This window comes from Musca vetustissima, unplaced genomic scaffold (assembly GCF_032173495.1).
Source record: "Musca vetustissima isolate MV318-11 ecotype Yass unplaced genomic scaffold, APGP_CSIRO_Mvet_v1 utg579, whole genome shotgun sequence".
In the NCBI taxonomy this organism is placed as follows: Eukaryota; Metazoa; Arthropoda; class Insecta; order Diptera; family Muscidae; genus Musca; species Musca vetustissima.
In genome coordinates, this window is record NW_026876802.1 from 35,844 (window position 1) to 180,022 (window position 144,179).

A 144,179-nucleotide genomic window follows, 5' to 3' on the forward strand; every position below is an offset into this window, starting at 1 on the left:
ACAATTCAATTTACATCCTCATCGTAGTTTTATTAGTTTTTTAATGCTTCAGAAAATACTTTCGTTGAGGTGATGTGTGGGTCAAAATGTTTCTTATAGCCACCGACATTTTTAACATATATGTTACCTATAGGTACGGTTCATTAGTACTAACTATAGATCCTTTAATTCACGAAAATTCTATTTCACCGTTCAACTAACCTCGTACCTAACCTCGTACCCATCCTCGATCCAAAAAAAAATATTTCGTCATCTGACAGGTAATCAATGATATGTGTGTGTCGACCAGATTTTTACAAATGTGTACTATAGGGCTACTATTAATATGAGAGGAATTATTACCATTGGATGAGCGGATATACTTAGAAATCTGATATTGTGAATGATAGTCTCAGTATTCATCCAACATACAGTGTGTGTGTGTATATATTATACAGTTTTTGGGGATTTATAAAAATTTTACTAATACATACGAAATGTGGTACCGTTGTTATTGGATAAACGAGTGCCAGAATCGTAAATTTTGACATGGATACTGATCTTTAGTGTTAGGTTTCGGAAATTCGTACTAATGTAAACGAAATGTGTTAATTTCTAAAAAAATGTGGAATCCGACATTCTTAAATTTGGCATTGGTTACACCCTTGATTATATATAATTCAGTATGGGGAACTTTGATGTTTATAGTAGGAAAATTGTGTTTTTTACCTTCGTAATATACGCGTAGGTAAAATAATGTAATATATTGGCATTTCCATCTCTGCAGCAATATTGTGTACACGTGTATGATTTCCATACCATCCTAAAAGTATGCTTTAAACTTCATTAAAATGTCGTATTTAATATCGTAAGAACAATATTTAACAGCACGTTACGATTTTTGTTCATAGTACATTTTGAGACAGAGATGGAAAATCAATATAAAAACCAGTAAGGATACCCTTCACCACTTTGGCATATTCAACAGATGGAATCCTAACAGACGTCGAATTTTTGAAGGACCATTGACATGAAAATGCATCCATAAATGTCATTCTGCAACATATACAAAATTTTGGTCAGATATAGAGTTGCTTCTTACAATGGGACAAAATTATGTTAATGAAGTTAGAGCAAAATATCGAAATCTAAACCGATTTCATCGAAACTTGTCACATGTTAGGTTACACTTATTTCAGTATGTTTTGTACATGCGGCCACATTTTGAGTTCTTTATTTACTTATAAATCTTTCTAGGCTTAATTCAGTACGCTATGCCAAATTTCGTGCAAATCGAAGGATTTATAGGGTCTTTGGTGCACCATTTACATAAAATCGGACGAATATATATATATGGGAGCTATATCTAAATCTGAACCGATTTTCACGAAATTTAACACACATCTTTCTAGACTTAATTCAGTACGCTGTGCCAAATTTCGTGCAAATCGAAGGATATATAGGGACTTTGGTGCACTATTTACCTAAAATCGGACGAAAATATATATGGGAGCTATATCTAAATCTGAACCGATTTTCACGAACTTTAACACACATCGTCCTAGACTTAATTCAGTAAGCTGTGCCAAATTTCGTGCAAATCGAAGGATATATAGGGACTTTGTTGCACTGTTTACCTAAAATCGGACTAAAATATAATGGGAGCTATATCTAAATCTGAACCGATTTTCACGAAATTTAACACACATCGTTCTAGTCTTAAGTCAGTACGCTGTGCCAAATTTAGTGCAAATCGAAGGGTATATAGGGACTTTGGTGCACTATTTACCTAAAATCGGACGAAAATATATATGGGAGCTATATCTAAATCTGAACCGATTTTTTTTCAATTTCAATAGGGTTCGTCCTTGGGGCAAATAAATGAGCTGTTCTGAATTTCATCCAATTCGAATCAAAAATGCGACCTGTACTTTGTTTAAAATATAACATGAACAGACAGACGGACGAACTGACATGCATAAATCGATTTAAAAAGTGATTCTATGCATATTCCCAAATGAAACCATGTTTCTACCTCTTTTCCTTTTGCCTGTTACAAACATATGCACAAAGACATAATACCCTGTACCACAGTGTGGTGAAGGGTATAAATATTAGCTATCACGCAGTAAAACCTTGAACTGGTAACAAAACATCGCTGAAGATATATATTTGTGTGTTTGGAAAATATATGCTTTCTGATTTCTCCTCCTAGGCCCTCTTTTTAGTGTACGGAACAGTTGTGAACCAATAATCACAATATTTTGGGTGTAGGTTTTTATTCTGCTCAAAGTCACCAATAATGATCTGGATGTAGTTAGGCCCAAATGTTGCCCACATTTAAGCCCAAAATGTTGCCCACAATCAACGGAATTTTTTGGAGCTTTGGATTCTACTTATTGCCTTTGGGTTTTATCCCCTACACAACTATGTTGTCAGGGTATTATAGCTTTGTGCAGCCCTAGGAGTGTGTAAAATCGCGAAATATTGGTCCTTTAAGTATCTCGACTAACTGAATCGATTTAGATATGTGTGTCCGTCCGTTACAGTTATCGTCACGAAATTTTGAATATAGGTTCCGTACGAACAAAAGAATAGTAGTGGTAATAATCCGATAATATTTAGGGGATCAAATGGGCCAACAATTTTATATTTGTTTTTCTATACAGGCCACCCGATATTAAATTGGAAAATTGATTTGACCAATGAACAAACATCCGTAGAGTTTTATAGTTCAGTGGTAGTTGTGTAGGGTTTCAAATGGTCCACCACGTAATTAAAAGGATTTTTCGTCAGTTTTGCATTTACTTATCTTGTTATTACAGTTTCATTTTATAGAAAGATTGTCGAGACTAGAACGGGTAATATCAATAGGTCATGAACTTTGGTCAATATTCGGAAATTACAATTACAATTTTATATTTTTGGGAGATAATATCTGGAACCTGCCATAGACATACATTTATGCAGATATGTTTTCTCTGAATCAAATTAGAACATGATCTAACGACGTACCCATATTGGAGGTTATGTTTAAAAACTGGCTTGGCTATCTTTCAAAATACTAATAATATGGCGTGAAACAGATACTTTGGTAGAAAATATAACCCTTCAAAATACCGAAAATGAGGCGGCGCGTACCGTTATATGGGAGCCACGTGAAAACAAGGTCATATATTCAAATTGTTCAACATTTTTTTTTAGTCCAAGAACCCGTAATAACAAATTACTGACACTTCAGTGATATGGATGCTACCCTATTTTTGGTAGAAAAATTTGTTACTCTATGGAATCCAAATATACCAAATTACAGCCAAAAATACAAATCCAAATAGTCCTTGAAAAATTATTTTTTAAGAAACTCACGCCTAACGTCATGGACCTATATCGAAATTGTTATGTAAACATTGTTTTGCCCTCCAGAAACCCTAATGAGGCCTATACTGAAAAGTGGATTTTTGGTAGGAAGATTTGCAACTCGATGGTATAAAAATATAGAAAATGTAGTCATTTCGTTTGAAAGGCATTACCAAAGACCGAGTGTTGTGTGTGCCGTTATAGGGGGCTATACCAAAATGCGTACCGATAGCCCATTTACAATATCAAACATCCTAGGAGTAGTAGCAAGTGTGCAACCAATTACAAAACTCTGTCTTCAATATGTCGTGATTTTAACGATGACCAGACTGACGGTCACGGTTGAATTTTATTCTGATACAAAAAATACCGGGGTCTTTGGGGTATATTTTGATTTTTTAAAAATATTTTTTCAAGGACTATCAATAGACGTGATTTTTTTAAATACCATCCAAAAAGGCGTGGATGTTGTGAATGATATTTCATCCAAAAAATGCGTGAATTTTTTACAGAATTTTTGTTTGTTAAAAATACTGAAAAACGATCGCAAAGATGTTTCTTCTCCACAATACATTTACAAAATATGGCCAAGACCTCAAAAACTACTAACATTTGGGATAACATAATTCCGAAGAAATAATCACAACTAGGAATTGGTCCTATCTCATTAAGGTTATGTGTATTTGTTCTGCCCACAATCGTTTAAATTAAGAAGTATGCAAACAGAACGATAAACTTAATCCATAACATCGACGGAAATAATTTTGTGTTAAAACTTTGACTTTGTGCTTTAATCGGTAAATATACCCCTTGACAATTTTGTTCATTACATTCCAATATCGTTACAACTTACACGACTAATACAGCCACACTTGTTATGCTCCAGGAAAATTCTTCAAATTACAGGACAAACAAACTTACACACACATACATGGACACACACTCACCAATCATCGCAATGTTTATCCTTCATCTGTCCAACGATATGGAAATGTATTCGAATATTAATTTGCATATCGATTATATCGACAACAACAATAAGACCTACAACGACCTTTACAACATGGGAAACGTCAATGTGTTCTCGACAAGTTGCACTACTCTGGTGCCAATCCCCCAAAGGCTAAAATAAACTATTTTTGGGAAATCATGTCTGCCATAAGGTATGCTCAGAGCCTTAAATAACCAAAAATGGCCATGTGTTTGAAAAGCAAAAAAAAAAAAAAAAAATAGAAAGAAGTAACTGGAGGGGAGACAGCGGGGAGGCATCAAAATCAAATTTCATCGTTTCACATGAAAAGGTCAAATTCAGCGCTTATGGGAGATGTAATTTAAATATTTAGTAACACAACAACAACGCGCATTGTTGTTGTTGTTGCTGCAATGGTCAGTCACTTAGGAAATTTAATTCGATTGTGTAATTAAAACATAGAGCATTGTGCAGATTTAGCAGAAATGTTCTGAAATGTAATATCGCAGAAAATATTGACTTTTGATTTGTTCATGTCATAAAATAGAATTTCTTAAATGTTTTTATTGTTATCTTTGTTTGTCTTCAAAAAAATAGTTTAAACTGCAATTCAAAAAAATCAAAAAAAAAATATCTACATACAATATGACTACACATGAATGGATCTTCACAAAATTTTAGTTCGTGTTTCGTATTTTAATGATCAGCAGCATTTTGGTTTCTGGTACGCCCACACCATGGCTCATTGCCCGCACTCTGTGCGGTGTTAGAATTGTATTTAGTTATTAACCGATATGATTTATGACCATGAGAAACATTCATCCGCAGGTACACGACAAATGAACGACGGAGTCGATCTGAAATTACGCCGTGTGTTTACAGACACGATTTTAGACGCCACTAAGATCCTTGTGAGATCACATAAATAAATTTGAAACGAAAAACGAAAAAATATACGAAACAAAATAATAATAAAAATGCAATCGCATATATCACCACGTGCAATTGGATTTTTAGTTCTATTTCCAGATAAACAATTATAACGAGAACAAGAAAACAAATTACAACATTGTGTTTACATTGTTCGAATAATAAATTAAATGCAAATCATTAATCCAATTTGTATTTTTGTTGAATTGGAATTTTGAGAATCGATGTTAACCAAAATCGGCAGATCAGAATTTTTCTCACTGGAAGTCGTGGATTTTTTAAAGAATATTTTTTCAAGGGCTATCAACAGGCGTGGATATTTCAAATATGTTTTCAAGGACCATCGAACAAGGCGTGGACTTTTTTAAATATATTTTTTCATATTTTTTTTAAATATTTTTTCAAGGCTTTGTTTTTTTAATAATTCTTTCAATGCGTTTTTTGAAATAATTTTTTCAAAGTGTTTTTTTAAAGTATTTTTTTCAAGGCAGGGATTTTTTAAATTATTATTTCAAAAATCCTAATAAAAATTAAATAATTCAATTAAAAAAATCTTGTGAGAAAGACATATCCACAATTATTAAGACAAAACAAATTTATACATAACTACTTCGTTATTTAAACGTGTATTAACATATTATTTTATTTTCACAGAAAATGCTTATGTCAGAAAAACTACTGGATACATTAATATCGACCATAAATTGAGTACCATTTAGTACCAACTTTCATGATTCGAGCTCTACAGGTTCAGGAATTTCCAATATTTCCTACTTAACCCAAATCCACATTACCCCAGTTATCCTAAATCCAAGTTTCCGAATTCCAAATCTATCGTACACAGTAGTACGAATTTCCAAAACTTCTTATTTAACCCAAACTTACACCCACACAGTGGACTTAAATCCAAGTTTCACAATTACAATTCTATCGGTTCACCCACAATTCAAATTGTACCAAATTTAGTACACAGTAGTACGAATTTCCAGAACTTCCTGCTTAACCTACACCTCCACAGTGATCCTATATCCAAGTTCCAGGATTCCAATTCCATCGGTGTACCAACAATTGAAATTGTACTAAATTTGGTACTACTCAATTTCCAAAACTTCCTCCATTTGGGGTATGTAGTTATTTAAATCCAAGTTTCAGGATTACAATTCTATCGGTTCACCCACAATTCAAACTGTACCAAATTTAGTACATAGTAGTACCAATTTCCAATACTTCCTACATACCCCAATCCTACACCCCCAATCCTAATTCCAAGTTTCAGGATTCCAACTCTATCGGTCCACCCTCAATTTAAATTGTACCAAATTTAGTACAACTAGTAAAAATTTCCAAAACGTTCTACATACCCAATCCTACACCTGCAGAGTGATCCTAAATCCAATTTTCTGGATTCCAACTCTATCGATTCACCTACAATTCAAATTGTACCAAATTTAGTACACAATAGCACGAATTTCCAATACTTCCTACGTACCCCAATCCTACACACCCACAGCGATCATAAATCCAAGTTTCACGATTCCAACTCTATCGGTTCACCCACAATTCAAATTGTACCAAATTTAGTACACTAGTACCAATTTCCAAAATTTTCTACGTACACCAATCCTACACTCCCACAGTAATCTTAAATCCAAGTTTCACCCACAATTCAAATTGTAGGGGAGAGGGGGGCACCTTTGAACGTGGGGCACCTTTGAACAGCGCTCATAAAATCTTGGTTTAATAGTTTTCCGACCCGCAACCACATTTTTGTATATGGCAATCTTGTTCTCTATATGCGTAAACCACTATGGCTTGCCTTTTCAGTTGTCGAAAAATTGTGCATGGGTGACCATGTTTTCTCAGTGTCATTGTAAACTTTTATTCATTTGGTTGTAAGGGCGCAGGAAGAATTCTGTGATAGTTTTCTTTCGTCAAACAAATTTTTTGCATTCCAACAATCATTTCAAACATAACTAATGTAATTTCTTTCATATGTATTTATTACAAAAAAAGTTATTTTAAATTTCCGTAAAAAGCCATGGGTGGGGCACCTTTGAACATGCCCATTAAACTCGAGTAAAAAAATGAGTTTTTAACTTTTGGCTTCGATTTCTCAAAATTTCAAATGGGCTAATAAGATTACGAAATTAGCTGTATTTTTCAACATATTAATTTTTGTTTTTAAGTCATTTTATGTTTTAATAACTTTTGATCTACATTTTTTAAATTTTGAACATTTTTTATATATTTTTTAATGAATTAATGCACTTCTGATATGTATGAATAAAATACATACATATTTGAACATAAACACTGTAAAAAACCATGTCGTTCAAAAATGCCAACCCCTGTTCAAAGCTGCCCCCCTGGGGGGGCAGTTTTGAACACTTTGAGTTCGCCCATTAAAACAGTGATAAAATATATTTATCAAGCTTATAGTATGGAATATGTATATCCATTTTAAAGGTTACATATGTACCTATTAGTTAAAATTTATAAGAAACCAAAAATTATAAAATACAAAATTTTATAAGGCTTGAAAGCAAAAAGTGTTCAAAGGTGCCCCCCTCTCCCCTACCAAATTTAGTACCATTTAGTACCCATGAATATAATTTGCTTAAACTGAATCCTGACCTCAATCATACACCCCTACAATGATCCTGACTCCAAATTTCATTGTTCGCGCTCTATCGGTTCATCCAAATACAAATTGTACCAATTATAGTACGATTTAGTACTTTTCGAACACATGAGTAAACAATTTTCAAAACTACGTACATTAGCGCTATACGTTCACATGCTACGAAATTGTACCTAGTTTAGTACATTTTCGGATAGTTATAGTTCGAATTTCCAAAAACTCTTTGGTACATCTATCCTACACTCCATCAACGACCACCAATCCAAATTTCAGAGCTCTAGCTCTGCCGGTTCGCCAAATTCCAATGGTATCACATTTAGTACGTTCTAGTACGAATTTCCAAAACCCAGCCTTATCTGTCACACTTGGGCCAAGAGTGACCTGACCCTCACCCAAAATTTAATGATTCTAGCTTCAACCGTTTCGTCTGAGCGTTGATGAATTGTTAAGTCTGTCAGTCAATCACTTTACCCTTTTATTAGTATGTATAGATAAATAACTGTTGATTTAAAGGCCTTAATTTTATTAGGCGATTCTCCATTTTATTGCTTGTTAAAATGATTTTTATTTAATTTCCAATTGTCTTTCAACTCCCAATATACCACATATGGTAACCCTAAATATTCTTGTTGATGATTTTTTCAAGTGTCATCAACGGACAATGCTCATAAACTAGAATTACGATACAGAAAACATGCACAAACCAACAACAACAGAAAATAACTCTACACAACAACGATCATCATTACAGCACACATTCTCACACAAGTGAATGAGAACATGAGAAATTGCACAGCAAAACCACTCTCCCTTTCAGAGAAAACAAAAAAAACAACACCAAATGTGAGACTCTCACACTGTGAGAGCAAACCAACGTGTGAAGAGAACAAACAAAACATGAACAAGCAAACACACGAAAGAAACCTCAATGCGCTTGTTTCTCACTTGTTGGATATTCATAGTTGTTGTTGCTGTTTCTTCTTTTTTTCGGTGAGACTCTCTGGTTATTGTTTCATCGTTTGTTGTCGCTGCCTGTCGGCTCACTCTGGCTCTTTTTTTGTTTGTTATCCAATTTACAGTTTCGTTTTGATTCCACTGACAGTTTTTACACAGAAATCGTCGTGTGAACACTGCGTTTTTAAAAAAAGATTCTTAAATATATTTTTTAATTAATTAATTTGTTTAACTTTTGAAGAAAGAATAACCAAAACGTTTTGTTACTTTCAAATAAGAAAAAAAATAACAGATTTTAATTGAATTGTTTGTGTGTTGAGTGAAAGAAACAAAAAAAACAAAGAAGCAATTGAAAGATTAGAATTGGTTTTTATGAAGAGTTTTATTAATTGCTGGATTTTAAAGTGTTAATGTAATTGTTTAAATTATTTAAATAAAAAAGTAAAGAAGATTATTAATAAAGTAGAGTAATTCTAAGAAGAAGAAGAAGGTGAATAAAAAGTGAAGTATGTTCCATTCCCTTTGTCCATAGGATAAATAAAAAAGAACGCAACGAAATCTGGGATCATCTCATTGTGGTGCCCCGGCCATAGTAGTGTGTGTTTGTTTGTGTGTGCGCGATCTACACCCCTTATGTTTGCTTAACTGCTGGAAACACCAACCGACAACAACAACAATAACATACAAAGTCAGCAAAAAATGAAATAAAGCAATGCAAAAAATTAAAGAAGATGAAAGCGAAAAAAATTTTATAAAGAAATAAATTAAACAATTATTAAAAGTGACAACCACAACAAAAATGTCATTGAGTATTTTACAAAAAAAGCTGTGGAAATTGCCCGCAATTTTGCAATAAAGTGCCCTCATAAAATAAATCCTCGTTCTTGATTAAAAAAAACCGCGTGATTTATTATTTATTCTTAAAAAAATACCCTTCTAATTTTTCCAAAAAATAAAAATTTTTAATAAAAAAATCCAAATCAAGAAAGCCATGCCTTTTTGTATCCATGAAAAAAATTAATTTTTTGTGATTCCAAAAAATTTTCAGTGTCAATTTGTTGTGTGTTATTAACATTTTTTTCATTTCGTATTATTTGTTTAAATTGTCGTCTTCCTGTGTCGGAACAATAAATTTTTTGTGCGATTTTTTTGCCAATTTCATCGTTGTGTTTGTTTAATTTTTTGAACAACAAAACAAATTTCGCGTGTATTCCCTCCAAAGTTTGTCAAGAAAACAACAACTACAAGAACAAACAAGAATTTGCCCGAGTTTTGTGTATTTTGCTTGTATTCTCCTGCTCTCCTCTCAGCATTGCCCTCTCAATAGTGCGGCTCTCAACTTCAATCAACCAACAAGACGAATAAGGGAAGTCTTTTACGCCAATTTATTTTGTCCATGCCATGCAGTTTTTGTGTTCTTCTTTTCTGTGGTTTGTTTGAAATGTAAAAAAAGCCGGTATTGTTTTAATATTCTTTCATATTCTGTTTTGCTATTATTGTCGTTGTTGTTGTTTCAACATTAAGTGCAGCTTTTAGCAGTGATGTCAATTTGGCGGTTTTTCATAGTGGAGCATTTAATGGATTGAGCGACATTAATGACGAATTCACTTTGCATATCTGCGTTAGAAATTCTGTTGGTATTTGGGCCTACACCTATTAAAACGGAGATCTAATAGAACTAATTTTCAACACCTAATTTCAACGTGTTTAAGGTCACTAAAATGGATTTAAAACTAATTTAGCTTTTAAGTCTAGTTTAGGGCCCCTCGCGGATAGTTTAGAAATTTTTACCACATGTAGTTCTTGGGGTTCTGATTACAGCGGTATACTTTTTTTCTCGCGGAAATCGGTATTTCCGGAGATATGGGCCTCCAAAGTTCCGTTGGGACCCTTATACTTTCTCACGGTTATTAAAATCTACTGAGGCAATATGTGTATCAATTTAAAGCGTTTGAAGGCCTGATTACAAACACACTATTCAAATTAAAAGGAGATGCGATCGCGTAGCCCGGAGTCCCATATCTCCGGAAATACTGATTTCCGCAAAAAAGTATACCATTCTAATCAGGACCCCAAGGACTACATGTGGTAAACATTTCAAAACGATCCGCGAGGGGGCCCTAAACTAGACTTGTGCCGATTTTTTTTTTTACCTGAACCCTTGAGCAGAAACCCCGACGTCGGTAGATATGGACATCAGAAGGTCCAAAAACCCATGGCATGTTCCGTGTAAATAATTTAGAAATAATTTAGTAAAAACTGAAAATTTGTGCTTCCTTAAAAAATACCCAACACCAGTAAAGAAGTGTCAGTCGGTGTTGCTAAATATATACCCTCAGCCTATGGTTTGCGGTGGTCTAAGGAATGCAAGGTTTTAGGATTTAAGGATTAATGTAGGTTTGGAAACAAATTACGATTTGCAAAATTTGAATCAAGTCAGATATTCCATTGGATTAGGTGCCCGAAGGAGTAGATTAACGAATCGCGTCTTCAAGCTTTTTATATATGGTATATATTACCATGTGCAGAGGTAAGATGAAATTGGACATTCTGTTCGCTCCATTTGAAATTTACAAGTCTTCAAAATTTTGACCCTTTGTGGGTTAGGTACCGATAAGTACCATCTTCCCACATGTTTAAAATATTAAGTTGTACAGTAAAATCCCGATAATTCGTAACCCCGCTAATTCCTTAACCCCGTATATTCGTAAAAAAACCCTTTTTAATTCGTAAAAATCCCATATATTTCGGTCCCTTTGATAATTCGTATTTTTTTCTATAATTCGTAAACTCAGTGCTCTACAAGTCGCTTGACATCAATAATGCGTTGAACAATGGTGAAAGAAAGATTTGACGAATCGCTACCATATTTTTCTGGCTACCCTTATATATTTTCTTCAAAACAGCGAGGTCATCATGGGAATATCCAACAGCAGTACTGCAAAACGCAAAAAAACAGAAGAATTCGTGGAGCTTGAGCAATCACTTCTCGCTCAGTTTCGACAAAACCGTCAAACGTGAATAAAAACCTCAATCATTCGTATTTTTTCTACTTTCCGCTAATTCGAAAACCCTGCTAATTCGATTAAAATGGTCGGTGCCTTCACATTACGAACTATCGTAATTTTAATGTACAAAGATTAGTTCATATTGGATAATCCGTTCGCCTGATATTTTAAAATTAATATTGAGCAAAATTTTATCCATTTTGTGTGGGAGGTACTAGAAAGAGTGGACCGATGGGTCCCATTATCCAACTTAAATTATGTTTGAAACAAATATTACCATGTGCATATTTTGCATTAAATCGGACATTCTATACCCCATAGGATTAAAAAAAATCCAAAATGTTGACCCTTTGGTGGTAAATCTTAGAAGTAGTGGACCGATACGTTCCATATGCCAGCAATATGCAGACATGATATAAATATTAGGTTGTACAAAGTTTAGTTTCAATCGGATGCTCATTACACAGAATATTAGGTGGGTGCAAAATTTGGATCAAATCAATAACTGCCCTTCGTGAGTGAATATGAAGAAGTTGAAGTGAAGTTATATATAGTAGTAACCATTTGCGACTGTGCGGATGCAGATCAGTTAAATTCACGAAAGTGAATTGCCAGAAATTGATGTAATTTGACATTCTCGGTTTCTGGTAGTATTATTTGCAGTGTCTCATATATTTTGATTCGAATCGCATAGTCCTTTCGTTAATTGTTTGCAAAAGTTTAAATTTTTTTAGATGAGGTACCATTAGCCATAAGGCTGAGGGTATTAAATTTTTTTTTAATTCCAGAAACTTTTAAGCCGGAAATGTAAACGGACAACACAAAATAAGATCAATATTCCGTTGTGTATATTTTATTCTGGAGGGCACTCTCACATTTTTTAAGCAAAGAGGATATTACATTTTTTATTAATTTAGGCGATAATGCTGCCCAAGTAATTCGGCTTCAAAAAAATGTCTTTAATTTGACATGATCCCCAACAAGTTCTGGATTGCGCTAAGATCAGAGAATAGGGTAGGACAAGAGATAACTTCATTCGAATTGTTCAAGGAACCACTTTTGGAGTATATTTTAGGTCGCTATTTCGGTGAAATGTCCATTTAAGAGGTATCTCTTTTTTAGAATAATGCAGAATCAGTTCTTTTGAAATATCACGCTATATATGCCGTCCAAACACTTGTCCAGAGAAACAATCCCAGACCATTATGCTGCGTCCTCCATGTTTTGGCTTTTCAATTGTATTGTGTCATCTGAATCTTTTAAATTGGATTCGTCAGAAAACTCAGTCCAATTGAGGTAGACATTGGCGTTTTAAAATCAGACTTCTTTATTTTTTAATTAAAAGGTTTGCTAAACATCGACTGAATAACTCGCCCTTTACAATTTTTCTGCGAATTTCACTATTTAAGCAGGTTTGAATTTAAATAGGAGTTGCATTCTATTTGTCCATTATATTTTCTGAAATAAAAGAACGACGAATTTTACCCGACGTTCTATGTTAAAAAACCTCATATTAGGACATATGATACCCAAATTGTGTAAATTAACATCGGGTCCTTAATTTGCGTGCACCACCATCTTAAAAATATCCTTCTACATACCCACAAACAAATTAATCATTTACAGCCTGTTTTTGTAAAATTCTAAACGAACGAATTCGAGTGACTTACGACCAAACCTTTGTTTATGTAAACAAATATTTTTTGATTCAAAACAAAAATAAATGACATATTTTTCAAAACCAAGGAGTTTGGTCGTAAGTCACTCGAATTCGTTCGTTTAGAATTTTACAAAAACAGGCTGTTAAAGTCTAAAAGTTGCAAATCATTTTCTCTAAGCTATATTTATCATACGGAATTGTTTTAGCCATTAACGCGAAAAACGTAACAAGTTGCCATCACTTTTCATTGTTACCCCCATTTTTAGTGTCCTTATATTTTATAATTCGTTTGAAATGGCATCTCTTTGTTCTCCGCAAAACAATCAACGACAGTGAGAATAGCAAATACAAGAAAATACACAAAACTGAGCACCTTCGCTTATGAACGAACTGCCATCCAAATGACGTTTGTGTTAAGTGGTGTACATATCATTGAACAAATACGTCAATTTTCATCAAAAAGGCTTTGACGACAAATTTTCTAATTTTCAACAACAACAAAATTTTGTATATTGCATTAGCTTGAATTAATTATATGTTAATAATACATTACATGAAATATCCAAGGAGCTTTGTTTCATTTTGACTGATCTCGAATTATAAAAAGCAAATTGATCAGAACTGACCAGTTCGTTCGTTGTTGTGTATATCACTTTAGATCTTCTTTAAATATATCTTCTTTAACCCATTTCTATTCCTTTCAAATATAGGTGAAGTGTTTTGTATTAAATAAATCAGAATTTTCAAAATTCTCTAAAAAAAAACAAATATTAAAAAAATAAAACATCAAAAGAATTCCAAATTCTTTAAATGTGCCTTTAAAATTAATCTAAAGAGTGTAACTCCATAAATTTTAATTGGAAAACATTGAAAATATCCACAAACTACAAAATTGTGTTTGTTCCAAAGTAACAAACAAATCAAACAACAGACTTTCTTATTCTTATTGGATTTTCAATTTTGTTTCGTCCCCGTATCCCGAATGCAAACTGTAAGTAATTTATTATTTTTTATTCATTTAATTTTTATATTAATTTTACTATTTTTTTTCTCCAAATTTAAATTAATATAATTTATTTCTGTAGTTTTTTATGTTAATATTTCCATGCTTCATTATAATTTTACTTTTTATAATTTACTACATCTGAACCATCATATCCACCTCAGTTATAATATATTTTTATCCCGTAATTAATTGTCCTTTCGCTCACAATCTCACTCATAATTTCTCTCTCTCTCTCTTTGTGTAATCTCTGTTCCTCTTTTTCTCTCTCTTGTTTTAATGCTGTTTTTTGCTGTTGTGTCGATATTTTTTTGTTATCCTGAAACATGAATCTGTGAAAAGTGTTTTATTTTCTGTAATTAATATTCATTTGGATATTTATTTGTGAATATTAAGCAATCTGAAACATATTGACGAGATTTGTTTGTATTCCGCCACTACCACTTATTCCGTTTGCAACACCTTCTTCGTTGTTCCTCGGAGACCTCAAAAATATACCTCTGTGTACCTGCAGATCAGTTGATTTCACGATAGAGATTATTATTTGTCAAAGTTCCAACAGAAATTTATGTAATTTGGCATTCTGGATTCTTGATGGCATTCCATTGTAAAGAATTATCAATGTTCATACATATTAATGTGGGATTTATGCTTATCCGTTGGCTCAAATAATTAAAATACTGTTTATTTAGTCAAAAGTTTAAAAGAAAAGTTTATTGAATAATGTTTAGGGGTATTTGAATGAATGGAAAGTTTAATGAATTTAATAAAATGAATGGAGAGAATGAAGAGTTGTCTGAGCACGTCTGTTCTGTATCGCGTCGTCGTATGCACTGATCGTTGCTCATCGTTGCATTGATTGATGTGTGATGTTGGTGGTTGACTGATGTGTGTGTGTATGCGTAGTTCCTTTTTTCGTCCTACATTAATCATTTTCATGGTCCTAGTCACATTTTCTAATCGAAGTGGCACTAATTTGGAATTTTGAGATTTTTCAGAGTGTAGAAAATATCTTGTCAAATTGTTCATATTAAGTCCCGCTCCCATAATCTGTATTTCGGATTAAACCCAAGTATATGTAATTTGGTATTACAGTGTCCCAAAGTCAAAACAATACTTTGGCATAGTTGTCATATAAAGGTTGTGCCGATTTTATGTATTTTCTAGACCCACCTCATGTTGAAGGGCATAATAATTTAGACCAGCCGAACCTATTAAAAAAGTTAACCAGAGTTACATAATTTATAAGCAAAATGTGACATTGATAAAGGAAATTGATGAGGAACTGTCGTTTTTATTCACAATTGGATGAGTGTGTCTTAATTTGAATCGAGTTCATTTTCTTTTTTTGTTAGACGTGTTCCACCAGGACAACGCTAAGCCACACACATCTACAGTGACTCGCCAGAAACTTCGGAAGCTTGGTTGGGCAGTTTTAATGCATCCGCCATACAGACCGGACGCGGCACCAGGCAATTATCTTTTTCTTGCATTGCAAAATTTCTTTAACCTTTTGAGCCCCGAATATTTTCCGCAATCTTAGAACAAATTCACAGATTTAATGCAACTATCCTAATAATGCATAAAAATCATCATGTTATATAAAGTCCTATAGTTCAACCTAATATGTATGTAGAATTCCCTTTTGGGTTCTGTTATGGTAACTATCCCTTTCCAATGAAATTTAAATTTTTACTGTGTGTGTTTTTTTATGTTAGCTACGTGTTGGGTATGGTTTTTTATTAATTATGATTTGTTTTGAAAACTGTATAATAAATAAGTATATAGCTTTGGGTTCTGTTATGAAAAGAGTAGCTACTTTATCAGCACCGTGTGATCCAATCGACTCCATCACCAAATATGCAGGATTTAATGAACAGTCAATGATAACACAGTGCTGAGGGAAACAATCGGAACAGCTGGAGATATGGCATGAAGTTTCTCCTCTTACACCTCACTTGTGTCTTCCGCAACTTCACGGAGATTGACAACCCTCCGATCAAACTCATTGCGTGCGATTAAAGATGAGCCAAACTTATATAATTCCTACCGTAACAAGGACAATAATCCACTGAGATTATTTTCTTTAAGAACAGCGCGAATATTTAACTTCCTTGTGATGTTATATATATATATTTATATATATATTTGCTTAAAGTGACTCAAAAGATTTAAGATTTGTCTCAACTTATAAAAATATGGAACTGGGATTTGAGCTTATAAAAAATCGTAACCTTAATATATCATATATAGCTTAAATCCGCTAAATCTAATTGAACATTTTTTGCACACATAGTTTGTATTAATTTCACCTTCACTAAATGGTGCCTCAATCATTGCATATTGAAGATACCCCACAACAATAGCACATTCAAACCGGCTTATTATTCTTATTACATTGAAATCTTTCTTTTCATTGGAATAATCTGTCAGTCATTTAACAAAGAAAAATTCCCCCCAGACAATACGAAAATATGATTCATTATCCAAATAATGAAAATAAAATCACAATCTACCTTTTGTAATCATAAAAAACGGCTACCTGAATAAAATATAAACAAGTATACCAACATTATTCAATTAGTGCTTTAATTTATGATAGCACTAAACGAACGCATTTTTAATGATAAACATATTCAATTAGCCTTTTAAATTATTCTTTTTTCTTCAAATTCCTCTTAAACTTTCCTTACGAGTTATTAATGTTTAAAAATCTTGGTCTAAGATTTATCTATTTCAAATTTGTCAATGAACTTGAATTTCGTTTCAAATAATTTGTCTTTCCATCACTTTTATGCTAATAAAAACACGATTAGCAAACATCCAGACGCATGACAGATATTCAGCTATTTATACACATATAATAAAACAGCCCCCTTTTGAAGTGGTAGCATCCATCAGCTGTTTTGCATAAACAAGTTTTCATAGATCTCGTGCTGTTGATTTTTGTATGTATGTGTTAAACTTTTCTAAATGTTTGACTCTTCTGAGCCCGAACCGGTTGGTTATCACAATTTTTTACGCTTAGTTTTATCTATTGGAATTTATTTTACGGTATTTGCATTTACTATTTTTATTTTTATTCTATTTCAACATTGTTGCCAGAGCTTCCGAATAGATGCACTAACCTACCTATCTACCGCTACGGTACTACGTAATTCTATAATTTTTTATATAAAAGAATACCCCTATTGTGAAAACATGCTCACTCGCTACCTCGCGTAAATGTCGCAGATACTTAAAGAGATTTACTTTCTGTTTGATTGGATTCGACTAACTGATAAGATATGAGGAAGAATACATGGATATATACAAGTAATGGTAACAACAATATAAAATGTGATGGTAGACGACTAATGCACGAGTTCTATACTAAATGTTTGTGTTAACATGTGTCTAGGTTCACAAGTTTGTTGTTAAGTGATATGTATTTTAATTACAGTAGAACTTAGTCAGTGGGTAATAGAAAAAGTATAACGGTGCCAAGCGGTGTTGTCGATAGATATATACGCTCTGTCTATGACATGTATAAATTTATCCGGAATTGTAATAGTAGAATGCTTAGACCGATGGGTCCCATTTTCTGACTTGATCTAGTGTAACGTAACAAAAGTTACATACATACAACAACACCTACGATCGCTCCATCCACCATAGCAACGAATTCGCATGACATCCCCATGAGTATCAACATCGACTGCATTGACATTTAACAGCGTCGTCTACACTACCATATAATTCTCATTCACGTTTTTACACCACAAGCATAAGTATTTCAGTTTCATTCACTGAGGTGAGCTTGCCATTGCATGGCTACATAAATCAGTGTTCAACTAAATTGAGAGTAAGTGTGAGAGCTTACCTGAGATATTATCGTAAAAAAGAACGTCGAAAAGAGAATGCATAAATGACATAAATACATATATACAGTGGCTTTAGCTTACCGTTCCACACAGAGACTGCTGTTTACTGTTTCACACAATGGCTTCGGCTTACTGTTCCACCCAGAGATTTCTGTTAACTGTTCCACACAGAGGCTTCGGCTTACTGTTCGCAGTTATATATAGTATCGTAAAATATGAATGACGAAAAGAGAATGCATAGTTGAAATAATAACATATAAACAGAGTCTTCGCCTTACCGTTCCACACAGAGACTTCGGTTTACTGTTTCACACAATGGCTTCGGCTTACTGTTCCACCCTGAGATTTCTGTTAACTGTTCCACACAGAAGCTTCGGCTTACTGTTCGCAGTTATATATAGTAGTTTGTACGAGTCAATACGTACTACTAACCTATATAAAACCGCCGTGGCCCATTACCGATAACAAGCATTACCGTTCATCGTTAAACCGTCGTAGCCGATTACCGACTAAAGCCATTTCCATGTTACTCTACAAGGTTTTCTGGATTCTTATGGAGACCCTGGACACGACTGGGTTAATCTCAGCCGACAAGAAACCTCCGTTACATTAGGTTTTGTAAATAATAATACGAAGTACAACGCTCAAATTAAATAGAATACTCCATTCGGTTGGTTTAGGATTTGAAAATTTTCAAAATCGAATTGAAAATTTGCAATTCAAATATCAATCCCCCAAAAATTGGGGGAACTTCACATAATATTGAAACAAATACTACGATGTGACGGACGGAAATTTGTCAATCGACTTCAAATTGCCATGTGAATTTAATTTTTTTAAAAAAAGTTGGAACTGTTTCTGAGGATTGTAAGTGCCATATTGCAGACTTTTAGTTTAGAAAACTGGCCTAGGAACCTGCGAACACACATATTTATCTATATTGAAACATTTCTGGAATCAGGAATGCTAAACTACAGCCTCGCTGCTGAAAAAATACGACTAAATCCTTCAAAAAATCAAAAATAAACATAAAAGGGGCTATGTGCATTCTACATTTATGTCAAATTATAGCCACTTTGGTGAGGACATTCGGCAAAACGAAAAAAAATAGAATAAAATAGGACGGAGATCTTTATATGAGGGCTATGTTAAATAAAACACTTACATCGAAAAATTTCTGCAAAGACGATTTGCACCGTACAAGAACCGGTTTTCAAAATTGCAGCCTATTTTTTGGAAAATTCGGCGGAACCTTTTCGAATACCTTAAATGGGACATTTATATGAGGCTATGTCAAAACATGGACCATGATCGTTATAATTTTGCAAAAAAATCACAATCTCTCAGAACCCGGAATGTCATATCACCACCACTTTGGCGGCTAAATTACTGAGAGTAACAATTTACATGAATTCGGTTAGAAAATGCCAAATTACAGTCACTTCGGTGGGGAAAATAAAGATAAAGGTCGTGAACGTCGTTAAAAACAGCCGCTTTACCGCAAAACATTGATGGCGGGGTTAAACTGATAAAGCAAAAAAACGAAAAAACACCAATTAACAGTGCCGGTATTCGAAGAAGATACAAACCACTGAAAGTTTTTCGTAGACGATTCAATTCCTCAACTTAAAGTGAAGTCGAATTGAAGATCAAATCGAAAAACGAGCAGAGTCGATGAACCAACCGGCTAAAGAATGTAATGGATTAATTCGCCATACCGACTAGTCAATATCCCGAAAAGAATTAGTCTTAATTATTTATTTTATATAATGTAATGTATGAAGTAATGTGTAATGTAAGGTAATCTATATAAGGTATAAAACTTGCTAACTTGACTTTTTATACCATAAAAAATTGTTAAGGACTTTTGTCGACTATGGTCTTACCCTAACGTCTTTTGTAGAATATAACATTCGACAATTGTTTTCTCTCCGCTAAATATAAAGTAAGGACATCGGTAAGGTATAAAATGGTGGATACAAAATCTGTAACAAACGTAGGTAATAACTTCGGTAAGGTATTCTGTAAGATACAAGTCCTTCTACAACTAATAATAAACATGACCTTCAGCATATTTTTTTAGAATAGAATCTTCGATGAGGTATTTAATAGAGTATTTTAGGGAATATTATGAATCGGCTAAGATATTTTATTGCATGTAAGGTATCCAGTAAGGTTTTCTATACCTTTTAGGTTCACCAGTTTGAAAATTGTTATATAATGTTTTCAGTATGTAATTCTAAGTACAAATAAATGCATTTTTGAAAATCCTTCACTTAATGAAATTTCTGACTACCTATACCATATATAAAATTAGAATAGTAAGGACTACGGTAAGGTATTCCATAGATTATGAGAACTTCACTAGCTAATTGTATTCATCATTTGATAGAATATCACTTCCCCCGATATTGTACTATAAAAAGGGACTTGATACTTGAAATTTATTTTAATCAGTTCTGTCTTGCGGAAATATTTTTTTCGCACTGTACGCCTCACTGTTTATATTGTGTTCAGAACTATTTAATTTTCATCGCACGCAGAACACTTGTATGTTCTATACGAAAGTTTTAATATGTATAGAATACGAAAAATACATCTCCAGAATGTTCCGTACTGAATAAAATCCGTGTTAATATGTTACATAGAATATCAGTTATTGGGTAAAATAAGACATTTTAGAGCTGGTAAGGCATCAAGTAAGGTTTAAAATACATTTGATATATTATACACATAGTAATGACCCCAGTATGGTATTCAATTTACTTCAATATGCCATCCTATAACCTACGAACAATAAACTTCGCCTTCAGCATTTTTTTTTCTGAATCAGGCCTTATTTAAGAATTTTAATAAAATATTGGACCATCTGTATGGTATTTGAGGGGATAGAATGACTTTAGTAAGGCCTTTTGTTTTCTGTAAGGCATTAAGTAAGGTATTCTATGCGCTTTCGATCCACAAGTTCGAAAGCTGATATGTAATGTCTTCAATATGGAATTATACGGAGTATTTCGACAAATTCTTGGAGTTAAGAAAGTTCTTCACTTAATGCATTGTCTGACATATATTATGTGAACAGTAAGGCCTTATGTAAGGTATTCCAAATCCCACGAACTTCGCTTGGGACTTGCATCGAACATTTTCATGAATTATAAAAACATTGTTCTTCGATAAAATCGAAAAAAACATAAATTTCCCTGAAGAAGTGGCAAATCAAAATATTCCGCAAAATAGTAGAATAATTCTTTCCACCACTGTGAATATTTAGCTCGTTCTGTGGGGATATTTAGGCTAGGTTCGTCATTACATTAAAATTATATTTGCTTATCATTGACAATAATGGCTAACAATGCGGGAGATCTGCTAGTGTTGTCTGTCTGGTGTTGTACTTCTGTATATGGCGGAGGTATTTATATTGTGTTCGACACTATCATTAAATAAAAGTTTAACTTTGCTTATCACTGTCAATAAGGGCTAATAATGCGGAAGATGATATGGTTCCCCCTTTTTTGAAGTTTGCACTGACAATGTGGAAATTGTTTTACGGGAAAAAGACACAGGTTATTGTCGATCAGATATATAGATATGTCGAGCGTAAACACTTTATAGCTTGCACAGGTTTTTTTATTTGTTAAAAAAATTGTAAAATATATTATTCATACAATTTATTTCTAATAAAGTCATTGAACTAATTCAAGTTTTGCTTTCTGTGGTTCAGTATAATTTGACTGACTTTCAATTTTTGCTGTAATTGTGGAATGACGGACGCTTTTAACGCTTGTGTTCAGAACAATTTTGTATGAGTCGCTGTTTTTATTTTTTGTAATTTTTGTTGTTGTTTTTATTATTGCTGTCAGTTTGATTTTGGTTAGCCTTTTTTCCCCAACTGCTGTCCCACTGAATGCCATGGATTGGTTGGCTGAATTGTTTTTGTATTTCGTCGTTGTTGTGTTCTCTCTGACTTAATTTTGTAATTAATGTCTTGTGTTGAAGTGGCAAAAAACACCAAATCGAACAAAAAACCCCTAAATTGTGTATGAAATAAATTTTCAAGTAATGTCAGCATTTTTTGGCGATATGAACTCATTTTGAACGATCACACGGCTGATTTTTGTGATTTTTTTTGCGCGTTGAATTTTTTTGTTCTGTCTGTTTGTGTATTCTCTCCCATTTTAGGAAAATGCGTGTAAAGTGGTTTTTGTGTTTTAGATCATCAGAAACATCATTGCCCATAGATTTGTAAGGAAACCGGTTGTGTGAATGTCTAAATGCTAAGGTACCATTGACCATTTTACTTGTAAATCCGGTTTTGTAGCTTGACATGTGAAAAAGATAAAAATCGAACAACCAAAAAAATACTCAAACAATGTAAATAGAATTTTGAGACAAGATCAGTAATAATGAATTTATTTCGTTGTTGTTGTTTCTAAAACAACAACATTGTGGTTTCAAGTGGTGACTGCATTCATGAGAATGCCATTCACTCATCATCATTTTTTTTTTTTGGGGGTTTTGCCCAAAAAAGTAAAGATTTGTAGAACATCATGATTAAACAATCAAATTCTTGTGATCAGCCGGCAATATGAAATGGTCATAGAATTCTGAATGTAGACATCAGTCTGTGGGTATATTAAGAGAAAATAGATTATATGTGTATTGAGAAAAAATGCAAGAACATTGTGCAGCTATCTTAAAAAGTGCAGGTATCGTTAATAACTTGATTAGATGGAGATAAAGTCTCTAACGCAAAAGTGAGTGGAAGTTCTACTGAAATTTCATCTACAGGAAATCCGAACTATATTGACTTGTTTTGGTCTTCAGAGGGCCATGATAGCATTGTACCACCCTTTCATTCGACTGCAATTTCCAAGGTGTAGAAGGTTTTCTAGAGGAAATGAGGAAAATAATACCTTCTGCACAACATTTTTATAAATATAAACATTTCTGAACATATTACTCACAATGAGTCGTATATTTTGAAAGTGGTTTAAGTCCTTTTTTTCTTACATTTAGATTGATTCGTTTCAGAAATATTGTTAAATTGTATAAATTTTGTTTTTGGGCTTCTCTCCTTGAATATATAATATATAACTGAATATATTTTGTAAAGTTTTATAGAAAATCAAGAACCCAAAATGATCTTAGAACACTTTCAAAATATACTACTCATATAGTAATCACTTCTGGAAGGACGGACTTCCGATTTAATGAAGAATCTCAAATTGAGTTAATATAGTGGCTTTTGCACACTCATATTCTATAAAAATTCCGTATGGATGATTTTTTATCGAATAATCACTTCTTTTATTGCGGTAACCCCTTGGGGAAGTACTTCCGAGGAATTAAGTGTGCTTTTAAAAAATTTCGATACCATGTTGGGGCTTCCATATTTTCTACATTTATAACAATTTTTAAAAATTAGAAATAGGCGTTCTATAGATATTATGTTTTAAAAAAAAATCCACGTAAGGGAGATGTATTCGTCCAGTAAGCACTTCAGTAAGGTCTTTTGAGAGCCTAGATAGCTTCAAACCATATGGTTGATGAGTTTTTCAATATATAGAAGGCCTACTCGAAATTGTTCTAGAGGAGATCATAATCCTATAAACTACTCCAGCATACTTGTGTTGATAAATAAAGATTCCTGAAGCTATATTTTAGTATAGTAAGCACTTCTAGAAGGACTTCCGAAGAATGCAAGAATCTGAAATTGAGTTTTTAAAGCTTACATTAATTATGTATAAATATTGTGAACATTAACAACAGATAATCGAAATTAATTTTTCACTGGAAGTTAAATTACCGTACCGTACATCGAGGAAGCAATTTTTTAGTGTGCTATTCATATCGGTAATCACTTCCTATGTCTTTACTATGGTGTAGAATGGCTTCTATACGACCAACCTTTATAACAAAATTGAAAATCAGAAATATAAGTTTTAAAATTAGACGACAAATTTGGATAAATAGATCCTCCTAAAGGAGTTAGTTAGATAAGTACTTCTGTAAGGTCTTCTGAGAGCTGAGAAAACTTCGTACAATACGATCCTTGAATTTTCAATATCCTCCTAGACTCTACTCTAAATTTTCCTAGAAGATCATATTAAGTCCAGTAGAATTGTTTTGGGGTACAAACATTCCTGAACATATATTTTAGTATAGTAAGCACTTCTGGAATGACTTCCGAGGAATTACAGAATCTCAAGTTAAGTTTATAAAGCGTATAACGCATATTCATTTTGTATAAATATATCGCAAACAAATAATAGAAAGAAGTGTCCCATTGTAGGATAAATTTTTGTATGGACGTGTTTGTCAAGTAAGACATTATTTAAGTGTGATATCCATATCGGGAATCACTTCCGTGGAGTTAAGAAATCACATGAACGGTTCATATGGTGTAGAATGGCTTCTATTTGACTACACTTTATAATCATTTTGAGAATCCGAAATAAACAGCGTTTAGAGGATATACTTCTATTAAAATAAATACTCCTAAGTGTGCACTTCGGGGGACTGAGATAACCATGAACAGTCCGGACTGAGAGTTTTATATGCGTAAAAGGCCTACTCAAAATTCTTCTAATAGAGATTAGAAACATATAGTTACCAGAATTGTTGTGGGTTATAACATACACTGAAAAGTAATCTCTTCTAAAAGGACATCATGAATTTCAGGAAAGCGTTTTTTCCTAATACGAAACTTTTCTGTAGAACAGATGCTCTTTATGAAAATCCCCATTCTGGACCTTGATTGGATTTATCCTAGTCCATGTTGGAAACTATTGGAATTAAGAGTTGTAAATAGTATGTTTCGGGGAGCCACTAGACACTCTTGTACCACCTGACACTTTCAGTATCCACCGGCTATATTTTCTATAGTCTGAAATTTTAAAAGACCATTCTAGGTGTAAAAAAATGTATTGCAATGTAGAACGGCTGGACAGTCTTTGTAGCGAGAAAGACGATTTTTTATATGGAATTTTGTGTGAAATTAATCCGGAATGACTATACGAATTCTTCTGCCGAAAAAAAAAACTGCTGCCAAAAATTCAGATGTTAAGCAGTGGAAATGGCGTTATCAATGGAAACAAATTATTGCTTGAGGATAAAGGTACTGTTTCAGAAATCATAGTTATCAACTGAAAAAATATTGTTTGAGGATTAATGGCTGGAAAGAGGCAATCGAATATAATTCCTACTGGGTCATTGGAAAAGTAGACCTTACTCTAAATGTTGACGACGGAAATGTTCCAGAAATAATAGTTATCAACGGAAGAAAATTATTGTTTGGGGATAAAGGATTTCAAGGAGGTAATCGAATGTAATTCCTAATGGGTCATTCGAAATAGTGTCATTGGAAAAGAAGACCTTACTCTCAATGCTTAAGAAGGCAATGTTTCAGAAATCATAGTTGGCGAGGGTAATGTTTCAGAAATTATGGTTATCAACGGAAAAAATTATTGTTTGAGGATAAAGGATAAAGGATTGAGGATAAAGGAATGTAATTCCTAGTGGGTCATTCGAAATAGTGTCATTGGAAAAGAATACCTTATTATACTAAATGTTAAAAAGAGAGTTATATATTTTACAATTCAAATGTATAATGAGAATGTAATTTTATTCCTCATAATAATTTTTATAGAAGTTGAATTTCCGATATTATAGGAATACGTGAATAAACTAATTTGTGTCAATTCAAATTATGCCTCTCGTCCAACAACTTCCTGAACTCAAGAATGCTACTGATCGATTGTCCTTCACGGCAACTATTCTATACAAATGATCATCGAGTATTCGATAGCGACTCTGGGAGCTAGGAGAGACATTTACAGAATCATTCTTAGTTTCTAAAACAAAATATATTAATACTCTCCCGTTTGTGTTTCCATTTAAGGGTATACGATGTCTTTACGGAAAGTCTCTAAAGAGGTATTTTTCCATTCAATTAATAGTCGATTTCACCTGGATTTTTTCTTGTTTTTTTTTTTTTTTAATCCCCAAAAATGTTATTTTGGCAGCCGTAACTTTCAAATCTTTTGCGCATTTTGGTATCTGCAAAATATTTGACTCTTTTGTTTCTAAATTTGTAACATAACGAAACTCCTTTTATTGCCCCACTGTGCCATATTTGACAATTTCCATTTGTTTAGTTCTTTGTCTCATTTGTGTTCTGTTCTGTGTGGACATTTTGGTATAGCCTGTTGCTTTTTGTGTTTTGGCTGGATACATAGCGAATAAACCCGACATACATATATGGACACATACATAGTTATATATAGGGGTCTTCATTCATCCATATATCTTTTATTTGAAGTTTAAAGAACGGACATACTGGCACAAGCACACACACATACAAACACACCCTAAAACGTGGTTCAGTAATTCAGTGACTTGCCTGTCTGTATGTCAGTCAGACCTTTGGATGCATGGTTGGATGATTCGCTTGTCTGGTTGCCTGCCTGACTGCTTGGCTTTGGGATACCATTGACGCAGTTTGCGTTTCATTCAGGCTGTCATTCCCTCCATTTGCCTTTGACAAAATGAGAGGAAACAAAAGTGAAATAAAAGTTATCAAGTTGAACGGCCGGTTTCAAAATGTTAACATGTTTGACCTTGAATCTGAAAAATTCATACTCTCACACTCACAAAATTGCAAACATACGACATTTGGGGGACAGTTTTGCGGAATATATATTTCACTTGAATTTTGAAGAGTAGCATACGGGGTTCTCGTGTTTATTTTTTTTTTGTTCCTCGTTTGCCTTTGTTTATGCAGAAAAAAATGACAACAGCAACAAAAACTTTTGTCTCACAGCATTGTTGCAAATAAACGTTTCCGAAACTTTTAAGTAAAAAATATGTGTGTCTGATTCGACGGGGAGAAGAGTCCATCAACAGCCCTCAACCTCACTTTTTCAACAAGTCATGATCATGACTTTATCAATTGAAATAAAAAAACTGAAACAATATTTTGTTATGTAGATGGCTTCGGGTGGCAAAATATGAGGTTCAGGATTTTCGTTTATAGATAAATAAGAGGGCTCAAAGGGTCTTCTATAAACAGGTTACCTCAGAGCGTCTTCTGTAGGTGGGAGCCCTAAGGTCCTCTATTAATACGAGAACTCAGTCGGTATTTTATACGGCCTTCTATATATAGGAGACCCGCAGAGTTTTTTGTATAGATTGAATACTTCATTCTCTTGTTCTTTACGAAGAAACCACTGTATATCTGCCATAGAAAGATGACCTATGTCGCTCTCCTCCAGATAGGTAACCTCTGGCGGTCTTTTATAAATATGAGATCTCGAACGCCTTCCATGGAAAGTTTGCCTCTATGTGTTTTCTATAGATAGGAGACCTCAGGAGGGTCTTCTATAGATGAAAGGCCTCTGCGGGTCTTCTATATAAAATATACCTTTGTGTATCTTCTACAGAAAAATTACCTCTTAAGGTCTCCAATAGAAAGAATTTTTCTATCTAAAAAAAGCTGAAGAAATGTCTACCTATAAAGGTCCAGAAGTCTTCTGGCTATCGAATGTGAGTTCTATACGTACAATAGATCTTCTGTCTGTGGAAGGTATGCGTGTCCCACATTAGTCAGTCCTGGCCTTTAACATTTATTTTTTTTAATGCCTCGGTTTCCCCTTTTTCAAACCTTCCGATGACCTTTAATTTCACAAACAAATATCTTCCAAATTTATGCAATTCTTCTAAACCAAAACCCAAAAAATCTTCTCAAAATTATACAATTCGTTCTATGCTGTATGTTGCAAATTAATTCATCACCAAATCAAATTCTTCCGAAATCAATGAATTATGATTCATAAACAACAATTCATTGAACCATAAACGACAACAAAAAAGGTTAGCCAAAAGGCTTTCAACAGCTCTAAACCAAATCAAAAACCATAAACCGAAAATCATTTATATTCGGTAACCAAAAAGAGAAAATTAATGCAAAATTAAGTTCAAAGAAATCTATCAAAATCACAACCGAAGACAACAACACCAAAAACATCAAATGTGGCGGGTGGAGAATTCAACTTCCGTTGAGTTTTTTTCTTCATCAGACATTTATTGCAACATAGATTTCCCCCCGAAAAAAAAAACATATTCATTAGCTGTGAATGGGCGAAGAAGGGAAGGCGGGTAACTGAGTGAGTGCAGAAGGGCAGCAAATATTCATCCAACCGTCCAATATACACACACACACAGCACAAGCAACAAAAAATGTAAATGATCAAATCTGAAGGCAGAATATTAAGATAGGCGGGAGGAAGTAAAGGAATAAGAAATTCAAAAGTCAATGTTTGGGATTTTTGTGTGAAAATCACTTAAAGGGCACCAGAGATCTTCTATTCGAAAAAATCTACATAGTTTCAGCCTACAGAATATCTCTACCCATAGTTCTTATATCTCTAGAAGTCAGTCCCACAGGTAATTTTTCTATTGAAAATTCACAAGACTTGTATCTATATCAGTCTCAAATTTCTTTTATAAAAAATGTCCCCACAGTTTCGAACCACGGGTCTTTCATATATCGAAAAATTAACATCTAACTATAGAAGATTTACAGATCTTCTGTTTATAGCAGACCAATAGGCCTTCTATCTACAGAACACCGACATTTCCACCTCTATATCATGGACACATCTATAAGACAGGACGGATCGCCTACAGTAATATATCCTATTCATACAAATTTGGCATGATGAAATCACAAATTGGCTGCCCTCGATAGCCTCATGAATTATATATTTAGGGTCTTGAATAGACTGTTAGGATAGACCTAATCATTCACGTAACAAAATCTGGGTGGCCGTTTCTGATCTCCTCTTCGATGGATAGCACAGTTCCGAAACATATTCCTTAAATGAGTCATGGTTTCATCCAATTGTAAAGAACCAACTCGCAATGTGACTGCCACGCTCTCGACTGCCTCACGATTTTGTATATTTGAGGCCTTAAATCGACTCTGGGCAGCTAGTATAGATTTTATCTTTTATGTGACCCAAGAGTTAGAAATCGCAAGGTGTTAATTCGCAAGCTCCCGTGGTTTTGACCAATTGGTCAATATATTCCGATTTCGATTTCGAGCCTTACATGCGACAATTTTGCTTCTTGGCGTTGGCAAAAAGGTGAAAATTAGCTTCATAAGTTAAGAGGATTTTCCGATGGAATTCCGAATTCCAAAGGCCTTTTACAGCAAATACAGCTTTTGTGGTCTTAAGGCAGAAAATTTTAAGCAAAATATGTGCAATGTCCAGATGCACAGAACTAGTAGAAATCGACCAACACCTTGGTCCAACAGTTTGAATTTCGATTCACCATTATAATTTACAAATTTTTGTAGAGAAATTGAATAAATCATTACGGGTCAATACTGGGCTGTCGGTGGTCGTACGACCCATCAATTCAAAATTTTGACAAGTCAAAAAGGTGCTGGCGAAGTTTGAGATCTAGCATTGTCATGGTGTACAACGATTCGTCCTCTCTATTTCGTTTTTCGAATTTCAGAAGTGTCCTTTTACGTTGCTCTAGCCTCCGATCGTGTATAGAACTTGTATTCACAGCTCATCTATAGCCTCCAAATAAAGCTCCTTTATAGACTCCTTCTTCAGACTCCCAGTACAGATTGTTCTGTATACTCCCTCTTCAGGTCGTCTATAGACTCCCTACATAGGTCTCTAGAGGCTCCCAAACAGTTCGTCTATAGACTACCTATACAGATCGTCTATAGACTGACTCCCTATACAAATCGTCTATAGACTCCCTATACAGATCATCTATAGACTCCCTATACAGATCGTCTATAGACTCCCTATACAGATCGTCTATAGACTCCCTATACAGATCGTCTATAGACTCCTTCTTAAGCTCTTCTATAGAATATTTTCAGCTTGTCTATATAGACTCCCTGTACAGCTCGTCTATATAGATTCCCTATACAGCTCGTGTATAGAGGCTTCGTCTACAGTTTTAATCTTAAGCTCATTTATAGATTCCCTTTTCAAAGTTCGTCTATAGACTCCCTATTCAAAATTCGTCAATAAACTCCCTCGTCAGCTCGTCTTCTTTATTAGCAGACCAATATTTAAGTTTCCTCTCATAAATAACCATTAGGTCCATGGAAGACCAATAGGACCCCTTTCTATGTAGAAAGATAGAGAACACCAAAAGTTTTTTTCTCATGTTACCTATTTAGGCTGCATAGAATGAATTTTTATAATATGAAGACCCATTTCAAAAAAAAAAAAAAATCAACGAAAACGCCCCTTCCTGCCCCCACCATCTAGGTGTTCGTTCAACAATTATTAATGATTATATATTTCGTAATGTTAATTAAGCATTATAACCATATAACCATCGTCGCGATGTAATTAAGTTCATTTCAGGTAACGGGAAATAAATAAAACTTTTTTCTTTTTTCGTGTGTTGTTTTTGGTTGAAATGAAAGTGAAACACAGCAGAAATATAACCGACCGACCAATCGTAACCACAACCACACCAAACGAAATACAGCTGAGAATCGGGGAATACTGCTGCTGCTACTGATGATGATATCATTTGTCGATTATGAAATATTTGAACAAACGGGCCTATTTCTTTCACAGAGTATCGAGGAAGAAAGCTGGGAAAAAAGTGTAGTTATGTTTTGGGCGGAAGAAGAAGGGTGCCACAACCACAACAAACCAAACCAACTAATTTTCAGGTAAACACAAAAACACGTTAACAACCTGAATTGCTGTGAACTGAACTGAACGGAATTAAAAAAACAAAAATCGGTTAAATAGAAGCAGCCACCACAGTATGGGTAATAAAAAGGGAAATCGAAACAATGTGTAGAGCCCACACAACTACTACAACAACAGCAGCAGAAAAAGAGCAAAAACTTAATAGTTAGCTGCTTTGGATATGCCTATATAGCCCAACGAAAGTCGTACGAACGAAAAAATACCACTAGTCATAGGCAGACTCAAAGCTGGTGGAGCTCTGGTCCGCTTTGAGCTCACACTATAAACCGAGTTTCGTCCAAGTTTATGTTTCGTTTCGTTTCGTTTTTTTTGTTTTTACTGCTGTTCATTGTTTAGCTTTGCTTCTCAGCAAGCAAATCATCAATCACGCTTAACGTGAATCAAGGCAACAACAACACCAGGCAGACATTAAAAACTTCAACAACAACCAACAAATGAAATAATAATGAACGCGCAATTCAAGGTCTTATAAAAACAACACGAAATAACTGACGCACTGGATTTGTGCGTTAACCTATTAAACGCCAAATCATGTTTGTTGTTGGTTTTTTGGTTTCGATTTTGGTATAACCCTCAAAAAAATGATGTTAACATACACATTGTTGCAATTGTGCGTAAGTGTTGTTTTTTTACCTTTTGCATTGTAGGTTACGCATCATCTTTATTGCCGGGGGGCCAATGTAAGTCAGTTTTTTTCGATTTTGATGAAGATGATTATTACCACTGACTTTTTGACAAGAGATTTCATTGGAAATTCATAAAACATGATTGAAATTAATGGATTCCAATTTCCAAGGCGAAATTATGAGAGTTGTAAATTTGTGTTGTTCCATTATTTTTTTCGATGGCTTCAGGGAGAAAGGTGAAATGTTATACGCTATAGGCAATAAAGTAAAAGATTAATGTTGGACAAAAAATAGATCTACTTTCATTTACACTAGCCTCATTTACTTAACATAGTTCTCTATACACCCATATTTCCATTGCTTTTTGGTACTGAGGGGTCTATAGACTAGCTGAAAAGGGAGCCCATAGACGAGCTGGAAAGGGAGTCTCTATAGACAAGCTGAACAGGGAGTCTCTATAGACGAGCTGAACAGGAAGTTTCTATAGACGAGCTGAACAGGGAGTTTCTATAGACGAGCTAAAGTAAGAGTCTATAGACGAGCTGAAAAGGGAGTCTCTATAGACGAGCTGAAAAGGGAGTCTCAATAGACGAGCTGAAAAGGGAGTCTCAATAGACGAGCTGAAAAGGGAGTCTCTATAGACGAGCTGAAAACGGAGACAAGCTTTGAATAGAGAGTATATAGACAAGCTAATGATGAAGTCTATAGCTGCAAATTGCAAATATAGACAAACTGAAGAGGTAGTCTAGAGGTAGACGTTTTATATACGAAGTCTATAGATTAGCTTAGGAAAGGGAGACGCTATAGGCTATCTGTGAATAAATAATTCTCCGTAGACGACCTGGTGAGTAGGCAGTCCCTATAGTTGAGCTGTTTTTAGAATATCTATAAATTAAAAAAATATAGAGACAAATGCGAGTCGAACTGTCAATAGTAATCTCTGGATCTTCCATAGATCCACAGTCGGTATTCTGTAGATATAAATAACACAGGGAGTCTTCTAGGCCTCTTTGATATTTGACATGTGGGAAATACGACAAAATTCACGAAAAATACGGTGAACACGTTGCAGTCACAGTTCATCTAAATTAAAGCATTTTTGTGTATATTCGCAGTACGACTGCTATGACGATATTAGGGGAAATATTCAGTCACTCTGGTCATAGACGGCTCGAAGATAATAGGATTTTATGCTGTTCGGTTCGTTAGTATTCTGGTAATTGCAGTGGTTCGGATTTCGGTTGTTTAGGACTGGATAAATTAAACTGGCCGGTATGTATAATCTGGATATGAGCAGCGATTAGACTATGACGCTTAGAGTTCAAAATCCTAAATTATTTTTCGGCAATCATGTGATGACCTAATTCAATTTATGACAGACATTTTTTTTCTTTCTTAAAAATAAAACCACTTGTCTAGATTGATTTGTCATATAGACATTAGGGGTCATTATCTTCCTTTATGGACATTCACACTATTATTTAAAATTTACGACGGATATTTTTTTTTGGAATAATTGTTGTGGCTTGTGTTAAATTTTCCCATTATTTTAAAAGTCAATTTGTGGTTATGAAACAGGTTTTTTTATTATTTACAACGGCCTATTATTTTTTACGGTAATTGCTATTTCACGCAACTTAATTTACAATAAATTGCACCGATTTTTGGGACAAGGATGAATAAGTCAAAATCAAAACCTAAGGTTACGATTTTCAAGGTTTAACATATTTTGCATCCGAAAATATGAGATGTAGACAAGATTATTAAAAGGCTCTGAGGTTGAACTACTAAAGTCGGATTTGAGGTTGGAGGCTGTGGCACTATCAAGAGTCGGAAAGTAGATTTGATAGGATCCGTCTATTTTTAAAGTGTATTTCGGCAGGGCCGATTAAATGTGTGGATTTATTAAAGCATATTTTTTTAGGGTCCAATATAGGCGTGGATTTTTTAAGAATATTTTTTCAGGGTCCATTGTAGCCGTAGATTTTTGTATATATTTTCACAAGGACTACTGCAGGTGTAGATTTATAAAACATATTTTTTCAAGGCCTATTGCAGGCATAGATTTATTAAAAATTATTTTTTAATTTTTTTATTGGATTTTTAAGGCCTATTGTAGACGTAGATATTCTAAGGAATATTGTTCAATGCCTATTGAAGGCGTGTATTTTCTAAGAAATATTTTAGGGCATATTGTAGACGTGGATTTTCTAAGAGATACTTCTGGTATTCTACCCTTCTCATAATCAATTTTGTAATAAATTTTAACACTTCGTAACAAATCGTAATATTGCCCTGCCTCTTTATATTCATCAAATTTTATTTAACCCCTTTCAAAATTACAATCTCAAATTTATTCTCGACGTATGTCCGTGTGTGTTTGTTAATTTGTATGTATTCTTCACGATTTGTTTCTGCTGTGTGTGTTTATATTTCAATTAGCACCATATTTGTAATTTAATTTTTTAAGACAATGGAAATACACAGAAACTATAAAAAATAATAATATAGGTTCGTCCACAGTAAAATGGAGCTGTCTGTCTGGATGAATGTCTATACATATATGTGTAACTACATATGTATGTACATACAAACAATATAATATCATCCAGATTGCACTGGAAAAACTACGGGGCATATATGCATGTGTAATGACCAGACATCGTCCAAATGACGGCGATGAAACCAAATCCTCACAAAAACAAAAATAAAAATAAGCAATGTTTGCCGCAGATCACACACTCATACCTACGTATTCACACAAAATATCGTACATTCGGTAATACAGTAGAATAATGCCGAAACATTGACCACAACAATTTCAAAACGCGCGGTCACAAAAAAATCTTTAACTACTGTGAATAAAATCGCTGACTGGCTGCAATTTTGTTTTTTTATATATGTATCTTAGCGTTAATGTGGCTAATATTAGGGTGGGCTTCACAGAGGAATGGATTTTTTTAAGAATATTTTTTTAAGGCTCGACAGAGGCGTGGATTTTTTAAAGGTATTTTTTTAACGACTATCTGAGGCGTGGATTTTTAAGTATTTTTTCAACGACTATCTGAGGCGTGGATTTTTTAAAGAATTTTTTTCAACGACTATCTGAGGCGTGGATTTTTTAAAGAATATTTTTTTCAACGACTATCTGAGGCGTGGATTTTTTAAAGAATATTTTTTCAACGACTATCTGAGGCGTGGATTTTTTAAAGAATATTTTTTCAACGACTATCTGAGGCGTGGATTTTTTAAAGAATATTTTTTCAACGACTATCTGAGGCGTGGATTTTTTAAAGAATATTTTTTCAACGACTATCTGAGGCGTGGATTTTTTAAAGAATATTTTTTCAACGACTATCTGAGGCGTGGATTTTTTAAAGAATATTTTTTCAACGACTATCTGAGGCGTGGATTTTTTAAAGAATATTTTTTCAACGACTATCTGAGGCGTGGATTTTTTAAAGAATATTTTTTCAACGACTATCTGAGGCGTGGATTTTTTAAAGAATATTTTTTCAACGACTATCTGAGGCGTGGATTTTTTAAAGAATATTTTTTCAACGACTATCTGAGGCGTGGATTTTTTAAAGAATATTTTTTCAACGACTATCTGAGGCGTGGATTTTTTAAAGAATATTTTTTCAACGACTATCTGAGGCGTGGATTTTTTAAAGAATATTTTTTCAACGACTATCTGAGGCGTGGATTTTTTAAAGAATATTTTTTCAACGACTATCTGAGGCGTGGATTTTTTAAAGAATATTTTTTCAACGACTATCTGAGGCGTGGATTTTTTAAAGAATATTTTTTCAACGACTATCTGAGGCGTGGATTTTTTAAAGAATATTTTTTCAACGACTATCTGAGGCGTGGATTTTTTAAAGAATATTTTTTCAACGACTATCTGAGGCGTGGATTTTTTAAAGAATATTTTTTCAACGACTATCTGAGGCGTGGATTTTTTAAAGAATATTTTTTCAACGACTATCTGAGGCGTGGATTTTTTAAAGAATATTTTTTCAAACCAACGACTCTCTAGGGCGTGGATTTTTTAAAGAATATTTTTTCCACCAACGACTCTCTAGGGCGTGGATTTTTTAAAGAATATTTGTTCAACGTTTATTTATGTGTTTTCAAAACAAACTCCGTGTGGGTTTCTATGTAATTAGAAAATACTTAACGTCACTTTTTATGGAATCGAAAATATGTAACGAACTTGTTTTTATGTGGGGTACACACTTGAGAATTCTGTGAGAATTCAATATTTTTAAAAATATTTAGAAAATTTATGGTTAATTTTATTATTCCCCAAAGGGTTCAGAAAGTCAAGGCTAATGGACTGTGCGAGTGTGTGATGACTCTTTGGTTTATTAGTGTTCTTAGTGGAGGCTGGCTACTTGACTGACTGGCTGGCACTATGTCTGGTCGATGGCATATTATTTCAAGTGGTTGTTTTCACAGTGTGAGAAAATTGGGCACTAAACATTAATAGACAGACGTTGTTTTCTTTTATAAAATGTTAAAACAAAGAAGCCTTAGATGCCCAAGGGGTTTAATTTATTTTTATGTTTGTGTTTTTTCTTATAAAATCTATTTTGGTTTATTTTTTTATAGTGGGAACAAGTGTCGATAATATCAGATTTTGATTGTGTCTAGCATTATACTATATAGTAAGGAATTTGTGATTTTTTTGTTTGCAATGTTTGCGTCTCTTCCGATTTTTTTTAAATACTAAATAACACCCACATCGCTTAACTAAGGACAACAACAATATCTAAATGAAACTAATGGGAAAATTTCATTAATTTTTCCAACACCTCACAGCCACCCCCTCACTCTATGGCGTATCATTAGTTAGCAGGCAATATATCTTGTTTCGTTGTTGTTATTTTTCTTTCTATTTTTTTATTGGTTTAATCGTCGCGAGACACTTCTAATCCCCCCTTCGATAACAATTCTTTAATACCCCACCTATTTATTGTTGTTGTTCATACATTTTTCATTCGGTTGCGCATCATTGCCTTAATAGATTTCCTATCAAGATCAATTTTTTTACTGTAGCAGATCAGATCAAAACACTTTCGCATAATTTGTTGCTATTCTTTTTTTGGCTTCTTGTGGCACAGTGCCTCGCATCTATATCACATGCCATTTAAAATTAATTTGCATGCTGCGAATAGAAATATGAAATATGATGGCTCACATACGTACATATAATCCGCCACCTTATTTATTATTAAGAAGAATATTTGTATGTTCGTGTGATTTCTATGGTGTGTGTGAGGTGTGGCAGTTCGTTTTTAACACTTAGAGCGTCAGCTAATTATTTAATAGTCATTTAGATAAATTAGTGGTTGTGTTTGTGATTAACAAGAAAATTAATAATAATTTTCATTTGAGGTGAATGAAGGGAGGGTTTCTAAATCTTATGAATGAAATTGTTGAAAGCAAAGCTATTTTGCATTTCAAATTTAATAATATAAATAAGTGACAGAAGCTGTTATTTTTAAGAAAATGTAAAAAAGTTCTCAAAAAAAAAAAAAAAAAAAAAAAAATACACGGCTTTAATAGGTCCTCAAAAAACAAAAAAAAAACAAAATCCACGCCTTTGATGGGTTCTCAAAAAATTTTCTGTAAACAATCCACGCCTTCGATAGGTTCTCAAAAAATATTCTTTAAAAAATCCACGCCTTTGATAGGTTCTCAAAAAATATTCTTTAAAAAATTCCACGCCTTTGATAGGTTCTCAAAAAATATTCTTTAAAAAATCCACGCCTTTGATAGGTTCTCAAAAAATATTCTTTAAAAAATCCACGCCTTTGATGGGTCATCAAAAAATTTTCTGTAAAAAATCCACGCCTTTGATAGATCGTCAAAAAATGTTCTCTAAAAAATCCGCGCCTTTGATAGGTCCTCAAAAAAAGTTTTCTAAAAAATCCACGCCTTTGATAGATCCTCAAAAAATGTTCTCTAAAAAATCCACGCCTTTGATAGATCCTCAAAAAAAGTTTTCTAAAAAATCCACGCCTTTGATAGATCCTCAAAAAATGTTCTCTAAAAAATCCACGCCTTTGATAGGTTCTCAAAAAATATTCTTTAAAAAATCCACGCCTTGTTGGATGATGGACCCTGAAAAAATATTCTTTAAAAAATTCACGCCTTGTTGGATGATGGTCCCTGAAAAAATATTCTTTAAAAAATCCACGCCTTGTTGGATGGTCCCTGAAAAAATATTCTTTAAAAAATCCACGCCTTGTTGGATGGTCCCTGAAAAAATATTCTTTAAAAAATCCACGCCTTGTTGGATGGTCCCTGAAAAAATATTCTTTAAAAAATCCACGCCTTGTTGGATGGTCCCTGAAAAAATATTCTTTAAAAAATACACGCCTTGTTGGATGGTCCCTGAAAAAATATTTTTTAAAAAATCCTCGCCTCTTTTGAACCTTGAAAAATATTTTTGTTTTTAAAAATCCACGCCTCTTTGAGGCTTAAAAAAACTTTAAAAACCTTCGCCTATTTTGAGCCTTGAAAAAAATATTCTTTAAAAATCCTCGCCTCGTTTGAGCATGGAAAAAAATATTCTTTAAAAAACCACGCCTCCTGTGAGCCTTTAGAAAATATTCTTAAAAAAATCCAAGCCTCCTGTGAGCCTTTAACAAATATTCTTTAAAAATCCGAAATTATTGATAGTGAATATTTTATTAATTGTAAACAATAAAATAAACTTTGCTCGAAGGACCAAAACTTTTTGTCACCGAAGTACCAGCCTCGGTGTTTAACTACTGAATTTTATTTAACTAATTTTAAATAATGTTGATTGTTTGTTGTTCCTATGTGTGTTTGTGAATTGTTTTTGTCAATATTATGTCTCTAAAACCAAAGTAAATACTATGTCAATTAAAATATGTTTTTAATTTATTGTATATAAACTAAAAAATATATAAGTTTTGATTTTCTATATTTTAGAAAAAAAATTATGCATTTTCATAAAGCTCTCTATAAAATTCTATCCTATAACTATATCACACTTATACCTTATCTTTCTCTCTCTCTCTCTATTTCTCGCTGTCTCTCTTTCTCGATTTTTCTCTCACCAAAATTCTTGCTCTCTGTAATTTTAATCCTTCTACTCAAAAATCATTTTCAGTTTACAAAAAAAAAAAAAAAAAATCTTGTATAAAACCTACATCACAACTTCTAATCAGAATTGGCCATATTTAAACAGAAAAAAATCATGCACCCACCTATGTACAACCAACACAAACTGCCTTCATTTGAATCTGTTACTCTTCTACTCTTTTTTTCCAAACTTGTATACTCTTATATTGCGCCTGCCCATTTGATTTATATAAAAGCCTGCTTTGCTCAACAACAACTACCTCTGTCTGTCGTTTGTTTTCTCTCTTTTTTTGCCTTGGCAAATTTCGTTTCGTTAACTCACCAAAAAATGCCGTTAAATGGAAAACAATTATAAGAGAGTTGTGTTTTTTCTTTTTCTCTAATACTTGCAGGACAGCATTCTCAATCGATCAACAACAGCTCTAGAGAAAAAGTCAACAAAAACAGCATTTTCAGCGTCAGTAAACATCGTTTAAAACAGGTCCTTCGTCGTCAAATTTTAACGAGAGAGAAAATAAGTGAGAGAAAAAGAAACGCAGAGTGATAACGAGAGAGAGAGAGAGAAAGAATGAAATTATGTTCTCCCTAAATTAAATGAGTAGCGTAAAATGTTTGTGAGAACGTTAAAAATGTAAATTAAAAAAAAATACATCTAATGGTGATAGTTTAGAATATGTCTTAATCCGAATCGAATTTGACAATCAAATAAAAATACCCAATTTTTATATGCCCCAAGGGCTTCTCTATTTAATAATATTTAATCGTGTTATCGTTATATATTAATCGTTAATTTATCTAGTCATTGTATCGAATTTGTTTTTTTTTTATCAATTGTTTTTTTACGTGTCGTGCGTGAAATTAATAATTTTTATAAGATTCGTCAAATCGTTCTTCGTTACCCATTCGGTTTTTTTTTTTGTGATTTATAGTTCCAGTGATTAGTTAATGGCTGTTGCCTAATTAGTTGTTGCATTCAATGCAATTGTCCTAATGTTCTAAACATATATATTTTTTATCCGGTTAACCGTGCATTTCATTAGTATCGCCAATCAAACTAGCAACAACAAATATATTTTTTTGCTTCGGTCTCCAAACACCGAAAAAATAAACAAACAGACAAACAAATCACACATTTGTTGACACTTTTCTGGCAGTTTTTTCTAAAGCAGCAACAGCAAATGTACCATTCGTTTGACTAGCCGGGTGAGTAATACTAATTCTAAGCAAAAACAAAACTCAAATAAATAAACAAACAATAGAAGTGTCAAATTGAAAATATATGTGTATTCTGTTTTGGAAAGTCATATTTCTTTTTCAGTTTTGTATTAATATTCAATTTATCATTCCATCTACTACTACTACTCGAAACAATTAGTGTATCATTTTAGGTCTATTTTTACATACTTGAATTCTATCGTTCGATTGTGACCAAATTTGGAGAAATATCCAGAATTATATCCACATATTTGTATGATGTTGTAGCCCAAAGGCTTCGAAATATTCCTTTTGCTAACAGAACGTCGGAGATTCCTGATGAGAATAAAATTCTAGAAATTAAATTTTTAATATAAATTGCCACAACTTTTTATATGTTTGTAATTGAAAAAGGACCATATTGATCCATGTTTTGCTGAAGCCTCCTCTTTCCAATTTTCGGTATTTTGAAGCTTTAAGCCGTATTTTCTGCGGTATGATAAAGGTCCAATTTTTCGAAACACTTTCTCAGAGGATTAAACTCATCCTGACATAGTCCTTTCATAAGGATTCCTGTTTTAAGTCGAATTTTTAGGCATAATTTAAAAAAATCTGTTACCCCTCCGTTAGAAAATCGATCTCGTCCTGAGGGTTAGCGATTTTTTGCAGTGTTTACGGTATCATAAAATATAGCCATAGTAAAAATAAAATATAGCCATAGTAAAAATAAAATATAGCCATAGTAAAAATATACACAAAGTCTAAAAGGAGGAGAGCGACCGGTCCTGATGCAAATATTTAGGAATATTTTTACTACAAAAACAATGGTCGCATATTCCATATCTCGGTGCACCATAACCACCAAATTACATTCATATAAAAATCAATGATGGCAACTTTTTGAACTGCATTAAGGACCGACTCGATATTTCAATGGGTGATGTTCTGCTGGTTCAGTATAAAAATTGTGTAATTAAGGCTGTTCGCAAGGCGGAAAGAGCTATGCCTAATTGAAGACAGATGTAACTCAACTTCGAACATAAAATTTCTGCCTTCACAATACCTTCCTTCATGCTAAGTATTAACTATACCCGAAATTTTTAGGTATTTTATGTATTATTATGAGGTCTAAAATGCGAGCCGATATAGTTCATTCTCGGATCTGACGTTCTAGTTTTTATATCGATATACCCCGAAGTTAGAATGATTACAAAATATGGCAAAATTGTCTTTGAATACATACCATACTTTCGTTTGAAAAACACGATCAATAACCCCAAAACATCAAAAATATGGGGTTACCTTTTTATGGGGGCTATAAAAAATATACCTATATTTATAATTTTCAGTGGAGAGATTTGTAAATTATAGAAAATTCGTTTGAAAAATACGCTCCAAACCCCCAAAATACTGTAAATTGGGGGTACCGTTATATGGGGGCTACCAGAAAAAGTGGACCTATATTTATAATTTTTAGTGGATAATTTTGGTACCCAATATAAGAACCCAATGTACCGAATTTCAGCGAATTGGATTGAAAAACGCGCTCAAAAACCCTAAAATACCAAAAGTGTGGGGGGGGGGGTGGTTGATCTTATCCCTATATGGGAGATATGCCTAAACGTTGGCCGATATAAACCATCTTCGAACTTGACCTGCCTGCAGACAAAAGACTCTATGCAAATTTTCGGCAATCTATCACAATTCATTTAGAGGTTCGAGTCATTACAATATATCCCCACAAAACACGTCATACAGTGTGATATCACACTACCTTGCTGGACAATCGACCGCCCCAAAACGTAAAATTATCTGCTCGTCGAAGTGTTGGCCATAAAATTGAGGTATTTAAAATAATACTCATTTCTTCTCTTTGAAAGTCTTTTTCCACATCTTCAAAGATCACATTCTGTTATTTTCCAACCTTGACTACCATCAAGATATTCGAACATAAATCTATAATCACCAAACAAGAATACATTATTTTCATATGTCAAATTGAGAATTTATTTGCAACACTTTACAAGGACTTAAACAAGTCCCATCTATCTATCTACGAATTCATTCATCATTTCATAACTGATTTGTTACAGCAATACTTTATTTGTAGTAGTTTTCCAATACATTTCCATCTATGGAAATATTAACAAACCATCAAACAAGTTTCCAAAAAAAAAAAAAAAACACATTGACCATTATTTATGGTCATATCAATGAAAAACTCAAATCGAACAATTGAAATGTGAATGGAAACGAGAATACATCGGGCAAGCGAGCGTACGAGAGAACCAAGAAAAAGAGGCCAGTGTCGTTGCATTTTGACAATTTGCTGTTCTTAAGATGTGAATTGAGATAAACAATTTAAAAAGAAGAAAAACTATTTTGGGATGTGATTTTCATTTACATTCATAAGGAGGGATAGCATTATATGGGGCAACCCCGAAAAATGGGCCAAAGTGTCTGTTTTATGGTGTCTGATAGTTGTACATGAAATCACGCTTCAGAAAAGCTTAGATGATTGTAAGAATGACCTTGTATCAGTGTATTATTATACCAATCGAATTTATAGCCAATAACAAATTATGTATTATTGTCGGATCCTGATACATTTGTATAAGCAACATTGTTGCTCCGCAGATTTCCTAGAACTACAGAGAACATTATGGAATTTATTTTTTTTTATAGGGAAATTTTAAGACACGGAGGTTGCATTAGTGTGATCTCACAGACACATGTGTCCACCATAAAGTTCAGTTGTGTGGAACACCAAGAAGATTTCATCGTCCACCCCAAATGTCTTCCTTTACCATGGCTTCCAGACAAAATTAAACATCCATTTCATTCCATCCACCGCCGCCTACACAGTGACTAAAAACATGAATACAGCACTCAGTGCATTTAATTATTTCATTATTTATACATGTGTGTGTAGATGTGTATTAGTGTTTTCCGCTTTGCTTTTAAAAGTCAAATATATAAGGTTATAAATACTACAACAAAAATAAAAATTTATATAGCAAACATATGGTGGCAAATTAAAAAAAAAAAAAAATAACAACAAAAAAGTCACAAAAAACACATCACACCATTACAATTGAAATAAAACTAAATATATATATATATTTGTTACTGATGATCATGTTGCTGAAGATTATAATTGCCTATATTTGTAAGTGTGAATGCCTGTCGTCTGCCCTCTTGCATCCATGCAATTCGTATGTATTTGGCATCCATCTAAATTTAGTAGCCAGAGCGTGAGAGGGGAGAGAAGTACTTAAAAAAGGTCATAAAATGTTTCTTTCAAGTGGCTATCTGCAATTTCCTCCACCCTCCAGGTCGCTCTCCTTCCCTGCCTTCCTGCCATCACATAATTTTGTACACTGATTTTAAAATGCATAGTGACACACTGTTTTTTTATCTTTGGCAAACCCCCCGATCTCTCGGAGGTTGCCTGGTTATTCGAAATTAAACAACGTCGTTTTGTTTTTTGTCCAGAACCACAAAACAATATTTAGGCACACTCTTAGCACTGTAGTCACTCATAAATGCACATGTTGACGGCGACTGAGTGAGTGAGGGCTGCCAGCTAGTCAGTCGGCCTACTATCAACACAAAAAATCTGACTGAAGCATTAATATAAATTCTGTGCTAAAATACTTTTAATACCGAGCATATCGGAATTCGTGTACTATGTGTAGTTAGTTCTTCGTCCCAAGATTTCATATTTCACATTCGCTTTTTTATTAACTCTAACAAATTCACATTTATCACAGTGACGAGAGAGTAACAAAGGAAAAAAACTAATATTTATATACGAGGGAAGGTTCACAATATTTTGAAGGAAAATTACGGAAACGTTCAATATCCAATATAATCACTTCTGATAGAAGGGCCAATTGCTGTAATTAATATTTTTTATTGAAGTATTTTGAACCCTCGGACTTATGACTGTAGATACGATCAGATTCATGAGCATATCGGAATTCGTGTGTGTGATGATAACAGGTTCAACCCTCAAGAGTTTTTAGAACTAATTCGTTTCATATAATTTGAAATTGATTTGGAGTTGTCCATCTTCAACATAGATACCACTTTTGGATATCGATATTCGAAAATGACGAATATCGCGACATTTTTTGGTAACCTCGAGATCTGATCAAAAACAACCGTAAAGGTCCGATCAAATAATCATAAAAAATCATCAATAACTATCCCGATTCCTTCCCACCTCAGATATACAATACTCCCAATGCCTTTTGTGTTATCCTACAAGCACTTTCGAATCACGTTTTTCGGTATAGCCTTCGGCTCCCGTTTCCCATTTTTATACCTCCACCATAAGAAGGAGTATATATTAGGTAGGGAAAAATAAATTCAATTATTTGTAAATGAACTATAGGACTTCATTCAACCTGCTTCGGAATGTCCGATTTGGACATATGCACCTTTTTGTAGTATGATTTGTTGTCATTTTAAAGATAACTTCATAATGCCTTTCTCATAGAAGTCCTGCTCTCTATTTGCAAAAAACTCTAGTAGTCGATATTCGCAATCCTCCTTAGATACCAATTTTTATAATTAAAAAATTTTGCAATGCAAGAAAAATATGATAATCGCTTGGTGCCAAGCCCGGACTGTATGGCGGATGCATTAAAACTTCCCAACCAAGCTCCCGAAGTTTCTAGCGAGTCACTGTAGATGTGTGTGGCCTAACGTTGACCTTGTGGAACACGACACCACCTCTCCTGTTGGTCAATTCTAGCCGTTTCTGGTCAACTGTTATCTTCAAACGGTCCAGTTGTTGACAGTAGAGATCAGCCATATGGAATAAGTAGCGTTCGGACATATGGAAGCAACTCATAATCAGAACCTTCCTTGCCGTTAGTCCTGTTTTGACCACCGTTTGAGGTGCTTTACCGCACAGAGTTATCGTCTGTCATCCATTTCTCATCTCCAGTCACCAACCGTTTAAGAAACGGGTCTATCTCATTCTATCTCATGCGACCCTCAACATTTAGCAATTTTAAAACAATCTCATCGGATGCACGTTTCATGCCTAAACCATTGGTCACATTACTTGGAATCAGCCGAACGATTTGCCAACGTTATCAGCAATCTCTTTGATAGTGAATCATGGACAAAATCCTTTCTTTACTGCTCTAATAGGTTCATCGGTTGTTGACCGATTTCGTATCTGAAGCGGTTCGAATATTTTCTGTTCAATCTGCGAAAGGAACTGGGTAATTCATCTGGTTCCACATTTCCAGTTAGCTCAATGGTTCATTGGTCTGTTAATTAGACCAACGAACGGGAAGATCTAGATGAATGGTTGAATAAAAAGGAACTAGGTGAACGTGAGCAAAAGTATCTGGTTCAACAAAAGTACCGTATCTAGTACCGGTCGTTCCTTTTGCTGACACATACTCAGCATTCCTTCAACAGGTTATACCACCTTAAACCGGTTATAGAAAAGGAACTAGATGAGCAAAGAAACGGTACTAGAACTGAACGTTCCTTTTAATGAATAGTGCCTTTCGTGAAAATTATAAAACTTGATATTTTTTCCGTTTGTGGGTTAATATGACCTTTAAACTTTAAAATGTCGAATTCATTTGGTATATTTGAAAAACCTTTGCAAAAAAAAACATCTGAAAGTCCTCACAAAGAATATTAAATCTTCCCTCGTATCTCCATCACGGCTGTAGTAATAGAAGTAGGAAATATCCACATAACAATTCTGATGGGGGAATTAGAAGCGTCTGACTGGAGACGGGGAAGTTTTATAAATCACTGCAACTACAAAATAATGCAGGAAGAGACAGAACTTTGTTTGAGTTCAACATACGTATAAAATGGAGTCAACAAAATGTGCAAATTATTATTAAAAAACCGCGTGGGTTATCAATAACTAAAACAGACGTCATACAGCAGAAGCATCAGTGACAAAATAACACCAATTTTACGATTTAAGATTTTTATTAAAACTCTAGAACAGACAGTCAGCCAGCTATTTAGATACTTCTCTTGAACTGTGTCAAACCATAGAGGACTCCGCACAAAACACAGGCTATTGGGACAGTCAGTGCGACAGACAAATGTACAAACATTTGTTTGTTTTAAAGTCATAGTAATAATGGCGGAGCTGTGAAAATTGCAAAACGTTGCAATGTTTTGCTGCTTCCGCTTGATCCCTCCAATCATTATTGTTCGAGGGTTTTTTGCAAATAGTAATTCATTCTTTCTAGCCAGTCAGTCAGTCAGCCAACCAGGCAATCAACTGACAGTCAGCTAAGTACTTTACTGACTTGCTGCGTGTATACACATGTCGAAGTTTACAGCTTAGGGAAAGGGAACGGCTGCTGCTGACATAGCTTAAGAATATTTCGAAAAACACCAACAACTAGAAAACATATAATCATCATAATTTTTGAATTTTTAATTTACTGTCAACTTGACAGTTTTACAAATACTTCCCATGCTCGATGGTGGGAGGGGTCAGGTCAATAGACAACGATGTTCATAGCCATAACATGTATTTAAAAAGTTGGCTTGGGAGAAAAAAATCCGCGACTTTACAGTAAGAAGCAAAATTCAAGAAGAAAATATAAGCCAGATTTTGTTCTAGCGCAGAATTGAAGGTGTCACTATAAGGAGTTAAATATAGAGAGGATTCTATGAAGGATAACAAAATGACAAATTTGTTCTCCCGAATCATGGAATCATCAATACTTTTTATAGCGCAGTCTATAGTGTGTTTGATTATTAATCAGTGGGTTCCGGGGAAAATTCCAGCAGAGAAGCAAAAAGGTCTCTGAAAATGGTTTTCAAATATTTGTAAAAGGAGGCTTACATCTCCGTTCAGATAAATTGCATCCGAAGCCTCCTGACAGTTTAATAACCAATCTCGGCATCAAAATCAACATATGATGATGTCACAAAATAGGAATGTCAGGAGCTTGCGCTTCCCAAAGGGAAATGGCAACATTTAATTGACGTGCATTGTTTCCAGGCAACGTTAGATGTCAGCCCCATCACCTAGGACAGTCTACATCCGATCTATACTCTATACTATAATAAACAATGATGTAGCGCCACCCAAAGTAAATTAACAAAACTAACTAAGCAAGGACCCTAACCATTGCAAGAAATTTAAGGAGACAGTGTTTCTAGGGAACGGTAGATGTCTGCCTTATCACAAAGAAAGGCTAAAACATACCAATCATATACTTAACTTGAATAAAAGATGATTACCAGAACAATATGGTTCGAGTAGTGACGCTTTGAAAATAATATCTTGTTACTAATAACCATTCCGAACACAACATCAACCCATGAGAAACACAAAATATATATGACAGGAGATAGCGCTACTCAGAGGAAAAAGGCAAAGCAATGATTATCGGAACAATACGAGGACTATTCGAGTAGCGACCTTGGTGGATACTCTGTGCCTCCAAGAGGTGTAATGAAAATATCTTGTTACCATTCCGAACTCAACATCAACCCATGAGGATAACACAAAATATGTTTGGCAGGAGATAGTCTACCCAGAGGAAAATGGCAACACTGAATAAACATAGAAACAATGATTAACGAAACCAACACAAGAACTAGTCGCGTTAGATCGATGCTTTGTGAAAGCCCATTAGTATTTGTTATTAGAGTATTTGTTATATGAGGTGTATATCCTCCTCCAGATAAAATACATCCGAAGCCTCTAACTTTCTGATCAATATATATTGATAAGACACAATTGGATTGACAGGTTATATCGCCACCCATAGGAAAATGTCAACCTTAAATAAGCAACGACTCCTACCACTGCACAACAACTAAGGAGGCGTTGTTTCTAGACAACAATAGATGTCAGTCCCATAATCTAGTACAGGCTACATCAGAACAATAACGAAAGTAACACAAGGTTTAATCGATAAATATGAATATGGCGATGCTTTGTGGAAGCCCTAAAATCCAAGAGGAGTAATAGGAGACTTTTATACCAACACTTTGAAATCTTCAATATATTTGATATACATATAGGTACCCGGATGAGATGCATCCGAATAGGGAAATAGCACCGTCCAGAGGAACATTGCAACAATAAATAGCCAAGGCCCAAACCACTGCGTTGCTTCTACTCAGCGAAAGATGGCAGGCTCGTCACCTACTTTAATAAGAAATGATTAACGAATCTAAAAAATTCTCCAAAGCGTTTTTTGAATATATCTAAAAAGAGGCGTACAAGTATTCAAAAAAAAAAAAATGCATCCGAACAAGGAAATACCGCAGCCCAGTGAGAAATGGCAACAATAAATGTCCAAGGCCCAAACCACTGCACAGAATTCAAAGAGGCGTTGCCTCTAGTCAACGTTAGATGACAGTCTTTACGCCTAGGTCAACAAAAATGATTAACGAAACTAAAACCAGGACTAATCGAGTAAAAATGCTATGGTTTTTGAAAGTCATATGCTCTCAAGTGAAATAGCATAAAAACCTACCTGTGTATCTAATTATTTTTTACCACCACTTTTGTTTCCCACTGTTGTGAAGTGAGAACATTAAAACAAATCCGAAAATACTATATATTCCCATAAACATGTCCCTTTATTTTTGGTGTTATTGTGATTTATGATATTTCTTTTTTTGCCTTGTTGTTGTTCTGGCTATTTGGATCAGTTTGTGCAATCAGATTTTTTATAAACGAAACGCCACATATTCGTTTACCTAAATCAAATAACAAGCCATACCTGGTGTTCTGTTTCCAATACAAATCCCATGCAGCGTTGTTGTTATTATTTTTTGTTTGGTTAGATATAATAAGCTATTGTGCAAAAATTGTTAATTCTAGAAATTAAAAAAAAATCGACGACAAAAAAAAAAAAAAAAAACATATTGACTCATTCACGAGACGTTCACATGGTTTTGTGCAAAGGTTTCGAATTTCATTACTAGGAAGACGAAAATATTACTGTAATTTTAGGAGTTCCTAGTAATTTTTTGTATATAATTAGGAACATTTTGATGTGTAAGCAGTTTTAAATTATAGATGGGAAATAATTCGAAATCATATGAAGGGCTTGTTGACAATTATTTTGTTTTTCTGAAAGTCTGTGTTTATGGTAAAGCATTTTAAAGACGTTGCAATAGCCCTTTTCCTAGTAGTGGAATATAGGACATTTGAATGCACAGCAAATTTCAATTTAAATTCCGAACTGTATGTAATAAATAGCAATATTAATTGATTGTGGGACAATTTGAAAAATAAATAAAAAATTCAAGCTTTGTGTCGACTTAATATTGTCTGTTACGGTTTCAGATGGTGTATACCGGTACTAACTATCTTCGAGAATCACAAATACTCAGAATAAAATTATTCTATATTATATGAATAGTCTTCAGAAAGAGTTGCAATGCCAGGATTTCTGCATTTAATGAACCGAATATATCGAAATAATTTGCAAAATTCATATGCGAATTTTTTAACACAAAATTGTCTAAAATAAAGAAACAATGGAATGCAAAACTAACCACACAATCGAGTGTGTGGAGATACGGCGGTTTTTAGCAAAAGAAAGCGAAGTCAAACGGTTTTAAAACTAACAACCACCAAGTGAGGGGAGAGGCGGAATACGATGCCAAAACAACACACTGAAAGAGAGAGAGATAGAAAGTAAGAAAGGGAAACATGAGTGCAAATAGTGGTACAGTAAATCAAAATAGGAAAGTAGTTTTGATATTAATGAAAAGCTTATATTTTTTTAATTATAGTGGTATTCTCAAGATTATACGATTTTTTCACTTTTATACTAATCGAGGTACATCTACAATATGGAAAAAATCTATAAATTATATTACAAAAATATTCAAAATTTCCCAGTTTACCTTCATATTGGATGGTCTGGGTGACACATTTATTACTGATCAAAGGCTGGAAGAAACTTAACAAGAAGGCATAGAAAAAAATTGCATCCATTGATCTTTACAATAATAACATCATTTGAATAAGAGTTTTGAAATTTGATAAAGGCTTTTGGACAACTTTTCGTGGTATATTTTGATACATAGAAGTTTCCAAAGAAACCAAAAATCCAAATTACATTCGATTGTGAAATGTGTATAATACCATTCCCCTATGGCTAATATCCGTCAGCACAAATATGTGCGGAATTCCTTTTCCCTTTATAGTTCCGACTCCTACATAGTTCCTTTGAATCTCTCTCTTTCGTCGTTCTTTTTGTTTTATTTTCGTTTTTTGTCGTTTTCCATATAGTTCCTTTGCTCCAAATAGTTCTTTTGCTCCATATAGTTCCGACTCGTACATAGTTCATTTGAATCTCTGTTTCATTGTTCTTTTTGTTTTTTTTCCATATAGTTTCTTAATCCATACAGTTAATTTGTTCTTTGTAGTTCCTTTGCTCCAAATAGTTTCTTTGCTCCATATAGTTCTGACATAGTTCCTTTGAATCTCTCTCTTTCATAGTTCTTTTTTTCGTTTTTTCTATATACTCTCTGTTTCATCTGTTTCATCTCTGTTTCATTGTTCTTTTTGTTTTTTTTTCCATATAGTTTCTTAATCCATACAGTTAATTTGTTCTTTGTAGTTCCTTTGCTCCAAATAGTTTCTTTGCTCCATATAGTTCTGACATAGTTCCTTTGAATCTCTCTCTTTCATAGTTCTTTTTTTCGTTTTTTCTATATACAGTTCCTTTGCTCCATATAGTTCCTTCGATCCATATAGTTCTTTTGCTCCATACAGTTCTTTTACTCCATATAGTTCCTTTGCTTTTTATAGTTCCTTTGCTCCAAATAGTTCCTTTCCTCCATATAGTTCCGAATCCTATGTAGTTCCTTTGAATCTCTCTTTTTCATCGTTCTTTTTGTTTTTTTTTTTTCGCTCACATAGTTCTGTGTTGATTTGTTAATAATTTCAAAAATTGAAAATTGTGCAAAAATGAAATAAGTGAAATGAAGCTACAGAATTCAACTGCAGGACGATAAGCTCAAAATATTTTTTTTTATAAATAAATAAAAATAGTTAAAACGAAAAAATTTAAATTTAACTATTTACACAATTTGAAACACGAACGAATGAAGAATATGGGAATAAAGGAACGGGATCAGAAAAAAACGAGATCAGGATTAAAGAACTGGAACTAGTTCCGATCGTTCCTTTCTCGGAATAGTTCCAATGAACTAGTTCGTTCCGGAACTACCCAACTCTACAACGATCTGCACCTCTCTTTTTGGGAAATTGACTTCAGCACAGTGTTGCCGTTTTGGACATTCGGTACCAATTGGGTCCGAAGGGAAAATAAACGTTCAGTTTGTTCCGATCGATGGTTGGTCATGTTTATGGTGATAATTAAGGATAATTCCCTTTAAATTTTCAAAGTTGGTCAGAACATCTCATTTTCGTCCTTTTTTACGTACATTTGGCTCCGAATATTTTGTTCGAACGACAACATTGCTTTAGCAGGCGGTCTGTGAAGAGTATCACGGATTTCTGTAAGAGTTTTAACACTTTGTTTGATGACATTATTATTAAACATATATTATAGAATCGATTCATTTCTGTCTATTTCAGATACATTGAAATCTTATAGTATAGTCTTATTTATTTTTTCTTCATTGTTTGGTTCCTCAAATTTCCCATTTGTTTGTGTATACAATGTATGCAAGATCTCTGATGTCTATACTATATACGTACATCATGTGTACTATATAAATTTACTTTTTCTCGACAGAAAAAGTAAATTCTATTAAATTTAATTAAAATACAATAATATAACTTAGTCGTAGTCGTCGTCGTGGCAGACAATGCCAAACAGACCAGACACATTCACACAGACCGACCATATAAATTTAATTTTCTAGCATTTTGCAACAATAGAAGATGAAAACAAACACCATCAGCCAGCAGCAGATCATACATTTTAGCCAACAAATAAAACAACAAAGTTGTGAAGACACTGTTGCACTGTTGCTTCTACGTACACACATGGGTGACACCACCACATACATGTTCGTTGGTCTCCAACCAAGGCTATGATTTATTTCTTCTTTTTTCAATATTTACCATTACTATCTGAGATAGCTAATCTGACAACATAATAGTTTAACAGATTTGGGAAACGTTTTTAGAAATTTTGTTAAAGGATGTTTGGAGGATATTTTCTCTTATGGACTGTTCTAGGCGTAAGGGTGATAGGGATGGAGTCTTGGAATTTCGTACCAAAAGTTACAAAAATGTACTATAATTCTACAGCGGGGTAAGGGCTCTTTGTCTTCGTTGGTTTGTACTAAAATCTGTCCAGAAAGTACTTTAATGTACAAAATAGATATTTAAGAAAGTTTATATCTTAATATGATGTGGGTACATGTAGCATTGGATTCTATACCGATTTTTACCAATTTTAATGGGGTTCGTCCTGGGGCCATATAAATAATCTATGTCAAATTTCATCTCATTAAGTTTATATATAATCCCATAAATATGGCGGTTATAAAAATGTCGTTATGTTCAGTGTGGTCGAACTTTTTTGTAATCTCAATCATGTTTTCTTTTTTTTTTGTTACTCATCTTGGTAGCAATAGGGCTTTCACAAAGTATCGACATCTTACTCGACTTCTTTTTTGTGTTAGTTTCGTTAATCATTGTACTTATTCCACCAAAGTAGATTATTGGTATGCTGTGGTCTTTGGCATGTGATGAAACTGTCATCTATCGTTGCGTAGAAACAATATCTCCTTCAATATTGTGCCCATTTTTCACTGGGTGGTTTGTGTTATCCGTAGGTGATGACACTGCCATCTCTCGTTGACTAGAAACAATGCATCTGTGTATTCTGTGGTTCGGGCCCTTGCTTATTTAGAGTGGCCATTTTCCTCTGGATGGATCTTCTTTTTTATCGGATGCATCTGATCTGGATGAGATGTAAGCCTTTTTTCAAGTATTCAAAAATCACTTTGAGAAAAAATTAATACGTTGGGATTCGAACCCGGGTGGCTATGTGTCTATTCATTGTATTGTTATACAGATATGTATCTAGGTGTTACTCGTCTTGGGAGCATATGGCTTTCAGAAAGCATCGTCATGTTAATCTATTAATCCTTGTGTTAGTTTCGGTAGATATTGTTTTTTTTATTCTAGCTAAGTAGGTTACTGGTCTGCTGAAGCTTGTTGTAGGTGACATCTAACGCTGCCTAGAAATAACGAATGGTTGTATTTTCCATATCCTGCAATTCCTATTCAACTTTATCCTCATGTGTTGATGTTAATGTTTCGTTATTTTTTTGGTGTTATTCCACCTAAGTAAATGATTGGTACTAAAATGTAGGGTTGTCATCTATCGATGCCCAGAAATAACGCCTTCTTGACTTTTTGCATTGGTTTGACCATCCTTATTTAATGTTGCCATTTTCCTCTGGTTGGCGCTGTTACCTGTCAATCCTATTTTGTGAAAATTGATGTATTTGTGTGGGGATGTAAGTTTCATTTCAAAAATATTCGAATGTAACTTTTCTTTGGAGCATAGAGCTTCCCTTCAGTATCGCCATATTAATCGATTATTCATTGTGCTAGATTCGAGTTTTTTTTTATTTTAGACTGAACGGATGTAGTCTGTACTAGTTGATAGGTCTCCCATCTATCGTCAAGAAACGCTTCAAATTTTGTGCAGTAGTTGAGGTCCGTGCTTATTCAGTGTATACCTTCCCCAATAGGTAGCGCTATCTACCGTCATACCTAGTTTGTGTTAACCACATGTATTGATGTGGTAGATGGTTATTTATTATCTTGTCAAAGGCCATTAGATGCCTCTTTTCACAAATCATCGTATATTCCTGTTATTTCTCTTGGTAGCATAGGACTTCGACAAAGCAATGCCATATTAATCGATTAGTCCTTGTGTTAGTTTCGTTGTCGAGGACTGCCATCTATCGCTGCCTATAAACAAGGCCTCCTTGAATTGTGTGGTTGTAGTCCTTTCCATTTTCATCTAGCGGTATCCCTTTATATTAGTAATTGGTGTTATCCTCCTATGTCGAAGTCCATGAGAACCTGATATGCCGGATTAAAGATACATCGTTTAGAAAATGAGCCTTCATAATATGCCAAATCGTGATCCTTATCAACATCTCTGACAGGTCTGTTTTTATCCTTTAAAAACCAAAATTCAGAGACATAGGTTTAAAATGCGTCCAGCACCTTCGGAATATCGAAAATTGAATGGATTTTTCTATGAAATTATAAGTAGGTATTTTATCCTTTGAAAAGCCATGTGGGAAATATGAAAAGGACCATAAAAATGCCAAGCTCGGGTGAGAATTTTTATAAAACTGTCTCTGTCTAAACACGGACCTAAATTGAACTTTTTCTTCCAGTAATTGATTTATTCATATTCAAAATATCAAATTACAGCATTATCCTTTTCCTTAAAAAATCACAGTTGTGACTTTCCAACCCTGCTACCTACAGATGATGTGCGCGGATAAACTATTTTGGCATAAATAAAACATGCCTGTATCTCATATATGATATACCCATTACCTACAAAGTAATAATATTCGAACAACCTCAACACTAACCACCACCCAAACCACCAAACAAAATTCATGAAAACAGAATTCTGATGCAGTCACATCATCGTTGCCGGTATAGTGTCTAGATGCCGCCACCAACCGGCTGTGGTGGTGATGGTGGCGTTTTCCCGTATCTAATAAATGTTATGGTGTCGGTGTCGGTTGTTTAATAAACAACTTGAGTGCCAGAATCACAACGACAATGAGATGCATTGCGACAACCTGTTGCCTGCCAAAAAGCAAAACCAATGAAAATATGTTTTCTCATTTTTTCGACGTTCTCCCAACTAAAGTGGCAGGCAACCTACGATGACATAGTCTCAGCTCATCTCATGGTTTTTGTCTACATCTCCTATACATGGGATATGTATGTGGTGCATCTTATCTTTGGCTTACAGATACAAGCTGTTTTTGTTGTTGTTGCTGCTTTATCCACAACAAATGCTTTTAGAATCCAGGACATGTTTCACACAGCACGTTCTTTAGATTTCACACAAAATAAGAGTTTTATAGGACAAGGATATGTTGCAGCAGCAGCAGCTAAACCAGCAACAAACAACTGTGTCTTTCAATTTTTTTCCTTTTGTTGTTTGTTTCCTTGTGTTTGACAAAAATAAAAATGAAATCCTTATAACCATTTTCATTAACTTGGCACTTGTTGCCTGCATGGCTGTCTGCCTGCCACACAATTGCAAACCGGGTTTTATGGCCAATGTTTCCATAAACCCCAGGAAAACAAGGGGTCCCTCCCTCTGCTCTCGGCATACCAACCCAAATAGTTGCACCTTCAACATTTCTGAAATTTCTATTCTTAGAGTTATCTGGGCGATCAAAAAGCCATCATCCTTTTTTTCTTTCGTTGCATTTCCACTCGTACCACCCATCAATGGCATGATAAAAATTTGTCACTTTGCCCTTTTGTCATTGTTGTTGCTGTTCTTTCATTCTTTTGAATAAGGAAATTTTGTTGCATTTTTTTGTGAGAGAAAAAAAAGGAGGACGAGTACAACAACCATCAATACAAGAAAAATGCACATCAAGGGTTTGATGTTCTTGTTGTTGGGGTTTTCCGATCAAAAGAAGAATTTCTTGTTGGAATTTAGTTGTTACACATTTTTTTTGCAATGCAATTGCAATTCTTTAGTTCACATAAACAGAAAAAAAGTACCAAGGAATTCCTCAAAAAATGCCTTGCCATAAACTCAATGAATGCAAAACGCCACAAAGAAAGGTATGCCAGAGGTTTGTTGGTGTTGTTGTTTCATTTTTATCAATAACCGCATTACTTTGTATCTTTTATGTGGCTTGATTAGAAGCAAAAGAAAAAATGTGTATTTTACCCCATACTGGCATCACTTCACATTCCACAGCAATTGATAAAGCAGGACAAGTATTTCATAAAAATAAACCACATAACAAATTATTTTAATACAAAAAAAAAAACCAAAAAAATTCTTAATTTATCAAAACCATTCCTCGATGCCATCAGGGTATAACTCCTTCTAATAAATCATTCCCAATGGTCTTTGGGGCAGTCATACCCAGAAGTATTATCTGTATAGAAAACATAAACCTCTTGTATCTTCAGCAGATCCACAGGCCATCTGTGCATAGGAGACCTTAAATTACGTTATCTCTTAAACCCCTAGAGAGCCCTATACATGACCTACGGGCAGCAACGTACAGAGGATTTCCTTTCGGGGGTACAAAATGAAAAAAGTCGCTGTTGCAAACAAAAATTTACTGTGAAAAAAATTCATGTCCGGGGAGGGAGAAGGGGCGCCCCCATGCGTACGTCCCTGCCTACATATAGAATACCACGGAGACATCTGTACATTGGATATCCTTCTATAAATAAAAACCCCCAGAATAGAAACCACTGTTGGTGTTCTATTGAATGGAAAATCTATTTTTATAAAACAGAAAATAGATGAGTCTTCTATATAATAAAAATACCCAGGGGCCTTCTATAAAATTGAAACGTATACAAGTCTTCTATAGAACAGAAGTGCCCAGGGGTCTTTTATAAAATACACGTACACAGGGGCTTCCTATAGATTATCATTGATCATTGACAGAAAGGACAAGGAGGTTTTTGTAGATTAGAAGAGCCCTGGGGTCTTCTATAGATCATATGAGCCCAGGAGTTCTCTACAGAATAGAACCCAGGGGTCTTCAATAGAATAGAGGAGCTCTGGGGTCTTCTATGGAAAGTTCCGGTGATTTCCTTCAGTTCCGGTGATTTCTATGTTTCCTAGGATACTTATACAAGTCTCTATTCCCAAAAGAAAGGTGTTCTTTAAAATGAAGACCCTATTTTATAAATAAATGAATCCACTGAACTTCTATCGAACAGAAGAAGATCCCTTTCTACACAACAGAAAACCCCAATGATCCTCTCGTGGTCTCCTATATACAGATGTTCCCTTGTGGTATTTTATATTGAAGGTAGTGCTAGACCACGGAAGCAAACACATTCAGCTCCGGTGATTTCCATGTTTCCTAGGATACTTATCCAAGTCTCTATTCCCAAAAGAACGGAAAGGATACGGGAGGAGTATTCTCGCTTGAGTACCTATTAAGATATCTTGTAGTGGAGTCCTCCCGTTTCCTTGCTATCCTTCCTTCCGTATCCTTGTTTGAGTACTTATTCTTGCATGTGCACTTATTAAGATATCAAGCAGTATAATCCTTTCGTAACCTCCTTGAGTATTTATTAAGGTATCTTGCAGGAGAACCCTTTCGTATCCTTGCTTGAGTTCTTATTAATGCCTCTTGCACTAGAATCCTTCCGTATCCTTGCTTGAATACTTTTTAAGGTATCTTGAAGTAGAATTCTTTCGTATCCTTGCCTGAGTACTTGTAAAGGTACCTCGCAGTAGAATCCTCCCGTAACTTACTCGGATACGTTATGTCTCTTGCAGTACAAGGTCTCTTGCAATACAATCCTTCAGTATTATTGCTTCAGTAGAATTCTTTTGTATCCTTGCTTGAGTATTTACTAAGGTCTGTTGTCGTAGTATCCTTGAGTACCTATTAAGATTTATTGTATTGGAGTCCTCCTGTTTCCTTGCTTGAATACTTTTTAATGTCTCTTGCAGCAGAATCCTCGCGTATCCTTGCATGTCTCTTGCAGTAGAATTCTTCCGTATCCTTGCATGTGTACTTCTTAATGTCTCTTGCAGTAGAATACTTTTGTATCATTGTTTGAGTGCATATTAAGGTATCATGCAGAAGACCCCTTTCGTATCCTCACTTGAATATTTATTAAGGACTCTGGCAGTAGAACCCTCCCGTATCATTGTTTGAGTACTTATGAATGTCTCATTCAGAATCCTCCCATATCCTTGCTTGAGAAATTCCATATTCTTGCTTGAGTGCTTGTAAAGGTCTCTTGTAGTAGAATCCTCTCGTATCCTACTTGAGTACTTATTAAGGTCTCTTGAAGTAGAATCCCCTCGTATCCTTGCTTCAGTAGAATTCTTTCGCATCTTTGCTAGGGTGTTTACTAACGTCTCTTGCCGTATTTTTGCTCGAGTACGTATTAAGATCTCTTGCAGAAGAATCCTTTCGTATCCTTGTTTGAGTACCTACCAAGGTATGTTGCCGTAGTATCCTTCCGTGCCCTTGCTGGAGAACTAACTAAGATCTCTTGCTATAAAATCATTTCATATCCTAGCTTGAGTACTTACTGAGCTCTCTTGCCGTTATATCCTGTAGTATATTTCACCCTCCTTTAGAGTAGCGCCACTTATTTGAAACATCCGACAACCAGCGGTTGTAAGATTACTTACCCAGGTTTCTGAAATCTAGTATCCACCTAATACCCCTCGAGTTTTCTATAGTATACATAATGGGTTTCTATAGATTTGAAGATCCCTATAGTATTTTATTGATACTTCTATCGATAACCTTCTTAAGAATAGAGGGCCTCTGTGCTTAGGGTCTTTTACATTGTATGTTACGATACAGCCTATTACGGATCTTCATAATCTTAATTATAGATAATTCCACAAACCGCAAATTTTCGCACCTAGTTTCTATGAAATGGCAAAATTCTGGTTAATCGGTTAGTTTAACGCTGTTATTTTGTCGATACGCTCTTGAATATTTGCTTAACTAACTATAAAATAATATTTGCCACCGAACACATACACACACCACCACACACGCGTATACGCTAAAATTCAGTGATGCACAAAACAAACAGCAAAATCTCTTGCAAACATCTATCAAAAACAGAATCTCAAACCATCTACTAAATGATGAGGAATTGAGGAGGGTGTGCCGAGGAATTCATCAAAAATCAGAAAGAGTTTTTTTCTTGCGATTTTTATTACCAGAAATCAAAATCAGATCGACAATCAAATAAACAAACCAGAAAGATGAAAGTCAGTCACACACATTATGATTACACTAAGTACGATGACACTCCGTTCGGCTGCTGCGGATCCTACATATGTAATGCTGGTGATGGGAGGCAAGTGCCTAGCTGGCAGTTGCAAGATATTGTGGTGCGTGAATTGTGGGTAGCAATGTTTAAGTAGTAAAACTGATTGTTCGGCCGTGTGAGAAATGAAAAAAAAATTGTTCGTTGTGGTGGTTTCGGGAGAAACGTACAGCTTGCTTTCGAAATTTTGGCACAATGCCCAAGAAATTGGAAGGCATACTGCAATTGTAGTGAATTTTGTTTGGCCTGTGCATTGCGAACATCGCTAAGGATAAAGGCAAGGGGGTGTATTTGTTGTTGCAGGGGAAAGGTAATAAGGGCAATTCTAAACATGTGAAACATATGGAAGTACTGACATAGGCAGGCAGCCAGCCAGGCCGCCAGAGTCCACACAACCCACACAGACATATGTTTTATTTGACATATGAACGCAACAACATGTTTTTTCTTCTTTCCCTTACGTCCTCTTCTTTTTTCTTGATTTTGTTTCACATTTGGAGTGAACCGTCCACACGGCTACAAAAAAAATATTTAAATGCGTTATTCCTTTTTCTCATATGAATGCGAACGATTCCACCATTGTGAGACCAACCGCCATTACTATCATGAAAACCAGTGCCGTTCGATGGTGGGTTGCTAAGCTAATCTGAATGACCACAGAGATTCATTCTATGCCTGAACACAACGAAAACGTATCGGTCGATCGTGCGGTCTTTCTCTCTGTTGGGTGGGTGTTCATGTTCTAAGAATTGCTGAATAGGCTTTGTATATGAAGAAACATTTTCAAAATTTTATTTGAATTTTTTTTTTATTTGTTCGTCGTCGTAGTGAATAAAACGGCAAATGGGAATAAATAAATAAATTTATTGACATAACAATGGTATGGGATGAATTTAAAGGGACATATAAACAAACACACACACAAACATCAACAAATTTTATAATGTGTGTTCGACTCGAAAAAAAATTAGATGTGCGACTATATATCATAATTTAAATCAAAATATTATTATGTTTAGATTTTTTGTTGTTGTTCTAGAAAATTAGAGGCGTTTAGTCCAAAATCTCACGATATTGTAGTATTGTATTATAAATTTTTATAACAAAATTTAATCTGCGTATAGATATTTGTGGAATTTAATGAAAGGCAGATTTATATTGATTTAACAATCGATGTCATAGCCTAGTCAATAATCTCCGACATTTCTACTTCTTGTGAAATAGAAAAAAATCTTAGTTACAACACAATCCAAAGGATGCTTCGGAATGTCCGATAAACTTCCAAAGATTTTTTAGAAGTTTCCTATAAACAGGACACCCTCAAAAGCGATCTGTTTTTTTTTTAAAAAAACCTTCTCAAAGATTTTTTTAGGCAGAAAAAGTTCCAAGACATCAAAACTTCTACGTAGAGAAGTAACGGCTCTAAATGCCTCCGACATGGCAAATTGTAGACACTGACCCTCCGGCGGTGTCACCTGGGTGAATAGTGAGTTATTTTGTGCCGCGCGTTCACCCATAAGAACTACAAAAAATAGGTGGGCTGAGGTGACAGACGTTGGCCGAGTAAGACTCGGGTCGTTTCGGATCGTAGACCCCTCTGTCGAGGAAACGTAAATTGTGTAAAAGCAATAGGGCTGCTACAACAACAACAACAACAAAAAATAGGTTGAGGCGTTGGGTTAGTTGCCCACTCTCGGAAAACCCAACCTATTATGAAAAAGCAAAGAAAACGAAAACCAAACCCCCCTAATGTCGACGTATAAATTACCACGATCTGCGAATCTGCCCTTGGAATGTGAACTACAAAAAATAGGCTGAGGCATTGAGTTGCCCACTCTCGAAAAACACAACCTATTATGAAAAAGCAAAGAAAACGAAAACCAAACCCCCCTAATGTCGACGTATAAATTACCACGATCTGCGAATCTGCCCTTGGAATGTGAACTACAAAAAGTAGGTTGAGGCATTGAGTTAGTTGCCAACTCTTGGAAAACCCAACCTATTATGAAAAAGCAAAGAAATCGGAAACCAAACCCCCCTAATGTCGACGTATAAATGACCACGATCTGCGAATCTGCCCTTGGAATGTGCACACGTTGTACAGAACAGGCGCAGTTTTCGATTTGAAGGATGTACTCAAGAAGTACAAAACCGATATTTTTGCCTTACAGGAAATGCGATGGAAAGGGGCTGGCATAAGTAAACCAGATGATTACGTCCTTTTTTATAGCTGCCATGAAACGAGACATGAATTTGGCTGCGTATTTATGGAACAGGAACATTAACAGGAACATAAATGACCTCGTCTCCAAATTTACTTCAATAGATGAGCGAATTGCTATAATCCGTATAAACGCGAGGTTCTTCTTCATCAGTCTTATTTGCGGCCATGCTCCGAGGGAAGACAAATATGAATAGGCCAAAAACAGCATATCACCGCTGCCCTGGCCATGACATTAAAATTCTACTAGGAGATTTTAATGCAAAAATAGAAAGGGGAAATATTTTTGGTCCCACCGTCGGAAAATTCAGCCTACATGAAGAAACATCCGACAACGGCATGAGGTTGGTAGTTAACATCACCAGATTCAAGCATTTCGATATACAAAATGCCACCTGGATTTCTTCCGATCAAACAACGAGAAATCAAATCGATCATGTTCAGATAGACGGAAGGCATTCATCTAGTGTTTTAGACGTTCGATCGATACGTGGAGCGAATATCGACCCTTACCTTGTAACAGCCAAGGTTCGCACTCGTCTTAATGTAGCAGCAATGGTGCGATCTAATGTAAGACGGAATCTCGACATCGCAAAGCTGCAAACACAACAGGTAGCCAAAGCCTACTCCGCTCAACTTACCCATCTGCTAGTCGCTAACACTCTCTGTATAGAGTGTTTACCACCTAGCCAAGATGATGTCAGAATAGCAATTAATCGATTGAAGAATAATAAAGTAACAAGTGCGGATGGATTACAAACCGAACTATTCAAGACCGGTAGTCGGACGCTGATCAGGAGCATGTACCAATTGATTAATACAATTTGGCTAGAGGAATACATGCCCGCCAAATAATTGGACGCTCAGCATTCTGTGTCCCATCGCATATAAGGTGATATCCAGCGTGCTGTGAGAACGACTGAAGCCAATGGTTAATGGCAGTATTGGACTATATCAATACGGCTTACAGACTTGGCAAATCCACCATTTACCAGATTTTCACTCTGCGCCAAATCCTGGAAAAGACCCACGAAAAACACATCGACACATTCCACCTATTTGTCGGCTATAATGCCGCATTCAAAAGCCGTCCAGAGGTGTTTAATCGGCTACACAAGATAACTTTAACTGGCACAAGGTCAGCAGCTAAAGTCGGAAAGGACCTATCGGAGCCCTCGAACGAGGATTCAGACAAGCTGAAAGTTTGTCGTGTGACCTGTTTAACATCCTGCTGAAAAAGGTCATACGTGAGGCAAAGGTGAACAAAAACAGCACTCTGTACACCAAACAACACATATTACTCGACTACGCCGATGACATCGACATAATGGGTCGAACATTGAGAGCGGTAACAGACACCTTTGAACGAATTGAAAAGGAGTCTACAAAGTGAGACTGGCGAGAAGACCAAGTTGATGGTATGATGGAATTTGAGAACTACAGCTTCGATGTAGTTAAAGATTTTACATACCGTTGTGCCGCAATAAATGAAACTAATTACATCAGTTTGAAATTCGGAAAAGTATAATGTTGGTCAATAGATCCTAATATGGTCTCATTCAGAAACAAGACCCCCTCTCGCCAGACAGAACTCACACTCTACAACAACTCTACCAGTGCTGGTGTATGGATCTGAAGCATGAGTACTTGCTAAGCAGTTGAGGCAGCTCTTGAGTGTTTGAGAGAAAAATTCTGCGAAAGATATTCCGATCTGCGGAGAGGAGGCCACGATTTCGAGGGAAATATCAAGTGGTGGACGACATATCGAAACACTGTCTTTCAAATTGGAAAAACTGCGCACAAGATCGACGTGCCTGGAAATCTGTCTATGGAAGACCATAATACAAATATATTGAAAATGTTGACCCTTTGCGGCGGATGTACTGGAAGAAGTGGATCAATGAGTCCCTTTTCCGGTTTGATCTAGGTCTGGTAAAGATAATAGGTTGTGCAAAGTTTAATTCAAGTGGGATAGTCCGCAGGATATTATAAAACTAATGTTTAGCACAATTTTGCCCATTTTGTGGGGGAGGTACCAGAAGGAGTTAATGGATCGACATTCCCCATTTTCGAAAATGAACTAACTCCGAAGAATTATTACGATGTGCAAAAATTGGATAGTTATTCCCTTCGAGAGTTATCGTGCCCAGCCGACCAGACAAACAGGCGGACATTTGTAAATCAACTCTTTTTTATCGGATAAAATGTGGATGTGATGGGTCAACGGTCCTGCATGTTTGGAAATATTCCAATCGAAGTGGAAATGTACTTCAACAATGAAAATGTACATAAATAATATTCACATTTTCATTATAAGACGATAAATATATATAGTAGTCCTCGTATATAAGAATACCTTAGGGAGGCCTATATTTGCGGAAGAAGACAAGGTGGTCAGTTTTTAAAATAATTTATTTTTATCCCCACCCACTGTGCTTGATACCCATTCAAATAGATTTTTTTCAAAAAAAAAAAAAAAATAAAATAAATAAATAAATAAAATAAATAAATAAATAAAATAAGTGAAAAAGCGGTAAGTTCGGCCGGGCCGATCTTTGGATACCCTCTACCATAGTTATATTTACAGGTACTAGAAATGAAATTTGGGGAACATACAAAAAAGTGGACCTATACCGACTGTTTCTAAAAACGGATTATGTAAACTATAGTAAAAATTTTAGAAAATTTTAAAGGATAATTGTACCCTCTGCCTTATGGCTTATGAGGGTGTATACACTTTAAGACGGTAAAAATGTGCCTCATCGAAATATTGGTTCTAGACCCAATGTTTCTTTGGATCAAATCCGTTTCAGAAAATTTAGATTTCATCCGAACTTTGCCCATGTTATTATTTCTTCCAAGCTTAGTTCAAATTCGAAGATGGGGAATATCGGTCCACTCCTTCTGGAACCTCCAATCATGGGCTAGGTCTAAATGCGGCAATAGTTCATTACCGAACCTTACGTTCTAATTTTTTATCTCTCTATCCTCCGCAGGTGAAATGATTACAAAAGAGTCTTAGCACCAAACTCAAAACGCGCAACAAATCAGATAACTATTTTAATATAAATAGGGGGTTATATGGGCTAAAATAGGCGAATGTTAATAATTTTTGGTAGGGAAATTTGTTACCATATACGACTACAAAATACCAAATTGCAGCAAATTCGGTTGAAAAATGCGCTCAAGAACCCCAAAATACCGAAAATTGGGGGTACCCTTATATGGGGGATATCCGAAAAAATTGACATATATTTATAATTTTATGTGGAGAGATTTGGTAACTATTTAGAACTCGAAATACTAAATTACTGCCACTTCGGTGGAAAAATACGATCAATACCCCCAAAATACTTAAAATTAGGAGATACCGTTATATGGGGCTACCAGAAAAAGTAAACCTATATTTATAATTTTTTGTAGGGACATTTAGTACCAAATTAGAACCCAATGTACCAAATTTTAGCGTATTCGGTTGAAAAACGCGCCCAAGAACCCCAAAACACCGAAAATTGGCGGGTACTATTATATGGGAGCTATGGCTAAACGTGGACCGATATATCCCATCTTCGAACTTGACCTGCCTGCAGACAAAACACAACCCTATGCAAAATTTCAGCACCCTATCTAAATTCCTTCAGAAGATAGCGTGATTACAACAGACGGACGGACAGACGGACGGACATGGCTAGATCGTCTTAGAATTTTACCATGATCAAGAATATATATACTTTATAGGGTCGAAAATGAATATTACGATGAGTTACAAACGGAATGACAAAATTAATATACGCTCCATATTATGGTGGAGGGTATAAAAAATGAACCAGCACAGGCACCCCACCTTAATATACACAAACATTTTATCCAATAATCACAAATATTTATTATTATTACTCTCTCTGTTGTTGTTTTCTTTTTGTTTTAATTTAGTGGATATTTTCAATAAAAAAAAAATCAAAAGAAAATTGAGCGTAGGACGTTTACTTTTAGCAGATTATAGCAAGCTACCTAGGCTAGCCATCCAACCAACCTTGATGGCCAAACAGATTAAAATGCCATCGATTTTATTCTATAGACACCCTCCCCCACCACCAGTGTTGCCAATTTAGCACTTTTAGTGCTAGATTTAGCACTTTTTGAACTCGTTTAGCATCAAAAAAATTGATCTAGCACCTAGCACTTTTTTTAGCATTTTTTAATTTCTTAGGATTTTTTTTTTTTAAATTTTGGTTTCAATCCAAAAAATCCCGTTTTTCGATTTCATATTGACGCAGTGAATTTTTGCTATGTTTTACGCGATGAATTTGATTTTCCAATGCTATCCTGCATGTGCCGTGCATTCCAAATTTCTTAAAAAATGGTCGAGTACTTCATGTGGTGATTATGACATTGTCTGTTGGTAGATTTTTTATTTGGGAAAATGAAAAACCAAATTAAGTTTTACATTTTATGGGAGCGATGTAAAAATAATGAACATGAATTATGTTGGAACTTTCTGAAAACAAGTTGTTTATTCCCGAATGCCAAGTTATAACCACTTTATATTTCCGAAAAGGCGAGCGTACCCCTATATATTGGGATTGTGCAGAATAAGGACCAAAATAGAAAAATTCCGGCAAACATATTTTTTTTATATTAAAGTCGCTGTTGGGAATGAGATTATAAACCCTTAAAAGTACGCAAATGGGACGAAAATTGTTAATTTTCTTCATATTTGTACGCAATGTCAAATTACAGTTATTTACCTTAACCAAATTTGAACATTATTAGTAGACCTCGGATTTTTGCATATTTTTTATGCTTTATCCGATTGGACTCAAATTTTGTATTTAGGCGTTTCATGCTTTAATTGATCGATATTTGGGGTCATGTCAAAAATATGCAAAAAATATGCAAAAAATATGCAAAAAATATGCAAAAAATATGCAAAATATATGCAAAAAATATGCAAAAAATATGCAAAATATGCAAAAAATATGCAAAATATGCAAAAAATATGCAAAATATGCAAAAAATATGCAAAATATGCAAAAAATATGCAAAATATGCAAAAAATATGCAAAATATGCAAAAATATGCAAAATATGCAAAAAATATGCACGGTATGCTAGGTCGATATGCGTTAAATATATGCAAAAAATATACAAAATATGCATTGTCGATATGCAAAATATTCAAAAATATGCAAAAATATGCAAAATATGCAAAAATATGCAAAATAAGCAAACATATGCAAAATATGCAAAAATATGCAAAATATGCAAAAATATGCAAAATATGCAAACATATGCAAAATATGCAAAAATATGCAAAATATATGCAAAATATGCAAACATATGCAAAATATGCAAAAATATGCAAACATATGCAAAATATGCAAAAATATGCAAAATATGCAAAATATATGCAAACATATGCAAAATATGCAAAAATATGCAAAATATGCAAAAATATGAAAAATATGCAAAATATGCAAAATATATGCAAAATATGCAAACATATGCAAAAATATGCAAACATATGCAAAATATGCAAAAATATGCAAAATATATGCAAACATATGCAAAATATGCAAAAATATGCAAACATATGCAAAATATGCAAACATATGCAAAATATGCAAAAATATGCAAAATATGCAAAATATGCAAAATATGCAAAAATATGCAAAATATATGCAAAATATATGCAAAATATGCATAATATGCAAAAATATGCAAACATATGCAAAATATGCAAAAATATTCAAAATATGCACGGTATGCTAGGTCGCACTATTAAAGATAGAACTTTGAAATTTTGCACATATATTATTATTACTCCTAGGATGTTTGGTATTGGAAATGGGATATATCGGTCCACGTTTTAGTATATCGCCATATAACGGTTATATATGTTTGCATGTTTTATACATATATTTAGCAAATTTTTCATAATGCCCCAAAAATCTAACAGTTGAACCATGAAACGCATACATACAAAATTAGATTTTTTGCATATTTTGTATATTTTTGCATATTTTGCATATTTTTGCATATTTTGCATATGTTTGCATATTTTTGCATATTTTGCATATAATTGCATATTTTGCATATTTTTGCATATTTTTGCATAGTTTGCATATTGTGCATATATTTTGCATATTTTGCATATATTTCGCATATATTTTGCATATTTTGCATATGTTTGCATATTTTGCATATGTTTGCATATTTATTGCATATCGACCTAGCATACCGTGCATATTTTTTGCATATTTTTGCATATTTTTGCATATTTTTGCATATTTTAGCATATATTTTGCATATTTGGCCTATATTTTGCATATTTTATGCATATATTTTGCATATTTATTGCATATCGACCTAGCATATTTTGCATATATTTTGCATATTTTGCATATTTTTTGCATATTTTGCATATATTTTGCATATTTTGCATATTTTTTGCATATTTTGCATATTTTTTGCATATTTTGCATATTTTTTGCATATCTCGTGCATATGCAAAATATGCAAATATGCAAAAAATTAAAAAATATGAACCCTTCAAATAATTCTAAATCCTTTGAAACGAATTTGTGTCCAATCAGAATTTCGATATCTTCATTATTAAAAAATATGCAAATATGCAAAATCCGAGGTCTAATTATTAGTATTTATAATTTAGTAGGAAGATTTCAAACCCCATCAAAACAAAAAATAGAAAAAATTTAGTCAATTCGGTTGCTTGTCCGACATCCCCAAAATGTCGAATAATGGGGAGGGTACCGCTCTCTGGGGGCTACCCCTAAATATGGACCCATATTAATAATTTTTGATAAGGAGATTTTTTACTAAACAAAATTTAAACAATCAAATTAAAATCAATGCAATTGATGAGGACTACCCTTAAAAGTTGACCAATATTGATAAGTTCTAATAAGAAGACTATACATCCAGGTATAACACAATATACAAATATACAGCAATTTAGGTTGAAAAAATGTGCCTAAAAGCTTAAAAAAACAAATATTGGGGTATGGTGTACACAAAAAGGACCGATATATTCCATTTCCAATATCAAATCTCATAGGAGTAGTAGCAACGTATGTGCAAAATTCCAAAGCTCTGTCTTAAATATTGCGACCTCAATCGGACGGACATGGCTAAATCGACAACGAATAGCCGCTAAGCATAAATGGGGTTTCTGATTAATATTTCATTATTAAATATTAAAAATTTTGTTCTAGAAATTTTTAGCACTTTTTTCTGGCACTTTTTTAAATTTTTTAGCACTTTCTAGCATTTTTTTCAACAAAATCTAGCATTTTTCCTCAACAAAGTTTTGGCAACACTGCCCACCACCAACAGTCTATTTTTATAACAACAATATATAGTTTAAAATAATATTTGTTGTTCTTTTTGTTTTTCTATTTCGATTTGTATTTTCAGATTATTTGCGTTTCTAACAACAAAAGATTTATTGATGTTTAATTTATGTTTATTTATAAGTTGATTTTTTTCTCTCAAATTTCTTTGCTTTTGGTTGTCTGTTGATGATCTTAACGCACCTCGTCAAACTAGTAGTGTTTGAAGAAATACGAAAAAACTATTTATCAAACTATAAATAATTTTTTTTTTTAATTTTTATGAGTGATTTAACAACAATATACAGTAGCCATTGATTAGCTTAATTTATTTTATTTTATGATATTTGTTTTTAAATTAATTTATAAGCAATAATTATAATAAATGTTTTATTTTTCACTTTTTTTCTAGGTAAGTTTGTCAGCTATGAACGGTGGCGTAAGTTTCATTTTATTTACTTTTTTATCGATATATATTTTTGTATCTTTTTATTATATATTATTTTTTTAAACATTTTCCAAATTATATTATTCCTATTACCATTGCCAACATAAACAATAAAATAATGTCGAAATTATTTTTTATTTTCCCACATAATGTTTTTCTCCAGTATTTCATTTATTTTTGTGCTTCTTTTCGCCTGCGTTGATATTTATGTTTGTTGAAATTGTTATTAATGTTCGATTTTATGGAATTTACATCATCACCACCGCCGCATACACACCACCTACCACCGACTGACAGATTTGTTTATATTTTGTTGATAAATAAATAAACATAGAAAACTATGTTTGTCATATTCTTAACTAGATCGGCGTGAAAACACATTAAAATAATATTTCAATTGAATTTGAGCCAATAAAATAATGCCACAACTGTGTTGAGAAAAAAAATGAGATGTGACGACCATAATAAGGACGAACATCAGGCCCTTTCATATTAATATTTTTTTATTATTAAGGGGACCCCCCATTCTCGGGATCAAAAAATGTTTTTGATTTAAATCGAATCTAACCTAATTCAAGAATGTCCCTACAAAATTTCAAGTGAAATCTCAAGAACTCTTGAAGATATAGCCGATTTATTGTGTCAGCATCATGTGACGGCTGAAGGGCTTCTCAAACTTTAAACGCGTTTTTCTCTAAACATTGGGGGACACTATAACTCAAAAACTAAAAACCCAATCGATTCCAAATTTTTAAACGTTTCTCTTTGAGTATATAGCTATCGTATGAACTAGGATAAAGCCAATCGGTGAATATCTTCTTTATTTTTTAACTTGGTTTTTGGTCAAAAATAGGTGATTTTTCAAAAATATTTTTTCAAAGGTCCGTCATTTTGTTAATTTTAGAGCGAAGTCAGTAATCCTAGTTTATACGAGAGCCAGACATGTAATCTTTCTAACACCGTTGAATTTTAATTAAGGACCGTAGTATCTAAAAACGTGAAGAACTTTAAAACATGCTAAGTCGACTTAGCATACTATGGTTCGGTGGCGTCGATATGTGCATAGTTACAAACCTTAACAAGCATTGGTATTGATTTACCAGCCCTTTGAAAATCTAGAAAAATTGAAATCGTGAAGGGTGGGTGGGTGTCTCCGTCATGGGATATATTCACGTTTTAGCATTGCTACGATTTGATCCGATTTTTACGGTATTCTCCTTATAATTAAAACTTCCGAATTTCTGTATTTCGAGGGTACTGCTGTTCACGGTTTTCATGCAAATTGGCTGAAATTTTATATTTTAGATCTCGCAATCCCTACCAAACATTATTAATATTGTCCCAAGTTTCGGTACCAACCATTTACACTTTAATAAGCTAAAAATGGTGCGCTGCAGGACGTAAATAAAACAAATTTAAAATATTTTACCATATTAAACCTTATTTTGTTGGGAATTTTCGAAAATTTTTTGAAACATTTTGGTCGATGTCTCAGCCAGAACTTGCTAAAAATTGAAGGAAGGAAAATTATTAGGATGGTCAGGGTTTTTCGTAAAAAAGTTTAATTGTATCGAATCACATTATCCTGGTGGCCTGTTGATATCGCCAAGACGATAAATTACACGGCCAGGAAATGTATATCGCAGTAAAGTTGTGTGGCATGTGGCACCGTCTTGTTGAATCCACATATTCTGCAATAGGGGGCAAAAAACTGATCTTCATATAGAAGTAGCTATAGATCCAAATGCAAAATACGCCATAATGTGCCGTAAGACGACGGGAATCGTCAAATTCTGGTCTTTGGCAACACCTTCACTTACAGCAGCGATATTTTTATCGGAGCAATTGCATGCGTAAACCACAAGAAGCATCTTTTTTGTAGATGGGTTTGAAAATTTGCGTTGTGTGGTATTTAACCGATCCAGGTTCGTCAATTTCAGAACTTTAACTAAAAAGCAAAAAAAAAAACAGTCAGCGGAGCAGTATAGTCGGAGCAGTATAGTATAGACGGGGCCGACCATACGATACCCTACACAACTACCACGGAACTCAAATTTTCTGCGGATGTTTATTCCGAGCCTGGGCAATATTTCGTGATATTTGCACCCTCTTGCCCGATTAGAGATAAACAGCACCTCTTCCTCACACAGACATATTTTCCGAATATTACGAGTATTCAGTACAGCTATTGTCCAGATTCCCTTCACCGTGGGTTGTGTTGTGATATTCGGCTTTCATTTGTGGTCTATAGATCGACTCGAAAATAACACAAAAATTTAATTTTCATCACCGAAAATTATAGGCGTTATCCTTGACCATAACTGGAACCTCATGGAACATTTCAAAGCGATCAGCGCTATAGTTCCGCTCTCTAGAGTGATAATGGGTTAATAAATAATATACGAATACAAAGATAACTGTAAATATTTAGGTGTAACTCCCACATCCGAGAACATACAACAATATCATTGGTATTAATTTAAAGGTCAACCACTCCTCTTGGATATAATATCAACTTATCGGGTCTATGTCCTTCAGGGGTAAATATATACGCTATAGAATACAAATTTTGTCATTTTTCACACAAAAGTCAGTAGTCGAGATATGACGATCGGTATACTTAAAGGTGGGTCTTGGACCAATATTTCCCGGCGTTACAAACTTTTGGGGCTGCACAAAGCTATAATACCCTGACAACATAGTTGTGTAGGGTATAAAAATGGTTTAACAACTTAGTTTAACAGACATCGTATTTCAGTCCGATATATGATAATCCCTCACAAATCCATTTCTAAAAATAAAGTAAATTATTTTAATTCCGAGAATTCACGAATTTTCAAGTCCAAATTTTATAGAGGATCCAGATCTAGTCCAATATACTGATCCCAAATTCAGAGGAACAATCCTTTCATACTGAAATATGTTCGTAGGCCCTGCTCAAAAGTCGCATCCTTACGGTTTTTTTAAAATTCTTCTCTTAAAGAATCCCATATTAAATGACCTTTTATGTTTGGTGTAATTTTACATCGGGCTTTGCAGTCATATGGATTGAGGTATTCTAATTACAGGTGATGTGAGAAAGTTCCTAAAAAAGATCATTGATTACTTTCGGAAAGGCAGAGAAGACTATAGTTTCGGATTTCGCAACAAATCCTCATCAGTTCTCTTAGTATTGTCTATCCCAGAAGTTTGTTTTTTGTTTTTTTTTTTTGAGGTATATCGTCCATTTTTCTGTATTCTGAAGGCTTTAGCCGCATTTTATAACCGAAAATGGGGACGATAATTTAGCATTCTGAATTTTTGGAGGTTGAAATACATCTATGCAAAAATTATTAAGGTACCGCCCATTTTCGCCAAAGTGGCTTCATAAGTTAAGTTTAAGTGATAGCATTTTATTGATTAATTTTAAATCCTACATAGGAATATAAGATAAATTGTTTGTATTATTTATTGACCTTGAAGATATGAATTTCAATAAATAAATAATTTAATTTTTGGATGTTGACATATTTAAAGAAAATTATTAATGTAACTGGAAATAAAAGTTATAACCTTAAAAAAGTTCCGACCACATTTTCGTTTTTTTAATGCTTTGGACACATTCCCCACTGAAGTGGCGGTATTTTTGTCATTATGGTTCATATTTTTACATAGCCCACATAAAGGTATCTACCAATTTTTTTTTTGTGTTTTCAGTCCAATATTCAACCTAGTGTCTGTAATTTTATATTTCATTTTCTCAGATCACAAATTGTCTCCAAAAATTCGTCCAAAGACAGTTTTGATATAAAGGTCCCAACCATTTAAACCCAATTTTGAATGCATACCACATGCTGGAGGGTATACAAATTATTCTGTAGCAATAATATTCCGGCATTGAGAGTCGACTACTTCTTATAAAAAATTGGCTCAAAGAATCGATGCGTCCCTTAGGGGAATGCTAAATTTTCTAACAATTTTTTATCTCAGCCATGTGGGAAATGAGGATATACATCCTTTACCTGTTATCTTTACAAAACTTAGACAAAGGTCGAAGATGGGATCCACTGCAATATTTATAAATCAAATATGAAGCAAGTGGAATGTTCCGTCGTCGTATTTTTTCCAAATCTAAATCAAGTCCGAATTCAAACTTAAATAAAATTTTAAGACGTTACCCATCGGCCCACTCCTTCTGTTACCTCCCACACAAAAAGGTCAAAACTTTGCTCAACATTTTTTCACAATATACTGTGAACGGACTATCCTATACTTATCCAAAATAGGGTAAACATTTTTTAAATTTATAAATATCATGTGAAGAGAACGGAATATCCAATTTTGTTGAAACTTTGTACATGATAATAGTTGCATAACTGAACCTAAAAGAATCTACTAATTTTACAAGTTTTGCAACTTTTTATTCGAAAACCGTTCCTGAACCCACAAAACTGGTAAAACATTGAATCGAATTTAATAGAGCCCAAAACAAAATGGCGTTCTCTTCGTAAACATTTTACTCGAAAAATTTGGTCGAGTAAAAGTGGTAAACAGGAATGCCTACTTCTGATTGGCTGTTGATTTTGAAGTATTGCCATCTAATTTTGGCATATTTACTAGATTTGCGTTCCCGAACTTTTTAAATTATCTGGTACTTAGAGAACTATTTTGAAATGTTTCCCTTTTACTAGTTTTACTATTAAAAAAGGACTGGAACAGACCTAATATGTTTACCTTACATAGATCAAGCTCATTAGACCTCAGCAAACCATAGTATGATGGCATATACCTGTCGACAACAACTTCCTGACACTTTTTTACTTATTTCTGTAAAAATTAAATCAATTTTTACGTAGAGAAGTTTCTAAATAAGGGTTCCCTAACATTTATCAGCATTTACTATTACCCTCACCATATTGCCATATTGGAAAATGTGGGACGGCGGGGGGAACAATGAATTCATGTTGACATATGGTAGCAAGGGGGATTTAAACTTATTGAGAGGATAAAAAAGAAGAATCGTAAATTTGTAAACTATGTTCGATATAATTTAATGTCTGATATCAGGGAGTCATATTTAAAATTTCCCAGTTTTAGTTTTCTTCCTTTAAAAATACTGAATTATGTTTGGAGGGTGGTTAGATCTTTGAAATAAATAGCTTCCATAGGTATCATTCGATGGGTCTACACAAAAACATGGGACGGACTGTATTGAAATCTTTACATATCATTATTCATATTCTCTACGTAAGGTCCCCTCCCCTCTTTACGTGAATACGTTCTTCCCCTTGTCTAATGGACCATTGACAGCATCTCATAGAATACAATTTACTTACCAAAAAGGCTCTGACTGTTACTTGGAACGAACTACTCAAGTTATTCGCGAGTGACGGAACAAAAAACAATTATCGAAAAACATCGACAAAATATTTTGTTAAAATTCCATTCATTCACATCTTCATTGCCTGAGGAGATTATTGAAGTAGTGGAAGGAAGGTATTTCACCTTTTCTAGTGATTTTTTGTTTGTGTTGGCCAATTATAGATAATATCGTCATACCAGATTGTATGTACGCAAATCATTAAATGGATGCATTTTTGGGCAAACGGAGGAGACAGAGAGATGCAGGCTAAATGTGAAAATCACACTCAGTCAGTAGTATGATATCATTTTAATATGTTGTAAAACTTATTATCTATTTATTTTATTATTTGTTTATTATTTTTGTGATATTCATGTTTTTGGTATTTATACCACAAATGTACTTAGGGATTAGTTGTTTTGTGTGCTGCTGCAGATGTGATGAAATGCAAATGTGGTTAACTGACGGTTTAAAGTTTTCTTGATTAATGGTAATAACGATATATAAAATAGAGCTTAGAAATCTATTTACCATATAGAGCTAGGGGACCATTTCCTTTTTTATTTTTATTTACTTTTGTATTACTTATCTCATTTTGCATTTCATCCCCTAAAACATCTCACCCAAACAATATATTGTCGTATGTTCTTAAAGACTACGTAGTTGTTTGATTTGAAAGCCAAATATGTAAAATATTTTCTTGATGATGCTACTTAATGTGTGCTGTCTCTATGTATGTCTCTCTGTCTGTATGTCGTTTTCATCTTTCCTCTGTTTGTACTCAACAATTTCAATTGCCAACAGTTGGCCGTCCCAACGTTCGACGACCACTTGTTAGTTTATATTATGGAAATGATGATGGCCTAAGACTGAATTATAGACAATAAACAGACAATGCCAAAAAGACAAGAAAAGAAAAGACCAGCCAGTCAGTCACTGCAATAAATTTAAGCTAACGATTTGGCATAAAAATAAGGGGGGGAAGGAGGCGGCGGAGGCCAATATGATTAACTGTCTGCTGGGGTATTTATTGTGATTTATTTGACAAGAATGAGAAGCAGATATGAGGGAGAGAGGGGAACGGGTAGATGATTCAACTATTGCAATAGCTGAGGTAAGAAGTTGTTTGCAAAGGAGGGGAAGGGAAAACATTGGGGATTGGTTCCGATACAAATTCAATTGGGAAGTCCCTAAATTGGCATATAGATGGTGTTACTAGAATTAAATGCATATGATTCTTACGAGGGCTGCTGTATACATTTCTGGCCCAATCATGAAAATGCTAATATTTATCATTCTGTTATGTGTGGAAGTCATTAGATGCCATTTCAGGGATGACCGAACAATTCCCTGTTTTTGTCCTTCAAAAATGAGCTAATCAAGAAGAATTTCTCGGGTGACTGCAGGCTAACACTCCTTCAGAATTGACAGTTCTACGATGGTTAAGTAGAACAGTGGTCATATGGTCAGTTTTATCGATGGAACAGGCGACCACTTGCCTGGAAGTACTCCCAGTAGACCAGTAATATATTAGCCCTGGTAATATACCACAACCTTAATGGCTTCCACAGCCTCAGGAAATTCATCTATCAGGAGTGTTCTTGAAGGTTTAGGCTTAGCGAACTGAGCACCAAAGACGTTTAACATAGCGGATGCCCAATTGAAATTTGTATTAAATATTTTGAAAAAATATCCAAGGAAATCTACTAAATTATTATCATGGTTCTTTTCTTGTTACCCTATCCCGATTTCTGCCACAAACACACTAAAAATCTCCCATTCGTAATCTCCCAAAAGTAATTAATTTAACCTATATACTCGTATATTTGCCAAATTGATTTGTTGTGTGTAAATGTTAATTTGAAATAGAAATTGAATTTTCATTTGAAATACAAATGTTTTTCCTACATTTTAAAAACAAATCCCTAGAAAGTAGAAGAGAATCAGCAGTTCAAGAGGAGGGGTACACAATGATTAGTTGTTTGCTTGCTAAAGTAATTGATTATCGACGACAGGTGGTTCTTTTTTTTATGATGCTGACTGACTGACTGCAGGCAATTCACTTCGATCGCCGATGTTTTTTTTTAGTTGTCGCAATACCAATAGCGATTTGAACACAATACAGTACAATCGGAATAATTGAAATTTGCAAAAAAAAAAAAAAAACATGTACATGTACATGTACAAACATGTACATGTACATAGAAATCTTTCGGAACGGTATCTCTAAAGAAACCCTCTATTTAAACCAGATGGCACATAATACACAGAATACCTTAAGCAGATATCCTATAAACGAAATATTTTTGAAGACCTTCTAATGACTAAAGAAAAGTGTTCGATTTTCAAAAAAGAAAAAAACCTTCTTCGGATCGCATGGTTCTTCTATAAATACAAATGGTGTCTTATAACCATATTTCTTGAGAATATGGACCAAAATGCAAGAATAAATATACGTACCTCTAAACTTTTTACAGCCTCCACCATGATGATGACAATCGAAATATCTAAAGTTAATGGGGTTTCCTAGGAGGAAACTATGTTATGATAGGATCTTGAATATACTGAAAAATACGTGAGAAAAAGAACCCAAAATACCAAATTACAGCCAATTCGGTGCAAAATCGTGCCCAAAAACCCCATAATACCGAATACTGGTATTATGGGTGATATTAATAATTTTAGGTATGAAGATGCGCTATACAATGAGAACCCAAAATATAAAACTACTGTTATATGTACACCATAACCTATTAAAAATTCCCAATCAAGCTCCCCCAAGTTTCTGGCGAGTCAATGTAGTTGTGTGTGGCCTAGTGTTGACATGGTGAAACACGACACCTTTCCTGTTAGTCAATTCTGGCCGTTTCTGGTCAATTGCTATCATCAAACGGTCCAGTTATTGACAGTAGAGATCGAAATTTAGCGTTTGGACATATGGAAGCAACTCATAATAATCCCCTTTCAGTTCCACCAAATGCATAGCAGAACCTTTGGCCACCGTTGAGGTGCTTCACCGCTCTTTGACAACGATCGTTTTCGCATAGGGTTATCGTATATGATCCATTTCTCATCTCCAGTCACCATCCCCAAAAATGGGTCTATCTTATTTCGTTTGGCCAAGGCTTTGCAGATGGAAATTCGATCTAACCTATCCACCCAAACATCGAGCTTCTTTTAGAAACCAGCTTTGTTTAAATGATTTAGAATAGTTTTATGTTAGATTTTTAGCTCCGATTTTATCGACATTTTTTCGTTTCCCCAAACTAATATTTTTTGGTACGTGTTTTCAATGAGAAACCAAAATACCAAAACTTGTCAAAAATCCCCCCAAATACACAAAACGTGGACCAATATATCCTATTTGCAATATCAAACATCATAGGAGTACTAGCAATGCCTGTATCTTAAATATTGCGATTTCTATAGTTATTTCAGCAGGGAAACGGACGGACATTCGTAAATCGACATAGAATTTTATTCTGATCAAGAATACATTTGTGGGGTCTCCGATCAATATTTTGAGGCGTTGCGAACGGAATGAGAAATTTAATATACACTCCACCTCATGGTGGAGGCCATAGTAAAGACAAAAACGAAAAACAGCGACCTCTACTACCTTTAAGGCGATCACATCTTAGAAGATAAGCTGTAAGATCATAATATATAATCGGATTATTTAAAATGTAATAAAAATTCGGAACAATAGGGAAATCCCTCTAGCAGGACCTTTAAAAGCATATATTTATGCTAGAGCTGTATTAAAACCCTCCAATCTCCAGACTTGGGTGGCGAAATGTGAAACATGTCTAACAAGACCTTACCTGAATCCCCTTGCATAAATATTTAATCTTTTTAACTATGCAAAGATCACCCAAAATTATATTCCAATGATCCTTACAATTGCTGATCCTATTTAATTTCAAAAATCAAGAAATGTACTAAATTGCGTAATTGAGAGGTATTAAATCGGATATTTAATTTAGCTTTGTCATTGTCCGAGAAGCTAGCAAATGAAATAACAAAGTCTACCGCGTAGAAAGAGGTTTTACGACAAAGCACACGCTTAGGATTTAGTCTTCAACAAAAATACACTAGACATAAACAGATGCAAAGGATGGAAATGGAGGATTTTCCGTGTAATTGTTTTAGACTAGCTCAAACTCACTAAAGTCTTCGAAAGAACAGGGTGTAGTAGGAGTCGGATGAAGCCCTTTTCGGAGGAACAAAAAAAAAAAAAAAAAAAACACAGCAAGATGGACACATAATAGGCAATAGGCGTGAATTCATTGTCGATTCTTACACAGAAAAAAGTAAAATAATTCGTATATTACATGAATATTGTTCCGAAAGTGTTGCCAATGTACTGTTTTCTGCATTTTATGTATGCAATTCATACAATTTAAACACTGGTTTCTTGCCTGAGAGAGAGACAGTGAGAAAAAACTACATTGAAGTTGTGTTTGATATTGGCGGCTTGTTTTCTATGGCACAGAAACTACTTGTTGTTTTGGTCTTTCTATTTTGATTTTATATTTTGTCTTGTCTCGACTTTTCTTAATTATATGTTCTTTTTTTGTGTCATTATAACAATCCTATACAATGTTAACCATACATATTCTACTTGGCATTAGAATCAAAATAATTTGGAAAATACATATGCGAATTTTAAAACACCAATTGATAGTTCGGTAACAGTGTACAGCAGTGTACAAAACTAGCCACAATCGAGTGAGTGTAGACCGCGATTGTAAACAAGAGAAACAATACGCAAACAAACGGTTCCAAAACTATCAACCACCAAGTCAGGGGGAGAGACAGATGACGATAACAAAAAACAGCCGAACAGTGAATGGTGGTGGCTTTTGTCTTAAGAAGAATACATTTGTATTTGTCAAAAGAGAGAGAAAATATGAGTGCAGGTAGTGGTAAAGAAGTAAGGAAATAGTTTTAATATATATGAATTGTTTGCATTTTGTAGAAATAATGGTATCTTTCTCATGATTATAAGAATTTTTACTTGTATTCTAAGCGACGTACGTGTATATGGAAAAATAAACAATGACAATAATTAGAAAATATTTATTAATTTTGTTCTGTGTACAGAGCTAATCTTCTGCTTAAGATACCGTCTATAATATTCATGTGAGTAAGCCGTTCTAAGCTATTCCAAGAAAATTCTAAGCAAGTATTCTAAAATTAAACGGTAGTCTTATTGAATTGCATTTGTTTCGTGAACGGTTGGACTATTTGGATGCCAGGAAATGGTCTTCCAAGACAGATACCATTGCTACTTATTTTCAACTTCCATTATTTTTCCATTGCTTCAATGGGGTTTCCATAGAAAAAATTTTTATAGATTTTTCTATGGAAATACTATTAAAGATTTTAGATTTTGTATGAACTATAAATTTATTGTGTATTTTTTTTGATATATTTCTATTGCTCTTTTAAAACAATTCACATGAAAATCGCCCTTAAGCAGCTTGATCTGTATAGTTTTATTTTCAAATAAACCTTCAACTCGACATTGGTTTCACTTGTTAATCATAGTCAATCGACACTTGATGTAGTGTGGTGGCTATTTGAAGTAAGAATAAATGGTCAAGTGTATACAACAACAACAAAAACGAAAAATAAATAAATTAATTGTGGCCAAATTGCAATCAATTGAATTGCAACACACACCACCCCACCGCACAGTCGCATCTCAAACAAATTGGGGTGACTAAGTTTTAATGTGCTAATTTTTTATTATTAGATACAAATTTTTAATTATAGCTTACAGCAGATCTTTTGCATATGTTGCACATATGGCGTTATTGAAGCGAAAACGAAAACTATTCTAAATTTTCATTCATGCATTTGATGATGGGCAGAAGAATTGCAAATAATATTTTTTCGAAGGTTTGCAATGCAATGTTGCAGAAATGTGTCTGCCACAGGTACCCAATGTCCAATAGTGTTATTATCTCTACGATTTCACCATCACTTTTCCATGGTAAACCCCATCACCTTATTCTCATTTTTTTCTCGTTTCGTGGTAACAACGTCTGGCAATGTCGGTGGCGGCGATGGTGGCAACTTATTTACGACTTCCCCTCACATATCTGGTATTGTAGCCTTCATTTGAAATTATGTGAGGGAAATAAACAAAATATCGATTTTGATCTGATTCTTTGGACTGTTGTTTTTGTTTTCTTTTTATTTTCGTTCACAACAAAATTTGACCGTCTTATTGAAAATTCAAACACATGGCCCCTTTTTTTGTCTATTTCGAATGCCATTCTATTCAACTTTATGAGTTCCACGTAAATCGTAACAAATTAACGATCATCAATAGATAATTTCTTATTGCACATTGGTTTAATTGGCCTAGAAAAAATCATCTTTAAAAAGAATAACACGATGCGTAATAGAAATGCTACTGCAATACAGTGATAGTGATATGTTCAGGGGTTCCTCCATGCCAAAAACAGCTCTCAGGATGGTGTTCCGAAAATTTTATTTTTTCATTTCTAGTAAATCATTTAAACTCACCCAGTGTCCATCGCCAGCCTACGTGCACACATTGTTGTATTGTTTCATAGCTAATAAATAAAATTTGGCAAATAATTTTCTGTCTTATTATTTATTTATTTGTAGTTTTTTATTATGAATTCATATAAACAAATAATTTACAAATATGTTATTGATTAATATATATTTTTTGTGTTTTTTTTCTTCTTTCAGGTAAGTTCTTGCTACGAAGAAAAGGAAAACGTAAGTGTCTTTCAATTATAATTTGTATTTTTTGCCTTTAATTCATGGACTTCAAAAAGGGGTCTAATGGCATGATGGTCATCCTTCAGAAGAAATAATGGTCCTCTTCAATAAGACCATTTGGCCTCCTATACAAAGATCCTTTGGCCATTATATGAAGAGCTTTTGGTCCTTTTGATCTTATATAGGAAGACCTTTTGGCCTTCTTTAAGAAGACCGTTTGGACTTCTATATGAAGACCTTTTTGGTGTTCTATAAGACGATCTTTTAGTCATTTATTAGAAGGCCTTTCGGTCTTTCGGTCAGACTTTTTGGCGTTTTATTAGATGGTGTTTTAGTCTTCTATATGAAGGCCTTATGGTCATCTATAAGAATACCCGTTGGTCTTCTATTTTTCTTTGGGTTTATAAATAATATGTTTTCTAAAATAATATGTTTTGATTTCCTTGAAGACCCTTTGGCCTTCTATAAGCGGTGTTACCGCTGGCAATTTTAAAAAAGTTGCACAAAAAGTCGTTCACTTGAAAAAAGGTTGCACAGAAAAATAACTGGTACGATAATATGTCAGATACCCTTGGAAATCAAAAACGACGTAGAAAAATACAAATTAGTTTGAATTAACTCATAAAAAGGAAAATTCAACTTTAAAAATAACAAAGAAGAAAAGTCGCACAAAGCTTAAAAAGTTGCAAACATAGTTACAGGGCATCAAAAATGTTTCAAATTGCGACCTTAGTCGCACAAACGTAACCCTATATATAAGAATATCCTTTGACGTTCTACAACCATTAAAAGGCTTCTTCCACGAACAAAAACTATAATGATCGAAGTCCCACACGATTTCTGATTTCTTTCTGGTTGCTTTTAATAGATACAAAATTAGTGGTCATTTCAAAACTATTTTCTATACTGGCCTCGTTCACAAACTTCTACAAAAAAAAAAACGATTCTTCGATACATAGATCAACGTACTACAAGGGCGGACCAATCGTCTTCTATAAGATCTTTTGGCCTTTTTATAGAAGACCTTTTAGCCTCCTATAAGAAAACCTTTTGGTCTTTTGCAGCCATTTACTTCAAAGGGCTACTTCCACGAACAAAAACTCCCGTCCTCGAATACAAAAAATAGATAAAAAAAATCGTGACGATTTTCGTCTATTGTCAGTATTATATATACTGAATATTTACCTTAGAACATCTGTAGATTGAGTTCCCCTCATGACAAACATTCGCTAAGGTGACAGGATACCATTTTATTCGGAGGGATTTTTCCGCGAACAACTTTCAATGATTCTGACTCGCCTTTGACGACCCATAGGTCGATTTCTGGTTTGTTTGACAGGAAGATAACCTTCATCCTGTCTTCTATAGTCAAACATTCTATAATACTTTTTGATTTAGATCAGTTTGACTATCAATTTTTATATACGGCATAGATCGCCCTGGATTTGGCCTTACACTTTACTTCAAGCCAGAAAACTTCCCTCTTTTTCGTATGATACGATCTATTTCTCTATAATATTAGTTTTAATTCCTTCCAGGGACACTTCGCTGTCTCGATGTATATATCCCATCTTACAGTATAAAATAGTCCATCTTTAAAGTTTGAATTGGCTATAATCAAGTGATTAGATTGGGGGTTTATACGGGTTCTTCTGCTCAGAAGAACTTTTCTAACACGAGTTACAGATTTCTCATCCTTGATCTGTGCCTGACTCACATTTAGCGTTCCCTCATGCCTATTTAATAAGACGGAACTCTTATTGTCCTATCTGCGAGAGACTACCGATGTGTTTACATCCAATAAATGTCAGATCTGAATCCACTCTCACTATTCTGACCTATATTCATTTTGGTACACTGTCAGAGGGATATTTATCAGCATCTTCAGAATCTCAAATCGAGCAATTTTTTCCACTGGTTTTTCTAGACCTTCCCATATCAACTTTCTGATAGTCTTTAGAGATTTTACACGAAGCTCAATTTGTCAAGGAAATGGTAGCTTCTTAACCCAGCGCACTTAACTTTAACACATTGTTTCTCTTATAAAACCGAATCATATTCAGGATACCCTAATATTTGGGCAGACTGAATTGGAAAGCGATTTGCGGTACTTTTGGTATATGCGGTAAAGGGTATAAAAATTTCGTCTCGGCCGAATTTGAGGACATTTTTACTTGTTATGTCTTCTCTCATAGAAGACATAACAAAGTCCCCTCTCATAGAAGTCCTGCTTTCTATTTGCAAAAAACTCTTGTAGTCAATTTTCACAATTCTGGGCGTTTCTGGTCAATTGTTATCTTCAAACGGTCCAGTTGGTGACAGTAGAGATCACAATTTAGCGTTTGGCCATATGGAAGCAACTCATAATAAATAATTCCCTTCCAGTCCCACCAAATGCATACCAGAACCTCCCTGGCCGTTAGTCCTGGTTTGGCCACCGTTTGAGGTGCTTCGCCGATCTTTGACCACGATCGTTTTCGTACAGGGTTATCGTATGTGATCCATTTTCTCATTTCCAGTTACCATCTGTTTAAGAAATGGGTCTATCTCATTCCGTTTGGCCAAGGGTTCGCATATGGAAGTTCGATCCATCCTATTTTTCTGTTAATTTCACCAAAACATCGAGCTTTTTTTTTGAATCCAGCTTTGTGTAAATGGTTTAAAACTGTTTTATGGTCGATTTTTACAACTGCTAACATGCCGGTCAACTTGGATAATTTCTCCGATTTTGTTGACATTTTCGACGACCGGCCTAATGGATTTCCTTTTCCCCAACCTAATATTTAGCATTTGTATCGAAATAATTTGAAAAATACATATGCGAATTTTGTAACACTAATTCGGCCGGTAAGAGTGCCTGAAATAAAGAAACAGTGGAATGCACCACCTGTCACAAATGATCTTTACTGGTTCCGAGTGAAATGTTTGTGTTAACAAAACGTGTACCTTGTCCTGCAGATAGAATTAAAAGAATCGTCACACCTCTTAAGAAAATGATAAACACATTTTCATTCTTTCTTATGGAAATTTTGTGGGGTCTTGTTCCTAATGGTTGAAAAAATATATTCGCAGATCAACGTTTGTTTTTGGATATGTTATGATTTTCCTTACATAGAAGATATATATGTTTAACAGGTGTTTTTTGGCAAGTGGTCTCTTTGGTGTCTTCTATATTAACATAATGTTCTCTATTGAAATAACATCTTTCTCTAGCCTTCTATACATTAAATATGTCTTCGGTAGAATACGCTAGGACTAGAACGGGTCAGTCCACTGAACGAGTGAACGACCTAATTCAATTGAAGGAGTCAATCCACGGAACGAGTGAACGACATAGTTTAATGTTTATTATTGTCGTTCATTGAATGATTTTGTTTTATCAAACGGCGTCGATCACTGAACGGCATTGAAATTTAGGTTCAGTGGTGCCTGACTTTAACCAACTAACTAGAACAATTTCATTTAAAATCTGATAAATTGAAAAAAGACACTCGGAAAATTAGTCCCATTTCATGGAATGCGCTGCTTAAAGGACCAAATGTCAATACTGTAGTAGTGTTTTTAGCATAGCTAGAGGCTCAGTAAATAATTTGAAGCGACATTTAAAAGGAAAGCAGCCATTTGCTTCAATTGACTCCCAAAGACAACCGGTAGAAGGGAGCTGGAAACCACCGAAAAGTGGCAGCGGGTCAACAACTGCAGCAGAATATAAGGGAGTTTTGCCACCAACCATAAAAAGTGGAGACAATAGATAGTCAAGTTCTTCGAATGACTCTGAAAGGTCATCATTCTTTATGGTTGATGACAGCTTAAATGCAATTACAATTGAATTGAATAACAATTTGTTCGATATAAGGCAACTGAACGAGATGAACGACCTAGTTCACTTTTAAAAAATGACCTAGTTCATTCGATCACTGTACTGAACGACATTGCTCAACACTAGCAAGAGCGGTCGTAAATTGTTATTTAGGACTTGAATCCATAGATTGATGTTTTTGACTTCTATGGAATACGTACAAAGGTCTCCGGGTCAATCGGCCAAGGTAAAAATAATGCAGTCAAAGTGTGGTATATTTGTTTCTACGTCATAGGTCTTCTAGGAATAGGCCCTTACTTATAATACCATAATACTGGCTTTTTTGATAAAAAATAATCGAAATAAAAAATTATGGTGTTCAAATTTTCAACTGCTACACTATCTTGTGTCACTACTGATCCTCCCTACAACTACGCAAATGATGAACAAATTTCTGTTAATGATGCTACACCATTACCCCAACTTTCGGCTAATGACAACGATGTTGATGATGATGCTGATACTGGTGGTTGTAGAACATGTGTCAACTGTCTGTCTGCATTCAAAAGATGATGTATTCCCATTTAGAAATTAATCAAATACTAATTGCCCGCCAACGGACTGATTGCTGCTGTGCGTGTGTTTAGATTCGTTTGATGCCATTCCGACTGACTGACATAAGGTATGACTATGTCATAGCATGGGCATGCGACATTATTTGTTTTTTGGTAATCCATACACACAGGATGGGAGTGAGAGAGGGAGGGGAATGAAGTGAGGCCCACTATTTCATATGAAATAACGTGTTAAAAATCTTTTATGCTTATATGCACCCAATTTAGTTGACATGATTATGCCTTTGATATAAAACAAATTGTTGCACTCCTCCTGATGCCACCAAGCAATTTCATATCCTCATTGCGTTCCCTCCTTTTCTCTCTCTCTCTCCCTGTAGTTGTGGACAGGACGCCAAGTGGGCCACAGTGCAATATTGTTGTTTATTGTGTTGCTACGTACGCACATGTCATTTGAATGAAAAGTGTACACAATTTATGCATTTTGTTGCATCTCATCTCAGTTCCAATATATAAATCTATCTGCCGGTTCACTCATAAATGTACGCTCGCCGCCAACCATTTGAAGTGACGCGTTCGGTCGGTTGGCTTGTGAAGTGAAAAAATTATAAATTACTTGCATAGATTCGTCGTCATCATTTCATTTTTCAAATTTGCTGTAGCTAGATACGCGATGGACCGTCAACATATGCTCGCTATCGAGGCAGAGAACATCGGTGTTTTAAAAAATTTCCGTATGTGAGCAGAGCTTGCAAAATGGTCAATTTATCATATTTTTCCGTGTGCGAGTAGTGATGCCCTAGACAAGTGTTTTTGTAGTAATTTTTTTTGTAGTGTGTGTTTGTTATTGTTGTTGTAGCTGCTATGTTTATTGACTAGAATTAAAACAAATTCACACCTCTGCAGAATGATTGAATGATAAACGTATTTTTATTCGTTCTCGAGGAAATTTAGTGGGTATTTTTCCTATAGAAGATAAATAGTTAGTTGGGAAAAAACTATCATCGAAGATCAACAGCTTCGAGGAGAAGAATTTCCCTTATTTGGAACACCTTTTTTTTGAGGAAGGCGACCTCCCTTAGGCCTTCTGCTGATAGGTGTTTTATTTTATGTCAGGTATAAACATAGGGTCTTCTATAAATCCTTCTTGAACCCAGCCCACTTATTGACATGAGATCTTCTTCGGACCTCCTCAGTCTCATAGACAAAAGACCTGCAGGCCTAGTATTAATAAAAACCCTTCTTTCGGTCTTCGATGAAAAGACCATCCTTTTTAGGTTATCTGTAGATTCGACAGCTTATCCAAGACTTCCATAGCAATTTATATTATCTGCAACAGACAGACGATATTCCTAACTTAAACCATTTTCTATGAAAGATAAACAGTTCAAAAGATTATCATCGGAGCTTTAAAGAGCTCTTATGAGTTTTTTTTATACTTGGGAGACCCTTCCTTTGGCTTTTAATTGAATAGATGGTTTCTTTATAAGGTATGCTATATAATGCCTGTTAGACACAGAATGTCTTCTACGAATATAACCTTCTTGTAGCTGGCATTCAATTGACATAAGAACTTCTTGAAACAAAGGCCTAGAGAGTAGCCTAAATACCTTAATAGAGTATTTCTTCTACAAACTGAACTCTTTCTTCAGATCTTCTGCATATTCATTAGTTTTTCCATATTCATTAGTTTTTCTCTGGGTCCTTCACCAGCCGTTTTTTCGGCAGAAGACTTTCCTCGGGATAATAGGCAATAGGTCTTCTAAGACAACATCACTTCTTTCAGGTCTTCTGTAGACTTCGAAACCTCTTTGCGTCGTTCACAGCCATAACTCTTCTTTGTAATAGGCAGAAGGTCATATTCAAGCCTTCCGTACACATATAATTTTTCCCATTAGGTCATCTATAATTGGGGAATGTCTTAGATTTGGGAAAGACAAGTTTATTTTTTCAAATATTCCGTAGACAGAATACCTTCCCCATAATCTCTATAGACAAACATTTTCATACTGATCTTCTCTTACTCAGAAATGTCATTATTTAGGACAGAAGACCTCTTTTTATATATTCTGCAGACAAAAGGCCTTCCTAAGGATTTCTATAGACAGAAAACTTTCCTCCCGATCTTAGATGATAATCTTCAGGTCTTCTATAGAAAGAAAATCCTCCTTAGACCCGTTTCAGGCGTTCTTTATATATAAAATACTTTGCTTAGAACTTCTATAGAGAGAAGACCTTGTTGAAGTGTTTATTTTTCAGATATTCTGTAGGCAGAAGACATTTCTCAGGATTTCGATAGACAGAAAATATTCCTTACGGTATTTTGTTAGTTTAATATCATTTGTAAGCCACCTAAAGATGTACAATCTTCCTCATACCTTCTAAAGGCAGATCTTTTTTCAGATCAGTTTTTCCGATTCCTCTACAGGAACAGAATTATCTCTTAGGCCTTTTATAGACAGACTTCTTTCATCAGATCTTCATAAACTAAAGTTCTTCTATAGATAAATTGGTGGGAGGACTCATTGTAGTCTGTTATATACATGAGACCTTCCTGAAGGCCTCTATAGACAGAATATCTTCCTCAGCTTTATTCAACTCTTCTATAGACGAGACTGTATTTAAAAGCATTCAACAGACTTTCTATATACCAAAGACTTTCCTCAAGAAACCTTCTTCTATAGAAATGATACGTTGGTTAGGCATTCTTAGGGATTACGACGTATATTAGGATCTTCTTCAAAACAATGCATAGGCCTTCATTCAATAGGAGACCTCTGGAAAAATTTCTGTCCATAGAAAGAAATTCTGTCCATATCTATACAAGCCCTATATTCCGTACATTGAGTCCTCTACATTGTATATATGTTATGACTCTGTAATAATTAACATCTGTTAAAGAAATCATACAAACATTTGGTTCACGATAATTCTACCCCCAAAAATGTGTCCAAAAATTAGCCTTCATCGTGCTTTAGAAGATATTGACTCAAAATGACAGAATCGGTTCCTTCAAATGTCTAATTGGCTAAAGCTTCATGTCACATATAGACAGATATACATATATATCTACCTAAACATAATACATGTAGATATATACAGAGGTATAATATTCCCCATCCAGTTTCCATTTCACATGTTAACGCTGCCATTTGTCGTCGTCGCCGATGGTGGCGTCTTCGGATGCGTGGATCCCAACTTTTTATTGTATGTTGTCGGTGGATCCACACACTGGCACCCGTCACTTGGTGTTGTAGTTGCTGTGGTTTTATGTGTGATATGCCATGAATGAGAAATTATGATGATGCTGCGCCTAGCCGCCATACCGCTCGCATTTCTAGACCAACCTGTGCCAAAAAACTTTCTCATGCGTAACAGGTATGCATGTCCAATATTCGAACGAACGATAGACAAACTGACAGACAGACAACTAGCAAGGCATAAAGACAGAAAATGGACAGATAATTGAATGGCTAGGATAACATAAACAAAATTCTTTCAATTCAATAATTTCCACATCGTTCGTGGACTTTATCGTTGTTGGATTTAATCGAAATCATTTAAAAGTAAATATTAGCACCATCATCTCATCGGACCAGCAGCTGAAGTGATTTACGAACAGCTTTCATTCACACCGCCAAAAAAGAAAAAGTGAGAGAAAGAAGACCTAGCAAACGAAATGAAAAACAAATGTCTAAACATTTTAATAACACAATTTAATTGCTCGGATTTAGTTGAAGGTCTTCTTGGATGGATTTGGGGAAAACGAAGAGGTGAGGAATCAAAGCTATTATAAGTTTGTCTTCTATATGCCTTCTAAAAAAACATGGTCTTCTTTGGACAATAGACCTTTCCAAGATTGTCAACAGACAGAAGACTTTTCAAAGGTCTTCTGTAGACAGATAACCAGAATTGTGTGGACAGAAACTTTGCACAGGTCTTCCTGTGGGGAAAAATTATTCCATTAGATTAATATATCTGAGATCTTCTTTGGACAGAGGAGCTTCCATATATATTCTACATACAGAAAACATTCCAAATCTTTATATATAAAGTAGACCTTCAACATTTTTTCTGTACACAGAATCACATTCAGAGGTATTCTATAAACAGAAGGCCTTGGACACGGCTCCTCCCTACTACAGTTCTTCGGTTGACAAAACATTATTCAGAGGTTTCCTACATGGCTGTTGTCTTGCCTTTAGATATCAGATCTTACTCAGGTTTCTTATAGACTCACGTTTTATAGGTCTTCTAAAAACAGTTGATCTCCCACACGTATTCTATAAACAAAAAAACCTTCCACAGGTCATTCATATATCGATGACGCCATCAGAAATCTTCTACGAACATAATACCTCCCACAGACCTTCTAAGATATAAGACTTTTTTACACGTCTTCTGTGAATAGCAGATGTCTTCTATGAAGAAAAAAATACACTGGTCTTCTTAGACGGAATGCTTTCCTCAGAATTTCTATAAATAGAAAAAGTTCCTCCCGCGATCTTCTGTTACACAGAACAAATTTTTATTAATATTTTCATAATTTCATATGTACCTTCTACAACAAAACACGTTTTGGTATCGGTCTCCGCCTCTCCCCTTACTCTATAGTTGTTGTTTTTGCAACCGTTTATTTGACCACAGTTAATATTGCTAACAAGGGCCGGCATTCCATTCACTCGACTGAGACTAGTTTTACATTCCATTGTTTCTTTATTTCAGACACTTATCTACCTATGTATTGGTGTTACATAATTCGCATATATAATTTCCAAATTATTTCGATGTGAATGCCAAATACAAACAAGTGTTGATACGAAGAATAAGCCCAACTGAATGTTTTACGAATGTTTATTCCAATGACGGATAGCATGAACAAGTAGGTAAGCAAGAAGAAGCGAAGCATGACAAAGAGTTATCTCTGTGCCATAGAAATTCGCCACCACCTTTTCACGCACTGAAAAGAAAGTAGTACTTAACGTTTTATGAATTTCATTCATAAAATTCAGAAATCCCGACATTGGCAACACTTTCTGAACACTATATAATATAGGAATTATTTATTTCTGTGTAGTCGAATATCTTCTTGAGACCTTCTAAAGTCCGGACATTTTCCTCGACCAATATGTATAATGAAATATTTTGTCCTTTAGGCGTTCTATATATAAAGGACAAAGCTTACAACAGGGATAAGTCTTTATTTATAATAAATTGTAATTTTTTAAGATAGAAGACCTTCCTCAGGATTTTATGTCCAGAAAATCTTTCTGCTACGAAAATACCTTCTTCAGTAGAATTGTCGCGAGCCTCATTTTCTCAGTTCTCTCATAAACTGTAGTGTTTCTTGAGTTATATTAAAGGAATACCTTATTGAGGCCTTCAACAGAAATAAGATCTTCCTGAAGCCTTCTTCGCAGAAGAAAAATTATTCGTAAATTATATTAATAACGTTAAAAAAGTGTTACCAATATCGGGATATCTGCATTTTATGGATGCAACACATAAAACTGAAAAAAAACTGGTTTCCTCTCAGAGTGTGTAAATAAAACTACTTTAGAGCAGGTTACGCTACCGTAACTGAGGGTCAATCGGTAAACCCATTTTCTCTTTCTTTCTCTTTACGCCAGTCGTTTTTAATGGTGAATTCTCAGTTACGCTCGCACACACTTGCTCTCAATTTAATTTTGCCCAACACTGCTTTAGAGTGTGTTTTGGTGCTGATGTTGGGGGTCTATGTCACAGAAACTCTTTGTCGTTTTAATTTTTTTTTTTTGATTTTATATTTTGTTCATTAGAAAAATATTGTATATGTTAGGCATTCGGATGGACTAGTGGTTCGTATCAACACTTGTTTGATATATTTTATTAAGCATTTATATCGAAATATTTTGGAAAATACAAATGCGAATTTTGTAACACCGATGCAGTGGTCGGTCAGTGTGTCTGAAATAATGAAACAATGCAATGGAAAATAAACGTTTACAAAAATAACAATCACAAGTAGAGGGGGAGGACGATACCAAAAACACAGCCTATCAATGAATGGCGGCTGTCAAAGAGAGAGAGAGAAATTATGAAAATATTTATTAACAGTTTTTTTGTGAATAGACAGAATATCTTCTACAGAACTTATGTACGAAAAATGTATTCCTCAATCCCTTGGTCTTCATATGACAGAAGATCTTCTTCAGGTCTTCTATGGGCAGAATATCTTCCATAGGTCGTCTATAGACCCATCATATTAAGATATAGAATAAACTCAAGAAGTCTGCTATAGGTAAAAAATCCATCATAGCCCTTTACTACGAATATTACCTTTTTTAAGCTATAAACAAATACACATACACTGTTTTTTTTTTTTTACACTTCAAAAATTTTCTAACTTTTCCAAAATGTTCTCAAATTGTCAACCCCAATCATGGCAGCCACATCAACAAAATTAGCCCCAAAAAATTGAGTTTGATTTTAAATGTTTTAGGCTTATGGTTTCCTCAGTGGCACAACACAACAATGTTTATTATCATCATCATCAACAACAACAACATCATCGTCATCATCACAATTTCAATTAAAAATTTGCCGTGCAAAATATGTTTATCGTTGTATTTTTTGTTGAATGGAGGTGATGGGTGGGTGGGCAGCTACTAGTTGGTAGGTAGGTGTTGTGTTGCTCTAGTTCTTCACCTCTGACAACGTGTGTAAAGCAGATCATCACATATAAACAAATATTTAGCCTAAATATTCTTTATAACTTATGATCTGTTGTTTGGTGGTGTTGTTGTTGTTTTTTTGTTGGTTGATTGCGGGGTGAGATCTGCTGTCGTGATAATTGTGGGTCAATTCACACAACAGAAAACAACGGTGTACGTCTGTTTGTTTCAAGTGCGTATGGCATGACAGCAGCATCAGAAATCGTACATTTAAAATAACAACAGTAGGTGAGAAATACACACACAGTGGGATATTTGAAATATAGAAATATTTGGTTTTTGTTACAAAAATTGATTCAAATGGGTCCTGTGGACATATTTTCCTGGGAAATGGGAAATAAGTTCAAAATATATGGGGATTTTTTAATACACTTAATAGTATTAATAACTTTTGTGTCCGAAATCATCTTATTTTCCATAAACCTTTACTCTAGCTTCCAAAATCCCATTTTATTTTTTAATTTTTTTTCCATCTTCTACACTTTCTTGGCGATCATACATTAAATCTATCTCATATTCTTTTTCGATTTTTTTTTTGTTTTTGTCATGCTTTGCCTCTGCGAGGCAAGTGCATTTGATTATACGCTGATTCGTTAAATTGGTTTGCAAAAAAATATACCTCCCCCTCTCCGCCTCTATTCATTCATAATCTGATAGAATAATGAACGATAACTGTTCGCTGTGTTGTATATCATGCCACTCTCTAATCTGACACACGATCATACTAAATTGGATAGTGTCAAATGGTTTGTAGTGTATGTAATATTAGATTACCACGATATAATTTGTAGAGGAATTTTAAGTTTTATTATATCTATAAAAAAGGTTCGCCTTAACCCGAACATTTATTTCTTGGTTCTGATGAAATTAAATTCGGATTATAATCCAAAACTTTGGGCTTACATTTTAAAGTTTTTGGTAAGAGGTTAAGCATCCATTCATATTTTCTGGTGCTTATTTCCCAAAGCCGTTCTCAGGGTAAGACCTCCGTATATCTTCTATAGATTTCGAACCAACTAAATTTATTGTATATATAGAAGGCAAAACAATTTTCACAGAACTTCTGTAGACTGGATATATCGAATATATCCAGTTTATAGAAGTTCTGTGAACTTCTTCACAGACGAATTTCTTCCACAGGTTTCAAACGTTCTTACCGGTTTTCCATTTTCCCCTATAGGATATGCAGTATTTGTTGAGGTGTATGTCTGGAATGGTCTTCTCAACCCGATTATTGCATTTACTTATTATATTTCTGGTTGAAGGGGTTCCATTGTCACCTGTTCTGCAATAGAATTAGTCATTGTATGGATGAATGGACCAGGCTGGTATTCATAGCAAAAATTTTAAAATTCGTTGTGTATTTTCATCCCCAATATGAATTTTCAACATAAAATACATAGTGTAATTATTGCTATCAACTGTAATACTAATTATTACAAATGCTTCAACGTATGCAGACTGACCTTAAAACGAAACCACCGTTAACGCAGTGGATAATATATTCAAGAATACTGACATACCACATAACATAGTTGGTGGCACCATTGACCAGCAATAGGGCTCTTCAAACGGAAGTCTTAAATAAATAAGCACAATCGAGAGGCTACATATTCCTGTCCTTAGTTGGAATAACACCACTGACGTTTATCTTAAAGGGAACACTTGATGTACGCGTTCTATAAAGCTTTCTCTGTCTCTTCATCTTTCAAAACTTGCCTGATTGCAGGAATCTACCCATAATACTATAAAAAGCATCTCTTAGCTTATATTCGACGAACATTTCTTCCCAGTAAACATAGATCTGAAAATTATTCTATAGCATTCGGACGAGTTAAAACAAGTCGAAGCCCAATGTCAATGACTTGTGGCGCGGTAGTATGTCTTACTGAAGCTTCACATTTATACCCTCAGCCTTATGGCTAATGAGGGTATATACCCTCTGATAGTTTTAGACCCCAATTTCTTTGAACTAAATCCGTTCCAGACAATTTGGAGCCGGACATTTGTAATATATACCATTGTAAATATGTCCGTCCGTATGTATGGTCGGCTGGTGTTCACCATAACTTCGAAGGGAGTAACCGATTTCATCCAAACTTTGCACATCGTAATATATCTTCCAAAATAGTTCAAGTTCGAAAATGGGGGTACCTCTCCCACAAAGTCTTCAAGTGTTTATAAACAAAGTAAAAAGTCTTCAATGTAATGCACGTGTGTTTGGTGGTGAGTCCCCTCAAACCCAAAGGCAAATATCGCGAATAAATTTATACTAAAATTGAAGAATAGTCTTTCTTTTCGACGGTGGATGCAATATTCACTCACTGGTACTTTTGAAATTAAAAATTCCAAAAGATTGCACAAATAATGAATCTCTCCAGCTTCAAATCCTGTTAAAAAATAAGTAAAACATCGATAAGTTCCTTCTGATCTTTGTATGGGGTGAATGTGTGATAGGAACAATATACTGAAAATAAAACCTGATATTTGTATGGGAACTACTTGAAAACATTAAGTTATATTGAATAATTTGTGGACAGAATTTTTTATTCACCAGTTATCCAATAAGCTTGGCATATTCCACTTCGGTGAGAAAATTTAATTAAAATCTTCAAAATTCGGAAAATGAATCTATATAGACAATTTTGCGCAATAATGTATTTTACCCAGAGCTCCGAAATGCTCGCTCGAATTCGAGTAAAGAGTGAAACTTGCTCGAATTCGAGCGGGAGTACTCCTGCCAGTAGAAAAGATAAATCGAATATTCTCTATTTTTCTCTGCCACTCAAATAAGAGCGCAAGTGCTTCGCTCGTTTTAGAGTGGGAGTGAAATACGCTCGAAATCGAGCAGATTCCACTTTTGCGAGTACTCATTTTTGAATAAAAGCTGAGTAATAAAGTGCTTAGGCGTTGATGGGCTTTCTTGAAAAAAAATTTTTATTTGTACCTTACATGTGTAAACAATTTTCTAAATACATTCAAAAAACAAAATTATTTTTTGTTTTTATACATGATCGATCAACAACAAAAACTATTTGCTAACACACACGCAAATCACAAAAAAAAAATATTTGTCACTCGATTTTACTCTTAGAGTAAACTCTTACTCTATTTCATAGTTGGGCAGACTTGCACACCAGCGTTGATGCGTTCTCTTTACATTTTGTGATGTCAAAACAAAAATAAACCTTAATAAAAAATAATCCGCAATTTTTTTAGTGGATTTATTTTTTGAACTTCTTGGGATGTTGTTTATATATAAAAAATATTAAATTAATTAAATTCCGCAGAATAATCATGATTTTTATTTTCTCTTAACAATTTTTTAAGAGAAATTTTGCCCACCATTGCTCTATTTAGAGCATTTAGACTATCACCCTTTTTCATTAACAAAGAATACTCGCGAGCACTCCAAACAAAATAAAAGAGTGGCGAGTATACCCCTCAAAAAACTCGTACTCTTCACGTACTCCCACTCAGGAGTATTTTTCACTCGCGAGTAAAATCGAGCAAATCGGATCTCTGATTTTACCCTCTAATAACACGATTTTTTCGATTTTGTCTGAGAGACCGGTAATTCTCTCGAAGAAACTTCAGTCTGCCAAATTACAGCCACTACAATAGGAAAATGCGGCTTAGACCTTCAAATCTGTCAGTCTTCATAAATCCTTTATACCAAATTACAACAACATCGATTCGGAAAATATAAATCGAAATTGTTATTTTTTTTGGTACTAAGATTTGATACTCCATGAGAGACTGAAAAATCAATACGAAGGTAATAGAGGGTCCCATTATATGGGGGCTATCTGGAAACTTGGGCCAATATTGATAATTTTTGTAGGGGGATTTTCTACTCAATGATAACCCAAAACATAAAATTACAGTTCATTTGGTCGAAAAAACGCCGTAAAATACCGAATATTGGTTGTACCGTTTTGATCATTTTTACAGCCAACTAAATTGCAAAACTTGCCTAATAGCCGATTATTGGGGCTACACTAAAAAGTGAACCAATCATACCAAGAGTAAGTATAATGTATGTCCGAAATATTAAAGCTCTACCTTCAATATTGCAAGCTCTATCGTGTTTTCAATAGACACATGGGCGGATATATGTAAGTGCATGGTGAATATATCAAGATTTTGCAAAAGGAATGATAAATTTAATATACATTATACCTTGTGGTAGTGGATGTTATTAGGAATGAATCTTCACCGATTTTATTTTTTTTTTCCTATGATAGCTTTATACGTCCGGAGTAACGTATTAATATTTGGAACCGATGGCATTATTAGTTTTTGTTTCGATAAAAATGCCTTTAACGCTTTCGTTGGCACGATTTATGCTTACTTCAAATTTTTAAGGAACATTCTTCGGATTAAATACAAAATTAGATTCCATTCTGAATGATCGTTCCCATCATCGAAATAGATCAACAAACGTTAATTTCTAAACCGACTTTTGGTTAAAAGGAACCATGGGCCTATAACTGATATGTCAAATTAGCGATGCATATATTAACGTGGTTTTATGAGAGTATTTTGTACTCGATAGAATCCTTAAATTTTTAATTAAGGGGACACCCCCCCCCCCCCCCCCATTCTCGGTGTCAAAAAATTTTTTGATTTAATTCGAATCTACTCTAATTGTAGAATGTTCCTACAAAATTTCAAGTGAAAATCTCAAGAACTCTTGAAGATATAGCCGATTTATTGTGTCAGCATCAAGTGACGGCTAAAGGGCTTCTCAACCTTTAAACGCGTTTTTCTCAAAACGAATGGCGGGCACGATAACTCAAAAACTGGTAATCCAATCGGTTTCAAATTTTGACACGTTTCTCTGGGAGTGTGTAGCTCTCGTATGAACTAGGATAAAGCCAATCGGTGAAGATCTTCCTTATTTTTTAACTTAGTTTGTGGTAAAAAATAGGCGATTTTCTATAAAAAAAAGTTCCGCCATTTTGTTAATTGTTGTGCGAAGTCAATAATCCTAGTTCATACGAGAGCCAGACATGTCCTCTTTCTAACACAGTTGGAATTTTCGGATTCCGATGTTCCAGTGAGGAGTTATCATGCCCGCCATCGAAAATATGGACTTTTCTTTGAACCCAAAAAACAACAACAACAACTTTTGGTAAATTATTTTTCTTCTTCTTTAAATCTCCAAATATATATGTGCCAAGTTACAAACCTTAACAAGCATTGGTATTCATTTACCAGCCCATTTAAAATCTTAAAAATAAAAAATATACAATCAAAATTAATATGCAGAGCAAAATTATGATTTCATAATATGTCCTTTGTTTCCTGTTATACTCGTGTTGCTAAAATAAAATCGACCTATTTCACATTTACCTTTGATGTTCTACCAAGAAAATTTAAATAACAACATTTTCTCACAAATCAACCCCAAAGAAAAACCTAACCTCCAAGTGATATTTCCAAAAATAAACTCAACAAGGTTAGGCTAGGCGTCTGTGAAAAATCCAACAGGGTATTAACTTATTTCAACTGTCACTTGCATTGTGATTTTTTTTCTGGATTTTTGCTTTGCCATAATAAACAAACAAACATTCACACACAGTTATATGTGGTACTGGTGGTGGTCATGGCCAGAGAAACACATCTATACACATACCGACTAGTATGTGTTCCTGCCCTGGCCATCGTCTGAGATTGAGCGAGTGGCCAAGATAGCTCAATTAATTAATTAATTGAATGATGTGTGCTCCCTTTTGGGCAAAACATTCATTGGGGTCTTCATTTGCTTCTCGTCCTGGTTGTTTTTGTTGTAGTTTCTTATGCGTTGTGTGTTTATCTTGTCTGGCATTTTTCCTCGTGTTTTTATCTTTCACATATTTTTTGTTTTTCTGCTTTGTGATTGCTGTTTCAACAATTCTATTAGATGACCCAACAGCAACAACGACCTGACAACTCCATTAGAGACGACGTTGGTAACTTGATTTTCTATGGCGTTTTGGGCAAAATTTCATTCTCATTACGTTTTGCAGTTCGTTGTTGTCGTTGTTTTTGCTTTAGCTACCTTTCCTCGTTTAAAAGGTTTTTTCTTTCCTCGATCTAATCTGGTGAATGAGGTTTTGTAGGTGTAGATTTGATGTTACCTTTTTATCTATTATCCTGGTTGAGTGTGGGAGGAGGAGGAAAGGGCAGGGGCAACAGAGAGAAGTCCTGCAATTTTTTTTTTTTGTTTTTACGTTTTATTTTTAAATGCTTCACGTTTTTGTTTTTAGATTAGAAGAACGAAATGTTGTTTCGGGTCTTAAGCCCTTAAGTGCAAGCGATTATGTTGTTGACATGCTTGGCCTTAAGCAGTTTTCCTTCTGCTCCCTTTCCCAGCAGAGTGGTGTTCTTTCATCTTGTTTTCTACCATATGGACTCTTGTTTTTTTTTGTGCAAAAAAATCTTATTGGATTTTTCCCAATGTTTGTTTATTCAGTTGTCATTTTGTTTTATTTTTTAGTAAAATATTTTCTTTGTGATTTTCCTTTGTATTGTTAATTTGTGTGTGTGTATTATTGTTTTATTTTCATTCATCGATTCATTCATTGATCATTACGTATGTTTGGCCCGTTCATTCGTATGTCCGTCCATTACAAGGTCACCGCTAGTTAAAATCATGAATTCGTGACTGGAAATTATGAGAAAATGGGACCTATAGAAAAACAGAACCTTTAGTCCTGTGAATTTTTTCACATAGTAAACAGAGAGAGCTTTTCTCATAGAAAAAATGGGACCTGTGGTCCTGTGAATTTTTTCCTATACGGAAAAAATTGGGACCTGTGGTCCTGTGAATTTTTTCCTATACGGAAAAAAATTGGGACCTGTGGTCCTGTGAATTTTTTCCTATACGGAAAAAAATTGGGACCTGTGGTCCTGTGAATTTTTTCCTATACGGAAAAAAATTGGGACCTGTGGTCCTGTGAATTTTTTCCTATACGGAAAAAAATTGGGACCTGTGGTCCTGTGAATTTTTTCCTATACGGAAAAAAATTGGGACCTGTGGTCCTGTGAATTTTTTCCTATACGGAAAAAAATTGGGACCTGTGGTCCTGTGAATTTTTTCCTATACGGAAAAAAATTGGGACCTGTGGTCCTGTGAATTTTTTCCTATACGGAAAAAAATTGGGACCTGTGGTCCTGTGAATTTTTTCCTATACGGAAAAAAATTGGGACCTGTGGTCCTGTGAATTTTTTCCTATACGGAAAAAAATTGGGACCTGTGGTCCTGTGAATTTTTTCCTATACGGAAAAAAATTGGGACCTGTGGTCCTGTGAATTTTTTCCTATAGGAAAAAATTGGGACCTGTGGTCCTGTGAATTTTTTCCTATAGGAAAAAATTGGGACCTGTGATCCTGTGAATGGGACCTGTGGTCCTGTAGGAAAAATTATTAAATCCTAGATTTATTAAATAATTTTTCTAAAATGGGCGTATATTTATTAAATAATGTTTCCAAGGCCCAACATGGGCGTAGATTTATTAATTTGTACATGTGTTTGTAACAGGCAAAAGGAATCAAGATAGGCCCATGGTTCATTTAGAGAATATGCATAGAATCACTTTCTAAGTCGATTTACGCATGTCCGTCCGTCCATCTATTTTTGTGAACAAAGTACAGGTCGCATTTACGACCCGATTCGGATGAAATTTGGCACAGTTCACTTATTTGGCCCAAGGACGAACCCCATTGAAATTGGAGAAAATCGGTTCAGATTAAGATATAGCTCCCATATATAGTTTCGTCCGATTTTATGTAAATCGAGTACCATACTGCCCACATTTGTCCGATTGTGACAAAATTTTGCACAGAGTATTGAATTAGGCCCAGATTGATGTATGCGATTTTAGGTAAATGGAGCACAAAAGAATCAAATTTAGGCCGATTGGCACAACATTTTGCACACCGTACTGAAGTAGGTCCACATTTATGTATGCGAAGTTTTGTTGAAATCTGTTCAGATTTAGATATAGCTCACATATATAGTTTCCTCCGATTTTATGTAAATGGTGTACCATACTATTGATGTTTGTTCGATTGAAACAAAATTTAACACAGAGTACTGAATTAGGTCTAGATTGATGCATGACAAGTTTTGTATTGGATTTTGTATCGAGATAAATTTTGGATAGCGCTCTGTGTGTCCATTTATACATAGATCTTTTACATATTTTGGTAGATGATTGACATTCAATGTTTCATAAATTTCAGATTTGTACCTAAAGTGGTGAAGGCTATCATATAGTCGGCGCCGACCGACTATTGAACTTTCCTTACTGGTTTTTTATTTAAATATACCAATCAGCTGTTTCTCTTCTGGAATTGAAGCCTACAAGTTCCCCCTAAATCTTCATTCGAACCTCGTTCATTTGTTTACATTTTGTCGCTGACAGCCAGCAATTCCCCTTATTCTTGTACCTTCTTCTTCTTCACATTTCTCATTTACTTCATAATTTTGCTCTGTCGCGGCTCTATGCCTTTTCGCTAGTTTACTTTGTTTTTGATTACTCGCGTGTAATTGATGTAATACGACACTGTGAATGTCAAGCAACGATGATGACAACGATATGACTGTTTGCCATCACACAACATCGGCTGCGCCGACGTCGTCGTATGACTGGCTGAATAGTTTGTTTTCATTTTCAAAACTACCGGCCGGCAGGCAAGACCCCAACGCCAGTTAACAGCAGCTGTTATCTGGTTGGACGGGTTTTTGTTTTCTACGACGTTAGTGGTTCTTCGTCATCAATGAGGCAACAACCAAACAACAACAGCAGCAGCAACAAACAATGACATTCGGTAGGTCGTCGATTGATCGTCCGCTGTTTGGTTTGCTGTTTGAAGGCGACAAAAAACATTGTGGTTACCTCTGCTGCCGTTATTATTTACCCTACACATGTATGAATGAATGTTGTTCATACAAACATATGTAGAGATATATGTTTGTTTGTATGTTGTACAACAAATTTTGTGGTTAAATTTCCTTGTCTTTATTTTGTGTGCTGCACATTTTTTGTTGTTTTTTTTTTCGTATTCATAATTCTTAGTAAGTAAATGTATGGTTATGTTGTTTTCTTTCTTCCTCTTCTCGGTTTGTTATTTTTTTCGCTGTATTCCAATTTGTTTATTTGTTTTGTTTAACTCCTCTCCACTCGATCACTGAACGCAACGCGTTTTATTGTATTCTGTGTGTTTTAATTGTTTGTTTGCTTTGCGCATGATCTCATCGTGTCGGTTGGTCACATTCTCAGCAATCGGAAATTGTCTCGTGTAGAATTGCTCTCTCTCATAGGGGTATTGTTGTAGTTCTCTCCCTCTTTGTGTTGTTACTGATTTGTTGTGTTCTCTTGAAAGTCTCCACATTTTGTTCACTCAGCTTAATTACGATAAACGGTGATCTGTTGTGGTTACTGACAGTGATGCCGCTTGGTATTTTTTTTATTATTACTGCCCCATAAATAATGGTCGGAAATTTTTAGATAATTGCGGATTAATTTAAAGTAATAAGGAATATAAATCAAGATTATAACGTAGTAAAATAATATTGTCAACAACGTTTGATCATTATTTTGGTTGTTTATGGATGAGTACAAATGGACATAATAGCTGCAAGGGTGGATATCAAAGTGTTCTGATCAGAATTTTAATCGTTAGGATCTTTATGGTCCTGATTTTGGTGAAGGTGCTCATATTTAAACAAGCAAAGATTTCGTAAAAATATTTATTATTTAATTTTAATGATCACGAGTCAATCGAAAAAATGTTTTTAAATATATTTCCCAGATTTGTAAATAATTATTTTTTCTCTTTTTTTTGTTAATTTGTTTTTCTTTCAGTTTTCTATATACAAAATTTTACTTGGACATTTTTTGATTCTCTGAACTGTTTGGCTGTTAAAAGCCCCATTGATTTTTTTTTATTAATTTTGTTTCCATTGTAAACCTGGACGTAGATTTTCAAAATAAATTTCTCCAAGCACAAAATGGGCGTACAGTTATTAAACATTTTTTAATGACCAACATAGCCGTAGATTTATTCAATAATTTTCTTCTAGCACTATCATGAGCGTACAGTTATTAAATGATTTTTCCAAGGACCAAAATAGCGTAATATAATATTTTTTTCCAAGGCTCGATATGGGTGTAGATTTATTAAATAATTTTTTCCCAGGGACCAATATGGGCGTAGATTTAGTTAACAATTTTGCCAAAGACCAACATGGGCGTAAATATAGTTATTAATTAGTGCAAGGGCAAACATGAACGTAAATCGCGTATAGGCGAACGGAATATCTAATTGCAATCAAACTTGAGCAAATTTCAACAACGTAATATTTTTACCAGACCTATATCAAGTCTGAAGATGGACTTATAGATCCGTCACTTTTTGTATTTATGGTGGAAACATCGAATATCCTGTCTTTGAGAACCCTATCGGAAATGTTATCAAAGACATATTCCAATAGATGTCTTTTGCTATGTTGTTACGATATCATAAAATTCCAGGAGTGAAGAGAATTCCAGACGAATAGTTTGAAGAAAATTCGAGAAAATTAAACTTGATAGCATTACACAAGTTCTTGAAAGTTCTGAAACTGCAGAAGTTCAAATGAAACATTTGGATAATAAATTTCTGGACAACGACGAGAAATTTTTGAACCTCGAGAAAAAAATTTTTGAACCCAAAGGTGATCCGGCGCGATTTCTTGACTACACTTTAAAATTAAGTCTCCTGCGTTCGACGGCTCAACATCATTTAATGTTTTTAAGACACAGTTCGAGATAGTGGCTTCTAGAAATTAATGGAACAACATTGACAGAGCGGTAGCACTACTTCTGGCATTGAAAGGCCATGCTGCTGATGTAATACAGATTGTTCCGGTCGCTTCCAGAAGATGGACGAACATAATAAAAATTCTACCTAATGAACTAAGGGGAAGAGTACAGAAAAAAAACGATTCTTTAAAAGATTTTGCAATTGAGGTTGAATGTTTGGTGCTAATGACATATCTTGGTGAGAACCACGTATAGCGTCACCAAATTTGCTGAAACTGTGTCTCTTGCTCTTGCCCAAGAGATGACAAGACTAATGGTAAAGCCGCAGACCTACGAAATAAGCAACTGGAGATTGAGTGTAATGAACATAAATCGCTCGTTAACTTGTTCGAGGAAGCCTGTAGACGGGTAATAGAAGAAGTAATGTTAGCATGCCAAGAGCTAGATATTACAACTGTAATAAATCGGGTCATCTTGGGCAGGAATGTAGAGCAATGCGCAAACGTTCCAGATCTTCGTCACCACCTCCATCAAAAGAAGATTAACAATTTACTAAGGAGTCCACGTTAAATAGAAAAGAGCCCGGTAATGGTGGAAACAAGGCAATGTTGATGCCCAGTCTAGTCGAATAGGCCGAAAGGCTGCTCAAAGGCTGAAGGCGGGGATGTCCGGCTACTGCAGTTTGAGTATGGCGATGATTGGCCGCCGGAACAATGAGGAGATCCCATTTTAGGCAAAATAAGTTCGACCATAGAAGTAGAAAAATGACTTAGTCCCAAGGAAAAAGCGTACGAGAGACATCTTTTAGAATTCTATTTGGATTATTCTATTGGCTTATAAGATATATTTGCCTATTTCGGAAATGGGAAAGTGATGACGGCAAATCTCATCGGAATCTGATAGTCGTTCCAGTTTCACGATGTAGTATATCCAAACGCTGAAAATGTAAACAAGGTATTCTACTGGGTAGGTTGTCATAAATCCATTGCCGAATGTATTGATAATTGTGTATAAGTGCTAAAGTTCCAACACGAAAGATTCGAGGCTACATGTATCAGACCCTTTTGACAGATTTGCAATTGATGTAGCTGGACCGATCCCATTTACCGACTCTGGGAACCTGTGTGTCTTCTTGGTCAATGATTTCTTCAGCAAATGACCAGAGGTTTATGCCATTCGAAATCAAGGACCCAGGAAAATGTCGGACGTATTCAGCAAGAATTAGATTTGTCGCTATAGTGTTCCATCCGAGGTTCATTCCGATCAAGGTAGGAACTTTAAATCAGCGATTTTCAAGGAAATGTGTGATTCCCATGGAATCAAGAACACCCTGATGAAGCCCCTACGGTATGGTAGAACGATTTAATCGCACCCTCGAAGAGTATCTGCGGAAAGTAGCGGATAGTGGCCGATGAGACTGGGATGAGAATATTTCAAAATTCTTACTGGCATATAGATCGACCATTCATGATCTAACATCCTGTATCCCAGTTAAAATTCTCTTCGGAAATGAATTAAACCTGGTGGTTTAATATTCACTGCATCCCCAGACATCGATGTTAACAAGGATAAACACTGTCAAAACTCCTTCAGTAACTCCTTCCACGATGCTGTTCGCCATCAGATACAAATGATTAGCAACCGCATGAGGGTAAAGTACGACCGATCGGCAAATACCCCATCTTCGGAATAGATTTTGGATTTGATAAAATATTACGATGTCAAAAGTTTGAATGAAATCGGACACTTCAGTTTGTCACATCTTGGGGAAAGCGCCAGAGGAGTGAGTGGTTCCCATCTTCGGACTTTGCAAAATTTGGATACTCCGTTTCATTCAAAGTTCAAAGGGCCAGGAGTTGGACAACGGTTCCCATTGGAATTAAATTAGGTACATACATATGAGCTTAACAATTTTCGAAATGTATACCCTTTTTAGGGAAGTTACTTGACGGAGTAGACCCTAAATCCATATTTCCAACATTGGTTAAAATATTACATAGTAAAATGTTGCTCATCATATTCATATCGACACCAAATGGCCTGAAACATAGTTGACATAGTTGACCAAGTATCCAATCTTTCGCTCAGACACTTTTTGACGTATCAAGGTGTATATACCCAAAATTTGTCGTAAGACTTAGGATATAACCAGTCCCGATTAGCGGATATCCATTTATGAAATACTCAGGAACTTATCATCGAATAGTCTAAACATTTCGGAACATCTTTAAACGGTTGATCAAAGGTTATCAGGCGGACATCAGCGGTGTTTTGAATGTTATTGGGGGAAGGGCTATTGTATTATATCGATATCACTTGACGTAATATTAAATATTTAGTTCTTTCATACATTCTTTTCACCAAAGGCACCCTCACAAATATTTCTCCTCTATTTATATTTTAAACAATGCATTAGAATTCTAAAGCCAATTTATAACATAAAACCTCAATGCAGAGCAAAAATATTTATTTCATTGCGATTGCATAAAAAATCGATTTCATATTTTTTATTTGCCCAGCTGCTAAAATATATTCTTGCATTTGAAATAAATATAAATATTAGCCAGAAAATATTATAAATTTATAACATTTGGTGTTTGGAAGTCTCAGCAACAAATTCAAGTTACCACCAATTATGCAGAGCATATTGACAAGTTTGGCATTACTGTGCTTAGTGGCGCCCACTTTGGTCCTTTCCCTACCAAAAGGACATCGCATTGTCAATGGCAAGATAATACACATTGCCGATGCCCCCTATACAGTACAAATTACCGATGCCTTTGGCCTGTGGATCTGCGGTGGTACTCTAGTTTCCGATCAATTTGTTGTCTCTGCCGCCCATTGCTTCGAGAGCCGTCATCCACGAGAATTGCGGGTCATCGCCGGCGCCAACATCCGTGAACATTATGGCACTGAAGGTACCGAATATCGCGTCTCTAAACTTTGGAATCATCCTGAATATATTTTCAAACATGATCCACGCAAGGTTAATGAACATATGGATGTGGCCGTATTGAAGTTAGCACAACCGGTGACTTTTGGGGAGACCGTGAAGGCGGTGAGAATGTGTAAGAAACCTTTACAAGCAGAAGAGCTGATACGCATTGTTGGTTGGGGTCGTATGTCATTCCGAGGTGAACAATCGAATGAGCTGCGTTCCATTGATGTACCGGTATTCTCACATGAGGATTGTGTACAAATGCATGAGGACTCGGTGACGAAAATTACCGACAGCATGGTCTGCGCTGGATTGCCTGGTGACAAAGATGCCTGCCAAGGAGATTCTGGTGGTCCTGCCATACGTAAAGGGGAACTTTGTGGCATTGTTTCATGGGGTGTCGGATGTGCTGATAAGAAACATCCGGGAATTTATACCAGTATCCCTGTGGTTCGTGATTTCATTGATCAGTGTATGAGTCAGTAGACAAAAATAGAAAAAATAAATAAAGTATTTGAAAATTTAATTTATTTTGTCGTTAAAAAATATTCTTGAAGAAATCCACGCCTGATATAGGCCTTGAAAAAATATTCTTCAAGGAATCCACGCCTTGTATTGTCCTATTCTTCAAGGAATATTCTTCAAGGAATCCACGCCTTGTATTGTCCTTGAAAAAATATTCTTCAAGGAATCCACGCCTTGTATTGTCCTTGGAAAAATATTCTTGAAGAAATCCACGCCTTGTATTGTCCTTGAAAAAATATTCTTTAAGAAATCCACGCCTTGTTGGATGGTCCTTGAAAAAACATTTTTTTAAAAATCCTTGAAAAAATATTTTTTTAAAAATCCTTGAAAAATATTTTTTTAAAAATCCTTGAAAAAATATTTTTTTAAAAATCCACGCCTTGTTGGATGGTCCTTGAAAAAATATTTTTTAAAAAATTCACGCTTTGTTGAATGGTCCTTGAAAAAATATTTTTTAAAAAATCCACGCCTTGTTGGATGATCCTTGAAAAATATTCTTCAAGAAATCCACGCCTTGTATTATCCTTGAAAAAATATTCTTCAAGAAATCCACGCCTTGTATTGTCCTTGAAAAAACATTCTTTAAGAAATCCACGCCTTGTATTGTCCTTGAAAAAATATTCTTCAAGAAATCCACGCCTAGCATTGTCCTTGAAAAAATATAGGCCTTGAAAAAATATTCTTTAAGAAATCCACGCCTGATATAGGCCTTGAAAAAATATTCTTTAAGAAATCCACGCCTGATATAGACCTTGAAAAAATATTCTTTAAGAAATCCACGCCTGATATAGGCCTTGAAAAAATATTCTTTAAGAAATCCAGGCCTGACATAGGCCTTGAAAAAATATTCTTTAAGAAATCCACGCTTGATATAGGCCTTGAAAAAATATTCTTTAAGAAATCCACGCCTGATATAGGCCTTGAAAAAATATTCTTTAAGAAATCCACGCCTGATATAGGCCTTGAAAAAATATTCTTTAAGAAATCCACGCCTGATATAGGCCTTGAAAAAATATTCTTTAAGAAATCCACGCCTGATATAGGCCTTGAAAAAATATTCTTTAAGAAATCCACGCCTGATATAGGCCTTGAAAAAATATTCTTTAAGAAATCCACGCCAGATATAGGCCTTGAAAAAATATTCTTTAAGAAATCCACCCATGATATAGGCCTTGAAAAAATATTCTTTAAGAAATCCACGCCTGATATAGGCCTTGAAAAAATATTCTTTAAGAAATCCACGCCTGATATAGGCCTTGAAAAAATATTCTTTAAGAAATCCACGCCTGATATAGGCCTTGAAAAAATATTCTTTAAGAAATCCACGCCTGATATAGGCCTTGAAAAAATATTCTTTAAGAAATCCACGCCTGATATAGGCCTTGAAAAAATATTCTTTAAGAAATCCACCCCTAATATAGGCCTTGAAAAAATATTCTTTAAGAAATCCACGCCTGATATAGGCCTCGAAAAAATATTCTTTAAGAAATCCACGCCTGATATAGGCCTTGAAAAAATATTCTTTAAGAAATCCACGCCTTGTTGGATGGTCCTTGAAAAAATATTTTTTAAAAAATCCACTGTTTCTATTGTTGTTGTATTGAAGATCAAACAAAAACATATTTATGTGCAGTTATCACATTTAACAATAACTATTGATTTGATCAAATTTATGTTGAAAAATTCAAAAATATTTGAACAGCTGTCACCTGCACTTTGTTCAAAAATAGACCAGCACCTTTCACAAACCAAGCTATAAAAGACTTAATACCAGATGGAACGCACTCTAGATTTTAGTTCGAATTTCACCTCAGCTTGAAAATGTTGAGAGCGTGGCACATTTTAACATTGACCTTGCTTAGCCTTGGCATTCATCAATGTCTAGCCGTACCCATGCGAATTTATAATGGCATCGACACCGATATCACAAATGCCCGATTTATGGCCCAGGTGAAGACACGAAGAGGTGGATCCTTTGAATGTGGTGCTGCCATTGTGTCCAAGAAATATGTCATCTCTGCTGCCCACTGCTACGATAACAGTGAACCGGATTACTATAAAGTAATCGTGGGCGAAGATGAATTGGAAAGAGAAAATTCAAGCAACAAAACCTATCCCAGTGCCACACCCAAGTCCTTTGGAGTTACAGATATAATTACCCATCCAAAATATCGTGAAGGTAAATTGGACTACGATGTAGCTCTGCTGCGTCTCAATGGTGACATAGAATTCGATCGTCTCTATATCGACAAGGTGAAATTATGTGAAAAACCACCCAAGCCTGGAGAGAAAATGGTTGTCTACGGTTGGGGCAACACACGCGATGTGGAAGATGAAGAAAGTGGCACAAGCTATTCGAATAAATTGCAACGTATCGATGCACCAATTATGCCACAACCGCGTTGTGAAGAAATCCATGCACGTGAAAATCGTCCCATTACGCATACAATGTTTTGCGGAGTTGTTGAGGAGGGTAAAGATGCCTGCCAGGGAGATTCAGGCGGACCGGCGATATTGAATGGCGCTCTCTGTGGCATTGTTTCGTGGGGTATTGGTTGCGGCAGTGATGATCATGCTGGTGTTTATACCAGTGTTATGGCAGTCAAGAAATTTATTATGAATACAATAAAGAAGAATTAAAAATATATAATTCTCAAAATTTGAGAACGCAATTTTTTACTGGGACGAGCATTTTGATTGCCTTGTATGGCCCTTACAAAAAATAATTCTTTAAAAATCCACAACTGGTCGATGAATTGTATGGCCATTGCGAAAAAATCGGTAAAATATCCACGACGAAAAGTCGTTGCGAAAAATAGTCCTTAAAAAATTCACGGTTTGTATGGTACTTGAAAAAAAAAATAATTCTTTAAAAGTACACGTTTTGAATGGTCTTTGAAAGAATATTATTTAGAAAATCGCACCTTATTTTAGCTCTCAAAAAATATTCCTTAAAAAAGTATCACGTCTCTATAAGAAAACCTTCTATGAATAGAATTTGCCGTTTCAGGCAAATTGAAATCGATTTAGAAATGTCAGTCCTTTGTCTATCCTACGCACAATAACACAAAAAACAGCATCCAATTTAGACCAAAATTCGGCCATCCTAATATTTTTACCACATATAAGGTGTATAATTTCGATATTAAATTATATTTTGTTGTCGTACGTTACAATGGGTTAACGCATAATTATTCATTTAGAGCATCGTTGAAATCTGTCAAATGTCAACAGATTTCAACGAGTGGCGAATTGCGCCAAAGCCGCCGCTTTACTTCATATTCCGATGGTTGCCTTTTTTTGTTGTTGTTGATTGATCCGCTCTTGTATCGTGTCGACATTAAGTTCGCGCTCCCCGCATATTGTTGCACACAGGTAATATTGTTTACCAAAATCCGAATTACTATTATTATTAATAAAACTCGGCTTCTGCCTTTATATTTATACATAAAAACTAATTGCGTTTTTATTTATTTATTTTGTGGTGATATTGGTTTCTCCCCCTTTTTTCATTTACCCCGCATTGGCGCAAACATTGATCCATTCGTACCGGATTACGAACGAGCCTTCGGTAAAGAAAGAAATTAATTGGATGTTTTTTCTTTCTTCACACTGACAGCAAAATACAGTCCACATCACAACAACTTCATCATCATCATCACCACCAAATTTACATCAAAAAACCAGGTACGTAAAGTGAAAAAGTGCCGGTGAAGAGAAAAAAAAATAATAATAAAATTCTATAAAAGAAATAATCTGGCAAAAATTGTGTAAAACAACAACAAAAATTGTCGTTTGTTTGTTTTCTGTGGCCGTCTTACAACGCGTCGCGTACCCCGCTCCCCTCCGTCTTGTTATAGCAAATTGCAATTTGCCGACGGCAATCGAAAAAAAAGTGAAACAAATAAACCAAAATTATTGAAAAAAAGTGATTTTTTCGGGTTATTTATTAAAATAAAATAGTGTTGTCGTGTATTATTTTAAAGCAAATTAAATTCCCTATCGATTGGGTTAATTGAAAAATTAAAATTCTTAAATTTTTTGCAAATTTGTATTTTTTGTGCATTAAAAAATTAATATTACCCACCCTTAAAAATACACGTAATTTCAATTACATTGGTTTGTTTGTTTGTTCGCTAGTGGTCAGTAGTCATACACACAAATTATCATTGCTTGGTCGTTCAGTCTGTTGAGGATACACACACGCGTGTATACCCACATACGTATGCTAGCCTACTGGTAAACATACAGACGTTTGGAATTTTCTATTGTCCGTTGTGTTACAGGTGAACCACGTTAAACCGACTGTAACATATAATATAAAATTTTTTGCAAATTTATCTTCGATTGTAATTTTGGACAATTGGGTGTTATAAAACGACGTTTTTAGATAAAATAAATCACGCGTGCACCCTACGATCGGTCAATACGACTTTTTAGATAAAAAGTGTTAAAATTGATATTTTTCGTTTGAGATTCAAAAATTTTAAATTAATTTGTAGATTTTTGATTTGATTTTGCAAATTAAAAGATTTTTTTTGATAAACACGCTACATTTGGTAGTTGGGTTGCCTAAATTGTAGGTAAATTTTATAGCAAAATCGATAAAATCGCTTTAATTTCGATAGAAATTAATAAAAAATTTAACTTTTTTGAATTTTTGTGCGCCACAATACGATTTTGTAAAAATAAGTCGGTTTTTATACACAATTTATATAAATTTTGAAATATTTATATATTATTATTGAAATTTTTTGAAAAAAAAAAACATTGAATTTTATATTATTTATTTATTGATTTTCACTGATTAACATTTTATTTGCATTTGGTTGCTACGAACACGCTAATTCGCTATTGTGTGAGAGGTTCAAGGCAATTTTTCGTAAAAGTTTTCGATTTCTTTAGCCCTATTGTGCGGTTTTATTAGATTTTTCGAAAATTTTCGGTGTTTTTCTTGATTTTTGGAGAATTTTGGTTGGATATCTGAAATTTGTTGATAGATTTTGCTTAAAATTACAGTCGAGCTTGTTAAAATTTTGGTTTGTAGCTAATTCATCAGAGCAAATAGTGCTTTACTTTGTACTTATTGTAGTATATACTTGAGAAAAAAAAAAAAAACTCCAAAATGTCCTTCACGCCAATTGACATGTTTATCAGGGCTTCGGATGCTGTCATTCAGTTTAAAGCAAAATTTGATACCAAGCGTGATGCAGATCTAGATGTATATTCGTTGAAGTTCCATCTTAGTGGAATAGAAAAATTGTGGGAAAGAGCACAGCAAATGTTTGGTAAATGCTGTGATTATATGATGACGTCAGTAGAAACGAGCAAGGAAGACATAGATGCGGTAGATCAAAAATATAATGCTACATTTGAAGTCTATATAGATTGTCAGTCGGACATTAGTCGAAAATTAGACCAGCTTAAAGGGTCTTCTAGGTCTTCAACTACGTCTAGCATTAATGGTTCAGTTGTGTCGTTAATAGAAACGCCCAAATCGTCCAAAGGAAACCCGCAAGAAACGCGCATTGATTTGAATGATTCGACTCAGAGTTCTCGCGGAAATGGTTCGCAGATCGGAACTCAGATATCCTCTATGATGGGGAATAATAGTTTGACTCTTGGTAATATAGAGTCTCATCCTAATTTGGATAGTGTCCATAACCTAGCTTTACCCCCATGCGATACTGATGTTTTTGAAGGTGATTTTCACTCTTGGCCCACATTTAGGGATTTGTTTACGGCTGTTTACATTAACAATGCTCGTCTAAGTGACGTCGAACGACTTTGTCATTTGGTCCGGAAGACGACAGGTGAAGCTCGCGATATTGTGTCAAAATTCCCCCTAATTAATCGTAGTTTCGCCCTCGCATGGAAGGCTCTTATTGAAACTTATGACAATCCTCGGCTTCTTGTTCATAATCAATTAAAAGTGTTATTTGACATTCCTGTACTCTATAGTGAGTCTAGTTCGGGATTAAAATCAATCCAACGTGGAATTAATGGATGTCTATCGTCAATGTCTGTCTATGATGTTAGTACAGAAAATTGGGATCCCTTTTTGGTATTTTTATGTCTTCAAAGACTACCAAAAATTACGCAGACTCTATGGGAGCAAAGCGTCAAAGATAAATCTTCTCTTTCGTCGTGGAAAGACTTAGATGCCTTCTTGACCGAGCGGATACGTACCCTCATGTGCCTTCATGATATGCGTGGTACAGATCAGCGGTTAAATTCTAGAAAGGTACAAGCGCATCATTCAAATACTAATTCAAGCGAAACCCAGCGTAGTTCTCGCTCTTCCAATGGTTCAAATTGTGTAATCTGTCACAATCAACGTCATAAATTGTATGACTGTCCCCGCTTTAAAAGCCTTCAACCTTCCGATAGATATAAGGTTATGAAACGTCATCATCTTTGCGTGAATTGTCTTAGAAGTGGTCACGAAGTTAAGAAATGCGAAAGCACACGTCGTTGTTCGAAGTGTAACAGGAACCACCATACATTGTTACATAGGAATGATATTACATCGAGTACTACTAGAACTTCCCTCACATCCGCTAATGTTCCCCAAAATTCGAGTGCTAATTCGGTGACGGTTTCCTCTAATTCGGATAATTGCATACCATCTACATCGGCTGGATGTGCACCCCGCCAAGTTTTTCACGCTGCGCAGAACAAATCTGTACTGTTAGGTACCGCAATGGTGAATATTGTTCATCATGGAGTTTTGTATCCTGCTAGGGCGCTGATAGATCCTGCTTCTGAGTCTTCGTTTATTTCAGCGCGACTTCAGAATCGTTTGAAACTTCCTGCATATTCTACAAATGCTGTTATATCAGGAGTTAGTTGTACGCTTTCGGCCACGTCTAGTAAAGCGTGTCGTATTCAAATTAGCAGTCCATTAGATTCTTCACTGGCATTAGAAAGTCACGTGTTAGTCTTGGAGACTATTTCAGGAAATCTACCGTCGTTTGTAGTCAATTCCGACTTGAGGTCACAAATTCCTAATCTTCGATTGGCAGATGTTAATCTTTTTGAATCTCGTCCCGTCGATCTGCTATTAGGAGCAGATATTTATCCGCAAATTTTGTTAGATGGTTGTCGTCCGATTTTGTCTGGAGCTTTACTGGCTCAAAACACTGTATTTGGTTGGCTTGTGACGGGTCCTATCCCTGCTGCACAAATTAGATCCTTTGCCACTACTATTGACGTAGCTGAGGAAGACAAACTAAATAGGACCTTGTTGAGATTCTGGGAACTTGAGGAGACTCCTAAAAGAAAAATGTTATCCCCGTCCGATCGTACTTGTGAGGAGAATTACATCCGAACTACTCGTAGGGACTCAGAGGGAAGATATATCGTTATGCTGCCACTTAAAACTGATCTTAGTGCTACCGGGTATTTAGGAGAATCTCGCGCGAATGTTCTCAAACAATATTTTCGGAATGAGAGTTCTTTATTGAAAAGGCCTGAGGTAAAAACAGTTTATGATCAAGTATTATCGGAATACTTGGATCTTGGCCACATGCGACCGGTCCCTGTAAATTCTTCTAAAAACATCCTTTCTTGCTATTTGCCACATCACCCAGTTATCAATCCTGAGAAGCAGACCACAAAACTTAGAGTAGTGTTTAATGCCTCGAATAAAACTTCGAATGGGCAGAGTCTTAACGACATATTGCACGTAGGTCCAACTTTACAACAAGATCTAGTTCTTCTGATACTTCGTTGGCGTGTATATAAGTTTGTGTTTAACTCGGATATTACTCAAATGTATAGACAAATACGTGTTCATCCGCAGCATTCGCCGCTTCAAAGAATTGTATTTCGTGATTCGATTACCAAACAGGTCCAAGATTATGAGCTGCAAACTGTGACCTTTGGTGTAAATTGTGCACCATATTTAGCAATTCGTACGCTTTTACAACTGGCAGATGATTCAGAGAACGAATTTCCTCTCGCTGCACATATTTTGCGAAAATGTATGTATGTTGATGACGTTTTAGCAGGAGCTCACGACCTCGAAACTGCATTGGCCGCTAGGGACCAGTTGATAATCGCACTTTCCTCTGCAAAATTTGAACTTAGAAAATGGACCGCCAATGACAAAACTATTTTGGCTCGTTTCCCCCCTGAACATTTGGTTGACGCTCAATTGTTATCGTTTGTTGAAGCTAGTAGTTCCAAACCCCTGGGCATTAGGTGGAATGCGCGTTTAGATTGTTTCTACTTTGAAGTCTGTTCAATTGGTGACAAACAAAAATATTCTAAGAGGGAAGTACTTTCGGCTATAGCGAAGCTGTTCGATCCCGTTGGCTGGCTAGCCCCAGTTATTGTTACGGCGAAAATGATTATGCAGAAGGTTTGGTTAGACAACATTGGTTGGGATGATTCGCTTTTGGCGGCTACTGAGGCCGAATGGAAAAGGTTTGTGCTATCATACCCCCATGTTAACTCCATAAGAATCCCTCGATGGGTTCAGTATGTTCCTGGATGTTCTTCTGAATTGCATGTTTTTTCCGATGCCTCTATAAAGGCATCCTTCGCCAAACTCATCCCCGGTATAGAAACCATTATTATTACCCCCTAAAACAAATTTCTTCGTCGGAAATAAATGATGTTCGTAGTAGGTTGATAATTATTGCGCAAAAAGTATATTACGCAGAGGATTACAAGAATCTAATTGATACAAAGTCGATATGTGGTAAGAGTCCTTTAGCCCCCCTAAATCCTTTCGTGGATGACAATGGAGTCATGCGGATGAACGGCAGATTGGCCGATTCACCAACCCTTGCATATTCTGAGCGTTATCCCATAATTATCCCCTATCGCAGTACTTTTGCTCTACGTTTGGTAGAATATACCCACCAGAAATGCGTTCACGGTGATATTCAGTTGATGTTGAGAACCTTGAGATTGGAATATTGGATTCCTCGTATGAAAAATCTCATTCGTCTCGTAGTTCGACGTTGTAAAGTATGTATTTTAATGAAGAAACGTTCTTGTAGTCAATTTATGGCTGCCCTTCCGCAAGAGAGAACAACCCTTAATCGGCCATTTACAAATACTGGTGTGGATTTCGCAGGACCATTTGATATAAAGTCCTATCTGGGTCGGTCCTGTCGCATTACAAAAGGCTACGTATGTGTTTTTGTTTGTTTCGCTACAAAAGCAATCCATTTGGAAGCAGTGTCGGACTTATCGACTGCTAATTTCTTGGCCGCCTTGCATAGATTTATTGCTCGTCGTGGTTGTCCCCATTCCATTTTTTCGGATAATGGAACAAATTTTGTTGGAGCTTCGCGGGAAATTCAAAGGAATTTCAAATATTTCTTACGAGAAAGTGCCGATTCAGTTTCCTCATCGTTGTCCCATCAGGGCCTATCGTGGCATTTTATTCCTGCTGGTGCCCCTCACATGGGAGGGTTATGGGAAGCTGGAGTCAAAAGCTTCAAAATGCATTTTCAAAAGCAAGCTCGAAATCTAAAATTCACGTTTGAAGAATTAGCGACAGTTTTGGCCAGAATCGAGGCATGTTTGAATTCTCGCCCCTTGTCTCCCATGTCGGAGAATCCAGATGACTTAGTCGCTTTGTCGCCAGGTCATTTTTTGATTGGTGCCCCTTTGTTAGCACTCCCTGAACCTCTCATCACGGAGCAACCATTAAGTTTAGTTAATCGGTTTAGGAAAGTTCAGGCCCTCGCCCACCAATTTAGTTTGAGGTGGAATGAGGAATATTTAAAACAATTACACATGAGATATAAGTGGAAATTTCCAGAACGCGAAATTGCTACTGATGATCTTGTCGTTGTTCGTCATGATCAGCTACACCCGACTTCATGGAAATTAGGTCGTATAGAAAATGTCTATCCCGGTTCTGACGGTCACGTTCGAGTCCCCGACATTCGAACTGAAAACGGCGTTGTAAGACGGCCCATTACCAAGTTGGTCGTTTTAACCGACCACACTCCGGCGTCCCACTAATTTTTTTATCTTTTTATTAAATAGTATGTCCGCAAAAGTCTACACTGAGGAAGAACTTTTGAACGTTGATGACGGTACGGAGACTGTTGGACCTCGTCCGAGCAAACCCCATGGTGGAATGTCATCGGCTGCAGTGGAAGCAGCTCTAGTTGAGACAATAGCGGCTGTACAAATCTCAGAGCCTGGGTCCGAATCTATTGCCATGGATTCATCTGTGGCCCTCGCATCTGCGGTTACACCCATGCAAACCGAGTCCGAATCCATATCTGTGGGTTCATCTGCGGCTCCGGTCCCTGCGTATACCCCCATATTGAAACCTCGCGAACCGAGTCCGGATCTTTGGATCCATCTGCGGCTCCGGTTGCCACTTCTCATTCGGAGGAGTCGGCCTCAAATTCAAGGTCCGAATCTACCTTTGATGATTCATCTGCGGCCTCACATAAATGTCACCTTTGTGATCGCATGCACCCGCTGGATAGATGTAGTGACTTCCGGGTAATGAATGCTGATATGCGAAGAAGAATAGTTCTAAAATATAATGACTGCATACGGTGTCTTGCTAAATCCCACCATGCCAAGGACTGCCAAAGCAAAAGAAAATGCGCTGTATGCAATGAAGTTCATCACACACTTCTTCATGACGAAAAGAAGACCGTGGCTAGACCACACAATAATCGTCGGCGTCGTCCGCATAATGATTACTGAAATCGTCCGAGATCAAGTCCGTATAGTCGTCCGACTGAAAATGTGTCCAGCACACAACTAGATATTTTAGGCTTTATGACCCTTCAGACTGGAATAAGTTTATCCCCGACATTGATTGTCAAATTGGCTTCGTCCGGCCGTCCCACTGTCGTACGGGCGGTATTGGACCAGTGTAGTAGGCAGAGTCAGATATGTGCCTCTCTGGTTCGTAGTCTTCGGCTCCCTACTTCCCAAATCGATGGTAGCCACATATGTAGGCTGACCCTTAGCTTTATGACCGGAGTCAGTCCATATCAATTGTAGCAGTGGTGAACAATTTGGACCATGCGTTTACGCCTACAGCGGCGATTCCCGATCGCATTAAGGACTCTTTTCTTGGTCTTCCTTTGGCAGATCCGGGCCGGAAGTCTATGCCAGGGTCATAACACATCGGGTGCAAGCGACGCCAGGGTTACCGATAGCCCATTATACCATATTTGGTTGGGTTTTGTCGGGCATATGTAACGTGTAGCGTTACAAAATGTTTTGAAAAAAAGGAAAAAAATGAATTGAATTGAAAAAATGTTTTGAAAGAAAAAAAATTAAATTGAAAAAAAATGAATTATTAAAGAAAATTAAAAAAAAACATATTGTATTTAAGTTACAACATCTCAATATGTTGTAAAGTGGCCGGCATGTATAATTTCGATATATTATTATATATGTTGTTGTCGTACGTTACAATGGGTTAACGCATAATTATTCATTTAGAGCATCGTTGAAATCTGTCAAATGTCAACAGATTTCAACGAGTGGCGAATTGCGCCAAAGCCGCCGCTTTACTTCATATTCTGATCGTTGGCTTTTTTGTTATTGTTGATTGATCCGCTCTTGTATCGTGTCGATATTAAGTTCGCGCTCCCCGCATATTGTTGCACACAGGTAATATTGTTTAACAAAACCCACATAATTATTATCAATAAAACTCGGCTTCTGCCTTTATATTTATACAAAAAACTAATCGTGTTTTTATTTATTTATTTTGTGGTGATATTGTTTTCTCCCCCTTATTACATTTACCCCGCATTGGCGCAAACACCCACTTTGTTTGAAGGTGGCTGTTACCGCTCGCAATGTTCGACCCATTAGATCGATGTCATCGGCGTAGGCGAGTAACATGTGTTGTTTGGTGTACAGAGTGTCATTTCTGTTCACATTTGCGTCTCGTATGACCTTTTCCAGTAGGATGTTAAAAAGATCACACGACAAACTGTAACCTTGTCTGAATCCTTGTTCGGTATTGAAGGGCTCCGATAGGTCCTTTCCTACTGTAACTGCTGATCTGGTGCCACTTAAAGTTATCCTGCATAGCCGTATTAATTTTGCATTAATGGCGAACGTAGGCATGGCTTTAAACACCTCTGAACGAGTAGGGCTGTCCAATGCGGCTTTATAGTCGACAACTAGGTGGTATGTGAAGATGTGTTTTTCGTGGGTCTTTTCCATGATTTGGCGCAGAGTGAAAATCTGGTCAATGGAGGATTTGCCAGGTCTGAAGCTGCATTGGTATGGTCCAATGATGTCATTTACAATTGGCTTCAATCGTTCACACAGCACACTGGATAGCACTTTCCGATGGAGAGGAGACTTATTTCTCTATAGTTGGCACATATCGTCTTGTCTCCTTTTTTGTGCACGGGACACAGAATGCTGAGGTTCCAATCGTTGGCTATGCATTCATCTAGCCAAATTGTACTAATCAGCTGGTGCATGCTCCTGACCAGTATCTGGCCACCACTCTTAAATAGTTCGGCTGGTTACCTATAATATTCCCACGGAAAGCATTTCTCTCGAGAGTAAAATCCTCCAATCGTAGAAAATATAGGAGTAAAATTTTTGTGTACCCTTATTTGTTTTCGCAAACTTAAAGTGTTTATGCTGTATGAAATAATTAACAAGTGAAAAAGCGTTAAGTTCGACCGGGCCGAACTTTTCGAAACTTTTCGGTCCACTCCCTCTGATACCTCCCACACAGGTGCTAGGCCTAAATGCGGGTTATAGTTCGTATAGTTCATTATCGAACCTAACGTCCTAACTTTATCTCGATATCCTCCGCAGCTTAAATTATTACGACAAAACAAAATAGATAACTATTTTAATATAAACAAGTGAAAAAGAGTTAAGTTCGGCCGGGCCGAACTTTGTATACCCTCCACCATAGATATACTGACAGGTACTAGAAATGAAAATAATGGAAACATACCAAAAAGTGGACCTATACCGACATGTCTAAAATCGGATTTTGTAAACCATAATACAAATTTCAGAAATTTTTAATTGATAATTCAAATTCGAAGATGGGGAATATCGGTCCACTCCTTCTGAAACCTCCACAGAGGCTAGGTCTAAATGCGACTATAGTTCATTATCGAACCTTACGTTCTAATTTTTTACCTCGCTATCCTCTGAAGGTGAAATGATTACACTAGAGTCTTAGAACCAAACTCAAAACGCGGAACATATCAGACAACTATATTAATATAAAAAAGGGGGTTATATGGGGACTACCCCAAAAAGGGGGCGAATATTAATAATTTTTGGTAGAGAGATTTGGTACCTATTAAGAACTCAAAATACTAAATTACAGCTAATTCGGCGGAAAAATACGATCAAAACCCCCAAAATTCTAAAAATTGGGAGGTACCATTATATAGGGGCTACCAGAAAAAGTGGACCTATATTTATAATTTTTTGTGGAGACGTTAAGGACCCAATAAGAACCCAATGTAGCAAAGTTCAGCGAAAAACGTGCTCAAGAACCCCAAAATACAGAAAATTGGGGGAGCCATATATAGGGGCTACCCGAAAAAATTGACCTATATACATAATTTTTTTAGAGAGGTTTGGTATCTATTAAGAACTCAAAACACTAAATTACAGCCAATTCGGCGGAAAAATACAACCAAAACCGACAAAATACTGAAAATTAGGAGGTTCCGTTATATGGGGGCTGCCAGAAAATATGGACCTATACTTATAATTTTTTGTGGAGACATTTAGTATCCAATAAGAACCCAATGTACCAAATTTCAGCGAATTCGGCTGAAAAAGGCGCTCAAGAACCCTAAAATACCGAAATTTGCCGGGTACCCTTATATGGGAGCTATGCCTAAACGTGGACCGATATATCCCATCTTCGAACTTGACCTGCCTGCAGACAAAAGACAACCCTATGCAAAATTTCAGCACCCTATCTCAATTCCTTCAGAAGATAGCGTGATTACAACAGACGGACGGACAGACGGACGGACATGGCTAGACCGTCTTAGAATTTTACCCTGATCATGAATATATATACTTTATAGGGTCGGAAATGAATATTTCGAGGAGTTACAAACGGAATGACAAAATTAATATACCCTCCATACTATGGTGGAGGGTATAAAAAGGGGGTTATATGGGGACTACCACAAACCGGGGGCGAATATAAATAATTTTTGGTAGGGTGATTTGTTACCATATACGACTATAAAATACCAAATTGCAGCGAATTCAGTTGAAAAATGCGCTCAAGAACCCCAAAATACGGAATATTGGGGGTACCCTTATATGGGGGCTACCCGAAAAAATGGACCTATATTCATGATTTTTTGTTGAGAAATTTGGTACCTATTAAGAACTGAAACTACTAAATTACAGCACATTCGATGTACAAATACGATAAAAACCCCCAAAATAGTGAAAGTTAGAAGGTGCCGTTCTATAAGGGCTACCAGAAAAAGTGGACCTATACTCATAATTTTGTGTGGAGACATTTAGTACCCAATAAGAACCCAACGAACCAAATTTCAGCGAATTCGGTTGAAAAACACGGTCAAGAACCCCCAAATACCGAAAATTTGGGGGTACCCTTATATGGTAGCTATGCCTAACCGTGGCCCGATATATCCCATCTTCGAACTTGACCTGCCTGCAGACAAAAGACAACTCTGTGCCAAATTTCAGCACCCTATCTCAATTCCTTCAGAAGATAGCGTGATTACAACAGACGGGCGGACTTGGCTATATCGTCTTAGAATTTTACCCTGATCAAGAATATATATACTTTATAGGGTCGGAAATGAATATTTCGATGAGTTACAAACGGAATGACAAAATTAATATACCCTCTATACTATGGTGGAGGGTATAAAAAATGAATAGTATTATACTTAGAGCTTATTTAGAGCATGTTCCTACTTCCAGAGAGAAACAAAGAACTTCTACAAGATTGTCAAGAAGACAATTGCGAGATAGTTCCGATCCTCTTGAATTGCCACACTCTTGAATAATAAAAATAATAATAATAATGAGTGCATAAAACTTAAAAATAATTGAAACATCTTTATGTATTTCCCAACAGATTCAAAACATTCTACCAAGTAAGCAAAACAATATTCCAACACTGGTAGGAAGTTTTGTCGCAACATACTCCTGCAAGGAAAAACAAGTCTGGAATTCCAACGATTACCAAGTTGAGTGCCGCGTTACATTTTTAGCTGAAGGTGGATATAAAACTGGCGTTGGAAAGGATTCTGATGTTGGTATGGCACAATCAACATTTGGTTCTATCCTCTCCGAGTTGGTGACTGTTTTCGTACCCCACCTTTGTCCTAAGTGAATAAAAGTGCCAAAAGCTCTGAAGAAAAACGGTGTATAGCATTGGAATTTTTTAAGAAGCATAAAATTCCAGGAGTATTGGGTTGTATCGATGGGACGCATGTAGAAATCATTGCATTTTTTGAAAATAGTAAAACGAATTGGATTCATATCACACATGAGTCTTATTATTTAGTTAAAGGAAATTCATCAATTAAGTTGCTCCAATTGCAGGTTTGTTTTTGCCAATTTGTACCCTACCTCCCGTATTCAAAACCTTTCCATCAGAATGTTATGGCGCTGCATTTCATCCAGTTCATTTTCTTTCAATTTTTCCATTCATAATGTTTTTCTGAAGATCGCCCAATTTTTTTTGTGTCAATATGGCGTAAAATCGGACGAAAATATATATGTTGAAGCTATATATAAATCTTAACCGATTTCAACGAGACTTGCCAGACATTAGTTTATATTAACTACAATTCATTATATAAAACTGTTTGGGAATCGAACAAACTTTGGGTTTTAGTGCACAATTTACATATGATCGGATGAAAATATATATAGAAGCTATATCTAAATCCGAATCGATTGCAACAAGATTTGCCACACGTTATGTTATATTCACTTCAGTACGTTGTGCAACATTTTGTGGCAATCGGACCCAGAATTTATATCTAACTTCAGAACGTTGTGCAAAATTTTGTGTCAATATTGTGTAAAATCGGACGAAAATATATATGTAGAAGCTATATCTAAATCTTAACCGATTTCAACGAGACTTGCCAGATTAATTTATATTAACTAAAGTTCATTGTATGAACTGTTTGTCAACCATGCAAAACCAGAATGTGTATACTGGCATGATCCAAACGTATTAGTTGAAAGACTAAAGTTGTTACTGGAGTTGCATCAATTAGGAAATGTTGATTATACTACTTAGATAGTTTTTATTATCTCAATTTCTTATCCACATTGTTCTCAAGATATGACTATATATTTTAAAACATATATATTATATATTTTAAAGGCAGGAAACTTTAAAATATTACAGGAAATAAATTATTTTGTAATTATGACAATCACGTGTAAATTTTGAAAACTGAATTATGAAAAATGGAGTAATATGTCTAAATGTATAATTATCAGCCCAATCACCAAAATTTGGGAGAAATTCTATTCCCACGTAAACATTTCTCTCGACAGAAATATCCTCCATTCGTAGAAAATATGGGAGTAATTTTTTGGAATATGGCATCTCTTTTTAATCAACTGTGGGTCTTTTTCATACTTTGTGTACCCTTATTTATTTGCGCAAATTTAAAGTGTTTATGTTGTATGAAATAATTAAAAACAAATAAAAAATTGAAACCAAAAAAATAATAGTATTATACTTAGAGCATATTTAGAGGATGCTGCTACTTCCAGAGAGCAACAAAGGACTTCTACAAGATTGTCAAGAAGAAAATTGCGAGATAGTTCCAATCGTCTTGAATTGCCACAATAATTATAAGTGTATTAAAGTTAAAAATAATTGAAACATCATAACAGATTCAAAAAATACTACCGGGTAAGCAAACCTGTATTCCAATACTTGTAGGAAGTTTTGGCGCAACATACTCCTACAAGGAAAAACAAGTCTGGAATTCCAACGATTACCAAGTTGAGTGCCGCGTTACGTTTTTTGCTGAAGGTGGATATCAAACTGGCGTTGGAAAGGATTCTGATGTTGGTATGGCACAATCAACATTTAGTTCTATCCTTTCCGAGTTGGTGGCTGTTTTCGAAGCTCACCTTTGTCCTAAGTGGATAAAAGTGCCAAAAAGCTCTGAAGAAAAACGTCGATGGGACTCATGTACAAATCATTGCTCCTTCCGACAATAAACACCGTTTGGAAAGTGGAAATTTAGTATGAATGTATTGCTGGTAAGGAGTTCTTATATGCAATTGACAGTATTAATTAATTAAACCAATTTTTAACATTTTAGGTTTGTGATAACGAATTGAGGATCAGATACGTAGATTCTTCACATCCCGGCGCCTATCATGATTCCTTTATATGGAATACAAGTAAGCTGCGATCTTTTTTTGAGGATAAATATTTATTGGGCGAGAACAACTATTGGTTGCAAGGTAATATAGTAGCGTAAATTTCGGAATATCAGTGAGAGAATCAACGGTGTTTTTAAGAATCGTTGGCGCTGCCTCATTGGTGCACGTGAATTGCACTATAAACCTGAGAAGGCAGCAAAAATCGTGAATTTATGTTGTGCTTTTCATAATATATGCATACATTACAATGTTGAGAAAAATGTTGTAACAACAACGGTTTTCAGGAATCTTAACACACATTATTCTAGACCTAATTCAGTACACTATGCCAAATTTCGTGCAAATCGAAAAATAAGTAGGGACTTTGGTATACCATTTCCAAAAATATAATAGTATTATACTTAGAGCATATTTAGAGGATGCTGCTACTTCCAGAGAGCAACAAAGGACTTCTACAAGATTGTCAAGAAGAAAATTGCGAGATAGTTCCAATCCTCTTGAATTGCCACAATAATTATAAGTGTATTAAAGTTAAAAATAATTGAAACATCCTAACAGATTCAAAAAATACTACCGGGTAAGCAAACCTGTATTCCAATACTTGTAGGAAGTTTTGGCGCAACATACTCCTACAGGGAAAAACAAGTCTGGAATTCCAACGATTACCAAGTTGAGTGCCGCGTTACGTTTTTTGATGAAGGTGGATATCAAACTGGCGTTGGAAAGGATTCTGATGTTGGTATGGCACAATCAACATTTAGTTCTATCCTTTCCGAGTTGGTGGCTGTTTTCGAAGCTCACCTTTGTCCTAAGTGGATAAAAGTGCCAAAAAGCTCTGAAGAAAAACGTCGATGGGACTCATGTACAAATCATTGATCCTTCCGACAATAAACACCGTTTGGAAAGTGGAAATTTAGTATGAATGTATTGCTGGTAAGGAGTTCTTATTTGCAATTGACAGTATTAATTAATTAAACCAATTTTTAGCATTTTAGGTTTGTGATAACGAATTGAGGATCAGATACGTAGATTCTTCACATCCCGGCGCCTACCATGATTCCTTTATATGGAATACAAGTAAGCTGCGATCTTTTTTTGAGGACAAATATTTATTGGGCGAGAACAACTATTGGTTGCAAGGTAATATAGTAACGTAAATTTCGGAATATCAGTGAGAGAATCAACGGTGTTTTTAAGAATCGTTGGCGCTGCCTCATTGGTGCACGTGAATTGCACTATAAACCTGAGAAGGCAGCAAAAATCGTGAATTTATGTTGTGCTTTTCATAATATATGCATACATTACAATGTTGAGGAAAATGTTATAACAACAACGGTTTTCAGGAATCTTAACACACATTATTCTAGACCTAATTCAGTAAACTATGCCAAATTTCGTGCAAATCGAAAAATATGTAGGGACTTTGGTATACCATTTCCATTAAAATGAACGAAAACATACATGGAAGCTATATATAAATCTGAATCGATTTTCCCGAAACTTAACACACATCATTCTAAACTTTACTGAGTACGCTATGCCGAATTTGGTGGAAATCGAAACATATACAGGGACTTTGGTACACCATTTACCTTAACTCCGGCGAAAATATATATGGGAGCTATATCTAAATCTGTATCAATTTTCAGGACACTTAAAACACGTCATTCTAAACCTAGTTCATTACGCTATGCAAAATTTCGAGCAAATTGAATGATATATATTGACTTTGGTGCACCATTTACATTAAATCAGATACGTAGATTCTTCACATCCCGGCGCCTACCATGATTCCTTTATATGGAATACAAGTAAGCTGCGATCTTTTTTTGAGGACAAATATTTATTGGGCGAGAACAACTATTGGTTGCAAGGTAATATAGTAACGTAAATTTCGGAATATCAGTGAGAGAATCAACGGTGTTTTTAAGAATCGTTGGCGCTGCCTCATTGGTGCACGTGAATTGCACTATAAACCTGAGAAGGCAGCAAAAATCGTGAATTTATGTTGTGCTTTTCATAATATATGCATACATTACAATGTTGAGGAAAATGTTATAACAACAACGGTTTTCAGGAATCTTAACACACATTATTCTAGACCTAATTCAGTAAACTATGCCAAATTTCGTGCAAATCGAAAAATATGTAGGGACTTTGGTATACCATTTCCATTAAAATGAACGAAAACATACATGGAAGCTATATATAAATCTGAATCGATTTTCCCGAAACTTAACACACATCATTCTAAACTTTACTGAGTACGCTATGCCGAATTTGGTGGAAATCGAAACATATACAGGGACTTTGGTACACCATTTACCTTAACTCCGGCGAAAATATATATGGGAGCTATATCTAAATCTGTATCAATTTTCAGGACACTTAAAACACGTCATTCTAAACCTAATTCATTACGCTATGCAAAATTTCGAGCAAATTGAATGATATATATTGACTTTGGTGCACCATTTACATTAAATCGTGGGAAATATATATGAGAGATATATCTAAATATGAACCGATTTTTAGGAAATTTAAAACACATAATTCGAGACCTATTTCAGTACACTATGCCAAATTTCGTACAAATCGAATAATATATATAGGGTTTTTGGTACACCATTTACCTCAAAAAGGTCAGATTTATATATAGGAGCTATATCTAAATCTGGACCGATTTTCAGGAAACTTAACAGACGTCATTCTAGACTTAATTCATTACGCTATGTCAATCTGCGTACAAATCGAAAGATATATATTTACTTTAGTGCACCATTACATTATTCGGAGGAGCTATTATTCGATGGAGCTATATCTAAATCTGAACCGATTTTTAGGAAAATTAATACACATAATTCAAGACCTAATTCATTACGCTGTGCCAAATCTCGTGCACATCGAGAGATATATAGGGACTTTGGTGCGCCACTTACATTAAATCGGATGAAAAATTATATGGATGTTATATCTAAATCTGAACCGATTTTCAGACTGTGCAGAATTTCGGAGATATATCTAAATCTGAGCTGATTTTTTCCCAATTTCAATAGGGTTCGTCCTTGGGTCAAATAAGTGACTTCTGCCAAATTTCATACAATTCGGATCATAAATTATTTTTATACCCTCCATTATAGTATGTCCGTCCGTCTGTTTTAATCACGCTATATTCTGAAGGAATTGAGATATGGTGCTGCAAATTTGCATAGCGTTGTCATTTGTCTGTAAGCATGTCAAGTTCGCAGATGGGATATATCGGGGCACGTTTAGGCATAGCCCTCATATAAGGGTAACCGCCCAATTTTCGGTATTTTGGGGTTCTTGAGCGCATTTTTCAATCGAATTCGCTGCAACTTGGTGTTTTGTAGTCGTATATGGTATATAATACGACTACCCATATAACCCCATTTTTATATCCTGCACCATAGTATAGGGGTATATTAATCTTGTCATTTCGTTAGTAACTCATCGAAATATTCATTACCGACCCGATAAAATATGTATATTCTTTATCAGGGTAAAATTCTAAGACGATCTAGCCAAGTCCGTCCGTCTGTTGTAGTCACGCTATCTGCTGAAGGAATTGATAACGATAGCGAAAAAAAATTTTGTCTGCAGGCATGTCAAGATCAAAGATGAGCTATATCGGTCACGTTTAGGCATAGACCCCATATAAGGGGAACGCCCAATTTTCGATAGTTTGGGGTTTTTGAGTGCGTTTTTCAACATAATTCGTTTAAATGTGGTACATTGGATTGTGTTTGGGTATCTCCCCTCATCGGTATCACGCCAACTCAATTATTTAATTACGTTACATTTATGATATGTGTAATATTATGGTGTTTTTAGTGTGGCGTGTATTAATTGTGTTGTATCTGAGTGTTAACCAATACATGTTGCGTCAGCATGTGGGGTTGGTGGCCAACGTAACTCCTCCCCCCTTAGAATTGGGTGACGGACACAAAGAACTGGAAGTTGATATGGTCGGCACGATGACATTCGGAGTTGCTTGTTTGGGTGTTATTTTCGAGAAGGCGTATAATAAAATGATCATCATAACGATGAGAATTAAAAGGACTATGTTGGTTGTCTTCATATTATCCTCCGTTTAATTTTCCAACCTTAGAACCACTTCCATATTTCCAACATAAAAATTAGTTGCGGCAAAATACACAATCAGATTTGAATAAAACAAAATATTGCTCAAAACTGAACTACCGTACATATTGCTGCATTTTATTCACAATTCAAATACTAACCTATAATACGTCGCGATTTAGTCTAATTCATGTTGCGTTGCATTGTAGCGATGCAAGGTGGACGGCAATGTTTAAGTTCGATACATTGTTTACAACAATCAATATATTCGATATGATGTTCACCCCTTCTGTAGCTTACCATTACATTAATTAGCCACTCATTTGAGTCACATGGGAGGAATGCGCTCTCTCTAGAAGTCACTTCTTCTAGGAGTCACAATACATTCGAAATTTTTATTTTGTTATGATTTATTTAATTTTTTTTTTTTTTTGGTTTTTCTCCCCTCATCGGTATCACGCCAACTCAATTATATAACTACGTTACATTTATGATATGTGTAATATTATGGTGTTTTTAGTGCGGCGTGTATTAATTGTGTTGTATCAGAGTGTGAAGGTAAAGTTTTGTTTCTTGCGAATCTCAAATAAAGTCAAATAAAGTTGAAAATACATTCGAAATTTTTATTTGTTTTTTTTTTCTCCCCTCATCGGTATCACGCCAACTCAATTATTTAATTACGTTACATTTATGATATGTGTTTTTATTATGGTGTTTTAGTGTGGCGTGTATTAATTGTTTTGTATCAGAGTGTGAACGGTAAATATTGTGCTAACATGTATGAGAGTATGAAGTGTTGTGTCAGCAAGTTTGAGTGGAGTTGATTGCCAACGAAACTCGTGTGACCAATATATGTTGCGTCAGCATGTGTCGTCCGTTTTATATTGTGCTACTTTAATGGGTTGGTGGAGGATTGGAAGTAAACAGGCCTTCGGAAAGAAGTAAATGTGGTGTTAACATTGTAGTATTTATGCATATATCACCGTCTTGAGTATTGTTATGTCACCCTGTAACTTACGTTACATTGTGAGGATCACATCATTTTTGCCTGCCCCAACATACTCATCAATAGCCCCAGTCATTACAATCATTTGAATCCCGACTGCAAGCACCTATAGCAACACACATAATATAATTCAACATAACCATAAGCCAATATCAACTTATAATGCCTCTCATCATTTTTGCCCGGTCTAACTCACTTTCACTAGCCCGGATAATAAGTACCAGTAAGCTCATTTCATCTATTTTCAACAACCAATATCCTCATAATCAAACAATTTCCGGATGTACTGTAAGTAGAAATTAGTAGCCGCATAGATGAACTAACCTGACTTCAGATGCAGTGAATCAACCTCGTGTTTTCTCTTTGCATTTTTTTATATATGCGTAACCCATGTGTGTTTGGGCGTATTTATATTCAATTAATTAAAAATAAACGCACATGTAAGGTTTTACAGTGTGGCTTATATAATAATGCCTTCATTTAAATGCCTTTTTGTAATTTTTACAATTATTGAATAATTTGTAATTTTTGAGTATACATACATATCATTCTTTATATGTTTAAATAACTCAAAAATTAATTCGACCTAACCGGAGATCATCCCAATCAAGCGCTTAATTGTAATTATTCATGTGAATATAATTTAGTATGAATGAAATAGTGGTTAAAATTATTAATTATTTTTACATTTATACCTTCAATTATAATTATTTACGTAATTATAATTCTGTTTAAATGTGATTAACGTTATAGTTATTAATTATCCCTGCATTTATACAATTAATTATAATTATTTACATAATTATAATTCTGTGCGTGTTTAATTATGGAAAGTTTTTTATTCCAAATTGAATATACGTATGTATACTCAATGAAATAGAACTTTGATTAATTGTTTATAAGTGTATTTTTTCCTTGATTTATATTGATATACAGTTTTATATAGAGAACTATATAAACATATATATATATATATATTTTTTACTTTTGCTATTTTTGTAAGATATATCGTCGTGATATCCTTATATTAGATTTATATATTAATATATTGAGCCATGGATCGAATCTACGCCGATTCCACTTCAAAGGGTAAGGGATTTGGATTTTGGTATTTGAATTGTTTTTTATGCGTAGTAGCGCAAATAATGGGGTAATCACCAGATGGTGTTTCAAAGATATTTCAGTATTCTTTTGACAGTTATATTTCGTTCGAATAAGGAATTAAATGATATCTTAGTATTTATTAGACCTGAATTGTTTTATAAACATACCCAAATAAATGATTTGCATAACTTTCAAAAAGAAAAGAAAAAATCTGGCTATGGAATAACAATAAAAAGGAATAAGGTAATGTAAAAAAGAAAAGGTACAATCAATATTAATTTTGGGGGTATTCACCTAACCTTAAACCCATATGGGGGTTCGGAGCAGGAGCAAGCTCATTACGAGGAGCGGCGGCTGCAGCTTCGGCATTGTTCTCATTTGCTGGAGTGTGGCCAAAATCTGTGAGCGGAACCATTATAATGTCATCGTCTCTGTCCTCATCCGACATGGGACATCACCCTCATAGACAGGCAAAGGAGTGGCAACAATCTCATTTAAATTTTCCATTCTACGAAAAAAAGAGAGGCTGCGAATTTAAGGAATTTAAAACATTTTTAGTTGGTCAGAATGAACAACCTGACTACTGGTCGTCTTACAATCCCGTTTTTCCATCGACTACTCTAACGCGACATTCGTACCGGGATAAACATTAATTATGCGACCTCATTTTCAAGCGGCGGGAGGTAATTGTTCGTGACGAATTACTAGAACATCGTCCGTTTGTATATCGCTACAAATTATAACGTTTATGGAGACTTTTAAGGTACTCTTCTTTCCGCTGGGGGCAGAATTGCTGAGTATGCTCTAAACCTTTTAATTTACAATACTGATTGACGAATTTTCTGAACAATGGCCTTGAATTTAAACAAGCTTCAATTCGAGAAAGTATCGTTGATAACTCCTAGAATGTATATTTAAAGTGACTAGCGTATTTACGAAGATGGATGAATTCCCATAAAAGCTGATGGTGGTTATAATGAGAACAAACCCTATCACGACTTTCAGAAATAAAATTTTGAATGCTGTATCTAATTCTCTTGAATTAGATACAGCATTGTCGTACCATTGTTGGAAATCGTAGTTTTAGGGCACCCACGCCATGAAATAAAACTATAAAAAGCAGCCAAAAATGTTGCCGTTGACAAATCTGATGTAGCTTTTACAATATCGACCTGTAAAAGATCTAATTTCAAAAGGGCCAGAAAAATCTACGTCCGTAGTTTAAAAGGGGCATGACTTTTTCGTCTCTAGCAAGCAAGGTTTACATTTTCTTATAATTTTGCGAATTAAGGAAGTGGCTTGAGGTACCCAATATTGCGTGCGTAACATGCGCAAAACTAATTGAATTCCACCGTGAATGGAAACATTTAGCAAATGTTCAACTAAAAGAAGTGAAAGTTTAGAGTAGTAGGGTAATAAGATTAGATGTCTTTCGGAATATACTAGAGTTGGGGATTGAGCCAAAAGTCCATTGAGACGCATAACGCCTTTTTCGTCTAGGAAAGGATTCAATGGTAGAAGTGAACCTTTATGTGATGGATGTGTTTTATAAAAGAAACGGTATACCATCGCTATATCGGAATTTAATGTTTGATTAGAAGCAATAAAAACAACCCGTAGTTTTGTAGTTTGTTTATCTGGGTTGATGACCGGATGATGAGCCAGATAATAAACTGTAGAATTTGCCGACGTAGTCGAAACTGGCCCCATATGGTCTAAATTTAAATTTTCAAGAACTACTAAGAAGTGATGCCTCATTGCGAGGAAACTGTTGTAGACAACTTGTCCTCGAATATCCGAGATCTATGTGGCCGTTAAATTAGGGTTTAATTGGGAGAGATACCACGTATCTGCCATTAGATTCCTCATATGTTGTGCGCTTATAATAGTTATCTTCACAGTATTGGTCCGAATGAGACAATAACGCATCTTGGTGAAGTAAACCATGATGGCGTCTATTATATTTTGAACAACTATGCGAACTTGTGCAATTTCTAACATCGTGACTTTTTGACAAACAATTAATGCACAATTTATGTTTTTTACCAATGAGAAGCGTTCATTAGGATAACGTTTTCTAAATGTTAGGCATACACGTAATTGATGAATTTGCCTAGGACAATATATTCAAAGCTTCTCAGAGGACGACTGTAATGTGCGAGATGGAGCGGCATTCGTGAAAGGCGTCCTAACTTTTTTCTGTTCGATTTTTTTATTGGAATCAATTCCCTTTATATTTTTTTGGCAAGTAAGCGTTTGGACTCTTTCGGTTAGAAAGAGATCAAGATTTTTCTAAGAGGGCAAAGCAGATTCATTCTTAATATTTTGTTCCCACAGCGTAACTGTATTTTTAGGAAGTCTTTCCAAACAAAGGAATACTAAGATTGGGCCCCAATTGTCAGTGGGAACATCGTAAATTGCCATGGCAGAAACACACCCTTTAATACCTATTTGTAAGTTTTTTAAAGCAGCGCTTGTCTCATTATCAATTATTGGAAGATCACAAAGAGCTTTAATTTAGTTGCTAACCAAAATGCGAACACTATCATAAGCTTTCTTTAAGGCTTTCCATGCCAAACTCAAACTTCTATGTTTTAAGGGGAATTTTGATACTATACCACAAGCATCACCAAAAGTTTTTTGATCAAATGTCTTATATTTTTTATTTCACTAGATCGTGAATTACTTATCCCGGAAGTTTGGCCATGTAAGAATGTCACAATTGAAAACATCAATATCACAAGTGTGAAGATTGATGCTATGTGCAAAACTATAATTAAGTGAAATATGAGTAGCATCAGCAAGAGTAACTGTTGGGTGCGAAACACCGGAAACCGAAGCGGTTTCCTCATCTTGAGGCAGAGTCACTCGTGAAGTGATCGGTGGATTACTTACTTTGGTTGGAGTTGGAGTTTTAGGTGTAGGTGTAGGACGAAGTAGATCAACCTTTCTATTGATGGAAGATAAAACTTTTACACATGATTTAAAAGCGACCCTAAATTTGCTTTCAACCGATAGAACTTCTTCTTCAGAAGGATTTTCTTCTGCGTGAATCTCTTTTATACATTTTTCATAACATTGACTATAAGCCAAAGTTCCTTATCTTTAGTTGCCTGAATTTCTAACGCATAGACGTCAAGATCTTCCTTTTGGAGGGAGGTGATAGATGCATCGTATTTTATGAGAGCACCAGTGGCTCTGATGAAGAAGTCTAGTGGAGTCAAAGACAATTTGATAAAGAAATAAATCAAAAATAAAGAAAATAATATTCCTTGAAGAAGAAAAATGAACAAAATTTGTATATTTATTCAATTAAAACAATGAGTTGTGTGAGAAAGAAGAATAAAAGTAAAAAATGTGACCGTAAAATCAAAAATCGAACTAAAAACACATCACTTATTTTCTCAATTAAAAATGACTGAAATAAAGAGCAGAATGCTTAAAATCGAAAAAAAACACTGATGTGTCGTTTTTTCTAATAAAGCAAAAAAATTATCAGAATTTTCAAGAAATACGCAAAAATTTAAAATATAAATTTTTTCAGTGTACTGAAAATTTCAACAATTTCTCTAAGTGTATATGGAATATACAAAGTTTTAATTATAATACCGCAGGTGCCCAAAAAAATTTAAAACTTTTTGAAACAGAGAAATATTCAAACAATATTCGCTAATTTTTAAAATTGCAGGATGTAGTGTGCACGGACCGTAGGGTACACACGATCAAAACAATTTGTTTCATAGTACGGAGAGTATATTAGTTTTGGTTTTCCCTTTTTCCCTATAAAGTATATATATATATATATATATATATATTCTTGATCAGCGTAAAATTCTATGACGATCTAAGCATGTCCGTCTGTCTGTTGTAATCACTGTAGCGTCTAAACGAATTCAGATAGAACGCCAAAATTTTGCATAGAGTCTTTTGTCTGCAGGCAGGTCAAGTTCGAAGATGGGATATATCGGTCCACGTTTAGGCATAGCTCACATATGTGGGTACCCCCAAATTTTCATTATTTTGGGGTTCTTGAGCGCGTTTTTTAACAGAATTCGCTGAAATTTGGTAAAATGGGTTTTTTTGGAAACCAAAATTCTCCAATAAAAATTATAAATATAGGTCCACTTTTTCTGGTAGCCCCATATAACGGTAGCTCCTAATTTTCAGTTTTTTGGGTGTTTTTACAGGATTTTGTCACCAAATTGGCTGCAATTTAGTACTTTGAGTTCCTATTGGGTATCAAATCTCCAAAAAAATTATAAAAATTAAAAAAAAAATTATTCGGGTAGCAGTCATAAAAGAGTACCCCTTTTTCCGCCGAATATGCGTTGCATAATAATGTTTGTTACTATAATTACTGGGCTTAACCAACCTATAGGATCAAATAATTTAGCAACTGCGGAAAGCACTTCCCGTTTTGTATAATTATGTTGTCCACAAACATAATTATACAAAACGGGCTTGAAATTAAAGTAAAAAATATCTAATTGAGCATTCCATCTAATGCCAAGAGGTTTGGAACTACTTGTTTCCACGAAATTAAGAATTTGAGAATCTATTAAATGTTCACGGGGAAGTGCCTCTAGGATAGAGCGGATATTAGATGTCCATTTTCGCAATTCGAATTTGGCGGAACCTAAAGCACAAATATGTTGGTCTCTCGATATATGCGCAGTCTTCAAGTCATGATATCCCGTCAAGACGTCGTCAACGTACATGCACTTCCGTAGGATATGTGCAGCATGAGGGAATTGAGATTCAATAAAGTCTAAGTGAGGAGCGTAATTAACTTCAAACATTACCGTCTGAAGCTCATAATCTTGGATAGGATTATTGGGAGAATCCCTGAAAAGAATTCTCTGGAGATCCCTTGGCTTGGATTAACTCGTATATGTCGATACATCTGAGTAATGTCACAATTAAAAACATATTGATATAATCTATATCGTAAAATAAGGAGGACCAAGTAAAGTGTAAAGTCGGACCGACGTGTAAAATGCTTTCCCCATTTGATGTTTGGTTAGAAGCATTAAAAACAACCCGCAGTTTTGTAGTTTGTTTATCTGGGTTGATGACCGTATGATGAGGCAGATAATAAACTGTAGAGTTTGTCGACGTAGCCGAAACTGGCCCTATATGGTCTAAATTAAAATATTCAAGAACTACTAAGAAGTTATGCCTCATTGGGAAGGAACTGTTGTAGACAATTTGTCCTCGAATGTCCGAGATCTATGTGGCCCTTAAATTCGGGGTTAATTCGGAGAGATTCCACATATCTGTCATTAGATTCCTTATATGTTGTGCGCTTATAATAATGATCTTCACAGTATTGGTCCGAAAGAGACAATAACGTGTGCTTTGGATATAAATCCGCTCCTATTAAAATGTCTACTGGACGACAATAAAACAAATTTCTATCAGCCAAACGAAGAATAGGCATATTGGCGGCAAGTTCCCTGCTGATGCAGAACGAAGGAAGATTGCCTGAAATAGTACGAACTACTAATGCTGACATTTCCATAAAGAGCTTACTGTCTACGGGAGAACACAATTTTCGCGATATTATAGAAACAGATTGGTTTACGCCGGAAATAGTAGCTTGAGTTCCTGTTATAGAGGATGCTTCAGAAGCGGGATCTATTAAAGCACGAGCTGGATACGTAATACCCTGGTGAGCAATATTCACTATAGCTGTGCCCAAAAGAACAGTTTTGTTTTGTGAAGTATGGAATACTTGTCTAGTTATAGCGTTAGAAGTTTGAGGTGGAAGGCATATCTGGATTAGAACTAGTTGATGGAGTGACATGCGGAGTATGAATAGACTGTAAAAAGACTTGGGTCGTAGCCGTAGAATTATTTGAATTATTGTTTGGTGCCGTATCTTGGTGAAGTAAACCATGATGACGTCTATTATATTTTGAACAACTATGTGAACTTGTGCAATTCCTAACATCGTGACCTTTTGACAAACAATTAATGCACAATTTATGTTTTTACCAATGTGAAGCGGTCATTAGGATAACGTTTCCTAAATTTTTGACATACACGTCAGTGATGAATTTGCCTATTACAAAATATTCAAAGCTTCTCAGAGGACGACTGTAATGTGTGAGATGGAGCGGCATTCGTGAAATGCGTCCTAACTTTTTTCTGTTCGAATTTTTTATTGGAATCAATTCCTTTTATATCTTTTATGCAAGTAAGCTTTTGGACTCTTTCGGTAAGAAAGAGATCAAGATATTTCCAAGATGACAAAGCTGATTTATTTTTTTATATTTTGTTCCCACAGCGTAACTGTATTTTAGGAAGTCTTTGCAGACAAAGGAATTGTCAGTGGGAAAATCGTAAATTGCCATGGCAAAAACACACTCTTTAATACCTATTTGTAAGCTTTTTACAGCAGCGCTTGTCTCATTATCAATTATTGGAAGATCACGAAGAGCTTTAATTTGGATGTTAACCAAAATGCAAACACTATCATAAGCTTTTTAAAGCTTACCATGCCAAACTCAAACTTCTATGTGTTAAGGGGAATTTTGATTAAATGTCTTATTTTTTCTATGTCACTAGATCACGAATTACTTATATACACAGCCGAAAAGAAATCCCGGATGTTTGGCCATGTAAGAATGTCACAATTGAAAACATCAATATCACAACTGGGAAGATTGCTGCTATCTGCAAAACTATCATTAAGTGAAATATGAGTAGCATCAGCAAGAGTAACAGTTTGGTGCGAAACACTGGGAACCGCAGAGGTTCCCTATCTTGAGGCAAAGTCACTCGTGAAGTGATCGGTGGGTTACTAACTTTGGTCGGAGTTGGAGTCTTAGGTGTAGGACGAAGTAGATCAACCTTTCTATTGATGGAAGATACAATTTTTACATATGATTTAAAAGCGACTCGAAATTTGCTTTCAACCGAGAGAACTTCTTTTTCAGAAGGATTTTCTTCTGTGTGAATCTCTTTTATGCTTTTTTCATAACATTGACTATACGCCAAAGTTCCTTAGCTTCAGTTGCCTGAATTTCTAACGCGTAGACGTCAAGATCTTACTCTTGGAGGGAGGTGATGGGTGCATCGTATTTTACGAGAGCATCAGTGGCTCTGATGAAGCAGTCTAGTGAAGTAAAAGGCAATGTGATAAAGGATAAAATCAAAAATAAAGAAAATATTATTCCTTGAAGAAGAAAAATGAACAAAATTTGTATATTTATTCAAACACTCGTGGGAAGTGTAGAACTAAAGCAATGATTTTTGTGTAAAAGGGGATTAAAAGTCAAAAAACTAAATATATCAATTTTTTTCAGTGTACTGTAAATTTCAAAAAATTCTCTAAGTGTATATGGAATATACAAAGTTCTTATTATAATACCGGAGGTGTCCCAAAAAATTTAAAGCTTTTTCAAAAAGAGAAATATCCAAAATATTCAATAATGTTCGCTAATTTTTAAAATTGCAGGATGTAGTGTGTACGGACTGTAGAGTACACACGATCAAAACAATTTGTTTTCGAAAATTTTCAATTATTAGTTAATTGTATTAATTAAAATTCAATAAGTTAATATTGGCAAAAAATATTTTTATATGTATATATTTATATATATTTTTTTTGCAGTGTACGACCGATTGTAGGGTGCGTTACGATTTTTATACCCTCCACCATAGTATGGAGGGTATATTTTTTCCGTTTCTAACGTATCGAAATAATCATTTCCGACAATATAAAGTATATATATTCTTGATCAGCGTAAGATTCTATGACGATCAAAGCATGTCCGTCTGTCTGTCCGTGTTTTCGGGTAGCCCCCATATAAGGGTGAGCACCCTTTGTAACGCATCGAAATAATCATTTCCAACCCTGTAAAGTACATATATTCTTGATCGGCGTAAAATTCTATGACAATCTATGCATGTCCGTCTGTCTGTTGTAATCGCTGTAGCGTCTAAACGAATTGCCGGCAGGTCAAGTTCGAAGATGGGTTATATCGGTCCACGTTTAGGCATAGCTCCCATATGTAGGTACCCCCAAATTTTCAGTATTTTGGGGTTCTTGAGTGCGTTTTTCAACAGTTCGATGAAATCTGGTAAAATGGGTTCTTTATGAATACCAAAATTCTCCACTAAAAATTATAAATATAGGTAAACTTTTTCTGGTAGTCCCATATAACGGTAACTCCCAATTTTTTGAGGGTATTTACCGGTTTTTTTTTCACCGAATTGGCTGTAATTTAGTACTTTGAGTTCCTATTGGGTATTAAATCTCTACACAAAAAATAATATATAGGTCCATTTTTTCGGGTAGCCCTCATATAACGGTATCCCCAATTTTCGGTATTTTGAGGTTCTTAAGCCCGTTTTTTAACCGAATTCGCTGAAATTTTATTGGGGCTACTTTTGTTTTGTTGGAAAGCAGAAAAGTGGAAATTTCACCACTTGATTCAATTATACGGATGTATACCACCCCCGTGTATGCCTTCTCAGGTGCTTGAGAAAAAATATAAGTTCTGCTACGCAACCAGACTTATATTTGACTCAGCGAGGTATTTGAATAGAATTAACAACCTGATATCTTTTAACGAAGTTCTGCCACCCTTTTTCCGCCGAATACGGATGAGAATCATCCCAATCAATTTTGTCTAGCCATATGCGTTGCATAATAATTTTTGTTACTATAATTACTGGGCTTAACCAATCTATAGGATCAAATAATTTAGCAACTGCGGAAAGCACTTCCCGTTTTGTACAATTATGTTTGTGTACAAGAGGCTTGAAATTAAAGTAAAAAAATAACTAATTGAGCATTCCATCTAATGCCCAGAGGATTGTACTGCTTGTTTCCACGAAATTAAAAATTTGAGAATCTATTAAATGTTCAAGGGGAAGTGCCTCTAGGATAGAGCGGACATTAGATGTTCATTTTCGCAATTCGAATTTGGCGGAACCTAAAGCACTAATTAGTTGGTCTCTCGATATATGCGCAGTCTTCAAGTCATGATATCCCGTCAAGACGTCGTCAACGTACATGCACTTCCGTAGGATATGTGCAGCATGAGGGAATTGAGATTCAGTATCATCGGCCAACTGTAATAAAGTCTATATGGGGAGCGCAATTAACTTCAAACATTACCATCTGAAGCTCATAATCTTGGATAGGATTATTGGGAGAATCCCTGAAAAGAATTCTCTGGAGATCCCTTGGCTAGGATTTACTCGTATCTGTCGATGCATCTGAGTAATGTCACAATTAAAAACATATTGATATAATCTATATCATAAAATAAGGAGGACCAAGTCAAGTTCAAAAGTCGGACCGACGTGTAAAATGTCGTTGAGGCTTTCCCCATTTGATGTTTGGTTAGAAGCATTGAAAACAACCCGAAGTTTTGTAGTTTGTTTATCTGGGTTGATGACCGGATGAAGAGGCAGACAATAAACTGTAGAATTTTTCGGCGTAGTCGAAACTGGCCACATATGGTCTAAATTTAAATATTCAAGAACTGCTTAGAATTGATGCCTCATTGCGAAGGAACTGTTATAGACAATTTGTCCTCGAATGTCCGAGATCTATGTGGCCGTTAAATTCGGGTTTAATTGGGAGAGATTCCACGTATCTGCCATTAGATTCCTTATATGTTGTGCGCTTATAATAATTATCTTCACAGTATTAGTCCGAAGGAGACAATAACGTGTGCTTTGGAATTTCTTCTAATTCCCAAAAACGAAGGATATTCTGGTTATGATTATCATCGGGAGAAAATTTAACGTTTGTTGAAAATGTTGTAATATTATAAGATAGACCTATGCCACTCGTAGGAACTGGACCAGAGTTTACACTGAAACTTAAGTATTTTCATTTATGCTCCGTTTTGAAGTTGTAACGGACTATCGTGTACAACCTTGTGATATTCATCACAAGTCGTACTGTCATTTTATGAGTGACGTTTTGTCTTAAGCGCCGCTTTGCAACACCACCGCTTGCGTTGTTTTGCTGCTATTCTTCTTCTTGTTTCGCTTGGATTACGTCCAACAACACCGATATCTCTCAGCAATACAAAAAGGTAAAAATATTGTTCACGACAATATTACATTCAAATAAAAATCTCCAATAATTCTATTTGACGAATTATTAATGCAAAACTGTGTGTGTTCTTTATTCATTTAATTTTTGGTGGTATTATTTGCTTTTTTCCCCCTTTTGCTCCCGCAAACATTTGTCCTTCGAGCCGGATCAGTGTCGCTACCAATGATAAGGATTTTTTCTTACTTTCTTTAAAGGTATGGCTACGTCAAAACGCAGAAAATAACCACACATTTCCTTATCACAAAAAACATGAAAAGTAAACAACAGGTACGTAGAGTGCATTTCAGTGAGCAAGTGTTCAATTTGTTAAAAAAATGTATATCGCTTAACCTACGTTCGTTCGAACAGTGCCGCGCAGTGTTGTTAGTGATTTATATGCCTATTTTTCGTTACGCGAAAATAAAGTAAAAATACCAACAAAGTACATCAACCAGCAGTGCAGTGATCCGTGTTCTTATTATTCGCAAAACTAATACTAGTTTTGTTATTGTAATTTTCGAAAAAAATAAGAAAGAAAAGAAAATAAGAAAAAAATACAATAAAAATTCAACGACTTATTTGCCTAACGTTGAGTGGTCATAAAAAATAACAACAAACACACATCACTGCAGTGCCTTGTTAATGCTTGACCATTGGTTTGCGTTGGTAGGCATATACACACGTACGCCAACACAACACGCGCTATATTAAGGGGACTCACGAATTTTTGGGAAAAAAATAAATTTTAATTTTTTTGATTTTTGGAGATTCCGGTGCGTGTCGCTACTAATTAATTTTCGTACACCCTACAATCGGTATTATCGATTATTTTTATTAAATTTATCGATTTTTTATAATAAGTTTAAAATATTTTTCCTGCGGTTTTGTCTTATTTCGCAATTTTTTTCAACTTGTCGCTACGTGTGCATTTTACAATCCATGCACCCTACATTCGGTAAAATTGCTAATTTTGAGGAAATTTTGAACTTTTTGATAATTTGTTCTAATTTTTTATATTCTTCCGCAATATTTTTCTAAACTTAATAAAAATTTGTGTCCGCTTTGCTACACTGAGAGAAATGTTTGTGTATTTACGATACACTGAAAAAATTTTCGTAGAATTTTAAATTAAATTTCTTAAAATTCCATTAAATTTTCGTGTTTTGAGCACTTTTTATACATTTTGCTGCTAATTCTGAAGAATTAAGTTCTTCTTATCGTTACAAATTTGAGGTTTTTGAGAGATATCTCCGACATATTTGCACAAATTGGTGCTTTTGCCTTAATTTCACACACATATAATCTTTTAGAGTAATTTTTTAACTTTTGGTAATTTTTTGGTTTGTTTTGCTAATTTTATTAATCGGGTAATATGTCGCTTACTCCTCTTGACTTTTTCATACGAGCAACTGACGCTCTAATCAAGTTCTCTGCCAAATTTTCTGACCTATCGGATGAAGACCTTTATATCTATTCGCTGGAGATTCAAGGAAATGAAGCAAAAGAACTTTGGAGTAAGGTGAAAAAATTATCTGATAAGTGTTCAAATTATTTGCAAACTTCAGAAACGCGTGTCTAGACGACTTCACTTCAGTTGAAACTAGGTATGATATTGATTATAACGCTTTTCTGCAGGTGTTATCCGCAATTCATAGGAAGATAGATGAAATTAAACTTAGGTCGAAAGATATGGTTAATCAGCCACCAGCAGGTGATGCCACTAAATCCACTAGTCCTGGGGACTTGCAGGGCTCTTCACATAATGTTAACTTGACTCAGAGTCTTAATTTGCTCCATGTGATATAGACGAGTTCAATGGTGCATTTCATTCTTGGCCCACATCTAGGGATTTCTTCTCAGCTGTCTACATTTCGTTTAAGCGAAATTGAAAAATCGTGCCACCTTCATAAGAAAACTAGTGGCAAAGCTCGAGATGTAGTCTCTAAATTCCCTTCATGCATAAAAGTTTCAATTTGGCTTGGAATGCATTGAAAGAAGAATGCGATAATGTGCGTATTTTGGTAAACAATCAACAAAAAGTTCTTTTCGATCTTCCAGTTCTTGAAAATGAGTACGGAAAGGGTTCAGACTTTAAGATGCCTTAGAGATATCAAAGGTATAGATGATTCCAAGAAAGTAGATAGTAAAAATGTGCGGACAAATTTTACGAACGCTTCCAGTTCTCGTTCTACCTGTTCTACAACTTCCAATCGTTCATCTCTTGAAATATCTTGTGTGCTTTGCCCTTCGCAATCTCATCATTTAAGATCATGCACTGAGTTTAGAAATCGTTCTCCTTCAGATCGATTTTCTCTTGTTAAACGTCATCATTGTGCATTAATTGTCTCTCCAGTGTAGTAGAAGACATCACACTTTGCTACTTCGGGAAGCTTTTCCAGTTACTAGTACTGCTAATAATATTCCGCCATCCTCTCATGGTCCATCAGGTTCTGCTCCAGCTCCTCGTCTACCAGAAACTGCCAATTTTAACTCGAATCTTCCTTCTGCGTCTTCTGGCCAACAACCTAGTTCTGTGAATAGACGGGTGTTTCATGCGCTATAGTGAATATTGTTCATCAGCGTAGTACCTATCCAGCTCGTGCATTGATTGATCCTGCATCTGAAGCATCTTTTATTACTGATAGATTACAAGAGCGTGTGGGCCTTTCAACAACTTCCACTCAAGCCACTATTTCTGGTGTTAATCAAACTGTGTCAACATTGTCTAAGAAATTGTTTTGGTATTGCATCATCTTTAGATTTTTCACAATTCATGAAAATTACAGCATTGGTAGATTCTACCATTTCTGGAAATCTTCCATCATTTATGTTTGTCGTGAATTATCATCTAAATTGCCAAATCTACTTTGGCTTATTCTCAATTATTTGACTGTCGACCAGTTGATATGTTATTTATTATGATTATTTATTAGATTATGTTATTTATCCCAAAATTCTCTTACAGGGAATGCAATCTAATGTTTTGGGTTCTTTAATTGCGCAAAATACTGTGTTTGGCTTGATCATTACTGGTCCCATTTCTGCTAGCAACATTAGAGTATTTTCTACTAAAGTAATATATTCTGAAGAAGATAATGTAAATAAGACACTTCTTCGATTTTGGGAACTAGAAGAGGTTCCAGAGCGCTCAATCTTGTCTCCTGCTGACAAATATTGTGAGGAAAATTATAAAAAAAAAACTTTTAGAAGAGACTCCAATGGCAGATATATTGTCACTCTACCAATCAAACCAGAATACTTTGGCCAACCTAACCTTGGTCATTCTAGAGCAAATTGTCTACGACAATTCATTCGTAATGAGGCTTCTCTGCTCAAAAAAAACAGATATTAAGCAAATGTATGATTGTGTGGTGAGGAAATATTTAGAATTAGATCATATGAAATCAGTACCTTTTCCTTCTGCAAACCCTACGGCTTGCTATTTGCCCACCATCCAGTAATCAATCCAGAGAAACTAACTACAAAATTAAGGGTGGTTTTTAACGCCTCAAATAAAACTTCAAATGGTAATAGTTTGAATGATGTGCTCTATGTCGGTGCGACTCTTCAGTTAGCTTTAGTTCTACTCATTCTGAGATGGAGAGTATTCAAATATGTTTTCATATATTACTCAAATGTATCGCCAAATTCTAGTAGATTCAGCTCACACACCTCTTCAGCGTATTCTGTTCCGGGATTCTCTCGACAAATCAATACAAGATTTTGAGCTGAAGACGGTGACAGCGCATCTTTCTAGAGATCAATTAATACGTGTCCTATCTTCAGCTATATTTGAGTTGCGGAAATTGACTTTTAATGATCGTTCTATTTAATGTCCTCCAGCTGAACACCTAATCGACACAAAACTTCTCGATTTCGTTGAAGCCAGCAGTTCAAAGCCTCTCGGCATTCGTTGGAATGCTCAAATAGATGTATTTTATTTTAATGTAAAACCACTTACTAAAAAATCCACCTAC

At 35.1% G+C, this 144,179-nt stretch overlaps 3 protein-coding genes and 1 long non-coding RNA gene across 4 annotated transcripts; all 4 read left to right on the forward strand.

Annotated features, from left to right (window-relative positions):
• Positions 1–14,470: 14,470 nt before the first annotated feature.
• Positions 14,471–81,221, forward strand: LOC133321351 (uncharacterized). Its single transcript, XR_009754010.1, has 3 exons — positions 14,471–14,490; positions 69,080–69,106; positions 81,189–81,221. It is a non-coding gene; the product is annotated as an uncharacterized LOC133321351 (long non-coding RNA).
• Positions 81,222–105,739: 24,518 nt separating this feature from the next.
• Positions 105,740–106,528, forward strand: LOC133321352 (vitellin-degrading protease-like). Its single transcript, XM_061530442.1, has one exon. It carries the CDS (start codon positions 105,740–105,742, stop codon positions 106,526–106,528), a length of 789 nt encoding a protein of 262 aa, XP_061386426.1.
• A 1,860-nt stretch (positions 106,529–108,388) lies between these two features.
• LOC133321353 (trypsin-2-like) lies at positions 108,389–109,207 on the forward strand. Its single transcript, XM_061530444.1, has one exon. It carries the CDS (start codon positions 108,389–108,391, stop codon positions 109,205–109,207), a length of 819 nt encoding a protein of 272 aa, XP_061386428.1.
• Positions 109,208–114,341: 5,134 nt separating this feature from the next.
• Positions 114,342–124,009, forward strand: LOC133321354 (uncharacterized; the record flags this gene model as incomplete). Its single annotated transcript, XM_061530445.1, has 3 exons — positions 114,342–114,997; positions 116,579–116,822; positions 123,865–124,009. Coding segments are annotated over exons 1-3 (1,045 nt in total), but the record flags the coding sequence as incomplete, so codon positions are not given.
• Between the last annotated feature and the right edge of the window lie 20,170 nt (positions 124,010–144,179).

Coding starts and splice junctions, on each gene's coding strand:
- LOC133321352 (XM_061530442.1), top strand. CDS start 105,740: ATGCAGAGCATATTGACAAGTTTGGCATTACTGTGCTTAGTGGCGCCC.
- LOC133321353 (XM_061530444.1), top strand. CDS start 108,389: ATGTTGAGAGCGTGGCACATTTTAACATTGACCTTGCTTAGCCTTGGC.